General features: G+C 36.8%; 2 protein-coding genes across 5 annotated transcripts in view; both read left to right on the top strand.

Moving 5' to 3' along the window:
• Positions 1 to 3,132, top strand: part of LOC136359341 (baculoviral IAP repeat-containing protein 6) — a 175,252-nt gene extending 172,120 nt beyond the window's left edge. For all 4 annotated transcript variants that reach the window (XM_066315910.1, XM_066315909.1, XM_066315908.1 and 1 more), the window contains exons 73-74: positions 648 to 782; positions 1,753 to 3,132. In XM_066315910.1, the coding sequence (XP_066172007.1) occupies positions 648 to 782; positions 1,753 to 1,932 (315 nt within the window). In that variant the 3' untranslated portion in view covers positions 1,933 to 3,132. The remainder of the gene's footprint in view (positions 1 to 647; positions 783 to 1,752) is intronic.
• Positions 3,133 to 28,760: 25,628 nt separating this feature from the next.
• On the top strand, positions 28,761 to 143,627 carry TTC27 (tetratricopeptide repeat domain 27). The gene is given in 21 exon segments (XM_066315905.1): positions 28,761 to 28,890; positions 28,893 to 29,039; positions 31,791 to 31,968; positions 37,328 to 37,457; positions 44,831 to 44,971; positions 47,656 to 47,758; positions 50,114 to 50,278; positions 54,278 to 54,414; positions 58,476 to 58,588; positions 62,740 to 62,806; positions 88,032 to 88,145; positions 110,072 to 110,167; positions 112,264 to 112,386; positions 118,564 to 118,791; positions 123,433 to 123,531; positions 125,144 to 125,196; positions 129,758 to 129,923; positions 135,969 to 136,166; positions 139,558 to 139,669; positions 140,246 to 140,346; positions 143,379 to 143,627. Coding segments are annotated over 21 exon segments (2,724 nt in total). The 3' UTR covers positions 143,502 to 143,627.
• The last annotated feature ends 552 nt before the right edge of the window (positions 143,628 to 144,179 follow it).

Genomic DNA, 144,179 nt, shown 5'->3' with positions numbered 1-144,179 from the left:
TCTGCAGAAGCGTAATGTTCGTGTGCTCGTACTGCCAGCAGTGTTTCTGCTCATCTGTTTTCTGTTGGAGCAGTCCAGGACAGTGGCAGGGGAGGATGTGGTGCTTTTGCCACCTGTGCTTCTCTAGCAAAACATGGCAGGGAAAGAAACAGTGAAAGCCTCAGCACTGTCTCTGTGTAGCTCTGCTCCTGTGTGAGCTTGGTGCTGGTGTAGTATATCCAGCTTTGAACTGTAAAATGTGTGTGAGCAGCACTCTGCCCTCCCTTCTGCTTTTGCTGGGTGTATTCCTGGCAATGGTTTACCCTGCACCCAGGTAACACAAGTGACTGCTGAAATGGCAGGCTACACGGCTACACACACAGTGGATTCCTATAGACTGGAAGAGATACCCACACCAACAAACTCCCTAAAACAGCATCAGCTGAATTTAGAACAGTTTCCTCAGGGCTTTTTCCAGTTGGATTTTGGAAACCTTTGAGGACAGGAATTCCAATTTCATCTCCAACCTGGTTCAATTCTGAATTACCTTCACACTGATGGTTTTTTTTCCCTTATATTCAGTTAGACCGATAGAGGTGTTGCAAATGTGGTATTGCTAAAGTATATGGTTCTTCTGTCCATGTTACATTGGCAATGTTTTCTTGCAGGTCATCCACAAACACTTCTACTTGAAAAGAGTGGAGATCATGGCTCAGTGTGAGGAGTGGATAGCAGACATACAGCAGTACAGCAGTGACAAACGAGTAGGCAGGACCATGTCCCATCATGCAGCAGCTCTGAAGGTGAGACATTCATAACAAATCCAAGTGTCCCAGTTATCAAGAGATGAAACGTGTGTGCATTCCACTTCCTCAGTGTTTTTACTACAAGTTGGATTTTCCTTTAGCACCTGTCCTGCCTATTTTTCCTATGAATATTTGTACAGGGTACAATGACCCCGAGAGGAGTTCAGTTGGTTGGAGCATGATGATCATAACCCCAGGGTTCTGGGTTTGATCCCATACAGGCCATTCACCTCAAACCCTTGTAACTCAGAACTCTCTCTGATAATAGCTTTTTTTGTTCACTCTGAGGGTGAGTGGAGGTTAATGATAAACTTGTATTACAACCAATTCCTTGCCAGAAAACAAGCTCCTAGAGTAGACAAGTGATTAATAAACTGTCATCTGCTACAATCAGTTTTACCCTGTGTTAACTGTAATCAAGTTCTAACCATTATACATATTTTCTGCCTTCCTAGCCAAGTATTACCATTTCTGTATTTTGTGACCACACAGACAACAGGTCTATATTGTTTTTAATATTTGAGGTTTTATTTCCCCTGAGATGCATACCCCAAATTTTTGAAGGCTTTTTTCTGTTGCCAGACTTCCATTCTTTCAGTGTGACTGGTCTTCAAAATGAAGTTCTTGTGATCAGTATACAAATCTCTACATATCTGTCTCTGTGGCAGGTCTCATCGTGAGTTTTATATAAATTTAGTTTGACTATATGACCTACCAAGTCCAAGACAGTTTCTGCTGTGATCCCCGAACACCACCTTTCCTTTGTCCCTAGCAGCTCTTGCTAATTATTCTGTCACCAAAACAAAAGTACCAGTTCTTAAATACAGGGGAGAAGTTGATCCAGACATGGAAATAATACATTTAAGCCTTTTCTACCTACTCCTCATTTTGTCTTATGGTGTCTAACCTTGTAAAAAGTATTGTTTTAACTGTTGCCTTCCACGCTGATTTGTTCTTGTATATGCAGCGTCACACAGCTCAGCTGCGAGAAGAGCTTCTGAAACTTCCCTGTCCTGAAGGGTTGGATCCAGACACTGATGACTCCCCAGAAAAATGCAGTGCCACAACAAGCTCAGAAGAGACCATGTTGCACGACCAGGTTAAACCCAGCAGCAGTAAAGATGTCCCCACTGATTTCAAGTCATGAGTTGCATTGACATGGACTTTGTAGACACAACGGCTTTGAAGCACAAGCCAAATATGTCAATATTTGTATGTAAGAAGTTAATTATGTAATAGGTAATGAAATTGAAACTATACTATGCCCTTAAGGATATACAGTTTAATTAAAAATGATCTTTTATTTACCTGTACAAGAGTGTAAACTTTTTTGTGCTTTTATTTTTCAATTGTGAGAACCACTGATTGGTATGTTTAAAAAGTTATGTATACAAAAAATGGATAAATCACTGATATATAAGGGAAACTACCTTAGGAAAGAATGTTTACTGAATGTTTATTATTTTTTTTTTTACTTGTAGAGTGAGGGCGGTTGTAACAAAGAATATATATTGGTCATTCTTACAGCTACTATTTAAAGTCAGAAAATTTTCACTGAATTTGATAGATTTTACGTTTGGCCATATATTCATGCTCATATTTGATTCTAAAGAAAACCTCCTGTATACTTCAATAAACGTTAAATGGACATGATCCCTCTTTTATGATTTACTGGTACATTTTTTAAATAAACTGCCATAAAATACATTCTAGCTGAAGACTTGCACTTGTATGACTGACTTCATTACAGTCAACATACTTAATTTTATGCTTACTAAATCTAAAATGCAGGTGAAATAAATGCACATGGTTTTACCTCATGCCAAATTTGGACTTCTGAATTAGTTGGGGTTTTTTTGGCTATTTTATGCAAACTAACAGTACTCTAAATTTCTTAAGGGCTATTCTGGAACAAAGTCTTTACTGTGTTGAAATGTCTGATTTTTACATACTCAGCTGTACTCTTCAGTACTGACACGCCACACAGGACCTTCAGCGTTCTGTAGTTCCTACTGTGTAGACTTATTTCCAGTTTTGTACTTGCAGCCACAGATCCCTAACTAAAAGGGTAAGGAGTTTGCTTGATTTAATAATCAAGTCTCACTTTTAACATAACATGCATTGCTATCGTTGTTATTAATTTTTGAGCAGTCCTTGAAGGACTAAAAAGTTACTACCGGTATTACCTCAGACTAACGATCTGTGTGTATGATCAATACTATAAATCAGGCAAAACCGAAAGATTTTGTTTTCTATTTGTTCTTTGTTTATAAGTATCACGCTGGAATTTTCTCACTTTTTGTTTTACAATGTATTATTTCTAATCATTAAAAACGGCACCAACTGAGGTTGTGTTCTTATGCTGGTGGTTAAACAGTTAGTTCTGATAGTCCTGACTATCAGAACTAGTTTTTGTATTCTCCTGATGCGTTGTGTTAATCCAAGGCCTGTTCTGACTGTACATACCTCTCAAAATACCAGCTTGGCTACATCTGTGGAACTTCAGGGCTCCTTAGTCAAAGAGCAAAACAAGCAACCCTGTGCCAGAAGTGCTGGTAAATACATGATACAAAGAGCTTATGCCACATAGTCCAAGTGTTAGAACTTCATCAGTGTTAAAACAGCCCTGCATTTTTCCAGATGGGTATTTACTTCCCTTCTATTACTGTACGAAATGACTGTGATACTCCTGTAAAGGCTCCAAAAGCAAAATTAGCCACTGACTTCCAATTATATTTGTTAGGAGTTTCCATTAGAGCTCTTCATTTACTGCTTAAACTGCCTGCCTGCAGGAGCACAGTCTTTTTATCAAATCCTGGGACTTGTACCAAAACCAAATGTATTGAACCCGAAGATCCTCTCTAAACGTGAAGACTTTTTCCTTTACCATTAAAAAGCAAGACTGAAATAAGAAGTCCCCATCTTGCATTGATTTGACGTGAGGAAGGTGGTGAACATGATTGTACCTTTATCTCTGGTGTGTATTTATGGTTTCATAGCAATGCTGGTGTGAAGTCACTGCTGCTTAATTAAGCAGGTGTAAACAGCTGCATGGGATATTAAACTCTAATTTACATCTACCTACCAATTATCCTTTTTTTGCTCTAACATGAGCTAGAATGGTATTGTACCAAATTAATGCAGAGATTCGATCCTCAACAACTTGCAACTGTGTTACAGTCTAGTAAGTAAATTGTGAACTTGGCAACAAATACAAAGTACACAGTTTTAGGTTTTAAATACACAAGGTAGCTATGCTACTTGGCTGTACATCACGGTAAGTCCTGTGAGGTAGTAGATTCATCTCTTACCATTTCATCAAAATGAACAGAAGCCTGTACAGATCGATCACAGTTTCTAACCGTCCATTCAGGTCCTGTGTTTTTAACTGTTAAGCTGATTTTGTAGAAAATGTGTTAAAATTCAACAGAAAGTATTTTCAAAAGTGCAAAGGGCAGCAAGCTGCTAGTTAGATCATTATGGAATTTTACTCCATGTTTTTTGGCTATTGACTGTTGACACTCCAGTTCTGCAGTGTAGTGTGGGATGTTACCAGCCATTGGAATTGCTGTAGCCACTCTGCCAGAGGAAGAGTGAGACACCACAGAGTAAGACAGGAGTGTTTCCTGGCGCTTCACAGACAACAAAGCCAAGCTTTTCTGACTGGTGCAACCACAGTGTCTACGGAAGAGGAAACAGTTTGGCAATCCATGAGACCTTGTGCTCCATGAGAGCAAAGCCCTTGTTCCACTGATGGCTGCACATGAACGACTGTTTTGTTCTGCAGCTGTAGCCACAACACTTTCCATACACAGACAGCAGTGATGGTACCTCTGCAGGATTTGATGGTTTCCTCTGGAATTTCCTCCGGGTAAAAGATGTGCATAAATGTATGGATTAATGCTCCTCTTTAATTCTGCTGCTCCTGTACAGGAAAAAACAAATAAGACAATCTAGGAAAAAAAAAAAGAAAATTTGAAACCTAAAAGCTGTAAACAATTTCTAAGTTTCAGTCCAGTAATTACATGTTAAATGTTTAGGTAAAAGCAGAATAAAATATGTGCGATTATAGATTGAGTGCATTTGCAGCGACCTGCGTGGCATTGTTGGCTGGGCTTTGTTACTGTTTTTCTTCTGTAAATCTTTTCCATAAGATAAAAGGTAAATTTCTCAAGGTAAATACTGTGCACCTCTGCCAGCCAGGTGAAGAGACTCTCCTGCAGCCACAGGTAAAGTCCTGCTGACACAGGTAAGGCACTGGGCAGCTGATCATTTCCATGGAGCTTCATTTAGCATGTTCTGTTTAGCAGCAGTGGAGTGTCCATTCTTTGCTTTAAAAAAAAAAAAAAAAAAAAAAAAAAAAAAAAAAAAAGGAGAGAGAGAGCTCCCATACAATACAGGAAATGTACTGTACTGTTTTTGATGGCTCTGTCAACTAGGACATTCAGTTTCTAGCAGGATCACATTGTTAAGAAAACATGACTACAAAACTGTCTTTTTCCAGCTATGTATCCATTACTTTTCTTCCCCAAAATGTTTCTGGTGGCACTTTAAGAAATGTTCTGTTTTACATCCTGAAGAAAACAACTCGATAAGTAAACAGCCATATTATTAATTTGTCTTGTAAACCAAAGTTCCAGAACACAAACCCAGCTGACCTACATTTAAGCCAGGACTATACTATGTTATTCTGATCCCTTTGAAGGAGAATTACTTAGGCTTAGTTGGAGTTTCTCAGGCAGGCCTTCTTCATTTTATAACTCCATGCTGCCTTTGTATTAGTGTGATTTACAGGTGTTTCCTTTTTTATTTCTCTAGAAGCTGGTCACCACCAAGTGAACTCATCTTCTTGGACTGTCAGCTCTCCCTATAGAACACAGAAATTAAAAATATTTTACAGAAGAAGGGAGATAGATTTTCATTCTTCTTGCCATAAGGAACAAGTACAAGGTGTAGAAGTTATTTCAGATCTATTTCTCAGGTTTTTTTACCAACACCTGTACATATCTATCCATGCATAAATGCATCTGCCCTGGCAGTTATTTGTCTTGAAAATGTTTTCTGAGCTGTATTTTTCCTCTCCTTCGTAGCCAGTGACAGCATTATTAGGAACAACTGGGCATTTATATCCCAAAAATGGGCATTCTGAAATACCCTGAGCTGAGGGGGGGTAAAAGTAAGCTCCACAATTACTAAAATGAATCACAGGAAAAATATTTTTGTTCTCCAGAGATTTGGTGCCATTGTTTTATTCTCCTAAACCATGAATGCAGAATATACATTATCTGCCTATTGAATTACAATAGCAGAGCTCCCAAATAATCTCACCACTGCTTCTCTTTAATAAAGGCTCAGAAAACATCCCAAACCACAATTCTCTGTCTTTATTGAGAGAGTTCTGCGTATTGTGACCTGTCATCTCTGCAAACTGCAATCTCTTCTCTGATCTTCTTGCCTCAGAGCCTGAGTTTTGGCTCTCAGAAAAATAACCTGGTCCACTTAGTTCTCCAGGTGTGTTAATGCAACTTACCCTTTGCATTAAGAGTGCAAATGTGGAAAATTAAAACAAACTGAAAATCTCAGTTTACCATCTGTAAAGATTCTGTGTTGTTTCACAGAATTAAGGATTTTCTTATTTAACAGGAGAGCAAGTGGGAAAAGCCAAACTTGAGGGGGGTTCCATCTTTTCTGTTTTCATTAAGATATTTAAACAAGCATGTGATTCAGAAACAATACCAACAGAAAATATCTTGCAATCTAGTCCTAAGCAATCTCTTGGATGTCTCTAGAAGTCCTGCTCTCTCACCTTGAAGTTCTACGTTTTCAGCCACAGAAAACCTTCGCCCATTCCTAAATTAGCAATAAGCACATTAATGCAAACTTCCAGAACTTTGTCAATCAAAATTTCTTCATTCATTCCAGAGTTTTGAATAATAAACTTATTTCTACAAATATTTTAAGCAGGTTGTAAGAAGGTGGCCTTAGCTGGATTCTGGTGCAGCACAATTCTAAGCCTGGTCTACAGCAGCACTGTAGGAGGGGTACTGGTGTGGTTAATTCAGGTTGTGACAAGGCCACCATCATCACATATGTACAACCAACCCAGCCAAGCACCAGCATTGTCACATTAGGGAATCCAGGATGCCAGATCCCTGTGCACAGTGGCTGGGAATGGTCTGCAGGACGTGAGTCCCTGCCTCCATTCTGGCTATAGCTACAATTCAGGCTGTCCTGAAATTGCTGCTTCTTGCTGGCAATGTAGTGGGGCAGTGATTCAAGAGGGAACAGGGGTGACATGGCACATCTAAACCTCACAGCCAGCAGCAGGATTGCAGGAAAGGAAATGCTGTGCTTGCCAACAGGAGCCATCTTCTCAGCTACCAAATAGTCACGCTGCAAATCTCAACTGTATTTTGAGGCAGTTTCAACCAGAGGAACTTGATGTGGTACATAAAATTCACAAGGGGCTGGCCTCCAGCAAAGCAGCAGTCACTAGAGAAATCATGCAACCATCTGGCAGGCTGAATTTTGCCATTGCATGTGGGATTCTGGAAAAGTCCCAGAGCATTATAGAAACCTCAGACTGGGGGAAAAAAAGATTCAATACTACACATCTCCCAGTCACCTCATGGTCACTAAAGGCAAGAGTGTGCAGGCTTGTCACACAGACACCAAAACACTGCTCCAGTACAGGTCCCTGGGAGACTTCAGCATCAGCAACATGAAGAGTCTAATAGACACCGCCTGATCCATCTGACAGAACAGGGAAAACAACCTGGAAATTACATCCAGCTATTTATTGATTTAGCTCCATAGAAATTTCACTCTAGTTAAAGAAACCAAAACAAACAACACTACAAATGTACACTATGTACAGTCAGACTCAAACAATTGCTGTTGATGAGAGCAAATGGTGACTGAAGCAAAGGTAAGCCAAAGAGCAAAATATCCTTTTGTATCTGCACTGTCTACTGATGTGTTGAACTTCCTTTCATTTGTTTCTAGCTCTTCCTCCAAGGAAATCATTCATGTTAGAAAAAACTAGCCAGATGAACAAACACCACACAGCAGGGAACTGAACATCAATAACTTGTATCAGAGGAAAAGCCAAGCCATCTGAACAAAGAATGGGAGAACAACAGTACCATGGCTCTTGATAAACAACTGTGTAAGTCAGGAAAGACAGTTCAGTCTTGAAGAGCTCTCAAGAGCCTGTACTGGTAGCAGAAGTCAGTGAGGGACAGTGCTGAAATTTCTAGATTGCATATGGAGAACTGCAGTAGAATGCTAAATTCAATGCATGCCTAATGGAAGACTTGGATTAATCATCTGAATAAAAATAACACAGTTAAAATGCTTGTTGTGATACTGCTGTCTTCCTGAAAATGTTAGTATGACTTGTGTATTTTTAATCACTACCTTAAATATATTTTTGCGTTACTCGCAAATGCCTTTTCATGCACAGTCTAGCAGCAAGTTATTTTCCATTGCCAAGTGCGCCTTCAAAGACAGTTGTCCCATCAATGTCACTAAGAACAAGCCATAACTGTAAATTCATCCAGTTTTCATTTTCCTCCAATAGTTCATTTTACACATTTCAACACCGTGAAAAACACCAAGGCTCCACTGAGGCAGCAGAACAGTGCTCAGTGCCCAGCATCCCTCACAGCGTGGGATTAAATGTCCAAAAGTGAAGTGTAGTTGGTCTGTCATACAGAAATTCTTCATTCTCAAGTATTACATCTTGTGACTGATACAAAGTCTCCATGCAGATTAAATTGCCAATTCACCTCAACCTTTGCCTTTCTAGCAGAGTGATTTTGTTCTGTAAGACTCTTGGGAAAAAAATGCCACTGTTTACATTTTTCCTGAATTTAAGTTTTTCCATAGTTGAACAGCTTTTGCCTTAATGGCCTTTGGGGTTTAGTTCAGTTAATACATGTACAGAAAATATTTCAGAGTTCTTATTCAGCATCTGCTTCTCGTCTTAGTTTAGGCCTTGGTGTATCACTTGTTATTTATATGATACCTAAGGAAAAAAATACATCTCTGTATGAAGCGAAAGGAAATGTTTCAAGTGTCATTTTAAGACATGTATCAGAAAAGATTATTTGCTCCATGTTTTCCTCTTAAAGTACTATTTCACCATTCATATGACCATCCTGCATTCTAAGTTCTCTGCCCAAAGTCAACTGTGTTACAGAATCAAAGGAATGGTGAGCAGGAGGGGCAGCTGGAGGCAATCATCCTTTAGCTCTTCCCCAAACTAAACATGCCTTCCTTGAGGACTGTGACTCCTCCTGGAATATGGGATCCAAGTCCCTTGCCATCACAATAGTTCAGACTCTGTGCTTCAAGCTGATTTCTTTCTCCCTTTTGTCTCTAGTTCTGTAATGATGTTACCATGGACACCCCAGCATTTAATGCTTACTTCAGTGACAAGACATCATTTCTACATTTTAATTTACTCACATCCAAAACCATTTTACAATAACTGAAGAAAATAAAAAGGAAGAAAATTGAGCATAGGTCATGTTTCACTTTTGAAAGGCTGACCATTTCCAGGTTCTCTCATACTTGCAGTAAAACCATTAATCATCATAAACTCATTTTGTCTAAAAGCAGAGGTAATACATTTTCCCATGTAAATCACTTCACTGCCATGACAGAATGATGTCAGAGAATAAAATAGGTGATACAATAAATTTGCCTTTTGGAACATTGTTTAGCACTAAAGGTTATGAGGGGCAGGGGGAGGGGAGAGAGGGGACATGATTGATGTCAGCTGCTAAAGAGTAAAATTTGGATTTAATTTTCATTAAATAGACTTAAATACTGTATTGACACAGACACACTTTTACAGACTAAGAATATATACACATGGCTTAAAAATGGTACAGTAAGAACCCCAAAGCTTTATAGAATAAAAATCAAGCTCCAACTAAAAGTTTGTAAAATACTATTAAAATAATAATTAACATTGCAGGTTTTAATTTCCCTTTTTTAAGCACCATTTTTGAATTTCAGGGCTCCACATTCACCATTTGTACAGGCATATATAGCTGAACACATATATTCCTTAGACTGAAATTAGCTTAGCATCTAATTTGGCTGTGTGCATAAGAATCCTCAAACAAGAAGCAGTGGTACAGGAGAGAAAGAGAAAATATATTTGTCCCCCTCCAAAAGCTAGCAACCTTGTCTGAATTACAGCCTATACCTTAACCAAAATGCAACTATTTTCTGAATCCTGCAGCAGCCTGGTAGAACAAATGTATATATGTAGTATCATGGAAAATTGAAGGATTGGGACCAAACCTAAAAGTCAAAGCTGTTACTCCCCATTTCCCTGTGTAAGATTTCAAGTCAAGTTTTCGAAGAAATTACTGATTTTGGTTTGACTCCAACCTTTTTTTTTTCTATTTGCCCTTTTTTATTCCTTTGGAGAAAATATGAAAAGCAAATTGCGGAAACAGCTGAAAATCTGTTTCCCACAGCTTTAATCCTTCCCCCTTGCTGCAGCCATGGTATGTCTGACCACAGCCCTGCTGGGCGAGGCAGAGCAGTTCTCTCTCCACACAGCTGATCTAATCCGAGCTGTGCAAGAGCCCAGAGAACAGGGGCAATGAAAAAGCCAGTCCCTTTAAAAACATCCATTTCCTATACAGATAAAATGGAAGGCTGCATAGCCCCTCAGCATTTATCCACCTTTTTAAATGGGTCCCACAGGGCTGAGGCTCTTTTAGCTTCTCAGTCAACAACTTAAAAGCCAGGGTTTTGTACATGAGACTTTTATATCTTTACTTAGAAATTAGACACCCTGAAAAAACAAATGCCATCATGTAGAACACCTATTTCGGGCAAAAGAGAAGTAACACTCAAAAGTACAGATTTGTTTGTTCCTTTTCATGTTCATACATGACTGCAAAGAAAAAGCAATTTTGTTTGGACAGTTTATTTCTGTAAAATGTAACATTTCTGTACAATGTTAAGCACAATGGTCAGTCAACACAAATGTTCTAATTATCCATTTCATCCTGAAGCCCGGCACACAGCCCTGTGACATGGCCTGACTTGACTTAGCAGGTCACTGCTGCATGAATGGGGATGGTCTCCAGCACTCCAGGGCTGAGCTGCCAGCTGAGCTCTGGTGCTCATCCAACACGGCCATCACTGTGACAGGGTCATCCTCAACCTGACAAGAAGCTGCCTGAACAGAGAGGCACCTGTTGGGAACTGCAGCCCCCAAGGAATGCACAGGGCAGTGTGGATGGAAGCAAGGCAGGAGGGCAGGGTGTTGGGACCTCTCATTTTCAGAGGCAGTGACCTGTTTGGCCAGCTCAGCTGCTCATGCAAAACTTACCTCATAACTTCCCTTTTCTTCCTCTGTTAAAAAAAAAAAAAAAAAAAAGGAAAAGAAAAAAATATTAAAAATTATGTATATATTTTAATGGATCCCTAAACTAATGTGATTTATTACAAAAGAACAGTTTATTGGGGAATTCAACCTAATTAGTTTACAGTCATGTTTATTCATTTTTATTCAGCTTGATTAGCTCACTAGTTCCTCTAGATGGGCTCTGAAATACATTTTTGGGGGTAGGGCATATAACTTGCATGACCTTGCACCAGGAAAACCTCAGTACACAGTACAAGGGAGAAAAAACCAAAACTAAAAAAGAAGCCAAGCCAAACTAAACCAGCAACAAAACCCCCAAAAAACAAACAAAAAAACCCCAAACAACAACAACAAAAAAACCAACTGCCGAAAAAAAAAAAAACTAAACAAAACAAAACAAAAAAAACCCACCAAGCCAAACAAATATCACCAGTAAAGCCTCCTGAATGCACCTGAATGCACACAGAAAATGAACAAAAGTCTTTGTTTTTTCATACTTCTGCATAGTGTTCAGGGATCCAACTACCTCCCACATCTCCCATCAAAATAAAAACCAACGACCTCAGGGACAAAAAAATCTTATTTTTCCCTTTTTCTTCTGTTCTTACCCTCATAAAGAGAGGCTGTATTTCCATAGCTGTATTTGCGTGCCAGCCCACTGATCATGCCAGCAAAATCAAATGAAGTAACTCTGCCTTGCTCTGACAGGTATGACACAGTCTCTGTCCTTCTGATGAGCTTCATAATTTCTCAATATTGATAGAGAGGAAATAGGTTAAAGTGCAGTATGAAGGCATTAATCTATAGCTGCACGCTGGTTTCCTGGAAACTTGGAGGATGCCATCTTAAATGAGAACAACCCTTGGCAGCCATCAGTCAGGATCTTGGTGGTATAATCTATACTGCTGACTCTCAAGAGACTCAAAATAGAATCAGATCCAAAAAAATTGACTCAATTATGAATTCCTCTCACTAAAACATTTTAAACTCACGCACTGTATTCTCAAGTGCTGTTTCCCTGGATGACTCCTTTTATCAGCTCACAGATTTTCCCCGTACATTTATCTTTCTCTCACTGCGAAAACTACTATCAACTTTTCCAAAATTTGCATTGTTCTTTATTCTCCCTGCTCATGCAATGCTTGACTTCTGTCTTTCAAAAAATGTTCTGTTCTCGTAATGCGAGGCCCATCACTCCAGGCTATTTAATTAGTATGTAGGACTTAACTTACATTTGGATGCCCATTTCTCTTAACTCATACAGTATTTTCTAGATTAACAGTAAAAGCTTCACCACTTTCTCCTAAAATGGCACCCTATATGTGTTCCATTTTATTTTTTTTCAAGCTCTTCACCTTTCTGTCCCTTTTAAGAAGAAAATACAAAATGCAATTCAGTAACTGAAACGATTCAATTCAGCGATATGTTAATGTCACATTTAAAAGGTAACGACAGCTGTAACATAGAAGAGAAATGCATGCACACACTCTCCATATTGCATTCAGTGCAGGAACAGACTGTAGCTGTCACCTTTGTGTTTACTTCAGAAAGCTGAGTAGTCAAACTTCTGTACTCCTTGATGCTGATAAAGATAGTATGGGCTTTAAAGAAATACTGAGGCCTCTTATCCTCTAAAGCCATGCTAAAAGTTGACAATTAAACCTGCCAGCTATGGATATATTAAATTCCCTCTAATTCTTTCAACCTGCTACATGTAGAAATCAATTCATTTTTTTTTTTTTTAATCCTTGTATATGTGTCTCTTTCTAATAATTTCTGCCAGGTCCACTGCAGTAAGCCAAAGAATAATGTTAAGCAGTTTGCAAAACTGTTCTATGCAGCATTTGCTGAAGGAAAAATTTCTCTTTTCTCTGTTTTTGACATCCCAGTGACTGCACTGCAGAATTGCTCTGACCACTGCACTTACAGGTGACAACATGCTGATATCTTATTTAAATTCTGCAAGGGCACCATCTGCCCTGTTTTTGAGCTATGAGGCTGAAATGCTCTTTATTCCAAGACAAACAGGAGGTGTTTTAGAGAAAAGGATGTAAATTTTGTGGGGGAGGAAGGAATATGGACTAGGTTTCATTTGCTTGAAAAATTCTATTGCACTCCAAAGAAATAAAGCAGACTTCAAAGGAGTTTTGGTCAAGCAATGAACTTCTTGTCCAGACACTTAACCTCTACCAGAAGAGCTGCCACAATTTTCATGGAGGTTCTCCCCAAATGTGACTCTCAGCACAAAATGGTACCTTTAATAACTGTTTTCCTTGTCAGTAACAGTAACATATCAGACCTTTTATATGTCCACTCTCTCCTCTTATTCATCACCACCTGAACAAGGTACTGCAGTTTTTAACACACATGTATGGCAACTGGTACAGCAACGTTCATTTCCATTGCCTGTTTACCCTTTCCTCCACAAACACATTCATCTGTCTTTCACACTGCATTATGGACAAACGAAAACAAAACCCTTCCAGGCTTGTCTGCAATGCCACTTCTCAGCACTCTTCTTTTCATCCTTTTCCAGGATCTACCATGACAGCTCCTGCAATGTCCTGATTGTAAATACATGAAGGGTTTGCAGCAATTTCCGTTATTTCTGTAGCACTCAGATCTTTTCATTAAAAAGATAAAATCTGACAAGATGCAGCTGTTTACACAGCTAACTTATGAAAAGATTGGTTTTTCTGCCTTCTACTACATCAGCTCTCCAAAGCATTTCCAAGTTTATCTTATAACAACTTTTCCCATCGTAAACACTGATATGGTTCTTGTCAGAGCCCCAGGGGCACCCAGAGGCCTTGGCCTTAACAAGCCTGAGCAGCCCCACCTGGGGCTTCCACACACACCTGCTCCTGTGCTCAGGAGCGTTATTGAAACCCAGCCCAGGCTGGTAAATCCAGTGCTAGGCTAGCATTGGATTTTGTCTCTGTGATAGCTGGGGATTTTTGACCTGAACACCTGGGCTGCCTTGACCTTGGACCTGGTGAGTTTTTCTTATGATCTTGACTGGCCTTTGTGTCTGTGGGTCTGCCTTGCTCGTGGGTGGTGGGCCCTGACAGTGGGGGACACTGCCCTGCCCTACCAGCTCTGTCCCCACCACCTCCTCTCCCACCTCACCACCCCTGAGGAGCAGTCAGAGCTTACTGCTGCCTACCAGCCCTGAAGCAAGGACTGCTACCCAAACCTTTTGTTGTGCTCAAGATTTCTGGTCCCTGTTTTAATATGGGCTATTAAACATTACAAAAATATTTTCCAGGCAATGAGTTAGTAAAGCAGCTTGATTGCAGTGCTAAAATCAGGCTTTCCCTGCAACTGACAGGCTTCTTATGCTGTGTTTGTACACTGAGTGGAACAGCAGGATCTAACAGAGGCACAATGCTAATATGAACAGCAACACAGCTGTGAAAATTAAAAAATAAAGCAACAGCAACACAGCTTTAGAAATTAAAAAATAAAGGCCCTCATTCATATGGGCTTAAAAAGTGCTATTGAAATGTCTTCTATTAATATATATATAGGAAAAATTGCAAGTGCTCTGTTATATGAGCACTATGTTGGTAAGCAAATCTCAAGCTGGTGGCACTGAACTGCACTGTCAGCATTAGAGAAAAATCTGTTGCTGTCTTCTTACATGAACTGAGTGCAGACGAGTCACATTTAAGAAAAGTAATTTTTGGTTTTATTTTGTCCTGTGGCTTCATCCAAGCTATTCATAGCTTGAAGATTATCTCCTGTGCTGAATTTGCCAAATTTCTCACATTTGAATCTGCTGGCTGCCAGAATGATATGTAAAACCAGTGTCCTGCACCACAAGGCAATATTTGTCAGAGACATGTCTTTTGCCTTTTAACTAGTCATCTCAATGATAAGGATGAGAGTCATTGGCAAAAACCATAAGAGAATTCAAAGGCAGGTATTCTACCTGAGAAAGCTGTAAAATATTCCAAGACCAGATACATGACAACAACAGCGCTGGAGCATGTGCTGAAAAACCCCCTGCTGACTGCTGCTGAATTAGCTTTAACATTTGCTTTGTTTAAATTTCAATTTTATCTTACTGTCTTCTTGAAAAAGTCACAAACTACAGATGTGAATTCACTCATGCCTAGGGAAACTATGAAGACTGTGCAAGTACTGGGAGGTCATTATTTCCAACAGCTGGTCCTTTCTCTGTGTCTCAGACCATTCTTCTGTCTTGAACTAGATTCCTTGCTCACATGTGCATTTGAATGTGTCTTGCTTTTACTTCTGGTGTATAGATAAATCCATTAGGATGACAAAATGATCAAAAGAGGGATCTGGGTTTGGGGCTTTTTTAAGAAAGGAAAAGCAAGTCACCTAACTCGCATTTCAGTCATATTCTGCAAACACTTTTCTATGAGTCCTCGAGAGATTGGAGTTTTCCACAGCATGACTTTTTCCATGGTTATTTCTGGCCATGTTTGCTGCTTTTTGCTGCAATAAACAAAGGACAAGGCTGGCCTCAAGTTTGTAGTGGGCTCTTTCAGAAGGTCGCAATGCCACCTATAATCATTCTTACCATGAATTCTCCTGGGTTAAAATGTGAACCCAACTACAGACTGATTTTAGGAGCTGTGCAAGTTTTGCAGCTGAAGAGTGGTAACATCTCATGCTTTATAACTTGCTTAGGGGCTTTTTTACAGAAAGGCATCAACACAAAAATATTTTATACTTGATTTATGCTATCACTGTAGCTCTGATGCCTGAGAGAAAGTTTCACAAATAAATGTTTGGAGTAAAATCCTTTAAATATTGTTATTTCGGATTTGTTTTAATCTTCTGCAGTTGCTCCAAAAAGAAAATTCTAACCTCAGTCATGTAAAAAGACTGAAGCCTTGCCCTCTCCATTAGCATTTTAAAAATTGTAACTTGTTATGTAGTGAGAAATGGGACTGCCTTTTTTAAAAAAGATCTGTTCAGGATTTCACAGCTGTTTCTGGGTCCAAAGGAAGCATTAAATGTGAGAGGGAAGCAGCCAGTGCTGCTGCAGCTGGGAGCTGCCATGAAGGTGCCCCTGTGGTAGCATTAAATTTTGATTTCATTGAAATATACAGAATTTAATGGCAACATCCAGCTGTCCTTTGCAAAGGCAGGTCTGGTAAGGGTGTTTTATGGGACTTTTTTTGTTTTTCCTTTTTTTCATTTAAATTATATACAAGCAAGATCACAGATGATGCTACATATCTCACTTATACACCCTTATTAAGTCCTGTTGCTAATCAATGGTATTTCAATAAGAATATTTATTCTATCCCAAATGAAATGAAGAAGATGCCAAAAGAAAATAATTGTCAGCTTTGCAATCCAAGGATTTTGGCAAATCTGACTCAACAGAGAAAATGTCAAGCCTTTCTCTTTCATCTCTCTCTCACATTTGCACTTTAGCTAGTATTGGTTTAGGGTTTCTTTTGCTTTCAGGACTGTGCTAGTAACCTGTAGCAAAGCATTCCCCATGTTAGAAAGTTTGGAGCATATTGATGGCGATTGACACCACAATCACTAGGACAGGAGAACTTTACAAAGAAAATCACTGTACACCAGAATCATCTTCTTCTTCTTCCCCAGCATGAATTCTAGAAACAAATTCTGATTTAGAACTGAAATTTGGAGATTTTTTAAGCTGCACATTTATATTGATGAAAAGGTTTAACCATAAGCTGGTTGTGAAATAAAGTCATACTGCTAACCGAAATACAAGACAAAAGTGAATTATGGCAGTGGCTTGCATTGCCAGCAGAGTTTAACGGAGATGAAACATGGGTTCCATGACACAGGAAAAAGTGATAGGTCTAAGGACAAAAAACTGCTACAGCTATGCAAAGAGAATTTAAGTGACAGAAGAATTTACTGGGAGGAGTAAACAGTTTCCAAATGTGTGTGCTGTAAGCAGTAATGTTAAGGATCGTGGTGCCATAACTAAATCAGGAGTTGTGTACAGAAGGGTTCATGAGTGTGGCCTCCAATTGATTTGTGCCTCAGCTGTTTGCAGGCTACAACAGCAGCTTTTTCTGCTCTCAGGGCCTTTTATGTTCCCTTCTCCCACACTCCTTACCCTCCTAAGGTTGAGTTCTCTCTTACATAATACAAAAGTTCTTATGCAGGATCAAAACTGTGTTATCTCTCTCTTCTCCTTATCTATCCAGCTTAATAGTTTTAGAGACAAGTTATGTCTCTGTCAAGTTTGGCTGAACAATGCCGGTGCCTTCTGAGTGCCTCAACTGAGGGCAGTCACTGAGATCAGACTGCATAGATTGAGTTTCCCTATGAAATAAGGCTAATAAGGACAGTACTAAAGGGGCTGGAGAACTCCTTTTTGCCCCCTTATGTAAAGTGTTCTCTTTATTTTCAGTCACATGTAGGACTAAGATGTTTGCATTATCTCATTATAGGGTTGGTTAATATGTGTCACCATCATCCAATAGAGCCTGAAGGCTACTGCCCATCTATTTAGGCAGTGAGCCTGAACACTCTTAGTCCAAGCTGCTGGCAGGACTTTCTCCTGGAGGCTAAATGGCACCTATCCAAATTGAATGCTGGCAGAGATGCTGGCTGTGCTTAGACCCATGGGTTTTACTTCTTTTTGTATTTCTAAGTCATTAAGCAACAATAAAGTCTTTATGTATTGAATTTTACAACCACTGTTCTAGTAGTATGATAAGATTAGTTTATAATGTCTTTTAAATTTTGCTATCACATGCTGTATTATATTCCAAGTTGTGTGTCAACAACCACTGGGCTTGACAGAGTGACAACAGGTACACTCTACATTCCAGGTGTGGGAACTTCCAACATTAGGACAGGGTAGTCCTTAGTTTGATCCCAGTCACTATTATAAATGCTATCAGACAATAGAGAACTTCCTATAGATTTTTAAGCTTGCTTTAGAAAGGTTGAAACAATGCAGTAATATCTAAGACCAACAAAAATAGCTCTGTACAGGCCAAGGTAAGAAAGTTTTGATTTATAGCACCTTTATATCAAATTCAACAAATAATACTGGGGAACACAGGTGAAAAAGGATTACATTTTCAATTCCAGAGTTCAAAAGTTAGCTACTGAAATAAGCTTCTCATCTTCCTTTCCCCAGTGCCACTTGTGCAAGTCTGAAGCAGTTAAAAGATCCTGCATTTGGAATTTGTCTGAAGTTACTTAATGTTTTAAAAATAACAATTAGAATTAACTATTTTACATATCTAAATTAGATATGTACTACATAATAAACATGAAGGTTCCCTGCACTTAGGCCTATTTTTCAGTGCAGAGACAGAACAAAGCATTTGGAGTCTCTGAACACTCAGCCATTAAAGTAAACAGGGGACACATTCAAAACTCTGTTCATTTGTCAACCTGACAGCAGATGGAAGATTTCTGCATGCAAAATATAGGAGCATCTGGCTATCAAGGATATTTAAGACCTTACCTATTGATCTCTTTCATCTGCTTAAATTAATTCAAGATGTTAAGGTGCCAAAAAAATGTGATTAAAGATCCCATGCGTATAAAGCTCAAATCCCAATAAGCAGTAAGGAGAAGATAACACAAATACTACATAACAAAACCAGCAGCAAAGCTCCCAAATTAGTGATTGTAAACCTGGAAACACCAGAAACTTGATTGCCAGAAATGGAGGACAGTATAGCTTTATTAATAGAGAGAGAGACATACACACAGAAAATGCATTTTGTTACTTTGTCAAGGACTTTAAGGGAAAAAAAATCATTGCAAGGAAAGGTAAGGCACTAGGAGAAGGGGGAAAACATGATTAAACCCAAAAAAGAGACAATATATTACAAATACAGGCTAGGTGTAACTTTTCTAACCAGGACCAATAGGTCTGCACAACTCAGGTTTTGCATACTGAATACCTGAAGCAGACTCCTTTAAGTTCAGAAATTTAGTAATGAAAATTTCTTGTTTAAATTAATTACTTTAAGAACAGATTGGATGGGGCCCTGAGCAACCTGGTCTAGTGGAAGGTGTCTCTGCCTGTGGTCATTGTGTTGGAACTCAATGACCCCCTAAGGTCCCTTCCAACCCGGACCATTCTAAACTAGAACCCTGAGGGCTTCACAATGTAACAAACAGCTATTGCTACACTAACGAGGTGACAGAGATAAAAGCCTTTTCTTACCTTTATTTATTTTTACGAGAGTGGGGGAAAAAAAAAATCAAGTCCCCAGCACTACCTCTATTCTTCCAGAAACAACTTAGCTACAACAAGGGTGCTATCTTTTCTCCTGTGCATTTTTGTCTTTTTGGTACTAGCAGGAATTTTGTGCCTTGAAAATGAGATGTAAATAGAACGAGCTATTATTCTATGTCAGGAGCAGAAAGATGACATTACAGGAGAATCCATCCACACTAGAAGCCAGACTAAATTAAGTCCTGACCTGTAACACACTGTGATGCTATCAGAATCTGGCTCCATACCAGCCAGTCTCAATGTCAACTCCGCAAACTAAATTCAACTACTAAAGAGGACATTTATCTACAGAAAACAAGGAAAGCAACACACAATGGCTACTTACATTGCTAAGTTTATAGAAGAGTAATAAAGCATTATTTCAGTGGCTTAAACCATAACTGTAAAAAGAATACCAAGAAAGAGAGGAAGCCATTTTCAATCAAAGCTATAATTCTGCCTCATCTTTTTAAGGTCATGCAGGTGTCACTCCCACAGTGAGACTTATTACTCATTTTAGGGCTCTGCCTGGGTGCAGAGTGGGGTCTGAGGTAACAAGCTAAAATAGCAGAGGAAGAAGAGGAGGAAAGGTTCATTTATGTTAGGGTTTTTCTGAGAAGCCTTTGACTAAATGTTTCAAATAGTTTTTCTAAAATCATTGTAAAGTGTTATGGTATGATTGAGCAGCACAGCAAAGGGGACACACAGTTTTAAATCTATTTATCAACTCACAACCATCCATGACAAATCTTGTCCCCCTTTTCCTGACTAGAACTTTAACGGAGCAGACCAGGAAAGGTCTGCACTGATGAAAGTTATACCAGCATATTCTATGCAATGTGTATTTCATTTTCATCAAATGTGAATGCAGCTCATACGCGGGGGTTCATGGCTCAGAGAAAAACTTCAGATGAGACAGAATCAACAGGAAAAACCTTCATCCAGAGATCATTTAGGCACAGCTTGCAGCATCAGAAGAGCACAAAAGTCCAAGTGAGTGTTGAACACTGTGTGTCTTTTTTAGAGCAACTTTTACAAATGGGAAAGCTATCATGAATGCCCCTAAATCTTCCCTTTTTTTACTAAATACCATCATAACTTTTTTTACGGGCCAGTTCATAAAGAAAACATCAAAATTTGACAAAGAAAACAGAGAGAACATGATAATTACTGATTAAGAGGAAAGAAATAAACTAAGAAATTTAAAAGAACCTTCTGGTTCCCTAACTCTTTACCCATTGTCAGCAAAACACCAAACCAAAACAAATGGACCTGTTCCTAAGGGTGAAGAAATCCAAATTTGTTTCTGAGTACAGATCCTGTGATGGCACATTAGCTTAAAATTTCCTTAATGAATTTATCTTACTTGAATTCAGCAATTTAAAACATTAATCTTCAAAATGTAGTGCATAAATGAAAAGCACATTTCATCACTTTCCTAAAGCTCTTGCTAGAAGAAAGAATATATAAATAGGTTTTAAAAAGGATTATGTGACAATAAAGGAGAACTTAAACAGTTTTACGAAGTTTATCTGCATTGAAGGTTGAAATGGCATGTGAGCATCCAGCATGGGAATGGTAAACCTATAGCTCAGCCTTAGAATTACTGCCAACTCCAAAGGAAAATTTGAATAAAAACCCCTAAACTTCAATTTCCTGGGTAAGAACAGTCAAGACATGGCTTCATTGAGTTAAAAAAAAAAAAAAAAAGGAGAGGTAGGTCTGGACAAGAAGATCTAAGAGCACTATTGAGACACAGGTAGCAGCAGAGACCCACACTATATTCCTTGGAAGTTCTAAGAAAGGATGTTTTTATTCAGGGGTTGATTATGCCCCTTTGGCCTGATCTCTCCTCAGCTTGTGAGGGCTTATCAATTTTCAGAAGCAAATCCTGTAGGACTTTTGCCAGACATTAAGTCATATGCTCTTAGCCCAAGTGTGCTGACAAGAATTTGGCAGTAATACTATCATTCACCTGAAAAGTCCTTGTGAAAAATGCAATGAGCAACAATTCTGGTGACTTTGTGGAAGGACAGATCACCCACTATGTCACTGAGGTTATAGAGGATGATGAGCATGAGGGGAGGAAGGGGGCGGAAATCATCAAAATTTCTGGGAAAGGAGGTATTGAGTTCCATTCCCCCTGCCCTCAGCATAAATTTGGAGATCTGCCCTGAAAACGCAATGCCTCATCTACATCCAGAGAGATTAGAAGAACACAGGCAGTGAAGGATCTCCTCTGTGTGTAGCACTCGTGGTTCATCTAATCTAGGACTGATGTATGGTGGTAAAACCCACAGAATATGAACTATTTCATTCCAGGCTGGAGAGTTCTGAGCTGAGTGGAACTAAATACAAAGAATTCACAGCACTGGCTGATCATCTTGCTTTAGAAAGGCTTTTCTTTTGGTGGCTGCACACAAGATTGTTTTATAGGGATTAGCATCTTTATTCTAAAGGGTTTAGATGTTACATCTATAAAGAAAAGGCACAAATCAGCATTCTGCTTGTGTTATCCTCATGTGTTGGCATTGGAAGGAATTCAGTAATAGCAAAATCCCTAGAAACAATAGGTAGGATTTTATATTCCTTTTCCATTTGGAGGAGCAAATACTTGCTTCTAGTAGAGCAATAAATTACTAACTGCCCCTGCAAAACAGTGCCTGTCTTCTTGAAGAAGGCAAGCTCCACTGTAGATGTCTGTTAGGACAGAAACTTCATTGGGAGGAGGAAACAAAAATGTGTCAATTGAAATTGCTACAAGGGAGAGACAGCAGCTCTTTCCCAGCAGGGATGTCAGTACGCAGCAAGAATGAGTCACTATGATGCAGTTCTGTGATTCAGACAATTCAAAGCCACTCTGGGATGTCAAACCACCAACATATTTTTTCTGTGTGTGAATCCATACGAAGATAAAAAGTGTTCACCAGCTCTTGATAGACTCCTACATCTCTAACATCTTTCTCATAAGATTTTTAAATTTTCCTTTCTAAATTTGTTACTGCAAATCCAAATTTAGAAAACGCTTGCTCCTTAGTAAAATATCTGTGTTTGTTTCAGGTCATTCTTTATCAGGAAACCTAGAGGTACTATATAGTGAAAAAGAGCCCTAGGCAATTCAGGCAAATATCCTAAAGTTAGGAACAGATAAGGACCAAAACCCAGAACTGTTTCATTGTTAATGATTGTTTTACTCATAAAGCTAAACAAGAACAACTCTCCCTCTGAGATACATTGTAAATCTAAAGGAACTGCTTTTCTTTCAAGTGAACAGGTTGAGAACAGTATGAATGTTTTTCTTGCCCTCCCGTTCAAAGTCTGATCACAATGCCCTGCAGTTTATTTCTTGGCAAAACAAAATTAACCTGTAGACATAGGCTAATCCCTCACTGTTTCCTAATCTATTTTCACTAAAAATTGCCACAGTTAGTCTTTGAACAGAATGGATTTATAAATAGATCAGCAGAGTTCAGGCACACAGTAGGTATAAAAAGTGCTTTCTCATCAGAAGCATTTCTAGTCATAACCCTACCAGAATGTTTCTAAACCTACAGCACCAGAAAGATAAAAGACTTTCCCACAGCCTTACAAAAGTAAGGCATAATTCTGCTGCTGAGAACAGCTGGAAAACCCATAGGAACTTATTTTCGTCCTACTTGCCTCAAGAAACCTGGAAGAGGACTGGAATATGATACCACTCACTGTACCATAGGATCTGAAAGATTGTACAGAAGTTACCAGCGAATGTCAAAGCTTGATTTTATTAATACCTTGCCTGTGGAAAGTAAGAGATTGTGAATGACACAAACAGATTTCCTAATGATTGTGGAGTCTAACGATTAACAACGGCAAGACAAATGAAAAATCACTTGAATGCTGGTTTTTACACAGAAAAATTGTTAGACTTGAAGAATCCTTTGGACACCTTCAAGAACTGTAAAAGAATGGATTGATTTCTTCCAGCTCTCTGGAAGCCTGCTCAGAACACGTCAGAGTTTCTCCTTTGGGCAGTCAGGAGAAGTTAAGAGCTCAGCAGAAGCAGTCATGAAGGACAGGGAAATGAGTCATCCTAATCCACTGTAATGATCTCATCAATTCTTCACCATGTCAAGTTATAAATACATAGTAAATATTGACAAGCGTGTTGAGGCAGGTTTTGAAAGAGAACATTTATCTTGTTGTTGTTCTTGCCAGGACAGATAATCCTCAAAGAAGCTAGTAGTTTCAAGGATTTAGGGAGAAACTCATTACAGGGAATATGAGAAATCATTTCAGCGCAGAGTTTCGGTTGCTGAAGGACATTGAGATCTGTTGGTGTTTTAAGTGTCTCTCCATCTACTTCCCTCCATTATAATCTAGTTCTTTATTTCACTAGAACCTTTTCCTTTGCAATTTCTAACATTTGCAGTCAGTTTTGCCTCAAACCTTGGAGTACCAGTAGCATCCACAGTGATGTCCTGTATTGTCCAAAATAACATTTGAAATTGCCATAAAACATCAGCTTCTCATAAACATTGCACAAGTGATTACCCAGATTAAATTCACTAGAACAACTGGATTTCTGTCTTTTCCAGGCACTTCCAGAATTTGAGGCCTCCTGCCTTAACATTTGGTTCTCCAAAGTTCTATGCTATTATTATAATTCTATCACACTACAAAGCTCTGCTGAATTTTTACTTAAAAAAATTCAAACTGAGACAGCAAAAAGTAATTCTCTGACACACAGGGCACCACACTCCCAATCACTAAATACCTCCTCATCCAAAATACATGTTTCAGAGATGAGAAGAAAATACAGGAAGAAATATTTTTGTGCCTGTGTTTAAAACTAGAGAGAAATGGCACCTAGTTTGCTTAGAAGTCCAAGCTAAGGGACATTTTCCAAAGGGAAAACATCAAACTTGGTATTTGTGCTATTTGGCAAAGTTGTGAACAACGGGAAGTTTCTAGGATAATACTCTTCTCATCAAGCAGAACATTCCTTGTCTTCCTGTCATTACAAATCAACACAGAACATTTAAGCTAATACCACTGTTTAATCCTTCATGTTAATTAGTTAGACGAATTGTACTGGAAGTGTAACAGTTCTGCCTGCTGTATCTTGGCCAAGGTCAGGGTGGAAGACTCTATGGGAAACGTAGAGTCGAGTTCAGTCTTGGTTGTTTATTGTATCTTACCTTTTTACTGTATTTACAGCGTGAGCTCCAACTTGCCAGTTAGAGAAATGAGGTAAAATGGAGAGCTTATAACTTTCACCAAGGCTATTTATGAGATGATTGCCCAATACCAAAGTGACACCTATACTATTTATGTTTTTGACCCAATGGTGACCATTTCAGGTCCCCAGTGCAGACACCTTTCACCCAATTAGAGAAAGCCACCCAGATCTGTGAAGAAGATGAAGAAGAAGGTAAAGAAGAAGTACTCAGACAACACACTGAATCCATCTTGGCCTACACACATCACTATATACCAAAAAGCCCAAACCTAAGTTTTCACCCTGTGAGATCACACACCACCACTCTAATACACACCCACAACCCCTGTGCTATCACAGTCTCAGAAGCCTGTTCCAAGGCCTCAAGTCAAATGTGGTGCCTGCCTGAGGGTCAGCACCCCTCAGCTCAGAAAGCCTGAAATTTTCAAATTGCAGGGTTCCAACATGGAAGGCACATTGTAACATCTAAGCTTGGTGACTATTCTGTAGATCTAAAACAATTCTAGAATCCAATTTGCATCCACATTTGTGTCTGATAATGTAACAATAGAGCTCAGGTTTTTAAGAACCTAAGACAGAAAGATGAAGAGAACTGCCTTGTTATAGTCTTATAAAAATAGTCACAAACCCATATCTGGTATTTTCTGCTGATTCACATGGAATATTCTATATTAACATGTCATGCCATATTTCATCCACAGAACTCACCAAATCTTACATATAAACCAGGAATGACCAATGGTTGTTATTCCCTAAGTCATGCCCTAAATCTTACTAAAGTCCAAAGCCACAGAGATGCCCCAAATTTTGGAGGCCTAACATTAAAAGCATCACTGCAAGTGATTTTCAGGCACAACCGGAGCTGATCACCCAGGAGCTTCACTCTTCCCTGGTGCCAGACAAGATATTAAGAATTCAGCTGGGATCTCCAGATCAGGAACTCCTCACCCCCCATTGTTTGCTGCCTGTCACAGTCCGTGTTTCTGATGAACCTCCACCAGTCCCAGCCAGCACAGCCCCACAGGGACGTCCTGCCAGCAGCACTCTGGTGGCCACCACGACCTGGTCGTGACACAAATGGATCCACAGCTATTCACTCTTTTATTCCATATGACGTCATCTCAAAAACATATTTTGGCTTACAGGTAACCCTACACATTCTGTGTTCAAAAATATAATTGTGTTTGTGGGTGCACTGAAGAGATTAAAACTATCAAGCAGTTTTAATAAAATATTCTATCTGCTTCAGCTAAAATTTCTGAAAGATGTAGTGTGACTGGAACCAATTTTGTTTGGCTTTTTTTCTCCAGACCAACAAAGACAATCCAATCAATGGGGGCCATTTATATTTTTTAAATCTCATTTTAAATTCTTCTCTCCTTTCAAAGCCAGTAAAGAGCGAAAATGTTGCTGTATTAAAAAAATTAGATATCATAAAATAATGCTTCTGTATGAACTCATTTAAGAAGTAATCAAATACTTTGCAAATGTCTACTTGGGCAGATATGAGATGCTTATTTAATGAAAGAGTAATTTCTGAATTCTTTTGTTAAACAGTAAATTGAATCATTTCCACTTAAGTTTTGGGTTCTTCATCTGAAAAAACCCAGATATTACATAGTTGAGGCAGAGCAAATTTCTGCTAACTAACCAGGTAATAATTAGTTTTTAAAATTAGTTTTTCAGATGAGATATGTTCTGATGTGAAAAAAAGGAGAAAAAAAGAAGAAACAGAGCAGCATTTGCAAAATGGCCAGCAAATACTAATTCGTGGGCATCAGGAATGAAAATCGGTTTTCTACTAAATGGCTAAATTTTAGAAAAAGTAACTTTTTACCAGAGGAAAGACTGCACCTCAAATATTACAGGGGTTTTGTTTTGTTTTTTTTACAGAGCATGTATTTACTGGAAGCCTACTTCCTCTTTTGCTACTCATTTACTGCTCCTCGACACCACACAAAAAGAGGTACATCAATATTTATATATAGTATTTTCCAAATGATTAATGAAGATTAATGTCAGCTTCTACAAGAGTCGCCACAACACCACCAGAAAAGAGCTGTCCAGGGTTATTTGGAACCGGCCACAATTTGCAACATTACAATTGAACACTGCAATGTTCTTCATTTTACATTCCCAAAGAGTGGTTTGACTCACTCTTTCTTTTTTTGTGCTGCAGTGGCCTATACTAACTGTTGCTGCTTTATAAAGTTGTGAGGAAGAGAATTCCCTAGCCCTAATTATTTTAGCACATTTGAAATGTAGCTTTTCTACCTCCACTTCACTGACTGCCCAATGATTTTGTTCTTCGGGGTTTGGTGAAGCAAGAGCATAAGTTGGCCAAGTGGTCAGAGAGACTCCAGGGATGCAGAGCTGCTTGGTGAGTGCAGGGAAGCAACCACAATCCATGCCAGGCATCACGTCCGTGCCTGTGCCTGAGATATCCTGCTGGGATTGTGTAACAGCTGTGTAAAAATGCCCATTCTTTGGCCCTTGTCACCTTGAGACTGCAAGCCAAAGTTTATTTTTAAATTGCAGGTGGAACTGGAAAAGCAGGAGATCTGCTGGGAGCCTTCTTGGGGACCCACCCTCCTGACAGTGAGGGCCTGTGCATCAACTCAGATTATAAAAACCCAAAAATGTAGTTTGAACATTTAGCTGATGTCTGCTGGGCCTCCCAAGCTTCCAACAAGCCTGAAGTTTCCTGGACTGTAACTAAGATGATGTAACCTTAAATATGATGAATCACAGAGACCAACTGGTTAGTGGGATGTAACTTGACTGAACTTACAGGGCCAAAGCAAGAAAAACTGATAGAATTCCCTAATTTGAGCCTTGCATCTCCCCTCCTCTCACCAGGTGTATCAAATGTGCTTCTCAAAATTGCAGAAGTTTGGTTGTTAAAAATGTCATAATAATAAAAATCTATGCCAATATTAATTGCTTGAAGCTTTCAAAATCTTTTTTTTTACAGTTAGCAGGGTTTTTTTTTGTAATCCACAAGATCATCTGTTTCAAAAGGCTTTAGCAGAAGAATAATACTGCAGCAGAAGATAAAAACTGCATCAATACAGCAGCACAGGTGTCTTGTAAGGGGATATGAAATGTGCTAGTTCAGACACCACAGTAGCATATTTCATATGGAAAATGTTATTACACTCCCAGAAGAAAGTTAAAGATGAAGGTTATTCTCTAAAAATTCTTGTATCAGAAATTTTGATTATTTACTTTCTGCTTAGAAATAATAAGCACCACTATGCTAAAACCTTGAATCTGCACTACACAGACCTGTAAAGACTTTCTTTCCCTTGAGCCATCTGGCAGAAGCTATCCTTAGATGCAAAGAAAGTGTATTGATTTTTCTTTGAGAAATAAATGTATATTCTTCAAATAGTTTAGGGAAGAAAAATCAAGCAACAGATCTCAGTAAGTCTGTGGCAACTGCAAACATTCCAAACCATCTTTTAAATCAGCAGGAACAATCAGCCCATTGCCAAGGAGCACACGAATTCCTGCCAGGGATACTCCTGCTGCAGCTTCCAGATGCTCCCAGAACCGAACTGTAAGAATGAAACCCCATACATATTATCAACATTGCATTTGGACAGGTGCTGAAATTAACACCAGGGTAGACCAAAGCACGATCCTGACCTGCCTGCCCTGAGTGCTGGGCACCTCAGCCTGCACCTGTCCGAGATCCCAGAGGATTCTCCACAGAGGATGTATAGACATATGAAGGGAGTGTGCCAAGGGGATGGAGCCAGGCTCTGCTCGGTGGTGCTGAGCAATAGGACAGGAGACAACGGGAAGAAACAGATGGACAGGAAGTTCCACCTGAACATGAGGAAGAACTTCTTTTCTCCGTGGGTGACTGAGCACTGGAACAGATTGCCCAGAGAGGCTGTTGAGTCTCCCTCACTGGAGATATCCTAGAACGGTCTGAATGCAGGGAGGTTGGACGATGGAGGCCGGCTGACCCACGGTGTTCCCTTCTAACCTGACCCCTTCGGTAATTCTCCACAGGGAATGGCGCAGGCAGACTCGACACGGATACGTACCCGTGCCTGGGCCTACCCCCGCCCCCTCACACTCTGTTCCCGGTGGCTCAGCCCCGGCCCCAGGCACACGGGCCCTGCCCCGGCCATGGCGGCGCCCGCGCTCCCCTCACGCCGCCGGCGGGGCGGGGCCAGCGCGCTCTCCCGGCGTGCCCCGCGCCGCTGTCATGGCGGCTCCCTGCGGCCGCTGCCCGCACATGGGCTGAGGGCAGCGCGGGGTTCGCGGGCCAGGCGGCGGTGCCGGGGAGCGGGGCGGGCCCGGGCCCGGGCGGCGGGACCATGCTGGCCCTGGAGCGCGCCCTGCTGAGGGGCTTCCTCAGCGCCGCGGAGTCCCTGGAGTGGAAGCAGGGCGAAGTCGCGGCCTCAGGTGAGGGGAGGTCCCGGCCCGGCGCCGGGAAGGTGCCCTCTTGTTGTGCGTGTCCGGAGCCACCGGACCGAGCCGGGGCCGCGGCTGGCGGCTCCCTCTCTCCGCGGGCGTTTTCAGCTCCGGCGCCCTGTCAGATCCTCGCCGAGCTCCCGGGGGCTCCTGCCCGGGCTGTAGGTGGGGGAGGCCGTGGGCTTGTCGGGCTGGAGGAGCGGCAGCGGCACCGCGGCAGGGCTGAGGCGGCAGGAGCGGCCGGGGCTCCGCAGGGTCCCGTGGCCGCTCTCGGTGCGGCAGTGCGGGCATAAGTGCCTCATGGCGGCACTCGGGGGGCTCCTGAGCGCGGGCTCCCTCCGGCTGCTCCCGAGCGAAAGGCTGCCTGCCTGCTGGAACTCGGCAGTGAGGTGCAGCGCGCTCCTGGAGCAAAACCTGGGAAGGAAGAGTCTGGCACGAGCTGTCTGTTCTGTATTCATTAGTTATTCGGTCACAGTTGCTTGAGGGATCGATGGAGAATAGTCTCTTGAGGGGGCTTGGTTATATCCAGCTTTTCTGCAGGGGAACGCTGCAGCTCTTAAAATGTAACCTTGGTCATGTAAAGGTACTTCCCTGTTTCAGGCGGACTGAAATAGAGTTGTGCTCAAGTCGTGCGTGCCGTGTTGTAGCATATTAAAAATCTCATTTATCCTTACCTAAGCACTTACTGATTTTTGGAAAAGAACCGTGCAGAGCTAATCAGCTTCCTTACGTGACGTCTCATTTGATCTAACTCATTGTACTGTCCGGGAATGGCAGCTGATGTGACTGACTCCTATCTCTTCAGCGCGAGTTGTGCATGCTGTTTGTGGTGTGGAGTTTTCTTTTTCTGATTTTTTTTTAGCTTTGGTTTTTCTTGAGGTACTTTAAGTAGCGTGCTGCTATAAGATATGCAGAAAACTTAGAAGAAAGGCATCTTGCAGTGCAGACAGAAAGTGGTGGGGTTTGTGTTGATTCTTAGTCATCATTTACATGGGCCCTTCCTATTGATGATCCTGAAAATAAATTTAAAGGCTGTTCCCTTGATTTTGTATAGCACCTTATAAAAAGCTACACACAGAATCAAAAGCAGATTTTACATGCTTACGATTATGTTACTGGAAAGAGAAGAACCTCAATATCGCTCATTCATCATCATGTGTCCTTGCAGCCCATGGTTATTCTACAAACTACAGCAGTGCCTGTCTGGGCAAGTATAATCCAATCTAAAAAAGTTGTCATTTGATGAGAGGAAGTCCCTCCAAAGCAGAGATTGGAGAAAAGTATTTTGTTATTTCCATTCTTTCCATTCTGAGGGTATGATGTCAGCAGCATTGCAGAACCACTGCTGTTCTTTTGTATATGTCCTTCCAGGTACAGCTTAAAGGTTTTTTAAGTAATCCATGGCACATATCTCATACATTATCTCTTATATCATTCAGTAGATCATTGTGGAGAAGAGAAGTCAACTGTGTGGTGCAGAGACATAAGAATGAATGAGTCTCTGCCACCTGTTCCCACAGAGTCATCCATTGCTGTTATTGAAGGTGGTTTTGCCCTCTGCATTCCTGTATTTCTAAAATTTAAAGTACTTGTTTAGCTGGATGAGCTTGGGGTTGGTATTCAGATCACTTCCTTGCACAGCTGCTGCTTTTGTGTATCCATAGCTGTGGCAGTGTTAAATTGGTTACCTTGGCTGCTGATGTTAGTGCAGCTACAGTGACACTGAGTGCAGGGAGCAGCAATCCCCAGCTGGAATCACAGATTGATTGTAAGGCACTTATCCTATGAAGACCTCTGCATTTCCTCAGCTGAACCATCACCAACACCTGCATCATCTAGTCAGAAACCAGTTAGTGCATCTGCATGAGTTGTAGCCACAGCTGCAGGGTAGGCAGATCATGGCTTTGCTCAAGAATAGCAGGTTTTAACATGGCCAGATTTTAACAAGTGCTGTACTGTAGCATATCTATAGCATATCTGAAGATAGCTTCTGTGAATAAAGTTGTTGCCTGGGTGAAGAACTTGATGGATCTGAAGCTTCTTAGAAATATATAGCATTTTTTGACATCCCTTTGTCTTAAAATCAGGCTTTTAAAACAGCTATGGGCCTAAATCCACCTTAGTAATTACTCCTGAGGATCTGCTCTATATGCAGGCTTTTCACTGAGATAGTATAGCTACCATAGGTAATAATTCTTTTGTAAAGATAAAAATCTCATTGCCCATTGCTTGTGGCTATTCTAAGCATGCAAATGAAGGACTCAGCAATTTCTGCAGTTTTGCATAAGACTTTATTCACTGAACTCTGCAAATATTGAATCATTCTTATTTGTTGCATTTCCCCTAAATAGGTTCTCTAGTCTGTGAAATTATTGTCTCAACTATAGGAGTTTACTGTTCATTTAAAATGTTTTGAAGGAAGAACATCCTGCTGTTGTAATTGAAGTATTTTAAAAGGCCATCCATTTCTTTTTCCTGATATTTCAGTGCAAATTTTTGTTTTGCATTCATCTGGTTATTTGTGTTTCACTGTAACTTCAATAAATTATTTTGAATGAACTGACACCTGCTCTTGAGTTTCAGTGCAGCTGCACTTTTCCTGCAGTGTAAATGAAGATACATTCTTCAGAAGGGGAGTAATAGATACTTTCTTTGGAATAGATGTAATAGGTCTTGAAAGACAAAATTGTTTGAAAGTTGACACTGATTTCTGTGTTGATTTTTTTTTTTTCCCTCTTCCAGAAAGTGGATCATTGTTGCAATTGATGTTTGATGGGAAATACGAGGCAATCTTTTCGAATTCAGCCATTCAGAATGTTTTCAGTGCATCTTCTGTGGCGGAGGAGAACATTGACACTTATTTGGAGAAACAGATTCTTGCATACCTGGATTGTCCTGCAGAGGTGGATAACGTGGAAAGGTGGACATTTTTATTTATTATGTGGAAGTTTAATAGGGGCTATGTTTGATTTTTACAAAAGGCATTTTAAAAACGTATAATTTGTGTAGTGCCTTCAAAATCCTTGTACTGACAGGAAAGCAGAAAACAAATTTCTTGTGTTATTTCCCCTGCTCCTTTGGGCATCTCTTTGTTACTGTCCAGTGAAAGGAACACTAATGTTGTAATATGGGGGTTTGTTGAAAATATTAGCTTTATTTTATTTGAGTGGTTACCTCAGAAGGTTCTGGCATAAAGAAGTCACACATATACATTCATGTTGCCATATATCATCAAACAGTTAACAGTTTTCTCTCTCAAATGTTGTTTCACATTTATATGGCTGCTTGAAATACTTTGTAATGTTACTGTCCAACCAATGCCTGTATTTCTAATGACTTATATTGAGGTTCTGCTCTTCTTAATGTAAGGTGTTACTCATGGATGCTGTTCCTCAATTAATTACTTTCTTCCAAAGACTTTCTCTGACAGAGTCACTCTTAATGGTACTGTATGTGCTAATTGTTGCTGCTAAGGAGTCTGAATTTACTGGTTACAGTTTGCTGTGTAAATGATGAACAGACTGAAATCTGACATGCTAGGGATAGTAGAAGCAGACAACTATATGTGTGATGTATATCTATCTATCTATCTATCTATCTACACACATATTTAAAAGGTAAAAAAGTTTAACCGAAAGAAGAGCAAAAGATAAGAGAAGATGAAGGTTAAAAAAATAAAAGTGAGAGGAGGGTAATTGTTACCAGTTGGAGTTGGCAGAGTCCAAATATGTGTTTTGGTATGGCACACATAAACCTAAGAGTTTTTGCTAAAATATCAGAGAAAAAATATAGTTGGCATGTTTGAAAAACTGAGCTGAGATTTGTTCATCATCATAGTGTGTCAAAAACTCATCTTTTGCTGTGGTGCACAATACAATGCACTCCTGCTTTCTGAGGTAGTTTCCCTGCATGTTTTCTGCTTGTTGTTTCTTCTTTGGTTTTTTTCCCCCTTACTTTATTGTGTTGTTACTGTTAAATATTAGCTGGAGAAATTTTTCAGCATTTCTGCATTCTGTCAGATTGCAGTAGTTTGAATAACGTGACAAGGAAAGAAAAATCAGTCAGGAATAGAAGCAGACTCAGTCCTGATCTTAATTATTGCTTCAAATATGTGTTGCTGCCATTCACCTTCTTGAAGGTAACCATAATCTGTGTCAGTGGAACTTTATATGTTGTAGTGCACTCCTACTGCAGACAGCAAAGGAATTCGTTCCTTGGCTGTTCACACTCCAGCTCTATGGTCTTTGAGGTTTTTCTTGTTTGCTCTGCAGCTCTGGGCTGCGTTAGAAGCCCCCTTGCCAGAAGATATGGAGGCAGATCTGCAATATTTCGTGTTTCAGAAGCAGACAGAGGGTTTTCTGCCGAAAATTATAGCCCGAAGTTAATTCAAAATGAAAGCAAAGAGTCTTCAAAACCTATCAGTGTCTGCCAGAAACAGTTTTGTTTGTAGCATCCAAGTGAATTTTTCAAGCTCCATTAGTAATAATTTAAGAAGTTTTGGAGGCTGAAGGAAGTAGGTTGTGGCTTTCTCTTGTACAAAAACTTCTGCTGAAGTTGTTTGTCTGAAAGACAGATAATTTTCTATTTTAGGTAGGCACTGCACAGCACTTTGACCTGTACTGTCTTGGTCTCCCATGACTTTGTGGGTTAAAATGTGTCATATAGTTATTTTTCCTACCTGCAGACCTTATGCCCTGTGAAGGCCTTATGGAAGGAACCTATGTAACCTTTGTATTGCTTATGATGAAACTTGAGGAGGGAGTAGGGGGGTGGATATGTTTCTAATTTTTTAATGCCTAAAATGTAATTTTCTTTTTCCACTGAGTGATTCAAAGGAAGTGCAGCAAACTTTTAAGTTCTAGCCCAGAAAATTCAGTAAGACACTGGTTTTCCTGTGACTTTTTGTAGATGGGATAAATTAAATTTTTTTCTTGAACTGAAAGTTGTAATTCTGGAAATTTAACAACACAGTAGGAGTTAAACTCAATCAGAAACAGAAAGTTGGATAATGGGATTCTTATTCTTTTTGCACAATATAAACAGTGCAAAGCATGGTTTTGTAATAGTGCTTAAAGAACTCTTAAGGAGTTCTTTTTCTGAAGCTAAAACTGAGCAGCTTGAGGGCAAAACAGCTCAAAATTTGGATCTAGACAGTAATTTTTTTGGACAAGTTCTCTGTAACTTTTCCCATTTCAAATCCATAGTTCTACAAGGACAGTGTTTTAGCAGCATTTTAAAAATTGGTGCAACTTTTCTATCCTTTTAACTGATTGCCTTCTTTTCCCTGCACCACACACATTTTCACTATGGCACTTGAAGCCTTTATGTCCTAAAAATGAAGCATTCCTTATAATAAATGTATTGAATAGGATATTTTTTGTTTTACTTTTTTCCTGCTATTGCTCCTCACTACAATGCTTAAAAGCTCTTTTCTACAGACAATGTAGCTTCATGGCTGTATTTTAATCAGAAAAATTTGGAGGATGAAGCAATAGGATAAGCGTTAACCATGCAGAGGGGAAATACCTTTTTTGGGTTTTTTCTGAGCTCCATAGGAGGGTGGTGCATTCTTTGCCTGAGGTACAGTGTAATTCAAAAGACTGGAAGGAAATAGTCTGCAGGTTCCAAAATCTAAAGGAATAAGAAAATTAACTCTAACACTGTTTTTTGTTGAGCATGTATTTACTACTTCTACCTCATTCAACATATAAATGAATACTAAACTTGGCAAAAGAAATCCATACAATAAAGCTTGTTATGATTTCCCAGACTGAGCACTGTATGGAATTTCTGGTATTTCTCATGGAACATCTGATGCTTGGTTAACTGGTGTGCTGTATGTAATGAAAACTGAAAATGGAGAAATTCTTTCTGTTTCTGCAGCTTGCTTTGATGTTCATGAATTGAAAAAATAGCAAAGTTAGACGCTGAATAGTTTTGGCTACTCTTCTGTAATTTCTGGCATCACTAAAAAGAACAGAAACGTGTAACTTCTTAAGCAGAACCTGGCTATTGAATATTTTTTCCTTTTATTTTGTTTGTAAATTCTAGCATTATATGCACATCCTTTTTTTTAATACAAATGCACTGTTCTTTAATTTTGAGGAACATTTGATTAAGCATGTGATTCTGCATCGTGAAGAACAATTTGACTTGGTGCAAACACTGTTAAAAAAAGGCAGTAAAACCCCCATTCACACAGAGAAAGGAAAAACGAGATCAGTGGTTATCCTTAGACATATATCTAAGGATAAATGCAAACTAAATTATGTAGATCACCATAGCAAGGGGGCTTTTGCAGCAGGCTCTCCATTGCTTTTCAGGCAGCCTTTGGGAGGTGAGCATCTGCAGGTCTGCATTGTAAGTGTGAAGGGCAGGCAGGGAGACAGAATGCATTTTCTTGGGAAAAAAAATAGAGGATAGGCAGAGGAGGTCAGCATTTGCAGGGATTACAAAATTGGTTTGAATTGAAATTGGTTTTCTGATACAAGATGAGTATGATAAGGGGACTGGGAGTTGGTCACAAATCTGAAAATGGGGAAAAGAAAAATAATTTGGTGATGACAAATTAAACAGTGGAAAAACAGTATCCCAGCCAAAGTAAGGGATTTGGTTATCTGTTGTTCTGGAGATGTTCTGCATGGATAAAACTGTGTCTCTTGAAGCAAGTTTGCTTTCCAGATAGGTATCAGTGATGTTAAAATAAATAAGTAAATTGTTACTAGCAGAAACAGTGTAAATTATAAAATAATGAGAATGATCTTCAAAACACTAGAGTATCAAATCAGGGATTGTTGATTGTTCTGTATGTTATCTTTCAGAAGCTTTGAAGCATAATTATCATGGGGGAAAAATTAGGAAATTTATACCGGTGTAGATACTTTGCGTGCAGTGGTAATAATTTAATATACAGTGATTGCTATTGCTTTGTGTTCTTGAGTTATTTGGAAGTTTATGATGGTCTCGGATATGTATTAATATTTCCTAGAAGATAGTTACTGGTTGAATAATGATAGCCAGTAAGTGTTACCTTGTCTTGTTCTACGAGAACTCTTTATGCCAGTCCTTGTTCTCTAACTGCCCTGAAAGATGGTTTTGGTTTTTTGGTGGTTTGTTTTTTGTTTGAGTTTTTTTTTTCCAGTTTCCAATTAAATGTTCCCCACCCCTGCTTTCTTATTGTTCTACATCTTTTGTTGCATTCTTGCCCACCAGCTGCTTGTTGATGTTTGGCTTTTCTATTTTACTTTGGTTTTTAAGGGGTTGTGTAACACTTTATTTTTTTGCTTGGATTGGAGGGCTCTTACATTTCCAAGTTTCTGTTTTTACAAAAAGAACGGACTAGGTTTTTCTGTTTCAATTATGCTCCTTAACACACCAGTGTTTATATCAAACCTGCACAACAAAAATGCTAACTTTTTGTTGTTTAGGAGGCCCATTCTCTGTGTGTTAGGGCCCTTGTTAGTAAGGTTCTACGTCATTAAGGTATCATAAAACAAACCGGAAATTTGTATATAAATCTTTAGAAGTCTACACCTGTTAAATTTGCCATTAAATTCTGAGAGATTGTGCCCTGCCTTCTGCAGACCACATAGATTATTTGTTAAAGAAATTATAGTAATGTAAAATGAGCTTGGTCTTGTAGATAAAGAAAATTTTGCCATACCTAGTTTCAGAAATGAAACAAAGTCTCTTAATTTCATTTTACCATCAATTACCATTATTTAAAATAAAAGCCGTGATGAATTAGATACTATTTACTGCCAAAGTATCTGAACCAACTTGGAGGTAGTATTCTGAATTTTTTTTTTTTTTTTTTTTAAATCACAGGGAGTGAAATTAAACAGTTATGTTGAAACCAAAATAAACTTGCTCTTTTGGAACATATGCTAATGCAGTATTTTTTTCTGTAAAATGTTGAGAGTTAGAAGTGTCATAAGAAACTATAACAACTATGCAATAGGCAAATTTTGGATTATCTGCATCTTTTGCTAATCTTCTGATCTCTGATAGTTATGTACAGCCTTAAATTGTGAAATATATGAACTCAGCCTCCAAAATGCTTGACATTAGTTACAACCTTCATAAACAAACAAGGTTCAAGGACTTACAGTTTCCTATGTGCATTCTTGAATATTCCATTCATTGTACTCTCTTCACAGGAGAGTGATTTTTTTTTTTTTAAGGTGAGGTGTTTGAACTAGCATAAGATTTAATCAGCTCTTGTAGCCTTAAGTGAAAATGTAATATGTTGCTGACTGCTGTTCTCATCTGTTTTGCAGGCAGAGGCTGATGTTTCTGCTTGGTGTGGGGAGTTTGCAGCTCTTTGTTCAAAGCAATTGGACTGGGCCTCCTGTTCAGTTAAAGCTTCAGGATTTTTTGCCACCTGAATTGTTACAGAAATTCAGTGAGGTAGGTTTGGATTTTAATAAGCTGGTCTTTTATTGTCACTGCTTTTCACAAGTAACCATTACACTTAGGAGTGTGAGAGAAGGCACATTTACAAGACAAGGTGCTAGAATGAATTGCTGTAATCAACAAACCTACTGGCTGCTATTGCAGCATCTTCAGTCATATCAGCAGTGTCCTAAAAGTAGTTACTGTTTCACTACTTAAGATATTTCCTGCTGGAATTGTTGGGTTTGGATGGAGAAGATGCCTGTAATATAGCAAGCATTTCCTCAAAGAGCATTTGCAGTCAGTAAACTTTTTATGTGTTTATTTTGGGATACATTCCTAGCTGGATCAAAGAAAGATGTTTATAAATGGCTTAGAAATTTCCCCTGCTTAGGGAAAGGTAGAAGTTGCATATCTTGCAAATAGCAGAGTGTTTGGCAGATGCTGACAGTAGATTTGGATGCTCAGTATCCTGTTAGGCTTCTGAATGCCAAGTGAATTGAGGTAATATTAGTACAAAAATGCTAATTTAAATAGAGCTTTTAGAAGCAGAAGGGAATGTAGGAGATGAAATTGAGAACCATTGGTTTTACTTATTTTGTCATTGTTTTATGTAGATAACTAATCAACACCCTAACTTGTTTTAGTGAGATGTGTGTATTGTTCCTCAGGGCAGTGCCACAGTCCAACTCTCCTCACATGGGGTTCAGCATAGCTTCTTGATTTTTCTTGGGGTTAAAGCTGTGGTAAAACACTGACTACTGCAGTGTGTCAGTGAAGAGTGTATCAGTGGTCTCTGCTAATGGTAAATCTATACGTGAGTTTGAATTTAGGATTTCACTAAGAATAAGGTATGGACCATGAGCAATGTAAGTGCTGGAAACTGTGAAATGAAGGGAAGTTGGAGCATGTATGAAAAGTTTCATATAAAACTGTTGGCTCTGCTGCCTTTTTGTGGCATGTTTTCCATAATTCATAAAATCCTGCCTTAGGCTCATTTGCAAGGTTGTACTTCTAAATAACTAATTCAGATACAGTATTGCTCCTGGTTTTTTGAATAGATGTTGATAAATTTGGGTTATCTTCTAGGCCTGGCACAGTATGTGTAGATAGGCTTATTTTTTGCATCATTTTTGATACTTGAAATTCAGATCTCATCTTCTGATGGTTAAATAAGTAACAGTGGAAACCAAGTGTACTAAGCCTTTTAGGGTGTGAAATGAGTTAGCAGAAATTTTGAAGTGTGCTACCTCTGAAGGGAAAAACAGTTCATTTTGCCTTTATATATAGTAAAAATAATAAAACCTTATTCATTGATTCTCTTTACAATTTGTTTATAATATTTAATATTATAATATTGAAATATTCTTGAAAATTTTGGTTTACTGTTTACTGGAAAACTCTATATTCTATGTTTGTGTGTGTACACAGGTTGCAGTCTGCAGCCCAAGATTATGCTTATAGGATTGCTGCCACTGACAAAGTTCAGAGACCTGGAAAATACAGTGTTCATAATTTCTATTAACCATTTCATAGAATCATAAAATGTTTTGGCTTGGAAAGGACTTTAAAGATCACCCAGTTCCAAGCCCCAGCCATGGGCAGGGACACCTTCCACTAGACCAAGTAGCTCAGAGTTCCATGCAACCTGGCCTTGAGCACTTCCAGGGAAGGGGCATCCACAGCTTCTCTGGGTACCCTGTTCCCAGTGCCTCACCACCCTCACAGCAAAGAATTTCTTCACCTAAACCTACTCCTGTCAGCTTTAAGCCACTCCTCCATGACCTGTCACTACATGTGCCCTTGGAAATAGTCTCACTACCTCTTTCTTGTTGGTCCCCTTCAGGTACCAGAAGGCCACTATTAGGTAACCCCAAATCCTTTTTTCCGGGCAATTTCATTTAGTGTCTGGAAGAATGAGATACTAATTGCCTGTTGAGTAAGGAAATACTTGATCTCCTGTTTATTTTCTGTTATATTTCTTTAGTGGCTGGGAATGTGATGATTTGAAATATGTTTGCTTATGCAGGGGTGGTATTGCAGAAACGAAACTGGCAAGAGATTTTAAATGAAAACAGACTTGAACATACTTTATTTCTAATGAGTGCTCCATAAGACTTCTATATTGCTTCAAGGTTTAGCTGTTTCTATGTTCAGGCAGAAGTTAACCTTTATTTCTATTACTGCTATCTGTATTGTCTTCTGACATGTTAATGTTTTTTTCCAAGAGCGCTACACGCTTATGTGCTAAAATATAATATCCAGTTCTCTTCTTTATTAAAAGTCTTAATTCGAAAGGTTTTGAATTGACTATGTACTTTTCATTCCAAGGATTCTTAGTATATAAACACTCTGTAAAAATGAACATCTCAATAGTGACGTTTCTGTGTTTCCTTTAATCCAGCTTTCCTCTCATACATACACAGATATTCAGAAAACGTGGGTTGAAAATGGAACTCTTAACTTTCTCCATCTGTTGTAACCTTCCATAGTCTGCCGTCAAGACCAATATCATCCCTTTTTAAACAGATCATCCATTTTCCAGGTTTTCAAACTAAAACTATTTTATTATGTATTCATGGTTTTTTTTAGGCCGCCCTAGGTAATGTCACTAAATTTCAGCTTTACAATGGCTCATTTATTTCAGGAATATTTTCCAAACTGTTACTCTTATTTTCAGAACACTTTATTGGGTTAGTCTTTGTTTCTAGGGTGTATTACTGCTGCCATTTTTATCCTTGGAGAATTTCGTCTCTGTATCAGTGATTAGCTTTGTTTCTGCTCTGTTTCTGTGACTTCTTTTCTTATGAGTGTAGTAAGGCTGCATGAGACTGTAATTAATTTTGGTGAAGAATAAATAAACCAGCCTCTTTAAGATGAGTTGCTAGTAGGAGCCTCTTGGATGTCTTCAATGAACAATATTCACAACTATGTGTATATTATTTCCCTTTCTGCAAATTGAGTCTGGTCTTCTCTCTAAAAGATGGTTATATTCATGTACTCTATTAAGTTTTGGTTCTATGTCCTGCAGAACTGACTTGTGATTTTCACACAAAAGTGGCATTTTATTTATTAGATGTATTTCAGTGTTCTAAAATAACTGTGAGACTTTACCACACCAGTTGATAGTCTGACTGATACTATGCTGAATTTTTTAAATAAGTGAATATGGTAAAAGAAGATTAAAAAGTGCTGAATTCTGCTTAAAATGGATTAATGGTTGTGGTTTTGAACTTGATGGAGTTAGACTAAAACATTATTAATGAGCTCAGTGCTTAAAGTAAGTGGCTTATAGTAATGGGCTCCTTGTGTGTTAAAAGAATTGTCTCTGTCTCTGCATGTAAGGGAATAAATGTACAAAGCTGTTGAAGTTGCAGCATATTTATTCTGCCTTCAGAGCTTCTATGTATTACTTCATACAGCTGAGCTCAGTATTTTCAATGGATGAACTAGAAAAGAATGTACAGTAGCACTAATGAAGAACACTGATGATTAAGAATGCTGTGAAGACAGGCAGCTTGATGCTTTATTTGTTGTTTGATTTCATATTCACAAGTAGAATATATCTGGTAACAGTGAGAAGCTCCATCTGGAAGATCTTAATCTGTTAATTGATAATACATGTAAATAATTGGTAGGAGTCCTCCAAATGCATTTATCAACAGTTCCTCTTTTTGTAGCTCTTCTTTTTGTAGCTTCCAGACTGATCCCAAAGAATAAGTTTTGGAATGCATTTGAATAATTTTTTCCTTGTTTTTATTGCTCCTTCTTTTATGCATTATTTGATCCTTTTGCTGGAAGAGACTGAAATATTGCTGCACTTCTGTTGGCATCTATAACCATGTTCATAATTAATATGAAAAACACCAATGTATTATGTAACACTACTGTCTCAAATCCAGTATGATTCCTTGGTCTTGTTAATTCAGTCTGTTGTGAACTCCTTTTTTCAGGCCCAGATGCTTGGCTTCATTAGCATGAACTAGCTGGAAAGAGAAAAGTCTGTGCTTGACCAGCAAAATGTAGGCTTCTAAAATTATGCAGATTTCTCCCTCTTGTGGGGAATGTAAGGATGGATGATAAAGGCTAAATCCAGAGGCAGAGTCTTGTGAGCAAAGTTAGTCTGCTAAAGTGGCCTAACAGTCTTGCCCTGCATTCCTTTGCTATGAATATAGAACGGAAGAGGGAATCCTAGGGCAGTCACTTGAAGAATACCCCCTGTTAGCGGAGCAAAGTCGCCCTCATAGGGTTTATGAATGAGAGCTTTCATAACCAAAGTACTTCTTGGACGTGTAGTGCTCTCAGGCAAGACTTGCTTTTACGAGCTCACCATGATTATCTTCAGTCTGGACCTCAGCTCTCCATAGGTTACCTGTTACTGATTTGGCTTGTAAAACTGCAGCCAGCCTCCTGTGTAATCTTACCTCCTTTGCAGAAAGGTTGAAGAAAAAAGCAGTATTTCCATTGTCTGAAAGTCTAAAGAGTGAATTCTGTTTTCAAGGACCAAATCTTTGGCAGGTAACCTCAGTATATCCTCTGTTAATCTGGAAGGTAAATCACCTTAGCTTTGCTGAATGACAAATTGTTTTGCAGTAGTCTTTGTATTTTTAAAAATATGAGCAAGAAAAAAAACACTAATTCTCTAAACTGAAATTCTCATACACTCTGTTTTTAGAGCTATTGAATAGCTCTAAATAATGAATAGCAGGAGCTTTCTTCTTCTGATTTTTATTATTATTCAGGTGGCATCAGTTGTGCTGGGAAACACTTTTGAAATACTGTGAAAATAGAAATACTCAGGAGTACTGTCCAGCTGGTAGTTGATTTAGGGCTTTAGTAGTAGTAACTTAAGTAGCCATTAAGTTACTGCTTGGAAGTTGAATATAGAAACAGCTGTGCTTCAGAGATTAAAAAATATGGATCTAGAGTGAATTGAGCTTAATTTATATGTGTTTTGTGTGTTAATTTGTGGTGGTCAAAAAGAACCACTTACAGGTCCAGCAGAAGCTGGATAACTACTCCAGCGATTTCTCTGCTTGTGTTCCTGAAATAGTTATCTAGTATATGTTTCTGTGCTTTAAGAACATTACTCCTAAATTATATAAAATAATTATACTTTGTGATGTCAAGTTTGTTGAAGAATAGAAAGACTCAAAAATCTAACCCAGGTTTACTAGGTCAGGATCATTATATTAGGAAGTCTTGGGTTGTGGCTGTTTTGAGATACGTGAAATTTTTGAGCTACAAGATGGGTTCAACACATTATATATTTAGGTGTTTAAACACAAGAACATAAGCTCAACGTTTCTTTTTGCTCTTAGCCAATGTTCTAGAGATTTTGGTGGACTTAGATTCTTAACTTTGTAGTCCTTGAAGCCATAACACCTTAAATGTCTACCTCTAACTTGTAGCTGTTCTCTCACCTTAAAGACTACCTAAGGGCAGTGAATTCTGCATGGACATCGCAGTCTTTGAGTATAGGCTGGAAAAATGAATGTTGGATTAGACTTTTCCAGCTAAATGTAAAGGATGGCTGGTTTTCTGGATGGGATTTGTTTCATGAAAAAGGACATGGATTTGTTAGAATGGAAGATAGCAGTTCTTTGGCTCTGGGACTTCTTGGCTTATTTTCAAGGCTGTAATATGTCACCAACTTTCCCTTCTTCCTCCCTCATTCTTTGTTAATGTTACATTAGCAGGACTTGGTTTTGTGGTGAAAGGACTTGAAATGTGAATTTGAGATTAATTTGTTACTACAGTGCTTAAACAAGTATAGATAATTCAGCATTGCAAGGCTGTTTTTGAAAAAGGTTTTATAACAAATCTCCTTTGCTTTCCTGTTGAGTATTTTGAGTGTGGTCGACTTTGATTATAGAAAGAATCAAAACCATGCAGATAGGAAAAATGTTTACATTAAACTTAAAATTTTATTGAGTGTCCCACTATATGTGTGTGTGTGTGTGTGTGTATTTGAAAAATTCATCTTTAGAAGTACTGATTGATGACTTTCCTCTCTCAAAATTACAGCTGTTGTTAACGTTCTTCCTTTCTGAATGGCCAGAGTTGCAACAGCTCTGGTATATTTCCAGTTGGCAGTTTCTTTCCTTTATTCTCAAGTGGTTTGTCTTGACTGTTATGATCATAATTTTCCACAGTGGAATTGCAGTGACTACAGTGATGTCATACAGGAATTCCCCTTTGTCCCAAATCTTTGTCTACAAAGTAGCAGTGTTTTCAATGCTAGTGCAAACTAAAAATCACCCTGTAATAAATCAGAATAAGCTTAAAGATTACTCTATTATTAAAAAGTGGTGTTGGAGATTCATGAACCTTAAGATTGAATTTTTGTCTTCAATGTGACCTGTTGATACAGGTATTGAAAAGAGTTTCAAATAACTCAGGAATTATGTGATTTGTTTAGTTTAAAAAGCTGAAATATGATTCAAGTAGCTTGTATCTTGGTTGCATAGGCTGATTAAAAGTCTTTCTCAGGCAAGTGACTTCAATGCAATGTTAAAGCTGTCATTTAACCTTCTGTGCTTTTTCTCTTCCAGCCCCTTTTCCTGCCCCTTTTATACCTACTGAAAACTAATACCTTATTTTTTTGTTCATTAAGGAAATCTGTCATATGAGAACCAAGAATAGACTGATAAATGGACATCTCCTTGAACCTCAAGATAGACAGCTCAAATGCTTTCATTGTAGTAAAAGGGAGGGGAGAATAGGTGACTGTCAGATGACAATCTCCACTGAGAGAGTCCCTGGAGAGCTACTTCAAGGCCATTAAGTAAAAGAGTTAACTGTAGAGAATGTCATACAGGAATGCATCCAAAGCAGGGGGAGATTTTTACTTATCAAAGGGAATAATGGCTTTGATATTGCTGCTCTGATGCCACCCCAACAGGAAGCTTCCTCTGGGGAAAGAGAATGATAACACATACTGACAGCAGTGCAGGAATATCTAGTATATTTCAGTGCTGTAGGATTAATTTAATTATAAAATTAAATTTTGTTTCTGTGATTGCAAATTGAATGGCATGGATTTACCAGAAGCTTTTCTCCTTGGATCGTGGGAGTGATTATATTACTGTCATGTGTTTGGGGTTAGTTGACTGGATGACATGTGCATTTCAGGTGGGAGGAAATCAGTCTCCTGCAGATCATGTTGATGTGGACAGCAAGAAACAGTGCAGAGTTTACCGTGATTTGGTAAAAGATTGAGACTCCAAGAAACTGAGTTTTTGGTCTTGTTTTTTGTGGGTTTTTTATGTTTTGAGAAGACTTTTTCCTTAAATACATTAATAGCTGTTTTTTCTATTCTATATTACATTATTTTTTAATAAGCTTGAGTTTCCTGAAACTTGTGGGTTTTCCCCCCTCTTTTTTAGCCGAAGATGCTGCATGCAACTATTCTGAAGATGTTGGTTCTAGATGGTGAATCAGTCTATACCTTGACTTCTCATCCTATTTTGCTGCTTATAGCCAGGACAATCCTTGTGAATTCAAGACACAAACTCTCATCTCTCCAGGTAAGAAGTATGTGACTAATGACTGTGACTACCAGCTACTCCTTAATTGGTTCTCCCATTCTTTTCTTCATACCTCATTGAATCATTCTGACTTCCATTTCTTTTCCTGTAGGTCTGAAGTTCTTCCCTCTAAGAAACAGTTGGGACAAAGTGATTGCAATTAATCACAAGTATCTTTTTAAAGATAAACTATTTACTCACTGTCTTTCCCAAAAGAGAAGAAAGATGTCTTTATTAGCTGGAAAAATTAGAAAATTTAGTACAACCAACTTTATCAAGACACGTAGTTTGTGATGTTATTTGTCAGGGGTTAGCTGGGAATATCCTATAATGCAGCTTACCCTTTTTAACAAGCTTTTGGATGCTGTTAACCATTACTGTATGAATTCTAAGTCTAAATCTGTGTTGTGTATGTGTATTAAAAACAAGCAAACGTGGTGAACCACCTCTTGTAGGGTCTGTACCTCTGTACCTCCCTTGTAGTACAGCAGCAGCCTGGTTGGTGGCAGGGTTCTCTTGAAGTGGGGGACTTTTAACAGCAGCAGCTTCTCTTTATTGAATTCCAGTTGAATAGAATTTGGCTAGAGATCAAAATGCCACATGGCCTCTCTTTATGCTTGGCTGACAACATCCATTCCCAGCTGGGTCTTTGTATGAGTGATGAATTAAACTGTGTGGGAGATGTTGGCTGTGCTGCATTTCTGGAAGCCAAGTTCTTCCATCGTTTTCCCTCTTATTCACAGATGAGTGCTGTTGAATTTCAGCAACTGGGTCACTCAGGGAAACAGAAAATGTACCTGGTATAGAGAATTCCCTTGCAGCCTCCCCTAAGAATGACATAATGGGGGGCTTTGTTCTGCAGGGTTGATATTCAATTATTTGTGTCTACATCAAGTTTGAATAGTAGTTCAAAGGCAACAACTGATAGGAACTGCTTTCATCAACAGGTTGGTGTAGCAATTAAAGCTTGCCATTCTTTTTCCTTTTAGCTTGATTCAAAGGTGGCCTCTTAATACTATTACTGCTTTAATAGTAGTGCACATAAATTTAAAACAAGGTAAAATACTTCAAAATGTATTATCTAAAGCATTAATAAAGCCTTGTATGCTGTTTTACATGTAAGAGTAAATGCTGAAAAATCATCTGCAAATTTTCAACTTGGCTCCCAAAGAACATTGCCGATAAAATATTGCACACAGCTCAGCTGGCTTATCTGAAACTTTAAAAATATATTCTCACTGATTCTAGCATTTCTAAGTGGTAAGCATGAGGCCTCAGGAAATCGTATCATTAAACTGGATACTTGATTATGTGGGAAAATTAACACTTCATTGTATAAAGCCAAATTCAAGTAATTTGACACTTGTTACTTAAATTGCCCTTAGGTTTCTAAATAAATGATGAAATGTTGAGATCTGACCTCTTTCATGAAGCCTGTTTGTGTGCTTTACTCTGTCCAGCTTGATATCAAAAGTCATCTTTCATTGCTCTTGGAAATAGATGCTATTATTCTTTTTGATGGTTCCTTTCTGGGGACATTAGAATCAGCTCCATGTAATTACTTTAGATGTTTGTGCTTGAATACTGCACAGCCCTAAGGTCAGTCTGAAGTATACCTGCATAAAGAGTTGAGAAGATGGGTGCCTCTAAAGCAATCAAACATCTTTAATAGAAAATGATTGGTGTGCTAGCAGCACCAGAATAAATAGCAACCGTTACAGCCTCTGTAGAGGTGTGCTCTGCGTTCACGGTTATAATCTTAAATACAATTTTGAGACTAGAATATTAAAATTAACTTTATCATGCATTTTCTCCTGCAACTAGAGAAGAGGTTAAGAGACTGTGGGGAATTTATTCTTTCTGTACACAGCTTTCTGAAATCAGGTATTTCCTGGGCTGTGGTTCAGCTCTGCCAATGTAGAGTGATTGGTTAGTTCAGTAACATCTTTGCCCTTCTGAAGTTCAACATAGAGACATTAGGACTTTCAGTTGTAATTGTAATGTGTTCTCAAGAGCAATTCTGCTCTTACTCTGCATCTCTCAGGATGCTGCCATCTGAAGAAATAAAAGAGGGTCAAACAGAACAGGAAAAAATGCATAGAAGGATGACAGCGGATTATCATAAATACTGAATGGCTTCCATACAAACATTAACTAAATAGTTTTGAACTCTTCGGGCTGTAAGATTGCTGAAGAACGAGATCATGGCTTTCTGTTAAAATAATCAATGTGACACAAAAGAAGAAAAGTAGGAAACAGCTGGATTTGGGGTTTTGATTTTATTTTGGTCCTTTCTGTTACAAGAGTTAGGAGCTATGAAATCAAAGTAGCAAGTGGCTGCTCCAAAATAAATGCATGCAAGTATTCCTTTTTTCTGCTGTTCACAGTGTTTCTTACCACATGGTGGTACTAAAGATTTGCAGGGTTCAAACAGCAGTTAGAGAAATTAATAGAAGGCAAATCCATCAAGCCTTTGGAGCACTGTAGAGATGCCTGGATAGTTTATCTTTACACTAGGTTATGGTTGTTTTTCTTAATAAAACAGCTATTTTGGACATGTTTGTATTTTCTAGAAACTAGAATTGAATAGACTACAAAATCTGTATTTTCAAACCACTTTTTTGCCTTTATTTTCTTAATGGCCTATACTTGTTATGAACTTGAAATATCCCTATTTTTTTCAGACGTTACCTTGGTGGACTCTAAGATGTGTAAATATTCACCAGCAGTTGTTGGAGGAGAGATCACCTGAGCTATTTGCTCTTGCCCAGACCTGTATAAAACAAGGTATATTTCTAGTTACATGTTTTATTGGCTTGCAGCATCTCTTTTAAGATAGCACAGGGGAGGAGAATTTGTAGTCATAACTTCTAATGCTTATCAAACGCTTACATAACTGCAATCAGTAGAAAGGGAGCAGAATTTCACTGAAGTTGGCATGGACTTGTAAGGCACACGCTATTTTTCAGCCTCTAAGATGAAAATGTGATTGTAGCCAAAGGTTTTTTGACAATGACTTGTTTTGAGACTCTTGGATATGGTTCTCAGAGATAGATGATGTAAAGTACACCTGAATATTTTTAGTGAGTTTCTTTCTGGCATTTTTTGCTGCCTGGTGCCTCTTACCAGTTTGTTTATTTTCTCATTGAAGGCATCTGGTATTTCAAACAAGTTCCAACATTTCATATTCTGTAAAATAAATACTTGAAAACTTTTTCAATTGTCTTTGAGAAGGGTTTGAAAAACCCATTTGCTTGTCTGTATCAAGTTCTCAAGAAAACTTTGTGTTAGTTACTAGAGGAAAAGTCCTTCAAATTTAGGAGAAATTACATTTTTCTCAAATGTTGGGTCAGTGTCATCACCTGAATAGAAGACAGTTGCAAGGATTCTGTGCTGTTCTGAAGCAGCCATTATATAAAACCAGTTGGACTTGGTGCAGTTTCCCATCCCTTTGGCCATGTGCCAATCATGGTATGGGGTGCCAGAAGGAAGTTGTAAGTTTGGGACATCAGTGCTTCTGGGCCACTACATCAGTACTAGTAATGATGTGAAGCTTTCCCCAAAGGTCTTTGAAGTTTTCACAGTGCCTATAATCACAGTGCAAATGGTATTTAGGTTGTGGTGAGGCTGCTTCTTAATATGTCACTTGAGTTCATCATATGGCTTTAGCACAAGTAATCTTGTCTTCAGCTCATTGAAACTTGCTGCCTGCAGAGAATCTAGTTGTAATGCACGATGAAACACCTATTTTTTTCCTTTGAAATTATATTGTGTTACTCAGTTCAAAAGTTGTGTTTTTGTGTGGTTTCCACTGGTACCTGCACATCCAGTACTTTGTGGGCTTAGAGTAGTATTTTTAAATTACTAGTTCGTGGTTCATGTTTTTTTTTAAAAAAATGTTTAAATCTTGTCTTTGAAAAAGTTGTAACTAGGCAGGATTTATATATGTAAATTTTGGTTCAGTGAATTTAAAAAGCTGTGTAAGAACTATATTCAGATTTATCAGCTTTCTATATTAAGTGACAGGTTTTGAGGATTAGCAAGTCCTAGCAACAACAGCAACAACAAAAAGCCTAGGAGGTTTAAACAGCAAAATCTGTGCTAGAGTTGACTGCCAGTCTCTAAATAAAAAAAAAAAATAAAATTCACAGAAAATGTTTTAAAAATCCTTGATAGCAGGTTTGCAGGTTTGGTGGTTTTTTTTTTTTCTTTTTTTTTTTTTTTTTTTTTTTTAATGGTAAGACTTTTTAACACCATTAATGAAGCTTGTTTGAAAAATTAAGCATCCACTAAAAAACACAGCCTGAGTGCTATAACTGGGTAAGCAGTCCTTTTTAAGTACTGTAATGTTGTGAACTTTTTTGGACTTCTTATTATCTAAATATTTTTACAAAATGCAGACATGAAGCATGAAGCAAAAAACCCCACTTCCATTTAAGAATAATTGGCATGAATCATTTTCAACTTAATTGTCTCTATTTGCAGGAATATTCTCTTGTAACTTATTGTACTTTGATAGAACTTAAATATATAAGAAATATAAATGCTTTTATGCTGGATGAAAAAATGTCATCTTCTTTCCTAAAGACTTCAGATCTGTTCGCAAATGTATTTTCTCCAGTTCAGATGGAGAACATTATCTTTATCATTCAGCAAGTCAATAATTATTTAAAAAACAAACCAACAAACAAACAAAAACTCAACACACAAACCAAAAACAACCAAGCAGAAAATGTCTTACGAATCCCAAGCCACCATTCAATACTTGATCTGCTGTCGAAATGTTAATTTGAGGCTTTCTGCTTAAGAGGTGGGTAGTAGATGAATATTTTGTTCTTATGTTCTTTAGAAGGTCCAATACAATTAGAGTTGTTTATTTTCTGCAGAAGTGCTATTTCCCAGTTCAGCTTTGCTGTTAAATATAAGCAAAGATTAATCTTTTCTTCTTTCTGGTAGTAATCCTTAGATATAAAACTTGAAAAATGCTTTAAATCACATATCTTTTATACACTGTCAGTGAATTTTTAAATGTGTGAAGGTGTAAAGACCAACAGGCTTTCCTCTCATGGTATATTAAATGTATTTTTAAAATACCATTCTCCTGAATTGCATTCTCGTGTCTTTTCTTTTTTTAATTTGCAGTGACAGAAGCAGAAGCCTTGTTCACAGATGGTGAAAGCTGGCACTTAGCAGTTCAGTTCCATCTTGAGTCTGCCTATACATTTTTGTTTTACTATGAATATAAAAAAGCTAAACAGTGTTTCAGTATGGCTAAAGACATAACAAAACTGCAAATTAACCTTACAGGTAAGTTTTGCTTGTAAAGTCTGGGAGGATGATTGGTTGGACCAAAGTAACCTATTGCTTATTGGGGTTTTTTGTGACATATCCAAGTAATAAGGAACTGTACTTTGAAAGAGCTGGATGTTTAACAGGTAGGTCTTACTCATCTTCCAAGAATTAGTATTGCTTGGAAGAGAAATACGACATCTAGTTAAAAAAACATTCCTGAATGGTTATTTGAGGAGTTAGGGTGTTTTAATCCTTTCTAGTGTTTCATGCCAAATTCTAGGTCTAGTTGCATCTCCTGGTGTCATGATGAATATTTTTTTCTTTAGTTTGATTTGTTTGGAGACACTTATAAAGGTGTCTGCATGATGATTTGATGCAGTCTTTCACCTTTTCTGCCACTAGCCTAGATCTACTCTGTCTAAATGGCTTTTAGAAGTCACTCCCAGGACTGGTGTCACCACAGGAAATAAGTAGGGAAGTCAAATTTCTGATGAACAGAAATCACAAGGATTCAATCAATCACTGTGGAGACTTTATAATTTTCCTTTCAGAACCTATTCTTTGGCATCAGGAAGATCAGATTGCTGCACTTACAACTTTACATGTATAGATATGGATCTATGGTCTAGCTGGTCCTGCTAGGCAATCAGAATGACATAAAATCACACCTCTTCTGTGTGAGAACTTATGATTGTTCCTGAGTAGAAATACAAAAAATCTTTTATCTAGTTTTTTTCCTGTAGACCTACAAGTAGAAAGCACTAAGGAAGTGGAACTTGCAGCTTCTTTACTTATATCACTGTAAGGATGATACAAGTGATACAGTGTCACAAGGCTTATGCTCCTTCATATATAGGCTGGAGCTGCAGCTAATCCTGTTTATTCCATGAGTCAGTTTAATAATTTAATTTAAAAAACCTCAAGCCATCAGCAGCAAAAAAAAAAAAAAAAAAAGGCACTAAACCACACAAAATACCAAATGAAAACCCAAAGAAACAAACTCGAAGAAATCATGTGGAACTCCATGCTTATTTATTCAAAGGTTTTATAAGCTTTCTTTGAAAGATCTGTAATAGAAATAAAGCAATAGTTTATATCTGAAGGAAATCTATACATTTCAGTTGATCCTACCCTTTTCTTCCCTGTATGCAACAAAATCTCTGTGCGTGGTGTGTTCCAAATGTGGCATTTATTGCCAAGTTGGTATTATAAAGTATTTCTCTTAAAGTTAGTCAAAATTTTTCCCATTCTTTTTTTATTAAAAACATCGGTACCTATGATGGTACTCTAGCTATAAAAATGCTATTAACTGAGAACAAGTGAAATTAAAGTGACAGGTGGTTATTCACTGATAGTCTTCATGTTGGAGTTTTTGTCCTTTAAAGGAGATCATCGGATCTTTGAATAATAATTTTATTAAATCTAATTTATAAAAAAACCTTCTTGTTTGGAGAAGAAAAAAAAAGATAGAATGCAGTGGAATTATCTATATTTTTATTACTTTACGAAGAGGTTATGATAGTCCTAGAGAAAGATTGTGGTGATACAGTATCTTAGAAAAATGTTGTGAAACTCTAAATATTCTGTGGTTTATCTCCATAAATCTATTAACATAGTTATGTCTAACCTGAAGGCAAATGAACTGAACTGAACATGTGGGAATTGCTGGCATTCTAGACAAGTTCATTTGACATGCATGTTTGGGCTAAATGGGAGGAATGTTACATCATCGAAAAAGACTTTGGTTTAATGTAAAAATCCAATCTCTAGCAAAGACATTTTTAAGGCTTTGGGGGAGGAATTTCCTTTTTAGGAAAGGATTTGGAGAGGGATGTATGCATTAATGGTAGTAATCCTTACTAGCTAAGTATTGTATTGCAGCATGGAAAAATATATTGTTCTTAAAACAGAGATTTTAGGACCAATATTTTCCAAAGTTATTTCAGTAGTATGTGAATAAATCATACTTGGTTTGTGTACATTTTTTAAATCCCGTTAATCCAAATATGTATTGTGTTCATTTTTAATTGGAAAGCCTCATTATGCCCCTCAAATGAGTCATAACCATCAATAACTCTACAAAACAATTTCCAGTAAAAGAGAACACCATGATCCTTCTTGCATATAAATTTAGTGAAATGAAGGGTAGTAATCCAAAATAAATTTAGGATCAACAGATCTAGAGGATTAATGAACTCTGAGATCTGTTTTTTCTTTTCATGCCCAGTAATGCATCTCTGGGAACTTTTAATATAAAACAGAAAGTGAAGTTCCTGTGTAGATTCCTTTTACTTTGCGAGGATCTACCATAGAATGTTAATGGCTGACAAGGACCTTAAAGGTCAGCGACAGGGACACTTCCCAGTACAGCAGGTTTCTCAAGACGTTATTTGAACACTGCCGTACATCATGGTATAAACCAACCAAATTGTTTCTCAGCTTTAACACGTGATACGTATTTTTCAAGTAAAAAATAGTGTTTTGTCCTTGTAACAGCAAGGAATTCTTAGGTATAAAAGATGGGGTGGGAGATGGGTGCATATGAGAGCTTAAACAAATCAGTTTCTGAGTTGCAGTAAGCAATTTTATTTGTATCCAGAATAAGTTTCCTCTAGCTGTTTGGGCAGTAAGATGTAACAGGAAGTGAATTACAGAATAGTGATGTCTAAACAATATTAAAACAGAGAATTGAATGCTACTGTGTAAAATTAGTATGAATTATTAGCCAGTATTTCTCTGTGTGTCTCTTCTCTGCAGTGTGCTGTGAGATTTTCCAAGTGATATTTTTAGAACCTGTTTCATTTCTTCATAAACTCTTAATACAGAGTTCTTCCACTAAAATGGGTAGTTGGCAGAAAAGAAGAAATCAGTTTAATTTCTGGCTTCCTCACTCATCTCTTTCTACTTTGAGGAAGAAAAGCGTGTGATTGCTATTTCAGTGGCTCTGCTGGATGATTCTTATGGACAGTGGTCTCATCTTCAGGCCTTTGTCACATGAGCAGTCTCTGTGTACCTCTAAGATTTCATATACTGAAAAAATTTCAAAATTATCACAAAATTAAGAACTTTATTTGATCTTAATTGGTTCTGCAAAAGCAGCAGTGGATTAGCTCTCATTCTAACATTTCACACTGTCTGAGCATTATATCACAGTAATAATGACCAAGCATACCTCCAGACTTTATTGAGTAATTTTTAGCTCTATTTTGGCTCTGGTTAGGAGCTAAAATTCTGTTATTTTAAGTTACTGTCCTGAAATTACTCTTTTATTTCTCTGCATTTTGCAAGCAAGTTGCTAACAAAAGAGAAGCAGATGTGTTTTTCCTTACAATTTGGTATAAATGTTAATTACCCCTTTAAAAACTAATAAAAATTGTCAGTGGGTCCAATAAGGGACTGAAGAAACAACACTGAGAGGAATTTCACCTTGTGCATTCTGAATATTGGTTAATTCATTATACAGCCTTCTTTGGTTTGCTGTTTCACTCAGTCTCAGTATTACTTTTACAGTGTCTTACATGCCATATTCTGGTAGCATCATGTCTGCAATCCTTCTTCAAAGACCTAACTCTTCAAATGAAGATTTGAAATATTTAAAACGATGGCCTGTAAGAAATCATGGGATTTTCATTTGCATAAATGTCTCCATCTTCTAGCAAGCGAATTGAACAATTGTTTCTGGTTTATTGCTTGCAAAAACAGAGGGAAGTGATGAAACTTGATGACTATGAGTTTTCAAAATGCTGGGTTATAGGGAATTTAATGAAAAGCAGCTTTGCAAGACCTATATAGCATTGTTTGTGTGTTTGTAATGTGTATTACTTTGTATGTTTGCAGTCAGTGAGAACACTGCAAAGAGATTAAGCAGAGTTAATTAAATTGCTGCTAAATTTCATAGGTTAATTCTCAGTGTATTTCTCTGTTCTGTTTGGGGGCTTTTTTTGTGGCAACTCTCTAGTATATGATTAAATAACTGGTTCTTAGTGTTCATTAATCTAAACGTATTTTCTGTAGGTGCTTTGGGGAAGAGAACACGATTCCAGGAAAAATACGTTGCACAGCTTATTTTGGATGTCCAAAGAACAGATGGATTCCTCCTTCCTCACAGTGAACTAAGTCCAGCTCCAACACCTCTAGAAAGCTTAACAATAGTATGTATCTGAGAAGATCTGTTTTAATTTCTTAAAATGAAAATGTTCTGAGGCTTTTGTTGGGTGTCTGCTAGGGAAAAGTGTTTTGTGTCCAGAGAAACTTAGCTGGGGTTTTTGAAAGTTTGCGGAAAGTACTGCGGAAGGCAGTAATTTGCCTGATATTAAAGGACATGGGGTAAAAGAACATATGAATGTCTGCAAGACAGATGTGTCTGCTCAACTAAGAGCGTGTTTTCAAGTATGATCTTCTGCACTTTGTGCATTAATTTTTAGTGACTAAGAATGATGGAGCTAGGAAAACAGGTGAGAGGCAGATTTTCAAAATAGCCTGCAAGGCATCACAGTATTTCACAGATTCCTACGGATTGACAGACGTATTCAGTTACAGTGCAAAGATAGGAAATTGCTCTACTTGTTCCTGTGGCATGAATTATGTGAGTTGGTTCTACTGATCTTAAGGGTGTGCATGATGACTTCAGTTATGAATTGCTTGAGAACCATGGTATTGATTTGGGACGGCATTTTTTCCTCATAAGGAGATTTAAAGTTATTTGAACTTGCTAAAGAAGCCAGAGATGAATTGAGCCATTATGGTCCTAAGTTTATATACTTCAAGTAGGAAAGCCTTTATTAAAAAATGTTGTGCCTTGATAGACTTCCAGGTCAAGCAGGGATTTTATGCAAAAAAATTTTCAATACTTGTCTATTTCTTAATTGAATGCATAAGTATCTTAGGAGACTAATCTAGATTTTTCTTGTGTGCCCATTAGCTTATCCCTGGTGTTGCATTTGATTTGATGCAAAAAGGTTGACTACATGTGTCACAGCTTAGGTTTATGGTAGAACTACATATGGCAGCCCCTTATAGGATATTGAGAACTCAGGGAAGGCTGCCTGGTGAATGTCACACTTAGTTACAGACCTCAGTTACAATTTACCTAGAACTAAATGATAAGGATGCATTGTTCTCAGACTTCTTAACTGGGATATTGTATGAGTGTTTTTTTACAGTTATACACAACTTTCTGAAGCATTTGCCTTTGTCGTTTATTTCTGAGAAAGCCTGTAGTTTGTAGTCTAAAAATAAGGCAGTTATCCTGATGGGATCCATACTTTCCTACTAAAATTTTACTGAGTATAGTTTCAAAATAATGCTAGAGAAAGTAAACATATCTATGCTTTTGAAAAAGTGGAAATGAGATGCTAAAAACAAGAGGTTCTGACTGCAAGGAGGGAGTTGAGTTTGTGCAAATCTGAGTGACTGTGTCATATAATTCTGTCATAAGTTACTCAGGCTCCTCTTTAGAGAAAGTGAGGTTTTCTGTTCCCGCAGTCTACTTCTCAAAAAAAATTGAAGAATTAAAAAACCAAGACTTTTTATTTCTGCATCTTGCGTGTGTCAAATTCTAGAAAAACTTGTAGTAAAGCCATGTGCTGCTTTGAGGAAAACCTGAGGTGTTTCAAGTTCAGACATTATATTAACTTGTGTGAGTGTTCTGCCACAGGTATTACACCAGGTTTGACTAAGTAGATTCTTCAATTCATGTGTGTATTGAATTGCCAACTAAAGGTTTCATTCTGTTCCCCTTTTCCAAAAACGTTTTTATTGATAATGCAGTATTAAAATGTAACTTATTAATGTAGTTTATTAGTACAATGTCATTAACTTTAACAGTGAATCGTAGTGATTCTTTTGCCAGGTCTGATTTCAAATTTGTTTACCTTGAGTGTATCTTGAAGGTATTTTAGCTAAAATTGGAGTTAATTCTATTTCCTTATGCCAAAAACTACCAACAACATCATTGCATCCCTGTCTAGGTTTAAAGAGGATCCTTTTTGTGACTTGTATACTTCTAAAAGACTGTTTATGGCAAATACATAGAAATTAAGTCTTGAGAGGTGCTGAGAATCTCCACAGCATTAAAATATGTGTATGAAAAGTGAAATTATAATAGGTGAATTTTCTTCCAATTCTCTCCAGAGTTTTTATTTTACATCTGCCATTTGCAGATAAAGTGCTCTATTTGTCTCAAGATAGGATTTATCTTGGATGGTGGAAAATTTCCTAAGTAAATTATATATTCTGACGGTTTGGATAAGTTGAGGCTGGTCCCACCTAATTTTCATCTCCTATTTTGGAGTGCTTACCTCCATAGTATTAAAGTTCTCCTTAGTCTTGTGCAGTAGGTAGACTGAAGAAGTTATTTTGCAGTTAAGCAGTGAGTAATTTAATTCCGTTAAAATACAATCAAAGTAACAGGTCCAATGTTTGGATTGGTACCTATGCTGATTTCTAGTCAAGGGCTTTGTCCTTCTCTCTGGTGCTGAGCAATTATGTTATCTCAGGTGGCACCAGACCAAAACTATTTGCATTTGCAAAATAAATACTTAAGATTGTAAATTCAAGTCTTTTCTCCCAGGTCAATTTCTGTGAAAGGAAAGCCTCAGGCTTGAGGTGATGTATAAGGACTCTTAATATGAAGTGGTATGCTAAAATAGCTAAAATATCAGGTTTAAACAATTAAAAGCTCTTTTTATGTTTTGGGGGAATGAGAAAGTTCTTTTTTATATCTAGGAATGGAAGTCACGCTTTAAAGCTCTGGCATTCTGTTGCAGTTGAGTTCAGTTGTTCAATATTCATAGTGAAGCTAAAGTAATTAGTACTATTTATACAAGTTGGATTTTAAAAATTATGTGGATCTGAAGGGGAAAATTTTTAGCTAATTGCCATGTAAGTTAAATTGTAATTTATGTTGCACCCGATGAAGTATCATTATGCTAGTTCTAAAATAATTTTCCACTGGAAGTGGTAGATAATCCTTATATAGTCTAATATAATAAAAGAAGAAAATGATGGCAATGAGTTTGACTTTAAAAATGTGTATATCTTCCCTATCCACTTAAAATAGAAAAAGCTTATTTTCTTCACATTCTCTGTCAAATCACAGTTTCCTTTCATTTATATAGTGATAAAATACTGGTGATGAATGCAGATAACCCACTTCAAAGCATTCCTGTTTGCTCTTTGTTCTTCTGCGGACTTTCATTTTGACCTTGCCAACGGAAGATATGGATGAGAAATAGCTACTACTGGGAGACTGAAGGGAAATTAATGGGAAATTTGAAAAACTGTTAGTTTAAATGCATTATCTGTCTTTAATAGTTTTTAAAAACTACTACTTCTAAGTAAAAACCAGTAGTATAATAATTGGTTTCAGGACCGATTGTTTTGGTTTGGGTTTGTTTTTCAAGAGAAGAAGGAAGAATTAGTATTACAGCTACTTCTTCGTTCCTTGCAGCCAAGGAAATCTTTTGTTTTCAAACAAACACAAATTCTATGAACGTGGTAATTTACACTTTTTAGACATAGATTATATTATTTTCAAGTTAAATGATAGACAGTGAACTACAGGTAGCATGCTTTTCTGTAAAACTTTAAATAAAGACTGTTTCAATAAAAAGTGTGTTCCAGAGGAAATTTTATGGAAAATCATAGGTAGTTGTCCGGGAACAAATGTTTTCAAAATGTGCTGGTTCAGTGAGGTCTTTTCAGTCTGTGTTTTTTTAAATTTACCTTTACTGCCACAAGTCATAGTTTATGTAGTTGGGTTTTCCTGATACTTTAAACAGAAATCCTTATATTCCCAGAGGTCTAAGGTGGCTAGCCTGAAAACCTGCATTAATGACCATACCATCAATCTGTTTTAGTTGTCTGTAGGTATATAATAGAGGATGAAATTGTTGATAATTCTATGAGCAACAGTTTAAAAATGGAAGCTGCCTTCAGGCTTATTTAAATAGAAAATTGATGTTAGCTAACCGTAGAGTTGCTCTGAATGCTGTTCCTCATGCATAAGAAACAGCATATTTTTAGCAAAAATGTTTTGGATGATAACTCCTTGTACGGGCTTCATTAGTTAGTTATTTATCATAATGGTAAATTACTTTCCATTGTGTTGTTCTTTAATGGTAATATTATCCTTTTTCAAACAAGTCTATTTTTTCATATTTTGAAGGCATAATTCTGTCTATTTAAAAATATTCTTTTTCTCTTCCAACAGAATTATGATTTAAATGATGACACAGTGCTTAATGAGATAAAATTAGCAGATGCTGATCAGTACCAGGTACCTGATTTGTGTGCAGAGGAGCTTGCTGTAATCCTTGGAATATGGTAAGTTAGTTTCTGGTTACTTTAAAAAAAACCCCAAACAAACAAGTGCATGAATCATTGTGACAATGAAATAATGAAATGGCAAGTTGATGGGACCTTTTTCCTTCCTTTTATAGTCTGGCTAAAAGGCTAAAAGATTTGCATTATAGATGGATAGCATTTTCAGTTATCTCAGAATAAGCATTAGTTTCCAGCTCAGAATTTCAGCAATATTTCATGAATAGCTTTATTGTGGTTTTATCTTTAAAAACCTTTATATTCTTTATGCTTCATGTTAATTACATTTCAAATATCAGCTGGCATTAGCTACCATACAGTGATAGCACTTTGGTAAATTATGAAATCATATTCCAGATTCTGCAATTGCAAACTTCCTCTGAGGCTCAACCATCAAGCAAAACACTGCCCTGTTATTCACTGAAATGGAAATACTTGTATAAATTCAGTGTCCACTGCTAGTTAAAGCCATAGTATAAAATCCTTGTGATTTTGCACCTTGGGTTTTTTTTCCCTTAACTTTTAGAAATTATATGCCACATGGGTTTTGTAAATAGGGTAGGAAAACAAAAGGCAGGCTTAAGATCTGAGGATCGGAAGTTATGGCATTAGGAATATAATATAGTCAGTCAGTGATGTTCACTGATGGTGCAGTGTTCACCATCACTGACTCTCAAAGTGCTTTTCCAGTCTGTGAGTTGCAAAAGGATGAAATCTGTTTGATCCAGTTTGAGGACGATGTAGTGAACAGTGGGTTGACATAAATTCTTAGCCCGGTCACTTTTAGTCTTCCACACTCTGACTCAAATCAAGGCAAAATGTTTCCCTTATCATTTTCATGAGGACTTCATCTTTAACACAGTATTATCTTATGTTCAGAATATATAATCCTTCCTGTTCCCTCCCTTCTGAAGGAAATTTTAATTTGCTTACTGCTATTTTTCTTTTCTTTTCTTTTTTAAGGGTACAATTTGAGTTTTATGTTAGCTGGCTGCACAGTAGGTTTTTGATCAGTGTTTGGCTTTGACACCACTGTCATGTTCTGAGCAGTGGCTGGGAACCACTGACTGCCAGTTGTGTGCATATACGAGTTTGGCAAGACTCAAGGCAAGACAAAACGAAGACAACCAACCAAACCAAATTCTGTCTTGCTTCCCTGTGGGAATGGTAAATGCTGTTCAGTGGGTGGGATAACACAAAGCGACTGAAGCTGTCTCAGTCAGAGATGGAGACAAAATTTGAGATCCAGCCATGTTGCAGGAAGGGTGTTGTGGTAGGATGACAGCTTTGGGAATTGTTCTTGTAACAGAGTAGAGTTTAGGCTTGGATTGCTGGCTGTACCCTTGGTGTCCATACCATTATGTCAGTTTGTGAGAAAGCATAGACATGTTAGAGCATGTAGCATTGGCTTTTAAGCAAAATATTCTTTTCAAGCATTTTTCTATAGCAGGTTCTGTGCTTTTCTTTCATGCATGAGTACTGCAGTCCTGGAGGGTTAATGCTTCATTTCATAATTAATAAGTTAGCTTTACAATTCCTGTAAGCTGTTTTATTTTTAATGGCTTTAGCAATGTTCTTCAATATTTTTCGTATTTCAAAATCAGTTTTTAAAACAAGTATATAGTCATAATCCAAAAAGCAATACTTTGCTGCTAATTCTATTGTTTCAAATGTGGCCCATTAAGTCCCAAAGTTTGTAACTTATTAGTTAAGCTGGATTCTTTATCTGTTAGGCTGTCAAGGTAGACCTGATTAATCAAATTTAAGAATTGGTTGTAAGCTGTTGAGAATTAGATTTTGCTGTTTTGCTGGAAAGTACTTTTTTTTTGTTGCAAAGGACATCTTACTCCAAGGTTCTATCTGTCTAAAGAATGACTGTTTCTCATTGTTTTCTTTCTCTCTATTATTTCAATAAACTCCTTAAGACAAGACTCAAGAGTGGAGAGAAAATGCCTTACGAAACTGAATGATGTGATGATTAGTGACTCCTCTTCATATTGTTATAAAAAGATCCCTCATCGTAGATCTTACACAGTAGATCCTAAGTTCCACTCAGATTTCAGCTCCTGAAATTCTCTGGGATGAACTGGTTTATCTGTCCTTGAAACCAGAACAAGTACAGGTCATAGAAATTCAATTTTCATAATGTAGTCTGACAAGAACAAACACAGTCATTAGAAATGCTTAAAACTAAGATGCAGTTCTATTCTAGATTCAGATTCAAATTATAGCTTCAAATTTGATTCAGTATGGAAAATAATTAAAACAACTTAGTTGTTCTCCTATCTTTCAAGACTTATATCTCTGTACTTACTTGTCTTAAAGCTTTGTAAATGGATGTGGCAGAAATGAAATTCAGAGATCTGTTTTAGCACTGCTTCAACCTGAAGATCTGCATCTATGAGCTTCAAAAAGCTGTGACAAGAAAAGCTTTTTTGCTTCAATCAATATATTTTTAGGATGAAGAAAAATAAGCTCCACTTTTGTCAAAATTTAACTGACCCTTGGTTTCCCTGTGCCTTTCAAAAGCTATGGTCATGTCATTTAACATTCCGATTGCCTAACTGCTGTTGAGTTGATATAATGCTTCAACTTTTTGTGCCTTTTTTTTCTCTTTTTCTTGGTGGTCTCCCTCCTCCATGTATGGAGAAACTTGCTGTTGTTTACCTGAAGTCAGTTGATTTGCGTTGACTACATCCAGCCAACAAGAAGTCTGTCTGCTAGCAGCTGACATTAGATATGGAAAAAATGCTTAACTGAAGCAGTGAAATTGTCTGTCACTTCCCCTATTTGCATGAAAATTTTCACAAGGAAGGGAAAAAACAGTGAGATAGATATCTATAGATAGATAAATATCCAGAATTTCTTTCCTAGCAATGCTATCTAAAACTTTCAAAACAGTGTACCAGCAGCATAGGCTGGGTAGTTTTTTCACGTGGGAACATCAGGGAAAATGTATTGAAGCAGTAGTTAAAAAACTTTCCTTCATGTCCTTCAAATAGCTTGCTGAAGCTGGTGGTGTTACGAAACATCCGCATAAATAGTATGAAGTGTGTGCAGAACCTGCATCATGGGAGGTCAGTAGGAGAAGACTAGATAACAATTTGTCTAAAGTGAGAGGTTTGTGGTGCAGGAAGAAGAGCTGGAAGAGCTTACGAGCCTTCTAGAAATTGTTGTGAGTAGTCTGTGTGCATTTAAGTATAGGTAATCACGCCTGAATAACCAGGCAAAGCAATCTCCAAAGTAAATTACATAATGTAGAGAATGTAATTTCAGTCTCTAACCTATTATCACAGTAAGTATCTTTCCAATTTTAGCCTAGAATATGAAGCCTGCTGCAGAATTTAGTGTGATGAATTTGGGCTTTTGTATATAGCCATTATAAGGGTTTGGTGATGATTCATCATCTGTGGTGCAGTTTAGGATATGTTTTCACTTGGTGTCTTCAGTTTTAACAAGGAGCTTCAATTAGAGCTTTTGTTGTCTTTTTGTGCAGTTTGGTAATATCTCTTAAGTATGTTTGTAAATGTTGGGGAGTTGTTGTCTAAGGAAAACATTCACCCACACAGAGTTGTAAGCCACATTTCTTTATCATCTCTGTAACTCTGAATAAAATAATTTTAATTCTCACCTCTGTGTTTTCTTCTGATTTTCCCCCTGCGAATACTTCAAGGTAGTGGTAACACTGGTTAGTGAGAGATGGACTCACGTGGTCATGTTTTCAGAATGACTAGAAGGAGATTTGTCTGAGATTCCCCTTCAGAATTTCTTGAGCATTAATAGTTTTTTGCCTTGCAGAATCTGCATTCAATTAGTTACAGGATTTTAACTCAAAACAGATCTCTGTAAAAACAAGCAATAGATTTTAAAATTTTTAGGATTTGTGAAATTGTTATTCCCATAAGCTTAAACCGAGTAAGACATTTCACTTGAGGGTGGTGTTGGAAAGGTATTTATAAAATATCTTGGTCCCCTAAGATGGTTCTTTATTTCTGTGACTGTTTTCTAGGTCTAGGTAATTTTCTGCACATATCATACTCCCATTTGTCATTTCCAGAATGTCCTTTAGATTTCTGCAAGTTTGAAAAATGTGTTCTGAATAATATTATTCTGAAGGTGAATCAACATTGGTTTATTTTTTTTTCTCTTTACAGTATAGACTTCCAAAAGAATAATCCAATACACAAATTAACTGAAGAGGAACTTCTGGCCTTCACTTCAGTAAGTAACTTATCTGGCACTTAATAAACATGTTTTTACTTCATATCTAAGTACTAAGCAATAATCTTTCAGTCACACTAATCAGGAAACTGTCTGTAAACCAGATTTTTATTAGTAGTCAGATGTTTCATTAATTTTTTCTTACTTCAAGAAATTTAAATATGCTGAAGTTTAACCTTATTTTCAGCCATCATCATGCAGGAAAAACTTGACATCTAAAAATTTAATTTCATCTCAAAACACAAACAAGACGTTTTTATGCATTTAAGTTTTATTCACTGTATGAATTATAACGTGACATACAATTACATAATTTTACAGCAAACTCTTCTTGTGACACTACTGGTGAAGGAGCTTTTCTTTAAACAATGTTCCAGAAGAGTGCTAAAGAAATTTCAGCTTTATTCTATCAGATTTATTCAGTCTATATCAGATGTTCTGCTTAGACATGTTTCTTCCCAGTTCAGTGGCTGATTGCTGCAGAGCAAATCCGTAACTTCCAATGAAGCTTCGAAAATTCTCAGTATTTTTTATCTAATTTTTTACAATTTTTTTTACTTAAAACACAATTTCCTTCTTCCCTGACCTTTTCTGCTTTTGTGGGGTTTTCAACATTAGTTTAGATGGGAGGAAGTAGGAGGAACGGCTTGACATTGTGTTGCCTTTCTTGCTTACTTTCCACAATGTTAGACTTAAGTTTGAGTGCAGAAAAGAGGACTTGCTCTATTACCCAAGCCTTGTAGTAAGAGACTGTATTGCTGTAGTAGTGCCATCTGAAAAAATAAATTATTGAGACTCAGCAAAATAGCCTTGGGTTTCACTTGAGCTAGAATCTTACTACTGACGGTTGTAGTTAAGTGAAAGGACCAAGGACAGTAATCTAAGGGTAACTATGGTAATGTATGGCTGAGGGGTTTTTTGTGAAATTGTTATTCACAATTTTTTTTTTTTTTATGTAAAAGGAGGTTCTATCTGTAAAAAAGATCATCCTAATCCTACTTCATAAATGTAAATTAGATTGCTTTGAAAGTGCTGTTTGTTTAGGTCCCTTGGTTATACAGTATATGTAAGAGGGGATGCATGAGGGAACTGAGTGAATTGCTGTTAAAGAGTTTGGGATTTGTCGGTTTTCTCTTTGTTGCTACAGTGATTGTAGTGATATAATTCCTCATTATATAATTTCTGAAGTATTTTGTTTTGAACTGATTTTGTTTTGGGTTTGGTGTTTTGGGTTTTTTTTTTCCCCAGAAGTTAGAAATAGAGAGATGGAAAAGGTTGAATGTAGAAAAAAAAAAGGAGACTGTCTACTCTCCTGTTGTAGTAATTGAAGTATCCAATAAGAATATTGAAGAATGATGACCATTAAAGGGGAATAAAAGATTACAGAAGTAATAAACACATATAAAGGAAGGAAATGTACACATAGAAGAAGTCTGTAGGAGTGACAACAAAATTGGTGAATGACAACTGTAAGCTTTTTTCAAAAATGATGAAACCATTGCAATACAATTTTTCCCCCAAAAGTGATGTTAATACAAATGTATGAGGTTTGAAGACATGCGTATAATTTCATTAAGACAGACCCTGCCATTTTTGTTGTTAAAATAATGTTAGAACAGTATATTAAACTATAGAAATAGGGGTTTCTATGAAAACTCGTAATATTGCTTCTCGTATTTTATTTCCAAACTCTGTGGATTATTTTTGTGTACCCCTTGCTTCAGTCTCCTCACTACCACTATTGGTTGCATCATTATTGGGTGGAAAAGCAGCCAGTATATACCCGAATCTTGAGATAATATAAAAATGACAGAATAAATGGGGAAGTTAAGTGGAGTGATATTGTGATAATAGAATGTCTTTAACAAAATTTACCCTACTCCTGTAGTGGTCTACTTTCAGAATAATGAAAGTAGGTATGGAGTTTAACTGTTTTAACACTCGAGTTTTCCAACATTTAAATATTTTTAAAGTTTTACAGCAGAGTAGAAAAAGTCAAGTAGGTTGTGCACTAAAGGAAGAAAGATAGTCTGCCTTCCTGTCATCCTTTATCTAACATTGCTTGACAGGTGACCTGTCAGCTCAGATGTAAGGGATCTGTTGGGTGAATTCTTCATCATGATGCGAAAATCAAACTGCATTTTTCTGCCATCTAGTGGCTGATCCCTCAAAAACCACAGGACAGCTGATTAACTTACTCTTTAATTATTTTATTGCAGTGACTATGGAGAGCTTAATGTTTTCCTTTATTTACTTATTTATATTTTCATGGAGCTGCTAAGTCAGCTATGGCTTGCTTCACGTTTGTAAGATCAGCAGGCACTATCAGGTTAGATCTCCAGAGAAACTGCTGAGAGATCTGTGTAAAATCTTCCCTATCACTTTGTGCTCAGAGTAGCAATAAAGAAGGATCTCTGGCAGTAGATGAATAGGAATGTAGATCTCACTAGTAATGCAAAATTCAGTGGACATAAAAATTCAGGATTGACATAAAAGAAGTAGCTGGTAGTCTAAATATTAGAGTAACTAATAATTTACCAAAGAGTAATAATTCTTGATATCAGAATAGTGTTCTTTTAAACTTTTGATTTATGTTTCCATTAATTGGATGTAGGGACACAATTGAGTCATAGAATTAAAATTATTTTCTTTTGATCTTGATCTGTGGTCCCAAGACACAAAGAAGAACAAGTATGAATTGCTGTAACACTGTCCCAGATCTTTCCTGGAAGCCAAAAGCAGGAATCAGATATTAGCTTATATGAGTTCTTTTCAATAAATGTATCTTTTGGGGCACTTGCAGCTGAGTCTAAAATTGTGAATAGTCACTGCAGAATTTCATGGTGAAATCTCTGAGCCCTTCTGTGTCTCAGATCTGAGCCACTGAGTCAAATCCATCACTGTGTTCCCTGGCAGTAGGGGTGTTCTGTGTCCATGTCAACACAGCCTTGGTGTGAGTGTTAACACAGCCTTGATTCCTACAGTGTCTGCTAGCTGAATAAATTAAATAGCACCATAGCTGTTATCACTTGTATTTAAGGTATTTACTAAGCTTTGGTACTGCCAAAACAGGCAAATGAGCACTTTATCCATGCTGCTCTAGTGATTTCTTTAGCATCAAACTGCTCTCTGTGTGTGTGTGTGAGCAGGCATCTTCTCAGCCTACATGTGGATTCCTAAATCTGCAGGCTGGTTAGATGGTTGTCATGCATTCATCTGATGTCTACTGAAATTCATGTTTCCTCAAAAAAGCAAGGCATTTCAAGTTATCTTAGGAAACTTGAAAAATTACAAGGCATTTTTAATTGATCAGTGTATTGATCAGAGATCCTCTTGCTTTGGACACTGCAGAATAAGTGCATGTGACATCCAACCTCTCTCAAGCAGAGAGAATTAAGATCTAGGTAGTGCGAGAGGGAAAGGATGATCAAATGGATCTCAAGTAGATTATGTTATTCTGCCTTGTACTAGGTGCAGTTTGGAAAACTGACATTCTAAACTCCCTTTTATATCTGTAAAAGTTGAAAATTACTGGATCTGTAAGAGATATTTATATAACAATATCTATATCTGTATCTATATCTATTAAACCATGTAACTTATAGTGCTAAAAATAACATTATTCACTGCTTGGCAGCTGCAGTCCACTACAAAGGGATTGCTGCTTTTCATTTACTGGAGTCACTTGGAAATAGTTCTAATTGTCCTAAAAGCATTAGTTTCCATTGTCCTGAAAGCACTAGTTGCTATTGTCCTAGAAGCACTATGTTTTGTAACTAAGAATTGCTTTCAGTGTTGCTCATTTTTGAAGCAACTTGTGAGGGTGTATGTAGCCTCATTGATTGGGATAGCAGCTCTTTTAACAAGAATTTGGACTTAAATTTTGAGATGTTCTAGTCAAATCTCTTAACCCATCAGTATAATATTTCAACTTTTAAGATGTTAATCCAGAAGTGAAATTAGATGCACTAGATATTTTTTTTCTTTATAGTTCAGTTGTTGATACAGTATCTTTACATGAGAAGTAATGCAGCTTGCATTCTACATTTTAGCGTAAGTCTAAACACAAAATAAAGCATTTATTTTTGAGGGGAATTAAATATTTTTTTTTCACACTTAATAGTTTAGGGAAACAATTATATATTTTTAATTAATACTATTATGGTAAGCACTTGGTCTTCTAAGAAAGCTAAGATGGTTTTTAGAAATCAAACGTCACACAAGCCGCTTTGGAGATACAGTTAAGCAGCTGGTATTTGGTGAACTTTCTGATTACCTAACTCGATATTGCATTCCAAAGCCATTTTTGGAGTGGGATGGTGGGACAGTAAAGCATTAGTGAGACTCAGAAGTGAGTTGCTTCTGTGGTAGAATTACTGGTTTCTTCCTTTTAATAAATTTTTTTGCCAGAGCTGTCTGTGTAAGGTGTAGGAAGTACACGATGCAAGAAACCAAAGAAGTAAATCAGTGCTGCTTTTACATTGAGATTTTGTATCTTAGTTTACTCTCAGGTCCCCAAATTAGTTTTCCAATGCCTAAATGCGCTTCTTTACCTTATTTAATTTCAGTGGATTATTTTTAATGTAAAAAATAACATTAATTTTAATGTAAAAAAAAAACAGCTGTGAAGTTCTGCTGCATTTTATATTGGCCAGCAGTTTTCCCCTAGAATTACACAAGTACATCACTGAGCTATAAATCAGTGGCCAAAATACATTTTTTAGAAAAAAAATCCTTTTAGGAAATGAGCAAAAGTAATCCTTCAAATAATTTCCATTAAACATTTTCTGTTTGCAGTATTTCAAATAGGTCAGACAGTATGCCAGAGAGGAGATGAAATTAACCACAGTGCTATGTTAGTGTACATGATATTTAAAAATTCAAAATTACATTTAAAGCTTTATAAAGATGTTTGTGATGTGAACATAAATTTTAGAACAGGAGACTGCAAACTATGTTATAAAGTTCCAGGAACACATGAGAGCTGATAAATGTTCCTTCATTATAATTTTAATATTATGCAGTTCTTGCAGAGAAATAGGGAAAATATTAAATGCTGGATGGTGTTGCATTTTTCTCTGGCAAAAGAGAAAATTTTTTCTTTTAAAAAAAATGGCTAATAAGATTAAACTCTGCAATACAAGTTCCTGGAACTTCATAGAAGGCTTATACTATAGCTTATGGTTTACATTCTGGGGAAACAATTCCATGTTTCATAGTCTAATACAACACTGCAACAAATATCCAAGATTAAGGAGCTGCAGCTGGTCCTTACAATGACCCATTCCATCTGTTGAAGCACTTGAATAGTCCAGGAGAAATGGTTTTTTGTGGTAAATGTGATGAGCACTTAGCCCACTGTGGGAGAATATTACTTTTTTTTTCATAACACTTTTTTTCATAACCCTTTATTAGTGTGTTATGATCAAAGAACATTGAGTGGCAGCAACAGTATTAACCTGTAGGGGACTGAGAAGAGAAAGTGACCAGAAACTGAAGGAGAAGCCTTGCTTTGTGCATTGCACATCTTAGCCCCTTGTGTCCTTTGGAATCCATGGAAGATGAGAAGGAAAAGAAAAGAGACCAGGAAAAGTTAGTTGCTTTAAATTCTTAAAATTCTGAGACTGCTCAGAATTTATGGAGAGTTGAACAGTCGGATTTTTTTATTAAGTGGTGAAAGAGGGAAAAGGAAGCTCTGGCAATTCTTCTCTCTGGACATTTTGAACAGGTGAGGATATCTTTCTAAAGAGGGAAAAAAAACAGGGTAATAACTTGTATTTTTCTCGGACTACAAAACTGAAGTTATTTACCACCTTCTAATAAAAACAGTGTATCATGCTGAAATTGTTCCAGTAGTGCTGAGAGGGATACCAAGATGTGATGGAGGAATTGGAGAACGTGGAAGGAGTCTGCAAAATGCAAGGAATACTGTATATTCCAAAGATAGACCAGATGGGAATGTTTTTCCCCCGTGTTAAGCTACTGATTCTGTAAGACACTGTTTTTACTAAGGAATTGTAGAATGGTTGGATATTTTTTTTTCCATAGGTGGGCATTTATTGAGTGTAATAGAAACTAATGTTGTATGGTACCTTTGAAAATCACAGTGAAGAATTACAGTGCACATTTTATTGAGTGTGTGTGTATGAATATGCATATATGAATACTTTTTCTGCTTTTCGCTGTAGAAGGGGGCTTTGAGAGGAGGGAGTGGAAGGTGGAAATGGAAATGCTTTGTTTTTCTCATCTTTTCTATGGCATTTGCGATATTAATGTGGAACTCGGGAGCAATCAAATCACGGCATACGATATTTTTAATGTTAAGCCTTCCTATCAAAACTCTATAAAACTAACATGCCAATTTGGTTTCTAAAGAAAAGTTGTTTATATAGCTTAAATAAAAGCAGTGCATTTTTCTCTGCTGAGAAAATGGCTGCAGTTTTTTATGTTTTATAAGCAACAAGAGTATTGAAAAGCTCATTAGGAGTGCCATGTGTCTCTACTGCTGTAACTTTTGTGGCTTTATAAAAAGTTTCTTTCACTTCTTTGCTAAGCTGTGTTGCCCATTTTGAATAGCCTCTGTTGGTTACAAGATTATAACACTGCAGAGGCTTTTTCTCAGCAAAGCCCTGCTAGTTACTAGTGAGACTTTTTTTAAGCAAATTAATTCAAAGGTAGTCTATTCTTTTTCTTTTCTTTCTTTTTTTTTTTTTTCTTCTAAAGATTTTATTCAAAAGTCTGAATCATTTTGCAGGAATGTCAGGATCTAAACACTTGCTAATTTAGTGCATGTATGCCCTCTGGCCCATCACACAGTACTGAGAAATCGGATTGAATGCAGCAAAAGAGACGCTGCCTCTTTCTGCTGCATGTGCAAAGACTCGACTGCATGACTTGGAGGCTTATTCACAATGAGTCTGGTACTTGGGTTTGCAGTGTTTTGTGGGTAGCAGACTGGCCTGCTGTTGTCTGTTATGTTGGCTGCATTTAGATGTTTTAGGGTAAAGTAGCTGGGTGCTGTAGTACATGTGTTGCAGGGCAGGGGTGAAGCTTGCATACCATTCCAAAACTAGGATTAAGTAACAGTCTGTCTGAAGTTGGTTTATTTTACAAAGTATCAGATTTCAGCATAATTGACACTTTTATCCCTTTCAACTTTGTTCTCCTCTGTGGTCTGCATTCTTCCCTCAGTCCATGGGATCCACAGCTCTGCTTGAATTGTATCTTGCAAGAGATGATTCCTGATTTATTGCGTGCCTTTCTGAGCAAGAAATTTGGGATAGCCTTTCCTTTCTAGCATGGTGTGCTCTTTTGTATAATCTGTACAGAATTACACAAGAAATAGATTTTAGTGGCCTCACTGAAACTGCACTGGCAAAAGAACATGAAAATCATGTTTAAATATTAATAGATTTCTTGTCTGTCTAAGGGTTTGAGAAGTTAAGCAGGCAAATTTGATGACAATTAATGACATTTTTTCCCACAGCGGCCTTTCTTCTCCCCCTCCTCCTTTATCTATCAGCAGCTCACTTATTTTTTCTAGCAGCCTCTCTGACAGCCAGTTGACATGTCCCAGGCTTCCCTTCCCCCTCTCATGTCCTTCACCATTTATAAGTATTATAATTTACTTCAGCAAGAAGTATTTCATTGCAACAAGAAGGTGAAATTAAACCCCCTATTCAACAAAATGCCGTCTGAGGTATCATCTGAAGGAAATAAGACATTCTCACTACTCTGTCTGATGCTTAGTTTTGATGCTGTTAGGATGATCAGTTCACATGTTATCAGTACTAGCAGTCACTTCCTTTAGTGACTTATATTCTGTGTATAATTCATTGAATTTACTCACTGTTTGGCTGGAGAGGGTGCAGATGAACTAAAAAAAAGGTGTAAATCCAATCCTCCCTTTTTTCAAAGTAAATTTTTTGTTGGTTTACTATATATGAGGAAGAATTATTCTTAAATCTATATAGTTGTCATAATGTCTTGCCCTCATCTTCTCTAACTACCTAAATATCATCCCTTCATTTGTTTTTCTTATTAACCCAATGCTTCAAATATTACTCTGATGTTGCTTGTTACATAGCATGTGAAAAAATAAAGGTGGTTGAATTCTTCTTTGCTAGTGTCTAAGCAACTTGAGTTGAATTTTCTCTGGTGATATAATGTCTGTATTTCAACTGTAAGTAGAACAGTTTTCATATCATTTGACCAAACAGTCTTTATGGTCTATGTTAAAGGTGAAATATAGAACAAGTAACAGAGTTTTTGTGACTTAGTACACTTTAAGATAGGTTTGATTACAATGTCATAGTCTTTGACTGCAGTCATGAAATGTGTTTTTTCTTCTTCCCCAAGGTGTCTGAAATGTGTGAATCTGATACTCATTGATTGATTTATCATCAGTAAAATGTCACTGTCCTGATGTTCTTGGTTCTTTTGGATGCAGTCAGTTACAGCTATTCTATTCTAGCTGCTTTGGGAAAATATAATATGAATTTGGTAAGCAGTAGATCTTGCCCCATTTCTGCGTGACGGTTTTTTTTCTATTCCCCCAAAATTAGGGATGAAAACCGGAAATGGCTCCAATGATTCTTCCTTTCTTAATTTTTTTTTCCTTTGGTCTTTTTATCCTTTTGAATTTTTGGGTAGCCAAGGTACTGGAAAAGATTTCCAATTGGTATTTTCTTTTGTACATTTATTGACAGACAGTTCAAGATTTTTGAGGAAAAAAATTAATCAAGTTCAAAGTCTATAAATGGTGACCTTTTGAAATGAGATGTAGTGGAGAAAGATCTGGAGTAATTATTTTTGGAAAACTTTCCAAAGCAACACTTATAGCTTAGATTCATGGAAATACTCATTTACTTGCTTAGCTGTCCTTGTTTGAGTAAACTCTGTTCTGTTCAGAAGTGATCGTGGTTATAGTTTTGTGCATTGTCCTGTCTTGTATGAGGACTTTGTTGGTTTTGGTATGTTCTAGAAAAACACGGTGCCCTGTAGGTTATGGGAGGACAAAGATTAAGCAGATCTGATTTTGGTATTCCAACAATATTTCTTTTCCTTTCTTGTATCAGAAGCAGCACGTTTAAATAGAAAAATGGAATTTTAAAATGCTGTTGGCCAGAAAGTAAGATGTTAAGATTAAATTAATTTGTGAAACATTTAAATACACCTGTATGCAGGTCTATGCACATTTACTTTACTTTACTTACGTGTTTATAGAATGCTTGAATTCAAGTACTGATCGCATATTATATGACTGAAGTGGGGGGAAGCTTTTATTCTTGCTAGCAGGACCCCATTGCTCAGCTAGGTTGTTTTTTCTTTCAGAAATAGATTTTTACTGGTATAATTTACAGAGTAATAAAGCAAAGTATTAATTTTAGTACTTATTGATGACATCAAAAATGCAGGAAAACTTCATAAGGTAATTCACATGAAGTGTTTGTGACCCTTATGAAGTAATTTCCAGTTGTGCAAATACATGAATAAGAAAGGCTCATTTTCTGTTGATGAAGGTTAGCCCATTGCATCAGGAAACAAAACCAATGCCAGCTCATTTCGTGGACTGCTCAAGCAATGTGTGTCATAAATGAGTCTCATGATTACTGTGAGAAATTTCAGACTTTTTTCTGGTATAATTTATATGCCTAGAATATAGTGTATATGATAATACGGTATAACATAAATACTTTTGACATGTTTAGATTGGCTGCATTAATCAGAGCAAGGAGAGTTGTTAGTTATGAAGACTATTCAAATAAAGGCCAAGAAAATGTTTAAAAGCATCAAGTTCTGCATGTTTCAATTTGCAAAAATGTTTTAAAATATTTACACTATTTAATGTTTTCTATATGAGAAGCTGAGATTTGGGGCCTTTTCTGAACCGAAATAAAAATCATGACATTAGGTATTAGTTGATATATTTTGACATATTTGAGATTTTACTGTCTTGTCTATATTATCCTTAAGCATGTCTTGCATTAATTAAATTGGAGCTTGGGCTTTTCTTCTCTTAAGATTTCATGTCTTGTGTCAGCTAGATTTTTCTTAAGTACGTTTGTCAGAATACATTGGCCAACACATTCTCCAGTGAATTCTGTCTAGTCTAGACAAAAGATGAGAGAGAAAATATTTTTTACAGATTTCTATAAATAGACTGTGAAAGATTTTTCTGTGCTGCAAGATTAGATCTTTGATTTCATATTTGCAGCACCAGGGGAGAGAAAGCATATGCCTTGGGTATTGTACCTAATTTGTTTTTTTATTGTTTGCTAGAAATTATGTTTTCTTTGCTTTTTAGTTTAATGCATATCTGTCAAAGCCTTACAGTATTGGAATAAAGGAATGAAATATATTTAGAAATATGTTTTTATTTGGAAGAGCTTGATTGGTCTGAAGCTCTTAGTAGCTTAGTAGTAAGAGTCAAAAAGCAAATTTTGCGGTCAGGGTAAGGACACAGTTCTCATCTTAGAGCTTGTTGTGCAGTGTTTGTCTTTGTGTCTGTATATTGTGTGTCTTTTCCTTATAATAGGCAAATGTTTATTTCTGTGTGTTGTAGCTGTAATAAAGCTGCAAAGTTGCAAACCACAGGTGTACATGACTAAAAAGATGGCTTCTTTCTTTTGTCAAAGTAAAATCTGTCGAAGTCTTTGTAACTTCTTCAAACTAGACAGATATAAGGTGGAATTTTTTTATGAAGCTGGTGTTGAAGCACTGGAACAAGTTGCCCGGAGATGTGGTAGATACCATCCCTGGAACCATTCAAGGTCAAATTGCATGAGTCTCTTCCCACACTGTTCTTGTTGAAGATGACCCTGATCATTGCAGGGAGATTGGAGTAGATGGCCTTTAAGGGTCACTGCCAACTCAAACCATTCTATAATTCTTCACTCAATTTTCATACTGATTTTAATAACTGGTGTGATTTCTGTGCGTAATACAGTTTATCGGACACTAGACTGTTATGTTTGAATCTTAATCTATTACAGCTCCTGCCTGTAGCTTCTTTCAAGTCAAAGCACATCCCAGACACTGCCATTTGTCTCTAATAAATATATTCAGATTATAGCTTCTCTCTACACAACTCTGTCAGATTTAGGAATGTTACTCACTTTTGCCCACCAGCTGAGGATTTTCTTTTGTGCTCTCCAGCAGTCTCTCACTCTTCCTGCCACTAGTATTACTCACTTGTGCTTGTGTCAGCTTCCGTTTTTGTTTACTCATCCATGCCATATTCCTCTCAGCCCTTCTTTGTCAGCGCTTGCCTGTAGTTTAATTTTCACTCTTGCTCTCATCTTCCCTAATTCCTTTCCTGCTAATGTATTGCTGACTATTTTTACTCCATTCCTTCCTCACTTTTGGTTGCTTCCTAAGGAGTTAGTCTTCCTCCAGGATTGTTGTGTCTTCTGGCACTGAGAGGAAAGTGGCGGTTTTGGTTTGCTCCTGGGAACTAAACTTCTGCACATAAGGTTAAAAGCCAGGGTGCCAGTGGCCTCCAGCAGCTTGATTCTCTTGCATGTGAGACCAGTATGTCTTTAAAGAGACAAAATATTTCTGCTGGTGAAGTCAGGAAGGAACTGAATGAAATCAGAAATCAAGTCTCTTTTAATGGACATTGAGACTTGCTGATATTATCTTTCTGGGGAAACTGTGGAGGCCATCCTAGAAGTCTCACTGAAATTGTCATCTCCAGCCATCTCCTAGCCCCTTAGCCCACCAAGCCATGTAAGTGAGGCATGCCTCTTGCATTAACACGTCACATTACTTGTGAGCATCAAGTATTGCAGTATGTAGACTGCTGAACCATAGAGACCATTGTGGGCAGAATTCCTGTGGTGGATGCTGGCATTCAAAATGGGGAAAAACCAGGTACACACACTCCCTGTAGAACCCTGTCTGGCACTGTGTGGTTTTTCTTTTGCTGTGTCTCACTGTTCTACAGACAGCTGTTCTTACAGACTGAAGGTTGGAAAGGTGTTTTGTAGAACTTCTGTCATTAGTTCTGACATAGATGAATAATAAAGTCAGTGGCAGCCTTACTGTAAATCACTGGTCTAGGCATGTAATTATTCCTGATTTTTTTTTTTTTTTTTTGACTGTGCCTGTTACAGAAAAAAATGTGGTAGGTGATTTTTACTGCTTAACGTCATTATAGGATGAGTTCACAAATGGACGTGCATTTTACAGTGTAAAAGCTGTATGCAACTGGTATTCTTTTTGTGCCATTGATTAATATTAAACTTACAAAATTAGAAAAACATTTAAATTAGTTCTTTTCAAGAAGATAATGCTTTCTAGTGACGCTGTGAAGGGAACTTCTAATGTTTCATTGCTTTATGTGGTTTTTATGGTTGTGCTCCAAATCTGTCTGAGAACAAGTATTTTTCCTACTCTATATTCTCTTCCTGCAAACGATTCTCAGTTTAGGCATTTGAAGGATAATTATTGTAAATGGATATTTGTACTGAAGTTATCATTGAAGAGTTAAAGATGAAAGTTGCTGTTAAGCGTACAAATCTATGCATCATCAGATAACAACAGTATATAAAGCAGCATTCTTCCAGAGGCTGTTGATAGACCAAATAAACAGGAAGTATCACTGGCAGTCTATGGAAAAAAACATAGTGGTGAGCTTATAAATGTGAGTAGGCAGGCAGAACAGACTAATCCCACCACCCTGCGTCAGTTGCATAAGGATGCAGGATCTGTCAGGCCTAAAGAATTTTTCCAGGGATCTGGACTTTTGAAAGCAGTGAGTTTGCCCTGAAAACAAGTAGAAAAACAAGTAGCAGAAAAAAGGGAATGGGAACCTTAATGCGTAGTTTTGCCTGGATTTTGCTGAGTAAGAAGTGTTACTTAAAAATATATAAATAAAAAATTGACCAACCCAAAGAAAGTATTGAAAGATCTTGGGTTTTGTCTGTAGCCACAGGCAGCAATAACAAATGGAAAGATTAAAAATCATAACTGTCTCCCTGAAGAATAAGTTTCTATCAGCAGAAGACGAGTTAACCTGCAGCACTGTCTGTTCCGAAAACGTTCTTTGTCAGAGGAGAGGCGAAGCTGGAGGGGGGGAATGGAGCATGAAGGGCAGAAGATTTAGGAGCCTATTGTGGTAGTTCGCAAGGGGAGTAGGAAGTATTTCTTCTCCCACATGGCCAATTCTAACAAGTTAGAAAATACTTTCCATTGACACAGGTTTTTTAAATTTCAGCCTTTTTTTCCTGTCATTTGCTTTGTTTGTCTTGAGACTAAATAGACTGCAAGTCTGCAGATGGTGTGTACCATTGCATACAGTCCTGAAATTATCTATTTTTAAAATATGGTATCTAGCCATTGTCAAACCAGATTCACTATTTTACTACCTGTGCAGAGAAAAAAAAAAAAAAAAGTCCTGTTATGGTTTTCAGGATATAACCTCAAGATCACATGATATGTTGAGAATCTTGGCATAGATAGTGAAATTCCAGAGGGTGAGCAGTTAAAATGAGAAATCTGCTGTTGTTTAATAACTAGGGAAATCCTTATCATTGGTACCAAAGAGTTAAAGTATAGTCTTTTGTATCCAAAATAGTGATTTATTACTGTTGAGCTTGGGCTTTAGAAAATAAGTGCAGTACTGTGATGTGGTGTGGAAGTCTGTACTTATGCTGTTTCAGGAGTAAGTCCAAACCACAGACCTGAAAAAAACAATGCTACTACAGTCGAATCTGGCTGAAGTTGTTTGCAGCATAACACAGAATAAGTGATGTGTTTGGCACAACAGAACAAGTGTCAGTCATATGGCTGGACTCCATTCTAAGTGAAAATAGGAGCCGTATCTTATGTGGTTTACCCTTCACTAGTCATTGAAAGCTGATTCCTTTAAATAAAACAGTATCTTATTTTTTTAATGACATTTCCTTTTCTTCTCTAGTTTCTTTCTTCTCCTAAAAAAATTTGAGAACCTCCAAGGAAGGCTTACTTCTGAACTTAAATAGTCTCTTAAAATGAAAAGAAAAAAGCAAACCAAAATACAACACAAAAAACAGTTTAGGCAACAGCATAAAAATATTCTTCTTTTTTGTCTTACATGAGGACACAATATGTATACTACTTAGTATCATAAGAGAGTGTCAAGCTCTTAAAAACCTGCTAAATATCAGCCCACCAATGCCTGTTAATGTGAAAGAAAACATATATAATTCTGGACATCCAGGATACATCTGCAGTTTGGTTGTATAAGTAGAACTGAACAATTAATTTGATTGATAATATCTTTGTACTGTTACTAGACAGTAGAAAAGTCTTAAAGCGGGGAAAAGCATTGAAAAATCTTCGAATTTCAAAAGCATTTTCCTAGCCAAACCTGATCTGAGTAGATTATTTCATTGTGTCTGAAATTACTTTGAGTTGTGGTATTTGTTTCTTCCATAGCTTTCTCTGCAAGTTATGTACCTGCATGCATGCAAGTTAACTCACAGACTGCATTATACATAAGCAAAGAAACATGTTTATTACTATAAGTCTCCATACTTTTTATTATATTTTTATTCCATGCAGGCTAATATGAGCTTGTTATTTTCTGTTTCTGTTACATTTGAATCCCTACAAAGCTTTCTTTGAGTCTTTTGTTTCCACTGAAAATCCTCCAGTTAGTATAGATCTTTGTACTCCTTTCACACAGCTCTTTTTGTGGAACATATGAGACTTCCTCTGAAAGGGAAGATTTCTCTAGTGCTCATTTTCTCTGACCTTTTTCCCTGTGAATTGTATCATGAAATGACACAGGGCTGTCATTTCAGTTTTGTCTGCAGAGCTACAATCAGAGCTAACTGGAAGGACAATTATCGTGTATTTGTGTTTCTTCTGTTTCTGGCTAGAGATCTGTTTCCAGTACTCCCATGTTCACATCAAAGGACCCACTTTTATTTAATTTTTTTAATACACACAATATTTAGCTATGTCTGAGTTGCAGGGTTATGGTGTGAGACATTTTCTGAGAGAACATAGGAACATCCAACTTAAAAGCTGAGGAAATTCAGAAGATATAAAGACTTAACAGGAGGAAGAGGCAGCTATGGCATTTCATATTTGTTTGGTTACGAACCTTGTTTTAGCAGTGCTTAACCATTTCGCTTTACACTTTTGAGAAGTGTGGTTGGGGAGAAGGAGAGTGAGTTGTTTTGGCTGGTATTCTGCATGTGAGGAAGTGTGCATGGAAGCAGAAGGAGGGAAAAATAATGGAACAACATATTTAGATTTGTTAGTAAAGCAGCAGATCTAGACCTTTTGTATGATTCTTTTTGCTCCGTGTTCTTAAAAAATAAAATTCACTGAAGAGGCAAAATTGACTCAAGATTATTCAGGTTTCAAATGAGATGGTGATGGAGAATGGACAGAGAAATTGGATGTTCTCCTGAGTAATGTTATTTAGAAGAACCAAGACCAGGGGTAAGGCAGTCTCATTTTACCTGAATATCGCTCATGATTCCTTTGCAGAAGAAAACAAATGGAACAAATCGAGCTGTAAAGTCTGAGGATATGTTTTTCTGGGAAGTCATCCTTTTTCCCACTCCCTTCCTACATCTTTTCAGCTGTATTGTCAGCTGACTATGCGAAGTCTGATTGTTGATTAACAAGGGAAAAGGTTGCTGGTAAATTTGAAGTAATACTGATCTGTTGCTGAGAAGAGGCTGTATTGGGTTTTTCCCACCACAATTGCTTTGAGGGGAAGTAGAAGAGATGGCTGAAGAAAGATAATTAAGTGTCTTGCTTCTAATAAGGATAGTAACAATTATCTTTGAGGAGATAATAGAACTAACTTCCAAGATATCCTGCCTGATTTTTTTTTTTTTTTTTTTTTATTCCTTGCAATTCTAGGTACTACAGAAGTGGTAGACAAGCCAGCACAGTTTCCAAGCTGATCTAGCATACATAATTGCCTAGAAGCAAGAATTGTGCCTTTGCAAGGTAGATATCAAAAAGAGTAAGAGCTAGTCCTTAAAACAAGCGCCATAGAGGTGAAATTATTTAGAATGATAAGCAGGACAGAATATGGGGACATCGGTGGGTGGATGTTACCAAGACCCACACATTTGCTACAAAACACTATTGGGTGGGGTAAAAAAGCTGTGGAAAATACAGCTGAAGTGAAATTATGTTAGCCTTCACGTATTGGGATAGTTTTAAGTCTTCTGAGAAGAAAATTTATTCCAGTCTTGTCTTCTAACTTTTGAATTGATTGAGCGAGCTACGAAATAACTCTTATATTGTATTTAATGTACGTTCAGATGTGATAAATTCCAGAGCTGATAAATTTCAGAGAAAGCCAATCACTTCCAGACTAATATTAAATGAGGCACTTGAGAACATTAAATTGCCTTTAGGTAAGTGCAGTATAATTGCTGCTCTACTGAGTCTAGCGTTCATTTCTAGATCAGTGTACAGTGTAAATAAGTAACTGTTTACCTAAGAGGTTTTTAACATTTTGCCTTATAAAGTGCGTGTGGACAAAAAGAAAACTGAAAAAAGTAACCAGTGTGTGTGTGTACACATGTTTCATTTTAAAGCAGTTATAATTAATACTTTACTTCAAATCGATTAAATTATTGAAGCATCTGAAATTATGTATATGAAAAATCTCATTCAAACACATTGAAGTATATAGCAATGCAAAACCAAAAATCAGCTAGTGTCTTCTTGTTTCAGTAGTCAAAGTCAACAGAAGGTGCTCTGTATTTACAATGATGTAATGTTATAATTTAAGCACTGGGACTACCAGACAAGACTAGACAAAGTGAATTTTAAAAATGCCATTCTAATTAAACTAGTCCCTTGATGCAGATCACTGATGGTGTTTTGGCCTTGCTCTTGACTTTTTAACACCAAGAGGTATTTCTAATGGCTGTGGTTAAGAGCTTTAAGCCCAGCCCTGCTAATGATCAGCTAACACTAACACCTGTTGTGGTGAAAAGCTATTTTGGTTCAACAGTTCCAGGATTAGTTTTATAGAGCAAAATAAACCCTTGTCATACAGTTGAGTGAATGGCTTTAGATTTTGGGAAAAAATATTCTGAATGTGAGGTCTAAACTTACTGAAATATATGGAATATTATAGCAGTACTGGAGAATGGCACTGTGCAAATGCTGATCTCTCAGCCAGTGCAGGAAAGTAAATCTTCTTCTCTGTCCTCCTCTTCAATACTTTCAGGATTTCTGCCTATCTCTCTCATTTACCTTACTGACAGTCAGACAATTTTTTAAATCATGGTAATTTCAAGAGGCCTTAAAAACCCACATTATTGACTCTGTAGCAGGCTGTCATGATGTAACAAGTCACTGAAACACCAAAACCTAATAAACAAAAATACAGAACTTCTGCTAATGCACTTCATACAGGCTCAAACATTGCTTTATTTTTTGTTTTGTTATTACAGTGCAAAGGTCTTGGCATAATACTCTAAAGGTGCCGTGTAGAATTTATATTAGATGCTGTTAGGCAAGAAAGTATTTAAGACCTAACCAAGTAATAACACATTTTCCTCATGCAACACTGAAAAAGAAACACTAACATAGGACTTGGAATTATGCCTGAAATATAATTAATTAGAAGTGTATAATGCAAATTGTCATGTTTGTGAAGCAAAAAAATGTAAATTATTCTTGTCTTGCTAGCTTTTTCCCTAAGACTGTTAAATAAGTTAAAAATCTGTAACTCCAAAGACTTTGCATGTTGTTGTTTTTTAAGTTCTAATTGTCAATATGGAAAAAGATGCTTTTGGTTGCTACCTAAAATTGCAATCCATTTTACAGAAAGAGACAGAAATTTTAAAGACAGTTGCTTATGTCTTGATATATACACACTTCTAATTTGTAGGATTAGTTGATAATATTTTGGGTTTTTTTCTGGTCCAGAACTCTGTTAGAATGACTGTAGGTGTAGGACAGATTCCCGTGTTTAGTGCAAGTGTGAAATTAAAGAGATGTGTAAAGGCGCATACTGCACAGGTTTTGATATTTGCTGAACATACCAACAGGGCCTTTGATGTTTCTTTGATACCTGAGCAGTTCTTTGTATCTTGAGGAGGAAAGATGTAGTAGACTACAATGCACACTGGTGCAAGTATTCCTTCTGTTTAGATTTCTTTTTAATAGAAAAAAAAAAAACCAAACAAAACAACCAAAAACCAATCTGCAAAGTCTGTTGGCTGCTCCGTACCAGGAATTATTTTCTGCATAAATTGGAATATCTTTTCTTCTCTTTCTTCCCACTAGCCACTAAACATATCCACTGTCATAGTGTTTATGGAAGCTTTGCATTCTCAAGGTGTAGAATTATTGTTGCCCTTGTTTGTGTGCTGCATCTTGTTTGTGTTGCTCTCCAAGGACATAATTATGCCAAATAGGGTTAGAATTTGTCAATTTGAAACATGATTCATCTGGAGTGAAATTCTAATGTATTTTTTTTTCTTGTTGGGCCTTAGGAAATATGAAGGTGTTCATAGCTAATAAAATGTGACTGGAGAATATACAGCCTGATTGCTCGTGCCTAAAGCAATCCTAATGTTTCTAGAAAATATTTATCTGAAGGTTTGCTGTCAAACAAATTAACAGATGCCCCAAATTTAGGTGTTTTTTTTCACATTAGTATGTCATATCTAAATACTGACACGTGCAATCAAGTATTTCTTGTCAAAATACTTAGAAAAGTGAGGAATTTATAGGTGCTCAAATTACCATCCTGTATAGTGGTGCGGATTCCAAAAAATATTATTTGGGAATGTTGTCTGCAGTGCCAATGATTGTGGATGACAGAAGCTGAAAAGAGAGGATGGTGTGAAATCGTTTACCTCATCATCCTATTTGTTCCCAAGTTAACCACTGTTGTTTGTTTAGAACTGTCACGTACTCATGATGTTTTATATAAATTGGGGATTGTACTGTGGATTCTGTGAGTAAAAGTTCTCCTGTGGAAACAGTAAAGTCAATAGGCTTGAATTTGATGTTGTTGTGTTTTGTTGCTACCTCTTCCAATTTACTGTCCAAGAGGAAATCTTTATTGGCTGTCAGGTTTTGTTTGAATTTTGAACCTATAGTGAAGTTGTCATGTGTTAATGTGATGCCCTCAGAGAAATGAAAAGAATTTCATATATATTTAAGTACAGAAGAATGGAGTTGTTTCTGTCTGAACTTCAGATTACTCAATTTCAATAAAATGATGATTTATGAAGACACTGGAGGAGATTCCCTGTTAGTATTAAAAAAAACCCCAAACCTCTCTGAAATGATAGCTTTAAGTCTTTGGGATGAATCAGATGGGTGCTTACAGATACACATTTCAGTTTAAGGGTTCTATTTCAATGCAGTTACGTAAAAATACATGTAGGGATTTACATATAGTAATTGTGTATCATTACACATCGTGTATAATAACAACGGAAAATAAAAAGAGGAAAAGTCTTGGGGGTAGCATTAAACAAAGGATAATGATGTATCAAAGACAAAATCTTTATTGTAACTGTTACTCAATGTTCTGCAATTCTGAATGCATTTTTAGATTTATTGTAAATTTAATTTTGACATATGAAGAGCATATATAATGTGATATTACAAAATAAAACTTAATTTAAATATAGATACAAGGAGATAAAATAATTGCCATATAATCAAATCTTCTTTTGGTCCTGTTTATTTTAAAGTATTTGGGATGGGCGTGTACAGCGGAATAGGTATGTATACTTGATTTGAACAGACTCGATCTGTTAGAGCCAACAAGAAATTTTTACATGTTCCTACACTAAGCAGAAAATCTAAAAGTGGTCATACTGACTGGCTTGTTCTGTTGCCAAGCCATGGTTCTGCTGCATAATTGTAAGTAGAAATTTAGTATTTTTCTTGCCCTCTTGATATTTGTGCTTTTCACTAAAACATAAAAAGTGCACTGGTATTGGAAACCACTTAGTCACAAATGTACTTTATTTTAACTTATAGGGTTCTAACAGAATTATTGTTTAAAGTTTCAAATCCCATTTCAACCAGATGCTGCCAGTACTACTGCAGATCATCTGTGTTTGAGCTTGGTTAGTGAAGGAGTTAATATTTTAAGGACTTTTCTCAAAACTTCTATTCTTTTTGCATCCCTCTGGACCTTGGATTGCCTTAATCTTTCTTAGGCAATTAAAAATAGTTTCATGAAGTTAATTTAGCTACTTTCCAGGGTAGAGTTTTCTGTACATACTTTTTTCCAGAAATGCAAGGAGTATCTTTTATGAAATAGTATTCTGTTGAAAAAACATAGATGTATGGCATAATGTAAGGAAGTTTTTCCACAACAATGTGGCAACTTTCAGGTTTTTTTCTAAATTGATTATTTTAAATTTTATTTCATTTTGCTTTTTGGTCACCAGTTTAGTGCTAGGAGAAATTTCTAAAGAAAATTCAAATTATATAAATGTCATTTTAACATGACTTTTTAGAAGAAAAACTTGCATTAGTAATACAGAAACTTATGTGTCAGATTATTTGGATGAAAATAACATGTGGAAGGCGAATCATATTCTTGCTAATATCATAGTGTTTTTTTTTCCTCTTATTCTTAGGCATTAATTCCATAGAAGATTTTGCCAGTTCTTTGCTGTCTACATAAAAATAAACACTATTAAGTTGGCTTTCAGTAATAAAGTCATTCACCAGAGATTAAAAGATGTGTATCCAAGGCCAGTGCACATTTTCCTTGTTCATGCCTCAGTCATACTAGTGGGTTTTTTAATGTAATCACCTGACTATTGTGCAGGATATAGAATGTGGAAAAGAAGCCATGGTAGTGCCTCATTTTACAGAAAAGCACAGAACGAGTCAAAAGGTTCCCATTTTGCCTTGGGAAGTGTTTAAAGGTTTCATGTTAATTATCTGAATGAATTACAGAAAATCATCAAGTAAAGATATATGTGGTTATATGAAACCAGACTATTGATAATTAGACATGAAGTAATCTGAAATGAGTAATTTGAAAATCTTAATGTGTGGGTTTTGGAAAAGTAAGCAATAAAGCTCCTGAAGTATATTAACTGAAAAGGGTAATGTAAGGGAACTAAAAAGGAATATTTTTCATTTTTTTCTCTAAATCCTCCCCAGTGTTTTTGTGCTTGTTTGTTTGTAACTTAAAATATGTTAGCAAATAACCTGAGCTGAATCTGAGCTAAGGGTCGTGTCTTTGGTGGCATGACAGAGGAGCAGAGCACTCCTCAGGGTGCCTCATGCCTGTGACTTCTGTTAAAGAATTTTGTCACATCCTGGCAATTTGGCCAATAAACAGAATGGTTTTGATTCTCTGATGGACTGATGTGCAAATTCTTAGGGAATTCCACAACTGTTTGCAATTAAAATTGCTCAGTTTTCAGGTCCATTTTCAGATGGTAGCTCCTCCATCACAGCAATCACAGCACTTTGCTAGGCTGCAGATAGTTCATCAGTAAGCAAGCTCAGGAGTGAAAGAATAGCTGTACTGCATAGATTTATCATAAGGAAAAATTAGAAAACATTTAAATTAATTAGAGCTGCAGTAATAAGAATCACCTTTACCTGTACCAGGTTTTCTAGCATGTCTTCTATGCCCAAGTAAGATCTTCCTGACTTTGATGTCAGGAGGAATTCCTACAGGAACTTCAGCTTTTTTAAATAGTAAACGGAGGAAGGCAGAAGAGTTGCTTTGACCAGTCTTTGCCTTCTGTAATTCATAATCGACTGATGCTGTTCTTTATCTGTTTCTGTGAAAGAAAGTTATAAAAGTGATCAGGGAGTGCTTCACACCTCAGTTAAATTCTGAATACTGAGGCTGAACTGTTCGTTAATGGTACATGATTTGTGTGTTTGTGGCTGGGTTTGATCTCAGTTTCATCACTAATATAATCTATGTATCTCACAATTCAGGCATTACTTGGAATTATAGCATGGTTTGGGTTCATAAGGACCTTAAAGGCCATCCTATTCCAACTCCCCTGCTGTGGGCAGGGACACCTTCCACTAGACCAGGTTGCTTAGAGCCCCATCCAGCCTGGCCCTGATCACTTCCAGGGATAAGGCACCCATAACTTCCTTGAGCAATCTAGAACAGGTTGCCTTTTGTTCTTACTTAGTTCTGGGGATATGATACGTGTTGTACAATAATGGACTGTTTTGTTATTAAGACTTGCAATGTCATCTTATTTCATTTGAATGTCATATAAGGAAGATACATTGAATTAAATACTCTGGTTTGTGTAATCCTTTGGTCATCTCCTTTTTTTTTGCATTCTGATATGATGGGAGAGGATATTGTTTGTAGGAAAAAATATGTGGAAGAATTTGAGAAATGAGTTTTCCCATGTGAAAATACCCTATTCTTTGCAGAAAATGTTGCATAACTTTATTTCCTTTCATTTCTTCTCACCCTGTCTAATGTTCCTGTGTTTCTCTTTCTTTATTTTATTGTTCTTTCCCTAAAATAAGAACAAAGATGACTTGTGAAGATTCTCAATAGTGGTTTTGCTTCAGAATGATTTTGTTAATTTTCCTAGCAGCCCTTGGTGCAATATAATGAACTTTCAAGTATGACAAAACTTGCATGATCTTGATTAAGGTTTTTTCCCCCCCCCCCCCCAGATGTTTTATTTTAACCTGTAGTCCTGTTAACAGAGTCTACATTTAGCTTCAGGTGAAAATATAAAGCTTTGAATCTTATGAGAAAGATCTTCTTATCTGGAATGTTTGGACATTTTGGGTGTAAGATTAAAGCTTGCTTAGTAGTTATGGTTAGATCTTCTGAAACTATTCTTTAGAGCTTTCAAGTATAAATATTTGTGCTCTTTATGCGTTATTATTTTGGGGTTTTGTGGTGCTTTAAACATTATAATTAGGCAATGAAAAGGTGAGCATTTGAATTCTGGCACAGGACTGTGAGCTCTGTACAAGTATAAAATTACAAGTGCTTCTTAAATGAAAACTAGGTCTGCTTCTCATTGTCTTGTTCAGTTGCAAATTTTTTTGTATCAATAAAACTCTTGGAAGATTTAAATTTTTCTTCTGTAATTTTACAGCAGGTATACCTTTCATTTTATTTCATGAATAGCTTAAAAAGAAGGATTGTTATTCAAAAAACAACTTGTCATTGATCCTGCAGAGGAGTGAAACATAATTACCTCTGCTTGTCTTCCACCCTGTTTCTCTTCAGATTTTCTCCCTCTCTATTTGACTTTATACACAGCTCATGCAGCATGCTTGCTTAAATCACTGCTTGGGTGGTGATGTGGGAGGTGCACACAGAGGCAGAGGAGAGGCTTTCCTGGGCTGCTGGTTCTCCTGCAGAGCCAGATGCTGTGGACACTGAAGCTTCATGCTCTGCCCTCCATGGGCCACTTGCTAAGGTGAACCAGTGAGAGAACAAGGACTCTACTGCTGGACAAGGGCAGTAATCAGACATGAAAATACCTTTAGGAGCATTATTAGCCAAGGCTTTCAATTGTCATTGTTCTTTTGCAAAATTAATACCAGTATCAACCACCAGGTAGCACAGAAAAAAATCCCTTGAAGTAAAAAAATTAAATCATATGACAGAATACTGATGGTGGGAAAAAAATGGGGAAAAGGGTGACCTTTCCCACAAAATAAGCTTCTAAGGTAAAGGAAATATTGCTTGAGTGTTTGCCCTAGCAATTCCTTAAGGTGTTTGATTTAGCAGCTACCTGGTAGGGCTGCTTAAAACTAAACTCAGACACCAATGTCTTATACTAGAAATGCCTTGCTTGTGTTTGCCTTAAGACTAAACTAAAATGGGTATTTGGCTGAAGTTTGATGAAACAGGAGAGATGAGCTCTCAGAACTAGGCCATACATCAGTTAACAGATTTAATGATCATAGCTTTTAAAAGGGCACTTGAAAGTCTATAGAATAGAGAATGATTGTGTTTCCTTAATTAATTCCAGTTTCTCAGAACACAGAGGACAGTATAGAAGCCTTTGGGTGTCTCTTAATCTAATACTGAGTAGAAGTCATCAAAGAGTCGGTGCAGAGATTCTTGGGCACAAAGGGTAGGATTAGTTGAAGTGTTTGCCTTCGCACTGCATTCTTTTATGTTTTCATTTGCTGTTGCCTCTCTTCCTATTGTAGTCTTGTTTAGAGGACTTTTTTTTAGGTTGTTTCTGCTTCCTTTCCTTTGAAATCACTAGGGAAAACAAAACCAGATTACAACATGACAGAAATTTGTCAGGCATTAAACACAAACCATGAGCAAATTATGCTTTTGAATGCTTTGGGAGATCTTTGAGAGGAAAGAATAAAACCCCTGGGGCATTTTCTCCAGTCTACAAATATCTATAGACAAATATATTTTCTCAGAGAAGATGAAATTGTATGTGCAGTGTCAGTAAAATTAGCAAGGAAGTTTTCCTGCTGTCTCACTTTTCAGAAATGGTATATTCTGTTTAAAACCATACTGGAAGGAATCCAGGCAGTCTGTAAATTATTAGGAGACACCAAAATTGTATTGGCTGTGTGTCTTCTATTGGACTTTCCTGAAAACTAGTGGTTGGACACTGGCACTAAGTTCCTGGCATGACTGCAGCATGTTCCAAATGATAACTTAAAATTATTTTAGTAGAGCTGCTTGCATAGATTATTCTATATTCCATGTACATCTACTGAAGTAAAAAATCCTTCCTGTTATTCTCAAATCATGGCAAGTTTCTAGATTAGTTAATATTCTTCAGATTCTTAGCAAATTCAACATTTTCATGTGGAAGGGCTGCTAACATGGCCATGAGGGCACCTTGCATATGAGAAGAGGCCAAGAGAGAGCTGGATTTATTCAGCCTTGTGAGGTAGGATCCCTGCAGCTGTGTACAGCTACCCACTATGCAGGTGTGGAGAAGGCTGACCCAGTCAGCCCAGGATCAAATTCTTTGTTTTCCTTTGATTCTGAGTAGCTATTTTCATTTGTGCAGTTTGCTCTGTGCACTATATCTGTACATGTAAACATAGCACTGCATAGCTGAGAAGGAGAGAGTTGTTTTGAAGGCCACTTTTTATGTTGAAAATAGATTAAGGTAATTTGTACAGCCCTCAGTTCATCAAATAAGTCCTCCAACCACATATTTGACTTTCAGAATTGGAAAAAGCATTCATGTTTGAGACCACTGTTAGAAACTTTACTGTTTTCAATGTCTTTAAAAGTGAAGTAATTGCAAAATGTTCTTCTTCTCTGCAGTGCCTGCTCTCCCAGCCAAAGTTCTGGGCCCTTCAGACATCAGCCTTACTCATTCGGACCAAACTGGAGAAAGGAAGCACTCGCAGAATGGAACGGGCAATGAAACAGACTCAGGTAAGATTTCTGAGCTGCCTTATTATATATGTGTGTGTGTATAAATTTTATATATATATATTTAAAAAAAATCAAATACAAACAGGCAGAAATTAGGAGGTTCTGCAGTTCCTCCCTGCAAACTGTACAAGAAAATCTTCTAATTATGTCTCTAAATTAGGTGCATAAACCACAAATCCTTCTGTGTCTGCTAGTCCTGAGATAAGCTTATGCGTACAAGTAATGAGTCATCAGTCTCAAAAACATGGCAGGTTTCGGAAGATTTAAATTAACATCTGTTTTTGTGCCTGTAGTTTCTGGCTTAAGATCTGAGTATATGTAGGTGTTCTTGAACATCAAGCTGCTTCTGCTATCAAATTTTTCATTTTTTTTTTCTCAAGTAAATAATCTCTGTAAAACACTGGAATTTGTAAACAGTCATTGGTGTTCTGAGAACAAGAAAACACATTTGTGAATAAAGCAGCAATTTCAATTTACCAATTTTGATGTGATAGCTGACAATTAGTATTTTTATTGCAAGTTTGAAGCAGTGATTATTTAAACAAAGAGAAGATTGTTTTTTCAAATACAAAAAAGAAATGTTAAAATACTGAAATGTGTCATCTGGTAGGATTTCTTTTAAAAATAAATTTTTTGAAAGAAAGGTCTATAGGCCATATCAAGATCTTTTAGATTCTTTTTTACCTTCATATTACAGTTGTGTTAGCCCTTTGTCATCTTTGTGCAGATAAGTCTTGTTGTCACACATGAACCGCAGTCATTTGTGTATGTCCATCAGGCAACTCTCCTGCTGGCTAGAGCAGTCAGGAATGTAAAAAATTATCATTATAGTGCTACGTATTTAAATCCTAAAAAGCTGATGTTTCATTTAAAATCATTATGATGCATGAGTCTTTGAAGGAGGGCATTTTGGATGTGCTGCTGCATTTTTCTTTTGCTGATGAAGACATGAAGTTGCTGTAGTGGAATTTCCTGTGGTCATTAGGAAACTGTCAGGGAAGCTAGGATTCCAAATCTGGGAGATGTAGAATTTGACAGCACTTGGGAAGTGATCTCAGAATCCTTGATGCCCTAAGCCATAAAACAGTTGGAGTGCCTCCAACATTTTTTGTCTAGCTTGATTAAACCTGAGTACTGGAAATTGTTATATTAGACAGTTTGACAGTCTCAGACAGAAGTCTTCATGAAGGGGCTCTCTTAGCAAGTCCATTTATCTGACTTCTTGTGCTGCAACTGCAGTAATGCAAAGGATTTGATTAGAATGGGCTGTGACATTTTAGGAGATGACCCCACAGTAGACACAGAATCTGTGGTTTTAAATATGCTCTTTAATCTTCACAAGTTTATGTTTTCTTTCATTAAGCTGTCTAGTCATTTGGATATAATTGTGTATTTGTGTTGATCTGATGGTAACAAGCTCAGTTTCTAAAAATGGTTAAAAGTTGTTTAATGATTTGTATGTGCTAAATTAATCTAATAGCTTGAATAACTTTCCATTTAAGGTTTTCATTGCTGAGTTCCATCAGATCTGAATTTTTTTAATATCAGTGTTTCTAACAGCGCTAAGAAGGAATCAGAAAAGATACCATGAATGATGTTATTTTCATACATAGTGGAAGTAATGTTTGATATATCATCTTCATGAAGATGCTGATATATAATTTTATTTAAGATGCCAAAGAACGAGTGAATTCTGCAGCTATTTATCAGTAGAAAATGGATCTCAAATCCACAGAATTTTCTTAAAAATGGATTCAATGCATTTTTGTTTTACCATTTCATTATTTACTAGTCCAGAGTGCTGTAGAAAGATTAGTTATGGTAGATTAAGGGAGGAGGGGTAAATGTGATTGTTTGCAATATCAGTCTTTTAAAGGAATTATGAAAATTGCAAAACAGCTTGAATAAGACATGGTAAGCTAAATCTGCATTCCTTTAGTGTTGTCTGAAAAGTGCATGAGCCATTATAGGCTCTAGCTTAGGGATGCTGGGCCTCTCCTGTCTCATTCTACTCTAATTTTTCTTCCTTTCCCCATTTTCACCCTCACCTGTTCCTGTGTTGTGTCTGCAGCTGATAAACATATTTTTAAATGAATATTGCTGAGTAGGCATATGCTGCTTTTCAGCACTGAAGCAAACCTAGCTACATTGTTTGTTTGTCAACCACCTTTTTTTGTAGGACTGGCTATGTCTGGTTACATTATTTTAATTACTTGAAAATTATTGGTTAAAATTAACTGCCAGACTCCAAATATTAAATATATCCCTACTTTATGTCAAACAGTTTTCATAAATTTTTTAAGTTGTTGTGGTGTTTTTGGTTTTTTGGTGGGGTTTTTTTGGTGGGGTTTTTTGTTTTGGTGTTTTGTTTTTGTTTTTTATTTTATTTTATTGGAGAACTTCAAGAGGAATTGAAGTGATCATTTTTAAAACCTTTTTCTGAGTATTTTTAAAATCTGAACTCCGGGTAATGCAGTCTTTGGACCAGTTTTTAGAATTATCATTCTGGGTACTCTGAGATGTACTTTAGCTAGAAGCTAACTGCAAGTGAGGAAGAGAGACTTCTTTCCTTAACTTTTTCTGAATGCAGTGGGTTGTCTCCAGTTTTTGCTTAAATGGGGTTTGGATCTGCAAAACTAAGGTTAAAGATTTTTGAAGCTAGTACTTTTTTCAACCATTTTTCTAAGAAAAGGAAACAGCATTTGTAAGCTAAACCAGTTATTTTGCATTCCACTAGAATATTTAGTTATGACCAGTGTAACATACCGAGAAATGTGGATCGAGGTACTGCCAACTAAAATGTGTGTCTGGATGCACTATGATTTTTTTAGGGTTGTGTGATTGGTTTTCCTCCATTTGGGTGAAGATCCAGCGAGTGAGAAGTACTAATGTGGAAAGAAAAGTGGGAGGGAGGAAACAGGAGCAAATGGGGGTAGGTTTTTGATAAAACCAGAAACCTGCTATTGATGTGTCAGTTCAGAGATCTTCACCTACCTTTTATTGTAAGAAAGTAATTCAGAAACTATTAATAGTGGAAGATGGGTTGGACTTAGCTTAAGCCACAGATTACTGCTGAAAGTGCAGAAAGAGTTCAAGTAACAGGATGGGAGGGAGAAACAAAAGGAAATTTGAGTGGTCTAGAAGCTATGGAAAAATGAGAAAAGTGAGGGATGATCTGAAAAAGAACCACCCACTATCAAATCAGTTGAAAACACGTAGAGTCTCATCCCACTGTAGTTTCTTGATACATGAAATAAGTTTACCATTCCATTTCAGTGGATTTGAAAGTATTTTTAAGAATGTAGCAAAATGAATTAAAATGCATCTTTTGTACAAAGGATGGTGGAGTAGAAACAGGACCATAGTTTACTGCTGTATTATGCCAGCAGTGAGTGAGGTGCTGCCACGTGCCTGATACTGCAGCAGCCTGCTCAGGTTTAATCCTACCTGGGATATCCCAGGTGTATCCTACTCTAACCTGGGTGGCTACACTGGCTACCTCTCCGTTTGCAGCTTTTAGCAGCTTGTTATGGGCCCCTTTTCTGACTGTGTTTTCTGCTGCTCATTACACCTGGTGACAGCATGCCTGCAAGCTGATGGCTTGGCTTTCCTAGCACGTCGTACAACATACGCAGTATTTCAGATGGTTCCCTCCTGCTTGCTTTTCTTGGCAGTGAAGGAATTTGCCTGTTGGGGCAGAGAAATGTGTCTTGAAAAGGGTGTTTTAATAAGACTTCAGGAGAGCTGGGAGCAGACTAGCAATATTATAGGCTAATCATTATGCCTAAGATTGAAAGGTCACATGAGATCTTGTTTTATATCCTTAGTCATACACACAGATGTATGTGGTTGGGAATTCTGTCAACTGCCCTTTAATTTGCACTTAAATAATACTTCAGAGTGTCATTTTCTCCAGCCACTAATGTTTTTCTGTGTATATAAAAGAGGGATTTTTTGTTGTTGTTGTTTAAATTGTTCTTACTAAAGAAACATGCTAGTTAGTGTTCAGTTCTTTCAAATCTGAAAAAACAAAATTATGTGCATCGGTAAAAAGGAAAGGCTAATAGAGGTCTAACAGAACCGGCCGGTGTCTTGAGCTTTATGAGCTTGAACACAACTTTGCTGTTTTTGTTAATTTCACATTGATGGGCTTTAAATTATTATGCAAGAAAATTATGTCATTTATCATAGAAATATATCCCTTTTATTTTCAGAACTGAACAGTTCTGAAAATAAACTTCCTTGCCAAATTGCTTGCTCTGCTTTTCTTTATTTGATGGTTGTTCTACATTGGACAAATTCATCATTAAAGGAAGAGTTCAAAAAGGAGAAGGGAGCAGTATTCCTCCCAAAAGGCTCATCTAGGGAGGTTTGAGGCAAACAGATTTTTCCCTGTTCTTTTGCTTCTCAAGTCATATATCTTTCTGATCAGGCCTTTCAAACCACAGTTGGAGTAATAGAGAGAGACATGTAGCATAACCAAGGGAATGACAGCACCTGTCTGTTCAGCAAAGCTCTGAGATCCCTGTACTAGGAGTTCCTGTTTATGTTCTTTAACCTCCTCTTGAACTCTAGGGGTACATTAAATAAGATTCTAGTATTTGTTTTTTAGTGTGGGTGGAATGGGGGAAGGGAGGAGAGAGGAGAAAAATTAATTTTAATAGATCTGTTTCACATAAAGTTGAAAGTTGTAGTGGAAAGTTACTGGGATCTGAGATTTCTCCCTCAGTCTGAGGACTGAGGGAGAAATAAATCACTTCCTTCAGGAGGGTAATAAGTGGATGACAGCCCTCTTCTCTGCTGTGGAGATCCTGCACTGATATCCCAGTAGTTCTTAATTATTATGAATTGTATTTATTATTAGAACACATGTTCTAAAAAGTATTCAGAAGATGAGAAAAGCCAGGTGTCTTATAAAACCATTCCCTACTGAATTCTATACAAGATCACAAGGTCTCCAGAACACTAGAAATAAACCTTATTACCTCAGAAAGCAATCTCAAAAGAGAGTGACCTCCTGGTGATAGTTATGATTTCAGTCTCAAGGCACACATTTCCAGAACATATTTCATTTTGCTTAAGCAGATGACATATTTGACAGAAGATGTTACATGACACAGCTGAGTCTGGGGATACACCAAACTCATTAACACACTTCAAAATAATTAATGTGGTGGTTCTTGACTCCTTCTGGGTTTTTTTCTGCTGTGTGATTGTGGAAGGGACAGTAAGAAGGGTGAATCAGAGATCCAGTCTGCCAAGAGTTATTCAGGAAATACTGAAGTGGTTTTGTACCACTAGCAAAAAAAGAGAATGTTGAGTAGTTTAACTTTCCAGGTTATGATTTCTGCCTAGAAGCTTTCTAGGGCACTCTTTGTTTTGTCAGTTTGGATCAGTGCTATTAGCTGGTATGGGGGAAAGAATGAAACCATTCTTTCTGGGCAGAAGTTTCTTAATATTTTCTCAACTGTTCTTGACAATTATGTTCAACACCTGAGCTGTTCCACTTCCAGTGTCAATACACTTTCTAAATGACGCCAAAAATATGAAGCCTCCATTTTTTTCCAAATGTTTCCCATTGAGCCATAGATCTGAAGACATTGCTCCCTTTAGACTCTCTTCACTCAGCATTGTGACATTTTGAAAGGTGATGATAGGAGAATCCTTAAGCCAAATTGGGCAGTAATACTACATTTCTTTTATAGATGAGGTGATGACAGGAAGTTGCAAAGAAAAATACAAGTACTAGGACACAACATTCTCATCGTTCTGCCTCAGCTTTGCTCTAGAAGGCATAAATATTATAAGCTCCACTTCAACAAACTAAACAATTAAAATAATTAGTTCCACAGACCAGATGGTGTGGAGAAGACACTATTCCTGTCTATTGCTAAATTGAATAGATGAAGACATACAGCTGTATGTCTTCTGAAGACATTTAGCTGTTGCTAAATTTGAGTAGATGAATCCTTACAGTTTTATGCCGTAAGTATGGTTACAGGTCTGGAGATAGGTATCTCCGGGTGAACTAAAAAATCCTATTTTGAAGTAGCCCCGTGCTGGTAGACAGTCACACTGTCTAGCACATATGCCAGGTACTACAAACCAGACTCTGCCTTATTTCAAGGCAGTTGTCTGCTTCTCCTATATTGTAATTCAACTTGAATTTAGCTGTTTGGTGATAGTTGTTCTTTTCTTTCTCTGTTCTTGTCCTTACTTCCCCCTTTTATGAAAAACAGAAAGCAGAGCTGATGCATGAGATCTTTGGATCTATTTTTCAGCATTGACTGCTGTTGTGTCTTCCCCCAGATCAAACTGACTTGGGAACTCTAAAAGCAGTGTAACCACAACAGCTTGGAACTTACCGTGGGCATACTATTTTGAATAATATGCAATTCCTCTGTGGGTTTTGCTCCCTGTGCAAAGTGTTTTATACCTGCTGTTCACCAGTGGCAGTACAAAAAGTGGTCTGGTTTTAAATCCACCCTTTATCAAGTAAACTTGTAAATCTAGCTTCGTCTATAGACTTTGGAGGAAATTCTGCATACATCTTTTGATAAATCATACAAGTAACATAGCTGACAGGTGGAACAGCTTTTTCTTTGAAAACAAAAACATTCAAGAAGGTACACGTGCTTGATAAAGATAATGCAGTAACTATAAAATTATATTTCATGTAAGTATAATATGTAAAAAGTAAGTGTAAATGGCAAAAAGAAGATAAAATACATCCAGTACTTTCCTGAAGATTTTGTACTGGAAGTGGAGGCTTAAGTCATTAACAGATTTTAACATTGAAACCCATATCCAGGCACTGGCATTCAGTAACTTCGGGTTCAATATTTGTCCAGAAATAACAGTAAGCTCATCATTTCGAAGGTCAGTAATGCTGCTGTACTGTTGGAGACATCATGTGTTTTGCCATGCTTCTTTAGGTGGTAGTGTTTGACTACAGCAAAACATTCCAAGGGGCAGTTGCATCAGGATGCTCTAAATTGCCTGGTACACTGCTTGGCTCTGTGTTTGAAACAAAAAGGAAATCTTACGTCAGATGGTCATAAATCCAGTTATCTTCTACTTGTGACCTTGGCCTCTTTTGTGCTAAATTTGATATCAAAATGCTTTGTATTTCATTTGGGATTGTTCGACTCATTTCCTCTTATGTGCTTTTCTTCCCCACCCACTGCAAGAGCCCTATTATAAAGAAATGGAAGCTTTTTTTAGAAAAATGTCTGTGAACAACCCAAGTGAATTTTGTTTTTTAGTTGGCTAGTGTTGTTTTCAAAGTGAAATGCGCATTGGCAGGACCTGATATGATGAACCAAAACATGCACATTAAGAATCTGCTATATGACTTGCTTTAGAAAAAATACCAACATGCACAGTTCCAGCACGCTAATCAACTCCTGCCCTAGCATACTTCCCTAAAACTATCACCATCATCTTACATCTTAGAAGTTCACCTTGAGTTAGGCAAAAACTAAGTACTATTGGTTGTCCAGTGCCTGAAGTTCTTCTGTGTAGATGCTTTACTAATTTTTGGCCTTCTCTCTTTCCTGCCGTTAAAGTGATTGTATAGGGGAAATGGGGACGTTATTTTCAAGAGATAGTCCTTCCTTAATAATTTTTAAATTCAGAGTAATTGTGATATGAATAACTTTGGATGTTGAGATTGCTTAAACATGTAGGGGATACTTAAAGAGCGAGTTAAAGTGAAGAATGAATTTCTTTGCCTGAAGACAAGGTTGTAGTGGGTGGGAAAGGATGAATTACCAGAATATCATAAAGAAAAATGATTGGGAAATTTTATATAGGCAGTAGCTTTCCAGCCTTCCACTATGTAGAATAGAAAAATTTAACACCTTTAACTAGTATACCAAAAATTTAGACTGAAAATTCTCTTAGATAAAAGGTCTACTAGTGATAGACAGTTGAACAAGTGTAATGTTTCTAAATGCTCACTTTTGGAAAGATTAGCAAGAAGTGATAAACGATTCTTTTTTTTTTTCTTAGAGACTTAGAAGTGTAGAATACTTGTTTAAAACTGGTAATGTAGCTGAATTGTTAAATGTTGAATGCTTAAAAATGTTAATATCTTTATACATTCAATATCTCTATTGATGAGACAGGCACTGCCTGTAGAGCAACAAAGTTTAGAGTCCAAATGATTACATGGTTACAACTAGGGTAAGAAAAACGGATCTTTCAAATGATGTTTATGTATTTCATTACTAAATGTTTTAAATTACTCTTGTAGTTAGTAATCTCAACAAATATACCAGCAGGATATGTTTTGATGCTGAGGTTAAAGGGCAATAGTATGTATGATCTAGTAAAAATCACCAACAAAGTATCTGGAATTGAGAGTGTGTTGAAAGGGCAAACCAGCCTTCAGTAGCTGCCAGGCAGGTGCGAAGGTGTGTTTTCTTTTATAGCTTAAGACCTGATTTACTCAGAATTGAGAAACATCTTGGGAACTGGTAGGACAAAGAGGCGTAGTTTTTGTGTTTGCCCTGGAAAATTAGGACTAAAACCCTAATATATATTGCTTTTAATGTGTAAACAGAACCTGTGCACTTCTAAGATACCTGTAAGAAAGAAAATTGTAAATACAAAACTCATTTTAATAGTTGTCTTTTCATTATAAGGCCTGTAATTTTGTTTAATTTGGATCATAATGTACATTTGCTTTGTTTGCTAATCACACTTCCATTTCCATCTAAAAAAGTCCTAAAATAGGGGCAAGGTGACTTCCTATTTTAGGACATGAGAAATTAAATTTTAAAAAACCCAAACAGGAATTCTGTGCAAAGAGAGAGTTGTCTTAAATATGTTTACATTGAATCTTTCTGGATTAAAATAATATATATATAGAAATAAAGTTATGTATCATTGAAGGACAGTTTGATTCTCATTGCTGATGAAAATTCATCTTGTAAAGGAAGAGAAGATGCAAATTAAAACAAACAAACCAACAAACCCCAGATAAATGTAACAAACAAAACCCCAGCAAAATTATTTGCTGACTAAAATAGTATTGAAGTTTATTAATTCAAAATGCATAAATTTGTAATAGTTCTCTCTGGCTTATTTGTTCTTCACCTTCAGTGACACAAATCTGTGTGATTGTTTTGTTTGATTAGGGTAATAGTCTATTGAAAATATGGAAGCTATTGCATCAAATGGCTTTTTAAAACCAAATTAAGACAGTGAATTTTGCATTCTTTTCAGTTTTTGATAATTTTCCAAAACAACAAAAATATATGCAGCGAAGGTATAAAATGCCCTCATTATGATAATTTTGCAGTTACAATTCAGTAATGGCAATCAGCTTATTACAGGGAAGAAGTTAAATCAGTTCAATAAATTAAAGAAGTTCTCTTGGTCCTCTCTGTTTTCACTGCAGAATCTTGCTGTGCAAAGCCTTCCAAATGCCTGAGTTTTTCAATACAATGAAAAGGCACTAAGTGCATTGATTATTATGGTTCCAGGAGTTCCAGGACCATGGTGAACTGTACTGAAAAACAGATTGAATCTAGTCTTTAATTCAGAGTCATGCATGTAGTAGATAGTGCCGCCTTCTTTACTGAAACGAAATTAAGATGTACAGAAACAATTGCTGGGAAATAACACAATAACAGTGAGACAAATGTTATTGATAGAAGTGCTTGTGTCTGTGTCTTTTAATATTTTGAAAGTGATCCGGCATTGTTCTGAAAAATTCTTTCATTAGAAGGTATTTTAGGACTGCTTTATCCATTGCAGGAAATGAGACTGAAGACTGCTTTTAGTTTTAAAAGTTTTAAAATTGAATGAATATGGAAACACTGGTTCTCTAGTATTTGCAGAAGTTGGAATAGGTAATAAAAGCCAGCTTAGTAAGTCCCAGTAACTACTGGTCCTTGGTCTTGCCCATATATATTCATTTGGTGAAGAAAGACTGAATGGTCTGTCAGTACGGCTCTTCTTTTCTCCTGATACAAAAAAAATATTTTACTTCCTCAGGTCAGCATACAAGCTGTGACTTTAAGAGAAGCCAATGCATTTATTGCCAAAGGAGATTTTCAGTGGGAAATCAGATAAAAAACTGAAAAGAATTACTCTGAAGTGTTTAGGAGCAAGAAAGTATTTGTAGAGCCAAATAGGCTTAGAGTTGCAATACAGTACATTGGAAATAGTTTACTTTTCTTATGCAGGTCACCACCAAGGATAATCAAGAAGAATTCTTTGGAAAATTTGTTTCTTTTACACTGTTAAGAGTAACATTCCAGCAGATCAGTTTTCTGCAGCAAAAGTTTGAAGTGTAAACTGTAGAGATTTGTGATCTTTCACCTAGAGATTATGAATTCACAGAAAGTGGGATGAAGGGATTTGTAAAAAAGGGCCATTAAACTGGTGACAAATCCCTGTGAGGTAAGTACAGAAATGGGGATGGAAAATAATGCATGAGGAAAAGATAAATAGAAGAGAATGGACTATTGTGTATTTAACAAGGGGAAATGTTATTTTTCTGGTTTTAGATTAAATTATTGTAGCATTTACAAAAATAAGAACTAGTTTTATGTGAAATTAAAATGTTGATGCATTTAAATTAGTTTGTAACTGTGATGAAGTAGTGGAGAGTAAAACTGCTTTATCTGAGAGATGTTTCTACTGAAAGAATTTCCATCATGCCGAGGGCTTCACTTTCCAGTAGGTTACAAGGAGGGTTGGGTTGCTAAAAACTCCTATTTAATGTGGTGACTGTTGTGGTTCCTAAGTGGTTAGAGACAGAAAATTTGGAGTATGTAGTATGTAAGGAATCAATTAATTTAAAACTACTATACTGGAGAAAAACTTTGCAATCGTTTGTGCTAGATGTGGCTTCTAACCAAAGAACTAATTTTTTTGGCCTATGTCATCTCATGTAGTTCCTCATACAGTTTTAGTTACAAATTGAATAATATATTTTGAAGAATTATATTGGGAACTTTCCAAACTGATTTAAGGACCATTGATTCACATAATCACTGGGATTGGTGTATGGAGAGTTTTATAATCACAGAATCACGAAATAGGCTGAGTTGGAAGAGACCCACAAGGATCATCAAGTCCCACTCCTGGCCCTGCACAGCACCATCCTCAAGAGTTGCACTGTGTACCTGAGAGGATTGTCCAAATGCTTCTTGAACTCTTGGTGCTGAGACCACTTCTCTGGGGAGCCCAGTCTGGTATCCAGCCTCCCTCTGAGTATGATATGATAATGATTCTTTTCAATATTTCCGTTTACTTTTGCAGTTACCCAGTTTTTTCACAGTATTGCTTCCTTACTGAATATTGTAAATGATAGCACTGTGGTTTTGTGATAAGTCTTAGGCATTTTGACAAATGTGGAGGTGGTTTTGTAAGCAATATGACCTTCCATGCCAGGACTAGATTTTTAAATGGCATAAATATTATTGTTTGTAGCTGTTATGCACATTGCCGTGCTATACCTGCCCATTTTTCCAGATATAAATCTGTGAAAACATTGAAGTTGCCTAGAAATAGAAACATGTAGTAAATGATTCTACCACAGAACACTTCTGCTTTCTTTCTGTTTTCCCCTGTGTGAAATGCACGCAAGCCGAGGTCATTAATAATGTTGCAGGTTCAGACACAAGGTCAAAAATGCCAAATTATAGTGCAGTCTTTAACTATTTCAGGAGCTCCCAAGCTCCACCTTGCCCTTTTCTCTGGTCTGAAATCTGCCTTCTTCCCTCTGGCTCTCCATTAAGGGTGCAGGCTGAGGGTTGAATGAATGGCCAGAAGCCCAGCAGACTCCTGGGCTCATGTTCTTCTCTTCCCTGGAAAAAAATGGTAGCAGGAAGTAGATGGTGGCAGCTGCTGGTGGAAGAATTAATTTATCAATCAGTACTCTCCTTCTGGCTCAGGTTAGAGTATCTCAAGTAAAACAGGGTTAGCTGAAAGCAAAGTGCACCTGTTCCTTTGGCAGCAGTGTGCTACCCCTTCCTGCAGATCTGCAAGAAAATTGCCTCCTGTGCAAGAATTGTACCATTACAACTTGCAGCTGATGGTCCTCAGTTAAGCAGTTGAAGACTGTTAACAGAGTAAAAGATGTTCATGTTATCCTGGCTGTCCGTTTGTTTTTGTAGACCATGGCTTTGTTGGGCAAGGCTTTTAGTATGGCAAGTGCAGTTGCTCTTCTGTGAAGTAGGAGAAGATTCTCTGTTGTCTTGTCTCTGTCCATCAACCAGTTTGGTGTGTGTCACCAACACAGGCCATAAAACTTTGTCCAGCTGACTGAAAGTTTTTTCTTTGGTCTGGTTTTTTTGGTTGGTTGTGTGCCGAACAGACTATATAGTTGTGGAAAAAGCTGTGGTTTTGTGGATTCCTCCCTCTTTAATAAAGGACTGAGTCTTCAGAGGAGCTTGATACACTTCTATTTGAGTATGTCATGCAGTCAGGCATGGAACATTTAATGCATTTAGAGTGTTTTCAATTTTCACTAGAAATTGAACTGATTTCAAACCAGTTGTTACTGAAGATGTTTATTTTTCCTCTTTGGTGAGTAGATCAATCACTAACAGAGAATGATAGGGGGTTTGTTTGTTTTTCCCTCATGTATAGAGAGCTTTCCAGGAACATGTGAAGAACTGAATTGGATGTCTTTCAAGAAAATACATATATTGAAAACAGATTTCTTTACATGTGACTACTTTCTTTTGGGATAGCTAAAGTTTAAATGTTTTGCCCATGTGTCATATTTCTAATGTACTTACCATCATACACTGTATGGTTGCTGGGTCAGGCTCAGCTACTGGAAGAATGTTTATTTCTTGCCAAGTAATTTTTCAACAGAAACTACTGGGTATCAGTCAAGGTTTCATTGTATAGGACAGCTATTCCTACAAAAAACTTCTTTTTTTCCTTGTAAGAAGGGAAAACAATGGGTGTCCCTAGATGTTTTCTGAGCCATTCTGGCGGGATTCAGGACAAAAGAGGCTGAATTTCTCTGTCTTTTCCCTTTATACTCCTGTACCCTTCACCAGATAGGTGAAGATGTTCTTGAAGTTTTCAAATGAATGAAAACAGTTGAAAAACAGATAACAACAAAAAGAGCACCTTGTGGGCAAAAAAAAACCCATGGTAAATCAGCTATTTCTATTACTCAAAAAAAAACTTCTGGCAATTAAAACAGCAGAATTTCTATGATTTCAGGTTGTGGCTATCTAGATAAGACTAGACATAATTTTCTTTCCTTTTTCCAGGTATCTTAGTAACGCGAGAGAATTGCAGTTTGTACGACTGCTCCAAAACCAAATGTGCTTCACTAAAACAGTTACATGAATACTCGACATTTTGTTTTGTGCTGGTTTTTTGTGTTTTTTTTTTTTTTTTCTTTGATATTTCTGTTTGTGTAACAGAATACCATCCAGTTTCTGCCCTAGGTAGGAAGCTGTAAATGTTTGCACGCTTGCAATTAGTGACAAGGTCTTCAAAACTTTTCCTCTGAAATTCTCTTTTTTATTTAAAGTATTTATTGTTTCAGAAATGACCATCTAATTCCTAAGTTCTATATTATTTTTGCCAAATATAGATGTTTGTTTTGAATATTTCTGGTATGCTTACTTATGCTTTATATTACAGCTTGAGTGAGGCATTTTTTTCTGCTATTTACAGATACTTTAACCTTTTTTTTTTAATTGCTTTTGCATATATACATTATTGCACAATTTACTATCAGCAAAATGCAAATATCTGCTATATGGTAGGTAAACTCAAGTCTACCAGCAATAGAAAAGTACAGGATATTTCTGATAGATTATTCTTCGTGAGCAGGGTATTCTAGTTGGAATACAGGATCGATCAAATGGCTGATAGTTAGGAAAGTTTGTGACTATATGCAAACTAACAATTATATACTGCATAGAAAAATTACTAATTTAAAGTGTTTAGCTTGACTATCCCCTTCCTTTCTAGGCTTTTCTGAGGAAGAACTGCATCTCTCAAAGAATATATCTGTTATATATTACAAAACACAAGTGTTTGATGTATTTACTCTCTATAACAATTTATTGTAATGCCTGATGGGGCTAGGGAGGAAAGAGTGCACCAAAACAGGTTTCTGGTGCAAGAACAGTCAGATCTCTATTAAAGGCTACTAGCAAGTTCCTCCTTTGCTGCTAAGTTGACACAACCTTTGTTTAAAAAAAATAAAAATTGCTTATGCTTTTAAAGGGAATAAAAACTTTAATAGACCTAAACTTTCCAAACTTGTTAGGAAATTCTCTAGTTGTGATCTGTCTTGGAGAAAATAATACATTATTCTCGGATTCAAGTCAAGTGCTGACAGTGAAATCAGCCATGTGTGAGACGCCACAGAGAAAGCCATCCTCTACTAGCAGTCCTCTCGGCCTAGAAACTTTAAGCTTTTAAGTATTTGGTGAGGAATTGTTGATGCCAAGCAGTTTCTTTAGCTGTTCAGAGGGAAGAAGGAAAAAGGAGATGGCAGAGGAGAATCCTTGTTCCTTATGCATACTCAGTACTATTGAGAGCTGGAGCATATTAACTGAAGAATCCATCAAAATGCTAGAACATTGCTGTAGGGTGAATAGTGCTGAATCCAGTATCAGAAGACGTCCTGTTTTTACAGATCACAGAGATTTCTCCACTGAGTCTATGCTGGGAGGGAAAAATAAGCAAAGTATTAGTTTGGATTAGTCTGCTGTTTAACAAGAGATTACTCTAATTTGAGAGAATATGCATAGAAAATTTCTGTTTTCATTTCAGTTAAAGGAAATCAGTGTTTTTCCTTCTGTGTAAAGCTGCTAGAAACTGGGACCATTTTCCTTTTGTGGATTCAGGAATAACCTGGGTCACTGAACAATGGGTTTTCTATCAGTGTAGTTACTGCATAATATCAAGAAGTTTCTACTAAAGCATTGAGCAAAGTAGGTAAAACACTGATTTCAATGCAAACAGATTTGGAATCTTGCATCCTGAAGTCTTCTACTTGAATGTTTCAGTTAATTTTGTTTAAAGTTGCGTTACCTTGTTAGTAGTTTTTCTCTGTGAAGCATCCTCAAATCTTTGCAGTTCCTGTGTTCCAGACACCCTGTAGCCTTTCATTTGTAATACGAAGTAGGTAGTCAGTGCTATACAACATGGCAAAGTTAGTTTTCTTAAATTTTAAACCAGTTGTTAGTTCCTAGGGAGCAGTGTGATACACATTCATCTAGTTGGTTTAAATAAACACACCAATTGAGGTCAATCCTAAGAAGCAATCATTTGTTTGGAAAAATGACTGAAGAGGGTGAATTTGCCAAATGAGCAAAAACACAAGTCTTCAAGGCTATGAGATTTTAATGAAACTAAAACTTGTATTTTAATGAGGTGTAAAAAAGAGGCAATATTCTTGTGCTTTTAAGCATTTAACTTCTGCAGAGTTGTCACAGAACATTTTTATCCTCCTGAGAATATGAATAATGTAACATCTCCAGTAAGTAGTAGTCTTCAGTTTGGTGTCCTTGCGCAGTGTAAGAAATGGTCTGTTTAAGCTTCCAGGAATTACAAATAACAATTTATAATCGTGATCACTGCAATAAATTTTCCTCAAATATTTAATGTCATAATCCCACTTTGAAAATTTGATAAATGAGTAGGAGGTTTCTTCTTGATGTTGAAATGCATCCTTGCTTAATGGCTTTTGCTGTGTATTTTGAGGCCTTAGTTCTTAACTGTTCAGAGATTAATTCATTGTTTAACAGAAATGTCCAATCTGTGACCTTTTAAAAGGATAGCTTGTTATTTCCTTTTAGTCATTTTAGTTTCCAAGCAGTGAAGTTCTGTCTGAACTGTCAGTATGCTGTTTTGAATAATGATTGAATGTAATATGACCCAATGACCTGGTTTTGTATCTATTTTTCTAGTGATAAAATTGGCAATCAATAAAGTAATCCCTATTTCATCATAATCTCTGTCATGAAATTTTGACTAGACCAGAAATAACTTTCTCCCATTAAGCAAAACTTTACAGCATTGTTACATGAAAACTTTTAATAGTTTTATCATTTCTGGCATTGCTTCACTGGTAGGTTAAGTTTGTGTGTTGGATTTTGGAAGTCTTCATATGTCTCATTTTGTCCTGGTGGTCTTGGTTACAGGAGTTCTTGGGTTGACAAAGAGCTGTGAAGTAAGTGTGTAGTTAGAAATCTAAATATGAGGTTTAATGCTTTTTTGAAGCAAGATTATCAAAGAAGTATAACTCAAGATCCAATTACATATCCACAAGGTATAAAATAGTTATTGTACTAGAAAAGCTTGAAATACCTAATACCAAATGCAGAGGAAAAAAAAATTGAATTATTGTCCATATTTAATTATCTGTCACCTGTTATCTCGTATGTATACAGTTTCTGAATTTTATATATATATATATATATCTGTGTATTCTGATTGTATATGTGTTCTTCAGGGAGAATAGTGGTTTTGTTAGTAATTTTCTGTGTTTAATATTATTGTGTACACTATTGTGGAACAAGTAACTGTTGTAATACACTCCAAATTAACTTATATTTTAGTTCTTTCTTCTTCTTGCAGCATTTTTCAGACTTTATTGTTAGAAAATGTAACTTGGCAGAAGGCAACATGAAAAATAATAAAGCAAATTTATGCTTTGAAACGTCAAGAATTTAGTAGGTTTTCTGTTAAACAAGTATCTTGATATCACTTTAAAGCATTTAGAATTAATTGTCTTTAATTTAGTCTTAAATTGTGTGAAAGTTTGAATTAATTTATCAGAATCTCTGAAAGTTTTACAAAAGTCTGTACCTATTACAAGGTCCACAAGAACTAAATGTTCCATAAGCTTAAAAAAATGCTCACCTTTTGTTTTATGAATACAGTGGAAGCTGTCTGTGAGACCAGCTTCTGTGGTAGGAATTAAAAGGAGCTTTTTGATGATAAATTTTCCTATTCATTCATAATTTTTGAAGTAAGCTTATGAGCAAAATAAGAACTATGTAATTCCACAACCAGAATTATACACATCGTTGCTGTTATTTTTACGAAGCTTTCCTCTACTTCATTTTTGTGTAAATAACATAGGGATGCTCAGTTCAGTTTGAGCTGTACACCTGCTAAGTTCTTAGAAACCGTAGTACAGATGAGATAGCATCTCTTATCCCAACAGATGTATTTTAACCTCTTGTCCCTTTTGTCTCCGGACACCTTTTTTCCAAGCAGCTGAACAATTACAACTGTGTCATGGTGCCATGACCCACCAGGCAGTCCCACAGCTGGTGTCCATACTTTGGTACTTTAACAGGTATATAGCTTGTGTCAGTAGATAAGGGAACAACTAGAATACAAGAGCAGCAGAGTGGTGACACCAACTTGCTGCTTATAAGTCATCCAGAGGTAATGTACAGAAATGGAAGAAGTGCAAGAAAAATGGAAGTGGTTGTCTAGGCAGAGCATGGAGAGGTCAGGGTGATTAGTGGGATTTTCAGAAGAAGTCTTCAGGCTTGGGAGAAATTGAAGAAAAGGAACCCTAGAATTACAAGAATTTCATGGAAATTTCATGTCTGGTGTTTCTGTGTTGGACTGAAAGGCACTTTACCATTCATCCAATTAGGCTAAATCTATATCAAATATGGTAAAAACAGCTTAGAGGTGCTAGAGAAGGGCAGAAGCAGGACAAGATAATGCCACAGTCACCATGTCAGCTGGGATTAGGTGATGGATAAACATAGTGGTTTATGGCTGGTGTGAGCATTCATGTAGAGGGGACTTCATGGGTGGACCATCACCACTGGAGTCCCAGAGATATTAACTGGAATTGGTTCTGGCAGCCTGACAGGATTTCTAGACTGAGCAGCAGAAGTCTAGAAAAAACTTAGCTAATCTTCCTGTCTATAAAATCATTCGTAAAGAGGAATATCAAGGGTACCAGTATAAATCAAAGGGTATGAGGAAATAAAAGAAGGGTGGAAATAGCAGTAGTGGTAAATACATAGCAAATGGTCAGGTACTAACATAGTAAGTATTAGCATTTTTAGATAGGGTGTGGTTGGTGGAAAACAGCTGGATGCCTGGTTAGCAGTAGGACAAGACAGGAAAATAAAATAAACAAGCTATGCTGATTAACACTGTCTGTGAAGCAAGCTGTTGCACAGATGAAGGAAATCTAGTGGAACAATTGTGACTGGAATGCTGAAACTGGTAAATGCTCTTGCTGGAAAAGATAGGTAAAGGAAAAATGGTGTAGTCACACTGTGTGTTACCAATATGAAAACTTGGGAAGAAGTGAGATGAAATTGCATGGATAAAATGGAGATGTTTTATTTGGGCAAGTAATGTTAAATTTGGAGTAGTTGTATCTTCGGTGTTTCTGAGGTGGGAGATCCAGATTGAGTTAAGTAGTTGCTGCACAAGCAAGGTGTTAGGCTGTTTCCAATACGTTTTTGACAAGTATTAAATGCCCTGCTCTTTTCAAAGGATAGGAATTTGGGGCTTTTTGTTTGTTTGTGGGGAGATTTTTCCCTAAATAAGCTTGGATCAAGACATCCAGGTGACATGGATGGAAAAAAATGTTTGCATATAGTTAGTATTATATAGTAAGAAGCATTTTTTAAAGCAAGTAAACTATTTCATCTAGAATAAAGAGGTTTAGAAAGAAGCATGTGAAGGTTTGCCATTTATTTACCTTAGATGCAAAAACTTATGTGAAGATTATACTTAAACAAAAGGAACAAATTTTTGGAGGAGGGATTTCAGACCAGTTGGATGAATGACAAATTTAAAAACTGTACTGTAAGTAGGTTGAGAAATCAAGCAGCATAATGTTGTGGAAAAATGACAACTCAGAAACCATAAGGGTGTAATAGTATTTCCAGAGATTAAGCACAGAGATATGGTCTGGCTAAAAAGAAAAGAAATTCTATTTCAGCCAGCAGTTGAAGATAAGGATGGCAAAGCATATGGAGTGTGTGAAGAGACTGAAATTTGGTCAGGCTCAAAGATCAAAGCTGATATTTTATTATTACGACCTTAGTGATGTTACACATATGTCAAACATGGAAGCAAAGCAAGAATATACAGTGGGAATGAACATAGGAAAATGATGTCCAAGGTGGGAAAAGTACATTAAAAGCTTCATATACTCAAGTCGTGGATAACTACCAGCTGAGAGTGATTGGAAAAGTGATTAGACTGATGCTGATAAGTAAAGTAGTTAAAGCTCTACTGTGATCATTTCAAATTAGCATGATGTGCTTATCCCAGACAGGCTGCGTATTGTACTACTGCTTAATCTTAGAGCAGAGATTGGAGTGTGAGGTGGGAAGAATGCATTGTGGTTTCTAAGGCTGTCTTTTCTTGCATTCATGTGGCAATAGCATAGCCTTTGCTCATGACATAAAATTCCATCAAAGCTATCTGGTTTTGTTTTTTCAGACTGGATTAATGTGTCTCTGTATTGTGTTTTTGGACTTCTGTGACAGTTTAAGCCTTGGGAAAAGGGTGTGTTATGTGGTGGGAGAGTAGCCTGTTAATGTTTTTAAATGTTGCCTGTGGAAGCACTCATATCATTTAGAATTGTGAATTTTTATTAGTGTCTGCTCTAATTCTACTTAACAACTTGCAAGGCAGAAATCTGAGTCTCAGGTTAGACTAAGTCACAATATCTTCCATATGACTGTGTTGCAAGTATTCTGTATTTACATACTTTTTATTATGGCGTATTAATGTTGAGGGTTATTAATGAAAAAGACTGCTCACTTGATAGTGCTCACTTGTTGAATTTACTGATTTATTGTTATGTGATCTAATATCTGTTAGATATTAGCTGTGCAGTAATGTTAGGATTCTTATTTTCTTGCCGTTATACAACCCGAATTTTATTTTTTCAAGCATTATTCAGAAACACAGAATTCAAAGTTCGAGTAACTTATTTTCTGTACTTCAAAAGTTGGCAGAACTGTCAGAGCTTATTTTTTCAATATATTAAAGAGTGCATTAACCACAGATTTTTAGGACTTCTGAATTCATTGCCATTTACTCTTCTTAAGGAATGTGTAGTATTTTTAAGTTTTACCTACATTTTCAGTTTTTGTTAGAACTCTGAACAGAGAACAGTGTTGGTTTGGGGGGAGAATTCTACTTGTTAAGAATCATATTCTACTCTAATGTATCACTTACATTAGGCTTTTCTCTTGTGAAGTGTAGAAAAGATATGACCACTTTTTAAAATAAAATACATTCTTCTGAAAAAAATGTTTTTCTTTGTATTTCAGTTTTTCTCTTGGAACAATAGAAATTTTAAAAGGTGGAGGAAAAAAGTTTAAAAAAGAAAAGAAAACTATTTTGATTAACTAAAACATTTCTTGCCTTCCATTTCCTGTTCTCAAAAAATTATTTTGCAAGGCATGTTTAGGTCTTTCCTGCTTTTCTGAGGCTTAGAGCAATTATTGTTTTTAAATTTTTCAACTGTATTTTACTGAATTGTCTCATAAAATGAGTACTCAAGGAATTGGAAAATTTTTTGGTTTAATTTTTGTTACAACAGAGTATAGAATAATGTGCTTCTGCATTGCATTAGAACATTTCAGCAGAACTAAAATAGAGAAATATAATGTGTTATATAGTTTGTATTCACATAACTTCTAAAATTAAATAATATTACTTAAAAGTTTTATTTTAATTGGACTCTTTTGGATTGCCTGAAACAATGTAAAGGGATGCAATTTTATTAGTGTGTTGTTTTCCTTACTACAAATATATCTCAGCCATTTGCTTGGCATAGGTTTCTGGATAATGGGTAGGAACAGGCCTCTGGACATAATTCTATGAAAAAGAATAAGATGAAATATGTGAAATATTAGTATTTGAAGTTAGGAGGTTAAGCATCAATTCAGAGCCTAAATTATTGCTGCATGTTGTGATTTCTTTTCTTATTAAAAGAATGAAGGCACTCTAGTAAATCCCATTAACATCAGTAGCAGTTACAAATACTTAGCAGTTTGAATTACAGAATTGATTTTATGCCGCTGTCAGTTGCATTATTGATATCAAGTTGGGGGTAGAAAGAGAAAGAAGCGATCCTATCAATTTTTTCCTTTTGCTTGGGAATCTGCATTCATTTTCGGAAAGCTGAGAAAATTTTGACTTCTGTAGCACTGTGTGTAAATCTTTGAGTTATTAATGAGACTTTGAAAGGTTAATCATGTGAACACAAGTAATTTAATATTCCCTTATTTACACACTGGCCTTCAATTTGCCACTTAATGGTGACTGGCATTTGAAGAGAGCGTCTCCCCTGTCTTAAAATTTCTAAACACTTTCCTGGCTGCAGCCTACTTTAGTATTGGGGGTTTGGGTTGTTGTTTTTTTTTTTTTTTTTTTTTTTTGCTGTTGAATTTTGATTTAAATAACTTTGTAATGGATTTTCAGACAAAAAATTAGTGGTACAGTTTTTCTCTGTGGAAGTTACCATTCTCTTTCAAAGGGCTTCAGAAGAAAATATTTCAACAATCCAAAGCTCCACCAAAAGAAAAAATTAGCCTGAATTGAATTGTATGCCAAGTCAATAATTTATTCTGTATTAGAACTGTTTCCAAAACCATGGTCCACTATAATATATTTGTCTTTCTCTTTTTAATAAGAAATGTCATGCCTAAAACACATCAATTCTGTTTTAGAGGGAAACTAGCTTAAAGACTGAAATGGATTAGGCAGAGGCACTTCAATAGTTGATGCAGTTTGACTCTGCAAGTGTTTGCTTGGGATTGTAAATTTGGTTCTTATTGCTGCTATTGATTGTAGTTGATTGTAATTTCTCCATTATGTCAAAAATGCCTAAAATTCTTAATGCTTTGAATTTATGGGGGGTTTAGGTTGATTAAGTCTAAGTAAATACTAAATCAGGCTATACTTTGTATTTACAGGCACTTGCAGACCAGTTTGAAAATACAAATGCATCAGTATCTGAACGCATGAAGATTTTCTATTGTTGTCAGGTGCCTCCACATTGGGCCATACAGGTATGAAACAATCCCATTCCAATCTTTACTTAAAAGTCTGTGGTGGTTATTTTTGATGCTGCATCACTCCAAAGTGAAGTGAGTGTGATGCAACTTCGAGTTGAAACACTGTAGGAATAAAGACGTAAGCTAACATATACCAGGTGTTTCTGGAGAGAAGTCAAGTTCTACAGGGCGTTGCTTTCAGATGTCTTGTTCTGACATGCACAGGAGTAATTGCTTGTTAGTGCAATTCTTCTTTGCTTAACTTTTTCCTCCAGTATAAAGTAGCTTAAAACTTGCAACTTTAAGCATATCTCCTAGTAAATAAACTTGCCACTGTCTTTTAATACCTTTTATTACTGGTTTACTTGTGCTACTGTTACTTGAATCTTTCTTGTCTTTTAAAGTTCACTTTGGGAAGTTGATCATGGTGAAATCAGCCAGTTTGGGAGTCAGTAGTACACTGAGGAACTTGAGCTGAGAAAGTTTTTCTTTTGAGATAGTCCCTTCTTTTACTAGTACTGACTGGATTTTTTTACGCCCATAACTACACAGTTCATCTTGATTTTCTAGAACAGAAATCTACACTCTAAAGTCTTATCTGATGATGCTGTATTTAGCAAACTCAAGAAAATTGTTAACATTGCATACCTCCAAAGGTATTCATGTTGGTTTACTTTTAATGGTGTTTTATTCCTTTTTGATTTCTAATCTCAATGCATGTTGTTTTAACCAATCATGTCTTCTCCGAGCATTCTCACATTTTTCTACATAACTTTTCAACAGGCACTTGCAATATAACCATCAAATATGGTTTTCATTTCCAGTTGTCAGTGGCATTTTCAATCCAAGCCAGTTTTCTAAGCCAAAGATAGAAATGCTAAAATAGAGGTTTATAATGAAAGATGACTCAGTCTTCTAGTCATAGTGATGAAGACACATGGCATATATAAATTTTACCAAATATAACTGAGCAAATTTAATTAAACGTTAATGAGATTTAGTTGTAGACAGTGGCAAATGCTTTTTTCCTAAGTGATTCATATCAAGCTAACAAAGAGGTTTTCAGAGTTTGTTATACCTTTATATCAAAGACTTGTAGCCAGATGTTAATTTTTTTTTTACTACTAGTCTGGTCCTTTCTAGTAACTCCTTGGATTTGCAACAGATACTGAACCCAAACCAATAAAGACAGGTTCATGACATATGTGGAGAATTTCAGGGAGTCCATTCAGGATCACAAAATCCACTGCAGAGGTTAACCATGTGGTATCACAGCATAAGTAGCTGTCCATACACAGATTGCTCCCCTTTATTTTTGCAAACCTGTTTGTCTGTCTGTCACACATAGTATATAAGTTACCCCTTTTTTAAAGGTTGAAACCTATTTGCCATTTTAATTTTCTCTTAAGAAATACAGAACAAAGATGACTTTTCAAAGTCATGAAAACATGCCATGTTTGTTTTTGAATTGAAGACATGACTCATTTATTTTCATTAGTACACTGAAATAATAGCTGAATTTGAAGTAACAAAGAGGTTGACTGAGCTGTGAGGGAACCTCAACAAGGGAGTTGAACCTAAACTCAAATCCAATACTGATTTGGATAAAAACCAGCACCCTTTGGCAGTGGCTGTTTAGGACAGTGATTTCTCACAGCTACTGAACAGAATTGTATCAGAGCCTTTCTCTCCATCCTTGTTTCTCCACAGGTGCAGATTACTGTTACAGAGCATTACTAAAACAAGCTTTAATTCCCTTTTTTGAGCTGTGTTTCCCACTCAACATTCCCAACATCCTGCTGCAGCTGTTCTCCAGCCACATGGGCCTCATTTAAGGGCTGGAAGTTCATCTTTGTCAATTCATTCTTGCCATGTCCATTTCTATTTTTGGATTATATTGTTCAATTGTTCAAAGCACAACAATTTTTATTCAGTTGGGGGGGGGGGTGTTGAGGTATATACACTGTATGAGGTTCCATCCTGAAGTTTCAGGAGAATCATTCTGTATTATCTGCCTGCATCTTGTTGATGTCAGAAATGCCTCTAACGTCTTTTAAAATTATAGACATTATTTGCTACTTTCAGTTACCTGGAATTTCTTACCCTTCCAGCGCCAGCTTGCAAACTTACTCTTTGAGCTGGGATGCACCAGCTCTGCCTTACAAATATTTGAGGAGCTGGAAATGTGGGAAGATGCAGTAATCTGCTATGAAAGAGCAGGACAACATGGAAAGGTAAGAAAAATATTTCATATAGCTGAGATCCCATCTTGAAATAGCATCTGGATGGGGAAGGACTGTCTTGCTTAAGCTGGCAGATCTCTAATGACACTCACTTCTACAGAGTTGTCATCACAGGAAAATCTGCTTAGAAAAAATGGACACATGGCATAAGAGCCTGTCATAACCTGTGAATGCTAAAATAATTGACTTGGAGTAATAGCCACATGAAACAGAAGCTGGTAAATAGGAAGCAACTTGAGATGCAAGAAGATTGTGGTAGTAATCCTTGAAAATATTCAAGGATAATTAAATTAACTACTATGGATAGACAGCCATGTGGACATTTCAAGAAAACTGTACTAGTCTATTCATGATGGTCTTGAAACTTTGGAGGGGATACTAATTTTCTTACCCACTTGATTTCAAACTATTAGCTGTAGTTTTAGAAAACACTTTAAATAGAGTAACATCAGTGTTTGATGTATATAATTACTTGATGCTAACATATTCAAATTACAGAATCAAACACTTGCGACAAGAACTGGTGTAAGATTAAAAGGCTTTACTTGTTAAGTCTGTGTTGATGTTTTCCTGAACTAATCCATCATTTCTTTAGCACTGCTACCACTGTGTGTGATCAGCTCCAAAGGCAGTTAAAAGCCAGCACCTAACTGCGTATCAGTGACATAACTGTTTGAAATTGCTGGTAACAGGCTATATTAGCCTTCCTGTTGTTGATTATTTTGCTTTTACTATTAGAGCACTGAGAGGAAGATTTTAGAAACTTGTACTTGGGAGCAATGCCTGCTTGTATGTGACTTCAGCTGTGTTCTCTTTCTGGTGTTAACTCACACAGGCTGTAGCAGGAACTTATGCTATTAAGTAGTGCTTTCAAAATTTGTATAGATACTCAGAAATATTGAATTTCAGACAAAAATAGGGGGTGTTCTTTTCTTCCCTTTCTTTCCCTCTGTTTGGTATGTGGTAGCATTAAATATGTGAATGTACATGGGCCTTTACGACACCACAAGCGCAAAGACTATACTCTGATGTAATTTAAGCTAAATGAATAGAGATATATAATTTCGATTGATAGAGAAAAAGCAGAATCCCTTATACTTACAGACTTTTTCCTAATTGTCATGCACCAAAGTCTAGATTTTGTTCATTATAAACTGACAGCTATGTCTTGCTGGCAAATTCTGTGCCACATTATGCATGCCTTCGGGATAGCATGCTAGTATCACAATCTTCTCAGCACAGTGGAGAAATAGAGGTCAGTATTTTCCATTTCCTGGAAATGCATTCTGTCCTAGTTACATTCACAAACTGCCCTTAGGGAGTTATGAAAATGGCTCTCGGAGAATAGGACAGGATATCTGACACAGGAAACTGCTTAGAAATGCTTTCAGAATGAGGGATTGTGCTGTGCTTTGAAAAATAGAAAATGCTGTGTAAGTATGAAATAACAGTATTAGAAAAAGTCTAGCTTTAGACCAAAAAAAAAAAAAGGAGAAAATTAGAAACATGTAGCTGTGCACCAAAGGGAATGAATGTCTATGCTCTTATGACATAAGACAGAGTGTGAACTGCTTATATTTACTGAAAGTATTTTTATATTTTTAAACCTGGTAGTTATTTTTGTAGAAATGCACAGCAATCCACTGGAGTAGTATGTTGGCCACTAGATGTTCAAGTCATTAATGAGCTTAACATATATCTGTGCTAATGAACAAACTCTATTTATTAAACTTCTGTATGTTTTTCATACAGAAAATATCAATTCAGAATGCTTTTATATAGAAAACTGAATTTAAATCCTGAAAACTGAATTTAAATCCTGAAAAAACTAATAAATCTGCTAAATGTCAGCAATACCAATGTGATGAGTACTTACACATCGAAGTAATACCTTCTTTCCTCCTATTTTAGAATTGTCTGCTGATAACGAAACAGAGCATGCAGATAAGGCCATGTGAAGCTCCACATTGTGCTGTCAGAAAACACATAATTCATTTGATTATAACAGGGCCATGTAGCAGTACAAATTTTGCAGAGTAAGATGTCACTAACATTTCGCAAACTGTTTTGAGGATTTGTTACTGTTACTAGATATGGCTCTATATTCATTTGTTTTACAACCTGAACAAAAATAGTAGGAACTAATATTATAACATGAGTCAACAGAAGAGTAATAGAGTGCCAAGCAGTGAGCAAAATGGCACAGAACAAGGTTATAAAACCTGAATGCACAGTATATTGACAGTTGCTGTGGTTTTCTCACTGAAGTGTTTTACTCCTTGTATTCCTTTAACAGACTTGTTGCAAAAGAAGATATCTCCATGTGTGTACTGAGAACTGGTGTTGAAAATTGCCCCTCTCACTTCTTTTAACTGTGAGAGGGACCCAGACATCTCGAGAGTATTATTAACATTGGACAGCTCTGTCTGTTTAAGGTGTAAGAGGTCTCTTCAACCTAAAAATGGTTCTATTTCCCTGCTAAAAGAGAAAGGGTGAACCAGAGACGGGACTTCTCAGTTCTTCCACTTGAAGTGAGGCCTTTCTCCCTTGCAAGAACTCTGTAACATGACCTTTGATAGATTAGTGATATCTGCCATTTGGCATCAGATAGATATCCCATGTTACAGCAGTCTGCTTTCAGCCCTATCTGCATTCCGTCATGTCATGAGAGTATACAGCATGATACAGAGTCTGGTTTTAGACCAGCAAACCCAATTTTGTAGGGTTATTTTTCTTGTCTTGCATGACACAGATACCTCAAAACATTTGAGTGAGGAAGCACAATTATTGCAAGATCTTAAGAGCCCACCTTTAAAGTCAGGTGTAGCTTCCCAGATGTGAAGCAGTACTACACTGCTTAGTGCATGAGCTCATTTGAGAACTTGATTAATTTCCACTTTATATAGTAACAGCTGTAGAAAGCAGATAAGTACTCCTATATGTGGTTACAAAGCTAAGAAAGAGGAGTATATGTCTTGCCCAAGGTCTTGCATGAAATTATAGGGAAGAGGAAATGAAAAACAAAGAGCTTTCCTTTTCTCTCACTGCCTTTTTCCATGCTCCTCTGTTGTGCTTCTTCATGCTGTTTCTCTGTTAGCCAAGCAAATTATATGCAAGCAGAAAAATGAAGACTTCTTAGGAAATACTTAGAATTAGTAAAGCAATTAATCGTAAAACAATAGAACTAGTAGATCAATGAAAATTAAGGCTAGTAAGGTCTTTTAGGAGAGATATAAAATAAAAACATGGGAATGTGGATGGGATTGCAAGTAGAAGTTCAGGGTTGGGAAGCCAAATGCAGGATGAATCTTGAAGTTGGTATCCAGGAGTCTGTATAGTGAGTAATGAAAAAGGCACCTTCTGTTTAAACTAGACTCCTCTTTACTAATTAGAAATTTTTGTGAAGTGTTGCCTGTTTAATTCCCATACCACTCATAGTAGCTCAGAAGGCAGGATAAGAGCCTTAACCTTTTTGATGTTTAAATCAGCTGACTTTTGAGGTGAGTATTGAATTCCATCCACTCTGGTGCAGACTGTGCTGTGAAAAAGCAATGTTATAAATGCACCTGATTCAGTCAGTGAGGGTTATACAGCTTTTTTGTTGTTGTTGTTATATTTTAATTGATAATTTTCATATCTTAGTAAATTTAGTTATAACTTTTAGTTATAAATATGGTTATTAATAATTAGTATTCATTTAATGAGTAAGACTAAATGTCTAGTGGCTGTGTTTCTTTTACATATATTATGTGCACTGTGTGAAAAACGTTAATTGATAATATTTGTTGTTAAGGAAAGATTTGTTTTTGCAGGGTTCTTAAGGAAAGATTAAATGTGATTTTTTTAAAACCTTTTACTGCAAAGGGTTTTTTTTTAAACCTTTTACTTTCTTTTTTCCCTCCCACAAAATTCTAGGCAAAATGAGAAATTCATTTTTAGAGTATTATCTGGTTTTGTAGAAGGCAAATATTTTGACAACATGGTTTTTTTTTTTAGTTTGATCTTTGTACTAGTCTTTTAAGATTTTAGTAATAAAAACATTTGCAACATGCCAGAGAGGTGATCAGATAGTTAATCAGATGAAGAAAAAGTCAGACTTCTGCTTATTTAATTCTCTGTTTTATCTGTGTGCTGAAGTATTTATGTTGGCAATAAATTCTTGTAAGCTTAGACTAGAACATGATGTTTTAATGCTCTTAAATGTGAAATACCATTAGTGAATGGTTGTCTCTTTGGTCTAAGCATTGCCACAGGATAGCACTCTGAGCTTGGGAGAGCCCTGCAGAGGAAGTGGTGAAGAAGCAGTTTGCAATGCACTTTTCACCTCCTGTCTCCTTATACAGCAACATTTAGTCTTGTTTCTTCATATGAACAGGAAAAAACCCACCTTATCTTTTGGTGTTTAGTGTGGTTACTGCAAAAAATGATGCCCTCAGCTCTCTCTGCTGTAGAAGAGAAAAATCTTTTTTAGTGTCTGTTATTAATATGTTATAGCAACTAATGGAGGCGGTTAAGAGGAAGTAAACTGCACTTTAACCAAATCCCTGGAAGCCAGGCTGAATGGGGCTTTGATTAACCTGGTCTCATGGAAAGTGTCCCTGCTCATGGCAATGGGGCTGGAACTAGACGATACTCAAATTCATTTCCAAACTAAACTGTTCCATGGTTCTGTAAGTACACTCTCCTAGTTAGGCAAGATTTTTCTAGTGCTTTGGCTGGACTAATTCTAGATGTTAAATAATAGTTTCTTTTGCCTTTTTTAGAGAACTGTTCCATTGGGTCTCAAAAACCCTTGTAATCAAGTTTTTTTCTTAATATTAAGCCACCAGTTTTCTTCTTAATGGGATCCAATTTTTGCTAATTTTAGGATTCTTTTAGAAATTAAACCCTTCTTCACACTTGTGCATTTCAGATATTTGTAGACTGTACTGTTACTTTTCGAAAATAGTAGTAAGAATGAGATGCTAAAATTGCTGTGCATTAAGTATTTCAAAACAATAGGTAAAGCAACCATTTTCTAAATTTTTTTTGAGATAGGTTTAATGAACTTTACTGATTGGAATAGAAGACTTTGCTTCTCTAAAGATCATCTAAGGGTTGAAGAAAGCAATTCTTACACAAGAAAAGCTGTAATAATTTAGATGCAGTGGTTGTGTCAGGTTTCCTTTTAGGTAAATGAGCTATGATAGAAGAATGACTGGAATTACAGTATCGAACCTTAATTCAGGCTGTGTTGGATCTTTCTTGATTTAGATGGTTCAAGTAGATCTTTCCTAAAAGAAAAATTACACTGATCTGAATTGTCTATGTTACATTTTTGCAGTAGGGGATTGAGGTAACAGTTCAATCTGAACAGCAGATTATCTGTCCCAGTCTATTTATCTTTTAAAAAATCCACAGAAAGCAGACTATCGCTTGTTTAAAAGAGAAACAATAATTTTATTGTTAGAGCAAAGATAATGGCCCAAAGAAAAATAGATTTTGAAAGTCAGTTACAGCCCATAATAGATGTCTGGGAGACACAGCTTGTGTCTTCTTTTTTCATAAAGCTGTATATATTTTGAATATATTTTATTTTAAACATTTAGATAAATTTTTAATTTTCATGTCTTCTGTAAAAGCATAGCATTTCCACAGCCAGCAGTATGAAAGTCAATTTGTCTTTAGACACAGTAGAAGGGAAATCCTGTTTTCAGAGAAGAGCAATTAGAGAAAAGGGAATGAAAGTTATTACAAGTGTACTTACTAGGGTACATAAAAATTAATCCACTCCTAGCATTGCAAATATCTTAATGGTGCTGATACTCCATTGCTGTGAATTAGGTGTAAGTTTGATGTCCAGGACTGATATTTGTTTGTGGGACAGAATACATACCTAAAGAAAGGGGTAAGCTGCTTCTTGTTTTTATGGTTAAATTTTCCTTAAAATGTTAAACCAAAAACCACCATATTATGTTGAAGCATGTTTTAAACATCAGTTTGGAACCAGATTGTTTCTGGACTTGATCTTTGTTACTGTGTTGGATGAAGATACCATTTCCTGACTAGCCCTACTTCGTAATCTTCAGCTGATGAATGTAAGGTGCTAAAGCAGTATTTGTTCAGGTAGATAATTAACTGAAAATTAATAGTCTCATTATGTGTTGATTTCTCTTTGCTCTTTAACAGGCAGAAGAAATACTCAGGCGGGAGTTGGAGAAGAAGGAAACACCAGGATTGTACTGTTTGCTTGGTGATGTTCTTAAAGACCACCACTATTACGACAAGGCCTGGGAGCTTTCCAGGCACCGCAGCGCCCGCGCCCAGCGCTCCAAAGGCCTCCTCCATCTCCGCAACCGGGAATTCAGGGAATGTGTGGAGTGCTTTGAGCGTTCAGTGCAGATCAACCCCATGCAGGTTGGGAAATGATACGCATACGGCTTTGGTTTTAATTCATGTGTTCAGTTTTGAATGATGACATTTTTTAAAAGACTGTTCTGGGCACAGTTGTCAAAATAACCATTTGTTGCTGTCCTTAGGAAATTTTCCCCATGTATTTGGAAGACTGGCTAAAAATGGTAATATGAAATGAAGACATCCTTTTGCATCTTTGCATACAGTTAAATCTTGGCCTGTAGAGCTCTTTCAAGGAAATTTCAAAGAGATGACGCCACTGCAAATTAATAATTACCACCAAATAAATGATGAACAAGGCATAAAGCAAAACAGTCACAAGAAGAATGCAGATTTTAATGAAAGTATCTCTTTGCCCTGTCTGAGTTTGCCCTGGCTTTGTGTTACAAACTCTGATGTCTGTATTTCACAGAAATGTTTTTCAAGTGTTCTGGTCTGTCCTATTCTGTAGTCACTGAGAAGCACTGTGTTACACTTGTGGTGACAGTAGCTTCTATTACAACAATGCATGAAAACTGAAACCACAGTGAAAAGAGTTCGCTTGATGAGGCTGGTTTCTCTTGCTGATCTTTGCAATCTATTCTGCAGACAACTTTTGAAATCTTGTTTCAGTTTCTCAGCCAGTAGATCCCATGCCAATAAGGCTCCTCCTGTGGAAGGTCTTGAAAAGTTAAAAAAGCTTCATGGTTGTTTAGGTATATAAGTTGTGCTCCTCATAGCCATTTCTAGGTCCTTGCCAAAGCAGGGTCTTCCTTCTTCCTGCCCAACTGCTGAAGCTGCTGTTTAAAGTACCATGTAACTAACTGGACTTTTGCTTTAGAAAAATTTTAAAGGCCTCCAGCCTTTCAAGTCATTTTCGTGAAGCTTTTTTCTATTTCGCTGACGTAATTTATTCCAATGAATCAGAGTCCTATTTTTATTCAAATGAACTCCAGACAACTTATAAACATCTTTAGAATGGGAAAAAACCGACCAAAAATGCCAGCATAATATATATTACTCAGATAAGAATTTTATTTAAATTGAGAGGACTTCCAGATAGTAAAGGGCTTCAGAAGATTGCCTACAGGGCTCAAAACTGAGAAATATTATGCTGAAATGCTTTTTTATTTTGTATCCTATCCAAAGGAAGTTTAGAATGAAAGGAAATCCAAGAAAAATAGTCCAGTCCATATAGGAAAGTGAACATTTCCTCCTCTTGTTGCTTAGGAAGCTCTTTTTAAGATTCAGTTGAATTGTTTCAAACAAACAGATTGAGCAGCTAGATAGTGCAGATTGACATAACTGTCTTCTAAATTCTGTCTGTATTCTGTGGCTACAGAAATTAATAATTTCCTATTCCAGGGTGTCTTGTGGGTGAAAAGCAGAGTGGAAATTGATTCTAAATGCAAGGATGCAAGGACTTTAACACAAGGAAAATATTTAATTAATTGATTGATCAACTTGTTTCCAGAATTGTGAATAATTTATCAGGTAAACAAAGGCTCCCTGTTACAAAGAAATTTTTTTTTTTTTTTTAATTTTTTTTATTTTTTTTATTAGAAACCTTTCTGAAGGAAGAGATTTTTAGGCTGCATCAAAATATGCAGATTGCCCAAAATATGCAATGGATAAAATCATTCTCTTTCAACCCTCCTTTAATCTTGTGTACTTTTTAGCCAGCCTGTCAAGTGTGGTTGAGGTCTTTGAGGCAGGTGTTTGCTGTATGAGCCAATCACTCTATCAGTGTTTGGGGAATCCACAAAGAAAGGAAAGGCTTTCAGTACAAATATACCCGAAACTCATGTTCATCGGCACTGCTGCTAAGAATTACTTGTACGACTGGATGACAGATGCCCTTCTCTTGTACTTCCACTTTGAGCATCTTGCAAGGCTTGACAGACAATTCCAGATGTCAGAGCTCACACAGTCAGTTCTCCAGTGATGAAAGTCTGCACAAGTTCAGAAGTGAGACTGTGCTGCTCTTACTCATTAGATTTGTAAGACATGCAGTGACTGTTTTTCTTCTCACCCTTTACAGAAGCACTGTTTAACTTGTATCCTGAGCTAGAAAGTTGGAACTAACCTTCAGTTTCATACTTGATTGCTCCTGTCTCTCTGCCCCTGCTTTTCCTGTTCAGAAAGGTACTGACCTAAAAAGACAATAAAGGGGAGTTAATGAGATAGCAGCCATGTGGGAGTGCTGGACTTTTGGAAACTTGATGGACAAAAGAGCCTCAAAAAATTCGATTGACTAAATGTTTATTTACTATTAATATTGCCATCTGCAATTTGAGAAACATAGTTTTCTCTTCATGTGTAGCTTCTTCCTTGATTGATGAGTTTATGAATCATGAAATTGACAAGTTGACTGTAGAGAGAAGTAGGTTTTCGTGTTTACCCATGCCAGATGTGGTTGCCAATTCTGTCTTCACCTATTTATCCACTTGCTCCAGGGATAGGCCATCCACTTACACCCTCATAAGCAAAAGGATATCTTTATGGTCAAGTTTGTTCTGTTCATTTCTCAGTATCATGAAGATTGCTCACCAGGCTGCCAGGTTTGACAAAGATCAGTGTCTTGTGTTTGTATTCTGGGATCTAAGCTTTGAAGCAGATTAACTATAAATTTTATAGCAATTAAGTCAGGAGCAGATATAATTTGGTATCAGAGGCAAAAAAATGAGTTTGAAGTGGAGAGAACTGTAAAAATGTTTGCTAAGTTTGCAATTAGTCTGTAAGGGTAAAAGCTCCTTGTGTATGAACCAATAGATTTTTACAGTGTTATCCTCAACCCTGTAAAAATCCCTGATTTGAAAAAAAAATTAAATTAATGTTTTTGTGTTTAAATATTTGTTGATTTCCTAAGGAGAACCCGAGTTATCAGACTTAGTTGCTTCAGAACTAGTACCCAAAACACAAGAGAATATAAACATTAAACAGACACCTCAAGAAGTAATACGTTGTTACTTCTTGAATACGAAGCAATACAGAGTTCATGTGACCTGTTTTTCCATCTTCCTCTTCTGCACCTCTTTCCCTCTCAAAAAAACTTCCCAAGAAAATCTTTTTTTTACACCTAGGCAGATAGAATGGAGAAATGGCTGAATTTATTGCAGTAGGGTAGCAATACCTGGAATGATTTTGCAGCACCTTATAAAACTTCCTATTTTGTTTTGACAGCATGCATTTAAAGAGCATAATGCTGTCAGAAAATGTTCTGTTAGTGTACTTAGGGTTTAATAATTTTCTCAATTACAGAACTTTTATAAAAAGTAATACTGGTAAACTTGCAGTTCTTTGAGAATTAACCATGTGGCAAATCAGGAACTTGCTGTTGAAGAGCTGTGAAAATCTATTTTGCTGTAATTTATGCTGTTTTCTGATACTGTTTAAAGTAGAACAGACTATTTCAGTTGGAAGGGACTTGAAATGATCACCTGGTCCAACTGTCTGATTAATTTAGGGCTGACTAAGTTAAAGCACATTTTTGAGGGCATTGTCCACATGCCTATTAAACACTTGACAGCCTTGGGGCATCAACCACCTCTAGGAAAATTTGTTCCAGTTTCTGACCACCCTCGAGGTAAAGAATTGCTTCCTAATGTCCAGTCTAAACCTCCCCTGGTGCAGCTTTGTACCATTCCCAAACATTCCTTTGTACCATTGGGCAGCAGTTCGCTGTGAGTCAGCAGTGACTGGAATCTAATCCTAGGATGGGCAGCAAATCCTGGGATGTATCAAACATTGTACAACCTGCAGGTCCAAAGAGGTCATTAACCTGCTGTCTACAGTTCTCACCTTGAGCACTGTATGCAGTTCTGGGCCCCATAATATAAAAAGGTTTAAGGAGGACGTGAAGTTTAAGAAGGACATGAAGGTCCTTGAAAATGTCCAGAGGAGGTCTCCAAAGCTGGAAAAAGGGCTGACTGGAAGGAACATCCTGAGAGGAGCAGGCTTGTCTAGTTTGGAGAAAAAGAAGTCAAGACATGACCTCATTGCTCTCTACAGCTCCCTGAGAAGGGGGTATGGAAGATAGGAGGTGCTGAGCTCTCCTCCCTGATTGAATCTTTATTGATAAGTGGTATTTGGTTGTAACAGCTAAAGACTTTAAATGCAAAGTTACTGAACTGGTAAAGTTCCATTCTCTGTGCAAGGCATTATTTAAGTACATTTCTAACTCTAAACATTGCAATAGAAACTTGAGAAGATCCATGTTCTGACTAGTTGAAAGAACTGTGATTTTGAACTGTTCCTGTTTGGTCATTTGAGATATTTTTGTAAAATGTGATTACCTCGAAAAACATTTCCTAGTGTTTTTCATTTGACCTAATTGTAATAGTATGAAGTGAATGTGGATTTTTCACAAATGAAGGCAAAATATGCAAGCCTCTAATGAAGATGCACTGTTAAAGAGTACTTCACAAATAGTTATGTGGTCTTCATGCAGTCAACACCTTTGTTTATCCATATTTATTAAAACTTTGAACCTAAAGTTTTTCTCTAATCAGCATACAGGATATTATTTTTTCCAGTACAATACTGTTATAGCTGAAGATGGGTAAAAATCAGCAAGAGTTGTGTTTGTGTTCACCCAGGCCAAATTATTTCTTTTGTGCTGAAATATCCATGTGTGTAGGTAACCAATAATTTTTTTCTCTCCAGCTAGGTGTATGGTTTTCCTTGGGCTGTGCATACATTGCTTTAGAAGGCTACGAAGGTGCTGCCAAAGCATTTCAGCGCTGTGTGACATTGGAACCAGATGTATGTACTTTTGAACAAATGATTCAGATGGCTTATCTAAAAGCAGCAAGGATGTTTTCATTATAAACAAACAAAGCAATAATGAAAAACTTGTTTAAACCTTAGCCCTTTGAATAAATTAAACTTGTTCTTGGAGGATATATTTTTGTCATAAGGCATCATACAAATACTTGCCCAGTACTTAACTTTGTCCAAGTATGAGTGTGTGAGTGTTAAAATATACTTGAAAAATTCCTTTATATTTGGCACATATTACTAAAACAGACAAAAGGGAATGACTAAATTTTGAGAGCTAAAAAGAGATAAAACAAAAATTATATTAAAATATTTAGTCCTCTAAGTAATCAAATTCTCCTGGGGGAAAAAAAAAAAAAGCCAAATTCATGTATGACAAGTAAATTTGTAACTGTGTATTTCAAGAGCACAGGGAGAACGGAGCATAGATTCAAGATGCAGGCCGTGCATGTGTACAATACTGTTGTTTGAACGTGCATTGAGACAGTGAAGGTGCCAGCTGGATTACCTGAGGAATACACTGACAGTACTTTTTTCAGAAGGCCTGGCTTCAGCTTGTTGCTTGCTTAGAGTTAATGCCATCTACTCAATAGAAACTGTTGTTATTCATTCTTTTCTCCAAGAGAAATGAGAAGTGGCAGAGTATACTTTATTATAAAATGCAATAACTTCCTTAGGGGAAAAAATGCACATACAGACAGAAATGGAATTCTTACTTTAAATATTGTTTTTTTGTTGTTGTTCAATGCAGTAAATTTTCTTCCAAGTAGATACTAAAACTGGGTTCACTTATCTCTCTAGGGCCTAAATTTAATTGTATTCATATGACCAAGCCATCTGACTTCTCAATGGGCTAAGTGGTGGAGGTTTTATGAGTGCTCTCAGTTGGAGGCAAAACCTGTCTTTATAGATCTGCAGCTGTAGCAATGTAGTGACCATTTTCATGAATTAAGTCTCAGAAAGGTTTCCCAGCATGAGATAAATGCCCCTTAAGCCTCAAGGATGGCCTTCAGTGGCAGAGTACATTTCATTGCAGTGCTCAGACTCTATTCTTCAAATTGTTTCCAGTTGTCACGTTGCTGATTTCAGTGATGCGGCTTCACATTTACAGCAGTGTCAGGCGAAGGGCGGGAATCATCTCCACACGTCTCTGCTGGTTTTACCTGACGTGCGTTAGGAAGCATTTTTGTCCAGTGAACAGAGAGTGGTGCAGGTTAAGTAGCTTCCAGCTAGTGAGAAGTGATGAGCTGCTGGGTGCAGTGACCTTTCCAGCAATCCCAGCTAGATCCTACAGGAGGGTGCCTGTTTACAGCTCAGACTGAAGGCGAAAGCTGACTTGGTGTATTGCAGCCACAAAACAGTTAATTAATATTTATATACCTGATGGCTGATATAGTCAAATATTTATACATTTCAGTTTTAATACAATAAATTATATTTTAATGTAATGTTTTAACTGCCATGTAGAAGGTATGTGTCAATATGTGTGATTAGCAAAATCAGTGATATTTGGCAGTAGTTTCACTTGTGTATTTTTCTCAAGTAGGCACAACGTAAGTGAATAAATTTTTTTTTACTTCTCCTTTTATCATTCCAGAATGCTGAGGCCTGGAACAATTTATCAACTGCTTATATCAGATTAAAACAGAAGTAAGTACTTCAAAAGTATTTGAAGTTATTGCTTCCAAAACAAATAACTGTGGTTTCCTGTTTTTTGACACTGAGTTTTTTATTATTGTAAGGTGCTTAACTCATATTTTGTAATTCTTAGCCCTTCAGTTCCTCTCCCAGGTTGAATCACTGGTGATTTTTATTTTAGAGGAAATAATTTTATAACCTTTATATAAGTAGCAGCCTCTCTCTACACTTTCTTCTTGTTAGAAGTGTTTGTGATGTAGTAAGTACAACCAGTGTAAAATATTCATAATAAAGATGAATAATAAAAACTACTTGGACTGTGAAGTTAAGAAGAGAGGTCCATTTCAAGCAAATGATGTATTCAGAACTATGTAATTTCATAGGATATTATGCTCTGTATATTTAAGGGAAAACTAGACAGTTTGGTTTTTATATACAAAAGCAAATGGAAATCTGCACATATGCCGGCTGGATTATTCTTTTCCTTCAAAACTAATGATTCATACAAGAGGCTTTGACTTGAGTGGACTGCCACTCTTGTTTTGTATTTTGTGTTTCAATGCAATGTAATAAAAGTTTACCTGGGATAATTTAATATTTAAGAATTCCCACATTATAACTTGTCACCAAAGAATGAAACAAAAGAGTAAGATAAATTATTTTTAAAAACCTTGCCTGAAATCTGACATCAGTTTATATGGTTATGTACTCAGAAGGCAAAGTAAAAAAATAGAGAAAGAATGGTAAGTTTGCATAAAAGTGTAAATGTATGAACATACATAGGAAAAGTGAGAAGCAATATGGACTTAAGAGATATGTCAATGGGAGCAGGAGGAAAGAGAAAATGAGGTGTTAGAATAACTACACAAGATAGCAACGCCTTGTTTTAACTTTTCAGTAGTTCTTTCCGTCTTCAACAGTGCCTTGAGAATGTGCAATTCTTGAGAATGTGTTTCTTACTCCTTTTCCATACAATTCAAAATGTCAGATGCTCAGTGTACTGGCTTCTGCTTGTTCCATAAAAGTATTTTTAATCAAAATAATTTTCTGTCTGTTAATCTGTTAAAAGACTGAGAAACTACTGAGTAATTTGTTTCAGTTTATTGGTTGAATTTTGCTATTTCTTAATCTACTCTTGTGAGCTAATATGCTAAGTACATGCAAAATTTGAAATCTATCTGATCTGATAGCAAAAGCAATAAATGGGGACATGTTACTGAGCTTTTGTTCCACAGGAAACATGTGAGATAGGACTCAATGTACAGTAAATTTAAAGTGAGTATTACATGCTCATAGCCGAGTGTGGCCTGGACTTGCTGTGGAATAGCAATTTCTTTGATGATTTGTGTAGTCACTTAGAGGTCAAGACCGTGCATGAGCTAGTTTAACTCTGTCTCAAAATGGAATATCTACAGTACTACACTTGAATAGTTTGTGTGGGGATACATAAATTCTTATTTTTCAAGCCTGCCAGAAGGAAAAAAAAATATAATTGGAGTGATGATTTTAAAAAAAGAAAAACAAAAGTAAGGTAATTAAGAGTTTTCTTTCACTCTCTAAAAAAAAAAAAAAATCCAGCTTTACTCCAACCAGGCTTTTAATTCAGGCCCACTCATAGATTGTGCACTTGGCCAAGGCTTAGCAGAGTCTCACAAAACAGACAAATATAACCTAAGTATTTCTTGAAAAGTATATGCAAGCAGCTTGCTAACACCCAAAGGACAGGGGTTTTGTTGATTTTCGGGGTCGTTTGCTTTTTATGACTCCACAAGTTTTGTGTATTCTGAATTTCCTCCAGAAAAATTAATTGTGATGAAAACAAACTCCTTGTTTTGGCTTACCAGAAAAACCACTCTGTGTGCCAGGAGGTCTTTGAAATATAGGTCTCAGATTTCTCAGAACAAACTGGGACTGGCCCTCTGTCCTTCGTATAAAAGATTCCTGGTTTCCAAGACCAGATAATGCATTTGTACTGCCTACTGTTTCCTGTCTGGGTATGAATTTACTTAACTGGTTAAGGATACTCCATCATTACATGGTTGGTTAAATACACATGGGATTTGTTTTGAGAATCTGGAGGATTTTATTACATAGCAAGAATGATGATTTGTGAAATACTATTTCTGTCCCACCGCATTGGTATCTTGACTACATTTCATATTTCCATCTTACTGGCATCTACCCTCCTGATAGCTTACTAATTTTCAGGAAGGTAGGGAGGACGATACAGACTAACCTTGCAGATAGTGAAGAGCAGTTGCAGAAATAATGCGAGTCAGGCAGAGCACCTTCCGGCCTGCCAGAGAGCTGTGGCAGATCCCAGCTTCCACTGTAGCAAAATCCACAGAAGGAACAGGACTTTGTTCTTTTCTAATCTAATCTGGTAAAATCAGGGTCTGAAATCCCTTGGTGAGATTGTTAACAGTGGAGAAAACTCAACTGTTAGATGCGATGCTGATGAACAAATGTACTATCAATATATGAGGAGTGAGAAAAAAGGTGATTGAACATGGGAAGATCCTGCATAAGGACTGTTCTTATCCCAGCTGGTAGATGGGGTCCGCCGCTTGGGACCCAGAGAGCCACAGCCACCCCAAAGGATGTCTCGCTAGAAGCAGCTCCTTGGGGGGTCAGGGCGCTCCTCAGCTGGGTAGAGGGGCTTCTCAGCATCGGGCAGAGCAGTGATTTTTCAGCTCAGTGATTTCAGCTTTCAGTGATTTCAGCTCAGTGCTCTCAGCTCATGCCCTTGTGAGTTAGCCCCTCTTTTAGCTGGCCGTGGTGAGAGAGAGAGAGGTCTCGTATGGAATTTCCGCAGGTGGAACTTTATTGAGAGGGTACCAGTGAAAGGGATCCAGGGACGAGGAACCTCTGCTGACCAGAGGAAACCCAGGGGTTTTTATGGGACACCAGGGTGGGAGGAAAAGGGTACAGAACCAATCAATTGTAACAGATCTACATAAAATCCCGAGGGGGCTTGTGGGTCTCCAGCCAGGTCGCCGTGGCTAGAAGGTCTTTTGTCTTAAGGGCTCTGGGTGAAGTTGTGAAATTCTTCCTTAACTCCTCAGCTTGGCTCCCTCCAGGGCAGAGCAGCCGGGGCTCCGCCCACTCCCACGTTCTGCTCTAGCTATGACAAATGACCTGTTCTCCTTCAATAATTTTGCTCTGTCAGTGTATTTGCTCTCCTTAAATAATTTAGGTCTTTGTGTGTATTTGATAACTCTTAATATCATGGCCCTAGATTGGCAGTTATTTATGTTTTGTCCTGACCAAACTTCTAATGGCCCTGATCAACTACTTAGATATTACATTGTCTTGGCTGGGATGTTTACACTCTCTTGGACCTTCTTTTTGAAACTCAGCCAACGATTTCTTTGTGCTGTCTTTCTTTAGATGAAGCATTTTTAATAACTTACTCAAGCAATATAGAGCAAGTAAGCTGCAAATTTTGATAACATGCCATCTTTATATGATATTTATTAAGAAGAGATGTATTGTTATGCCTTGCCAAAGATTTTTTTTACCAGCCTAGGAAAGCTCTGATTCAAATCATAATTTAAAGGAATCTGTTCCTTTGTGGTTTTTTACATGTGGTGACTGTCCAAGTGAGACTTCAGTCTCTTAGAAAGAACTGTATCATTTGAATTCTTAGCAGAGCTATTTTAAAGTTTCAAATTTATTGCCACTTTTGGTAGTATGTTTAAGACTTTAAACAGTAAGCTCACAAACCTTACCAACATATACTTCAATGGCATTTTCTTATCAGAGGATGCCATTACTGCTCTCCTTTGGTAAGGAAATGGTCAAGAGTTGCCTGCAGTGAATGCATATGAAAAACTAAAGATGCTTTGTAACTTGATGACGATTTTACAGGAATTGTGCTGTCCACTTTTATTCAATAACACTTTCTTCTATCAGTATGAGATGAATCAGATTGGAGAAGGACCCTAGTAGTGGTTGGGGCCATTCTGACACATTTGTAGTATGACATATGCTGTAGCACAGCATCAGGGAGCAGAGGGTGTAGGTAAACCTTCCAGCTGACCTAAGGAAAAGAATGGTTGAAAATGATGTGCAGTGGATATGCATGTTTGCCATGTGTAAATGTTTAAAATAAATCACAAAATGCTGTCAAGTAGCCTTCCTCTGTGTGATTAAGTAAGTCAATACCATTCTGAATCTGTCAGAAACTCACTGATTTTTCATACTTTAATGTGTGTTACAACTGCAGCTTGAGTAAGATTGTTTTCTTATGGTTCCAGTTAAAAATTTGGAAAGGAAAACATTGACATAGATGGCAAAATTTTGATAAATTTTTGAAAAACAAATTACAAGAGCTAAAAGAAGTTGCCTAGTTCAAACTACAGAGTGTCCTGTTGTGTATGAACTAATACAGTTTGCAAGAGAGATTAAGGAATTACCAGTGTTGTAAATTGCAAGCAATAGTTTTTGCATTGCGCTGTGTTCTAAATGTGATTTTTTTAAATAAGCAGGTGTTTAGCTGATGCTATGCCAACTGATTTTAGTGTAGAAATCTTCTGTAATTAATTTCTATTATTCTTTTATTATTGATTAGGATTAAAGCATTTCGAACCCTCCAGGAAGCTCTCAAGTGCAACTATGAGCACTGGCAAATATGGGAGAACTATCTTCTCACCAGTACAGATGTTGGAGAGTTTTCAGAAGCAATTAAAGCTTATCACCGGCTCATGGACTTAAGAGAAAAGTACAAGGATACACAGGTAGGGAAGTTTTCATATTTAGTCATCCTAGTATGTTCACCATTTTTTGTTCTGAGACAGGGAGATTGCTGATAGCTGCTGATAGTGGTAACAGTAATGACAGTGCATGTGCCAATGAAGTTGTGTAGGCAAGCGATTTAAGTTTTGGAGATTTGGACTCTAGGAATAAATATTCAAAATGAAACTGGACAAAACTGAAAACCTTTGCATCCAGATTGCAACAGACTTTGTGAAAGAACAAGCATGAGCCTTGCAGTTTTAAGGCCTATTTTTATATAAGATTCAGTGCATAATCCCATCTTTTCATATTGTTCCTGCATATATCTGTATCAGAATTAACAGAAATTACTTAAAGAAAGAGAAGCTTTTCCCATGTGTTGGAAAATTCCACAAATGAGCCTTTGAAAGTAAATTGAATGCATTACAGTTATAATATTGATTCTTAATAACCTGAACAAAGAAAAATAAAAGAGGTATTTTGCTCATCTTTCACTGTAGTTCAGTTAAGTTCTGTTAAATGTTGTGTTTGTAAATGTATACTCTGGACAAAATCCAGAGAACCTGCTGGGATGTTTCCTTGTCTGAAACCAGTTCCTGATCCAAGCAGGGTTCTGTATGCTCAGTGAAAGTAGTGAGACGAATCTGCAAGGCAAGCCAGAGAATCTCTCAAGGAGAATAATAAAACACCTCCAAGAGCCTTTGCAAAATTAGCAGATCTGGTTGAAGAGCATATGAGCTCTTAGGGAGATTGTGTAGTAGAAGGGTAAGAGGAACCAGCTGCTGCTGCTCCTGGATCCCAGGAGTATGTTTTGTTTCTTGTCCCATAAAAAGAGAAAAAGTAGCTTTCTTGAATCTTGGGAATTTGAGTCCAGTGATGAGGAGAGAGAGCAGATAGAATTAGTTACGATTGTGGAAACTCTCATATGGTCATGGGGGGAAGGAATGTTAAATACTTTTTTTCACATTTTAATAACAAATTGTACATTAGTACAATACTTATTACTAGTAAAGCCAGTCATGCACAGGATAACCTTCTGTGTTAATAAAATCTTTTAGGTTTGATATAGCTAAACATTAAACATTAGCACTAAAGAGTGTCAATGGAAAACTGTGTTATATGTGGTAAAGATAAGTGTGTTTGGCAGCTAGAGTACTGTAATACTGGTGGAGCCTGTCATGGAGCATCTTGTACATACTTGGCTTTTTTCAATGAATTTTCTTTTCAATTGCTACTTAAAATAGCATTTTTAGGGGTGGTTTACTGTATTATTTTAAACAGTCTGACAGCTGATGAGGAATAGAGGTTTCTACATATAGTTGCCTGTTTAAGATATTTTGAGATGATACAGATGCCTATTACTGTTATATGTCAAATTTTATGTAATACATTTTATTAAAGGTTTTGATGATATTGCTTGTATTAAATTTCTATTTTCATTGCATAACTTTTTTCATCTTGTTCTCATACAACTTTTATAACTTTTACAGAAATATATATGCTATCTTTCCTAAATTCTTTTTGGATCTTAATTTTAACTTTGGCTTCTGATATGTGAAGTGTTTTACGGGTTTCGTTGTAACCTCTAATACAGTTGCATCAGTTAGGAGGATTTTACTAGTTGCCAAGAAAAACCTCAGAGCCTGATTAGAGAATTTCAGGCTTGAAACCATTATCTTACAAGGAAAAGAAGAGTATTTCTGTAGCAAAACAAAAAAGCAGATAAAAGCTTCTGCTGAAATTGTTTACAAAGTTCACCATTAATTGGTGAGCCTCTCCTTTTTTCCAGCAGGACTGTTGCAAATAGGGATGATCTGTAACCATCTTGTGCAATTGTATTTTGACAGTGTGAAATCATGAACATGAGTAAATGAAAACATACACTATTGTTTCCATTCAACATAGTATCATCTTCTCTCAGGTTATTTTTAGTATTTCTAGTCATCATAGATTTTAATTGATAGACTTTAAAGCTACATGACATAGTGGCAAGAAACAAGGTAGGAATTTGAAAAAATAATAAATATGCACAGGACTGGAAGAAACAAGTTGAGTCATTGATTCCAGTTCTTTGTGAAAACCAACTGCCTGTAGCATAATCATTGTTGCAGAATACCCGTTGTGAGGCTGAATGTATCAATTGCAAGTGTGCAGTTTAATGTACAATTTGAAACGCCCTTGATTTCTGTAGTTACATCAGACTTTTTTTATTTTATTTCAGAGTAGCATGAAGTCATATTTTTAAATCACTGATTTCTTCTAATAATAGTAAAGCATTCAGATTCGTATTGGTGATTTCTGTTAGGCCTTTGTGCCCAACAGGATTATTAGGATCGGATTGTTGTCCTTTGTGCCAGTCTTCTGAGTACAGCACACAGATTTGGGAAATTTTGCTTCTGTGCTGTTCTAGTTATTTAACAAGGCCATCCCTGTGGCAAAGGTTCTGAGATCATGATATCGTGAACCTTGAAGATACGTATGCACAGATTCTGCAGATATAATTGAACAAGGAAGAGCTAAAAGGCTCTTTAAAAATGAGCAACAGTGCAGTAAAAGTTTACATCAGAGGACAGTTTCAAAAGTATCAGTTTACTAGCATTGTGTGTAAATGTTAAAAGCACACTTTCTTACCCTCCCTCCTTACTGGTTCTTAAAATTCTTCACATTTCCATATATCTTTTAATGTTCACAAAGCTGAGAAATACACCTGGAAAATCTTTGATATATGTGTTACGTAATAAAATATAGAAGTTAACTGAATTATCTGTTATTTCCACTAGTAAATCAGTCACTAAAAAGTACCCGAGGAGAAAGCCTTATCTATTATAATCATCAAATTGGTCTCTGAATTATTGGTATGAGCTAGTAAATGTACCTGGAACGTTTCTGCAACTCCTGATTGTACTACTTTGTCACGTGTGCTTGTGGAGGCAATCAGCCTTTTTTACTTGGAATGTTGCAGCCTTGTAAATAAGCAAGTTATTTTGTGGTTGGAAAAACTGTTTAGATATACTGTTGCAGAAACCATATCTTTGTTTTGTGCTGTCAAAGATTATGAATACAGAAATATGGACAAAGGGTTCCACTTTGCAATTCTGTGCTATTTTGATTCTAGCAAAGTTTTTCTGGTACCCTTTCCATCAAGTAACATCATAATTTCAGCAGTTCGTGTTGCCAAACGATTTCTAACAAAAGGCCATAAGGGCACGTTCCAAGGGGATTTTGAAACATGAGGGTAGGAATTAATAATTTCTGGAGCTCTACTTCATTTAAGTAGCTCACTAATGACAGTTGTCTTTATTATAAAATCCTTAATTTGGAAGGGGAATAGGGAGAGCTCACGGACTGCAGATTTGTCATTTTGGATCTGTTATCTGAGGATTCTCATCTTTCTTGGGCCACTGTCAAGTTTGATTAGTATTAATGAAGCATCTGAAAATGGTTGACTAAGAGAATTTTTATATGGAAGGGGTTGTTTGGAGAACAATTGTGAAATGAGAGTAACTGATGAAAATCGTAGCATTTACAAATTACTTGGTTTATTTCTAAGGTTTTGTCTCAAGTGTCTTTTGTTCAGTTTGTACTAAACACATTCTTCACAAAAACAAAGAAGGAGTAATGCAGATGGTATGATGTCATACTGAACATGAACTCTGTGATCATATGGAGCCCAGTTCTTTAGAAGAGAAAGGAAAAAAACCAACCAACCAAAAAAAATCTTCTACTGCTTGTTTGGGATCTTGGGTCAACAGAGCATTGCTCTAGTAGTTTAGTATGTATGGCAGTTTAAAAATCTCTCAAAGATACAAATTTTAACATTTATGGCAACCTAAATGCACAGCTCTATTACACTGTAACACTTTTGTATGATTAGTACAATTCACTTGCAGTTTAAATAACTTTATTTAACAAGTGTTCACAACCAAGTAGCATTAATGATCCATTACAATTTAATGGACCCTTTAATCTGGGTCCTGACACTAGTTTCATTTTAACTGCTTGTAGTTCCAAAGCTTACATGATGGATTACAAAGAAAGGAGATTTATTATTATGATAGAAGTGTAAGCAAAACCAGGACTCTATGGGAATAAGGGTAATTTTACAGTTGCTGCATCCTATTAAGGAAACTCTTTTCTTTCATGTACAAACAAAATATCATTGGCTTTTAAACATTTGATGATTATATCTGATATTCACATGAACTAACATTTTGGAATTTGATTAACAGTTTTGTAGAACTGAGAAATCGATTGAGAAGTCATACATCTATGTATGAATCCTCAGGACAGTTCTAGTACTTTGTCAAAAGAGAACATAGTTTAGCGGTTTTTCTTGCTCCTCATGTTTTTTTATTACAGTGCTGTAGTAATGGAAATATCAGCACTTGCTGGTGTTTTTCTAGCAACTCATTATAGAGGACCTGGTAAATGATGGGTCTTGGTGCATTGTATTCCAAATCATGAATATAAATGAATTTCAGAACTTTTGGACTATTAATAGTTGATCATATTTTATGTTCTCTTATGCGACTCTTACGTGATCTTGAAGGAACTGCCAGTTTGTCATATCATTTTATAAGGAATATGAGCGACTTCTGTGATTTTGGGGAGACAGGAGGGGAGCTGTTTAACTCATGTTCAAATGTTACTGTGATACCATTAGTTCTGAAAAGGTAGATGTGTATTTGTTTTCATTTCTTGTATTACTTAGATTTATTTAATGAAATTATCAGCCATTTTGATTGATTTTGGTTGCACTGCCAAGGATTTTCTGTGTCTGATAAAACTCATTATTTTTGGGATGCATTTTAATTGAGTCATTCTATAGAAGAAAAGTTATTTTAGCAAAGTGACATATCACAAATGCTAAATTGAGCGTGTTTTTATTCTAATGTAATATACTTTCATACTGTCATAGTTTTTGCATTACTTTCTGCCAATGAACTGCATCTTGGTTTGTGAGGATGCATCCCATTCTTTTAGTAGAGCAGTGGTGTATTTGTAGGCCTTGGAGCTATTCACAAGTCATCTTTGAAGTTAGTTTTATTACTGTCTTGATATTAATATTGTTATGAGTGTGATTTCATTATGTTAGTGTCATGTAGATAAAAATGTTGACACATTAAAGTTGCCAAATGACAGGCTCACAACTTAGGAAGTACCAGCATGAAGGTATATGTGCAACTCTTACTGGCCTTTCTTGAATGCAAGCCTGATGGAACTTCCATTTTGTTTTCATCCTTATTTCTTCCCACAGGACAGGTATTACTTGATAAGCCACAGCTTTTCTGGGGTTTATTTTCTTCTAATTCATCATATGATCTACTGCCTTCATTTACATTTGCTGTTTCTTACTTTGCTGAGGAGAAACTGGGGAAAAGTGACACTGTTTCCTAGTTTTCAGTGTCCAGTTTGGGACAAAAAGACTGGTATGATGTCTCTGTTTTTTACATGCAAAACCAAGCTCCCACCAGCAGCTGCATGTGCTCAGCATTTCTGCAGGTCAGATCCCACATTCTTAAGCCAGTGATTCAAAAAGTATGGCCACTAATGAGTACTTGTAGAAGAATTTGATGGAACTGATTTGACTAGTAATTCACCAGGAGTGCATTAAAAACAGAGATTCCCAAGGTGGTATTCCATTGCCTTCCAGTTTCCATCTTAACCACTGTACATCTTTTACTTTCTGCAGGTTGTTAAATAGAGGGGTAAAAGAAGGATGTCTTCCATTACCTGAGTTAATTTGGCTCAACCTGTTCACTGGTCTTTTTATAACTGTATTAGAAGGTGAAAATAACTATAAGATATTTTCTACTACAATTTGCTTTACCCAAATTTCTGTCTTACATTTTTGGCTTCTTCACCTTCACCAACATAGAATCTTATAGATGAGGTTTAAATCAGTACAATAATTCCATGTATTTCTTAGTAAATTCTCTACTTGTCATATGGCACAATCATTAATAGAGACCAAATATTACAGAAAACTATATATGCTGATGTTGATTTGAGTTTAAGTAATAACTCTCTCCTGCTGCTGGTTGAAGGTGCTGGCTATTCTGGTCAGAGCGGTAGTGGATGGTCTGGCAGACCGTGCTGGAGAGGTATCAAGTGGATTGAAGGGGAAACTGCAAGAGCTCTTGGGTAGAGTCACTTCACGAGTGACAAATGACGGGGCAATCTGGAGACTTTATGCCCAACTTTATGGAAATGGAGAGAATGATAGTGGTGAAGATATTGAGAAGGTAAGAGCTATAGTGCTGTGGTATAACATGCTCTTGTTCCAGACCTGTTTTGCTTTAGTGTTTTTATAAGCTCATTGTCTTTTTTTTGTGTTCCCAAAGCGCACATTTTTGTTACATACAAGAGGAGCAAAATGTTTTCCATCAGTTTTCTTGGACTTGAAAAAAATATCTTTTTTTTTACCAGTGTTTCATTTCAAAACATCATATCACAGCATATGTGTATTGTCCTGAATTTGTGTTCTCAAACTTTTCTTGGTAACAGTCTAACATCTATAATGAAATGGTGGTGTGGGTTTTGGCTTTTTTGAATTGAAATCTTTGATTCTGAAGATAGGATATTGCAGCTTCTGGAAAAACATGGATCTTAAAGGCATGATCCAGTAGCAGCATAAGCCATCCATGTTCTTTGCAATCACTAAGAGAAAATGCACTTAAAATAATCTACACTGCAGTTAGAGGACCCAGAGTAGAATTTTTTTTCGTTAATTATCTTAAAATGGAATTAAATATTACTATTTAATTCTTAGTCTGTTGAACCATTGTTTTCTCTTTACTCATCACTAGGTATTGCTATGTTAACTTCCATTTCTTGTCCTTATCACTTCCTAAGGAATTAAGTTGATTGCATTTCCAGAATAAACACTCTGTACTGCTAGAAGTGCTTACTTTGTTGTATGCAGGAGTGTGTTTTGCATTTGATATTAAATCTCAAAAAGTTCAAATAGCCTTGCACAGTTCAAAAATAATTAGGGTTATCAGATCTTCACTGAAGTTGAAAATACAAAAGGTCAGCATTCAGTATGTGTTTGCTAATGGGGGTAAGCCCATTAGCAATAATGGGGGTAAGCCTGGGCAAAAAATGCCTCTCTGGAAGATTGCTTGATCTCAAGCAAGGAAGATGGTTAGGCCTACAAAGTGTGTTCCTGTGGGCTTAAATTTATAATCATTTGTGCCTTGCTCATTGTCTGTTTGTCTTCTGCCCTGTGAAGAGCCTTGTTTAGTCATTGCTGGTGTCTATTATACCTCCAGTTCCACCTTTTGGTCTTCCCTATTTTTCTTTACAGCCGAACAGTAAAAGGGATTTGGCCTATTTAGAATGCAGAAATACAGACACTGCAATATCCTGTAATATATCCTCAAATTCTTACTCAGACATGCAAAGCAGCAGAGGCCCTGTCTATACTATGAATGTAATCATTTCAGAATCTGGTTACATCACGGTATTTTTAACTAACCCAGTTAAAAACATGGTTTCAATTTGTAGAATAGACAGTAATTTAACTGTATTTTCTAATCAGACTGGTTGTGGAACACAGAGTCTAGCTTGCCTGTGAGATGGAATGACATTTATAAATGCTTAAGGTATGCTTACATGTGTATCCAAATATCCTAGTATGACAGTACCATAGATCCAGATTATAAAAGAGCAAAGCTGCCTACAGCTACAGCATATAATAATTTGCTGTGTAAAAAATTATTTGCAATACACCAAATAATCACTGATTTCTGATATTATATTATGAAGTAAAAATGATATAACCAGTATTTATTTGCTTTACTGCCACAAGCACCATCATGGGTCAGTCAGATATTCAGGGAATATAACCATATCTGTAGAAAAGTTCTAGATGTATAGTCAATTTTCCACCCATTTTTATTAGGTAAAAAGGTCAGTGAATTCTAAAAGAGCATTATTTACTATACTGTGGCAGTAAAGAACAAAGAGATGGGAACAAACCTTTGTAAGTGTCATGCACCTCCTTACAAATGTAGGATTTGACCTTTCCTCCATATCTTTCCATTCTGCACCTTATTTAGTGCAGGTTTAATTATATTTAACCAATTTTGTTCCTAACGTGGAATTTGAAAGAACAATCTCACATGTCTGGCTATTGTAAAAGAGTGTCTTGGTTGCTGGTTTTTTTTTACTTTTCTGTTGTGCTGATATATCTGATGCCACATGAATCACTAGGGTCTACAGTTATAATTCACAACAGTGCTTTGTAAATTGAATCACAGACAAGGTTTGCCAGTTAGGAGTGTAAAGCTACTGAAGTGTTGGGTTTGTGGTTCTGTTTTGGAGCTTTTTTCTTTAGCTTAGCATGTATTTACTCTCACACTTCAGTGTATCTGAACTGCCACCTCATTCAGTGCTTCTTTCTTCCCTACACTGAACGCAGTCCAGTCCACACCTTTCCCACAGAGGAATCTTTCCAGCCTTCAAGTTTCCTGCTGATCCATCCCAGGCTGTGAATCCCTTCTGTTCCTTGAACTTTCCCCACCTCATAACTGTTTCCTTTCAGGATAAATCCAGGTTCCAGAAGTGCAAACAAAAAGCCCACAAGACTTCGAATTCTTTCCCCTCCTCAACATCTGTCAGCAAAACCCCCCCTAATTTGCTGCTCTGACTCAGACACATGCAGACTGAAATCAGACTGCTGTAAAAACTGTTTTTTCCTTCTATTGGAAATTCTTGCCTCTGCTTGCCGGAACTACTACCAGTTATAACCTAGCCTATTATGAAAAAAAATAATTTGCTCTGGTTTGACTTAATATCCCTTTATTGCCATTTACAGCAGCATGAGCAGCTCAGTCACCTGTGCCATAGTGATTGGAACTCTGGTGGGAGAGAGAAAGTGGAAGTCTCTGGGGGGACAACCCTCAAATTCAGAAGACTTTACTGTGCTCGTGTATATGTACCACACCAATTTTTTAAAATTCTTTTATATTATACTTAAACTCTTTAGCAAGATAACTGGAGAGTTGTCATTGAATTAAGCTGTGTAACTTCTGGCATGTATTTGTTTCATGTTTTTGATGCTGTGGAAAGAAAACAAAATTCAAAAGCAAAAATTAATTTTTTCTGTAATTTTTTTTCCCCCTTTTATGGGACCCTCCTTCCATGTTGTTTACATTTTTTTCCTGTTAACACTGAGAACCAGAGCAGTATGGCAACTAATAATCTGTGAAATGCATATTTCCCAGGATTACATATACAGGAAGAAAGCTTTGATGTGTTCAGTTACAATTATTTTAGATATGAATTGGCTGTTTGAAGTGTGAATGCAAGTATTTTTCTGTTTTTCATTATGATGACTTGGCAAACATGGGTCACATCCATCAGTCTAGACAGATTTTTAAAAGATAAAAATTAGACACGTGTTACTTTATATGCCTCTCATACTTGAGCTGCAGTATTGGTGAAGAACATCTGTGTTACAGCTGGTGCTTACTGCTGCAGAGGAGAACACTACGCCAACTCCCAAGAAATCAAATATTGTAAAGATAGATTCATTTTCTGGATTCACTACTAATTTTGTAGATACTTAAAAGTAATTTAGTCTCCTAGTTGATTTTCTGACCTACTAATACTTTTTTTCCCTCCTTGCAGTCACTGCAGTATCTCACTAAGGCACATAAATGTGAAATTCAATCAAGTGATTGGGAGAAAGATGTTTCTTCTTTTAAGGAAGTGGTGAAAGGAGCCATAGAGATTGCACATGGTATGTTCTGCCTGAAAAGGACTTTATTTTTCATGAAGAGTGTCACAAACATTTATTAAGCTTAGTGGCAAAATAATACTCTACCTATTGTATTTATTTCTACTACTTGGAGTCCTGTAACAGAAAGTATCATCCTGATGCTGCATACAAAAATATACTTGGAATGAGGCAGAACTTATGTAGGGTGAGTCAGTAAACATATGACTGGTGAACATGGAATCAATTAATTTCATGATCTAGCAACTTCATAATGCAAGTGAAAATGTGTCTGCAGTTCATCTCGGTCCTCAGATCATCACATAAATTATTTGATTGAGTGTGCCAGTCAGGAAATGAATGAAACTTAGTAAGATTATTCCCTGTTCTGTGATGCTTGTGTTTAAGAAGGATACAGATACCTGTTGTGTTTAGAGTTACTTGGCTTTTTTTAAATTTTGTGGGTTTTTTGTGGGGATATTACATTTAAAATTGTCTGTGGAGGGTGTTAAGATCTTTAATTAAATCTTTTTGTTCAAAGATTATTGCAGTAGTGGTAATGCTTTTTTGTTTTGGGATCCTTCTGTGTTTGGATTCTAGTGGCTATAAAATGCAGCAAGAACAAGTCTAATCGTCAGGAAGCTTTGCAGATACTTTCTTCAGCTCGGCTCAACTTGCGTGGCTTGTCATCCAAGGCAAAGGTAGGAATGTTTGAAAAGTAGGAATCCTTGTTCTGTTGCCAGAATTTCTCTGCTTTGAATCAATTATGGATCAAATAATACCTGCCTGTCTCAGTGCCTTATCAGGTGGATGTTCATCTCAATGCTGTTAAGGATTCCAATTTTAAGTAAACTTATTTCTCTTCTTCCTGCTAGGCTTTGATTGCAATACCAGTCTAAGAGGCAGCATTGACATTTTACAGTAAAGTAGAATTTTACTTAAAATGTTGGGCAAAGATATTTCAGTGTTTGAAAGGAAGCAGTCATTTCAAAGACCTGTTTTTAATGTGAGCAGTCATGGGATAAACTGGGCACTGTCCAAAAAAATGGATCTAAACCTGCAGAAAAGACCCAAAGAAAAGATGTGTCAAGATTACTTTGCATCACTTGGTGTGTTTTAAAAAGAGTTACTTATTAAAAGACGGAACTAATTTTTGATCTTTTTTTTATGGATACCCTACCAATTCTGATATCAATCACCTGAAAAGTCATCATATTTGAATCATACTTCTGTTAAAATACACATCTTATCTTAAAAAGGAATTCTTCCTGCCCATGAAGAGGAGTTAGCAATTGTGAATCACAGAGCTGAAGTTTTATAATATGTACTTGTGTTACAAAGTATTGGTTCATCATCAGTGGGGTAAACTTGGCTCATTTTCTCTTAAGTCCTTTAATTTTAAGGGTAAAAGCCTAGGAAAGTTGCAGTAGCAAAGACAAGCTGGATCTGTTTTCTAAAAAATGAGTTTTTAGATACAGGCATAGGTAAGACTTTTAAAATATGTTGAAAAAAGAGAACATATGTTTTGCTGTTACTCACAAAATACGATTGTTTTCTCTTTAAAAATGGTGCGTAGACTGAGGATTACTGTAGAGAAAGCACTAAAAGACATATATGAATATGAGTGCAGGTAGTTTATATTATGAAAGATCATGTAATATCTGAAAGGTTAAGAATGTACGAGTCTAATAAATTCTAAGTTCGAAAGGCGCTAATTAAATGAACATCTCTATTGTTGACAGCTAATGGTTTTATGGTACTTCTGAGAAAATGGTCATATTAGAAATTAAGGATTTTATATGAACTTGCTGGTTTTGTATCCTTTCCAAGATGCCATCTTACTTTTAATTTGAAGTCATATTGAATTTTCAAAGTGTGTTGAAAAGTTTAAAAACTCAGTCATTTTCTGTCAGATTCTATGCACAAATAGTGTACCAGTGTTTATGGCTGTCCAAGCTTGACTGCAAGCTTGACTCATTTTGCTGCTCTGTGAGTCAATATTAGTGTGAGGTTTTTTTTTTTTTAATTTTTAATTTCAGCTGAAGAAAGCATTTTAAAAATGGGCTAAGAGCCGACTTACTAGTTAAGATCTCAGAAGGAATAAGACAACAGTGAAAAAAATAACTGATAAAATGAAATTCCAAAATTTTGTAGTCAGGACCATGTAATTGGAACAAATCATTAGAACAGGTGAGACAATGTCGCTGCTTCTGGGATCTCTGTTGCTTGATGTTTGAGCTCCTGTGTTGTGCCAGACTCATGAAGCACCCACAATCTGCCAAAGGCTGCAGATCAGAAATGTGCTGCTGCAGGGCTCTTTTCTGTACAGGGCCTGCTGGGCAGTCACATGCTGTGGCAAATAGCACAGTGGGCACTCTTCTGGTCCCTGTCCCGATACATCATTTGGATCTGACAGGCGGGGTCAGAAAAAAGATGAAGATTATGGAGATGCATTGTAAATGCATGAAATGTGGGCACTGTTTTGGGGAAGCATAGGGCACAAAGCCCAAAGAACGATGGAGCTTGAAACTCCCCCAGGCTGTCTCTAGCTGAATAGCTTTCTCTAACTAACTGTGTGTAAAGAAAAAAAAAATTATTATGTCATCCTGATTTATTTAGCTGTCTTACCAAAAAGAACCAAACTGTTCTGTCACACTCCCAGTGTGAGGTTTTTGGGCTGAAAGTCAAAGAAGTTTCTGTACTTGTAGGATGAACATGTTCTTATTTTTGTGTAAGATGTTCCTTTTTACAGTGACAGTATTGTTTTGATGCACAGTGAATACCTTGGTTCAAGCCTTTTGAGTACATTTTTGTTTATATACATATCTGTATTATCCCATTATGTTTCGATGATATAATGATGTACAGATGTACTCCAGAGCAACTTTTGCTTTCTCGGTTTGTTTTTCTCTCTAAATGTAGTCTTTGTGTTTGTGTCAAATGAAGCGTGAATCACTCTCCCTTTACATAATGAAGGGAAAACATGTTTGGGTGTCCCCCCTTCCCCATATTTTTGTAGTGCTACCTCACACAGCCTCAATGTTAAAGAGATGAAGATTGTGATTGCTCAGAGGTTAGCTGCTTTTTTCTTTTGTTTCTGTTAATGTCTTAAGGTCTTTAAGAACAATCTATTTTTATTACTCTGTAGCATTTTGTTTTCTCTGGTATAATTTAGTTACACACAAGTGAATGCCTCCACCCATGCATGTCTTGACATCAGATGTGGAAAAAAAAAATTATTTGAGGTTTTTGAGAAAATGAAACTGCAGAATATGATACTGGGGAAAATGGTCATTAAAGTTCACAAGTAATTTATCAGCAGGTGGGCTTATAAACTGCAATAACAGAAAGTGAGATGCTCTTCTAATTTGAATTTCATGAAAAAGTCCTTTAATTTCAGTGGAATCAGGGGTCAGTGTAGGCAGTCAGGTCAGAGGGGAAACATCCACATCCACAGGAGGATTTGACCCTTCTGGCACAACATCGGGTGTGTGGCACAGATTTCAGGTCTATATGCAGGATATGTGTCTGTGTATGTGCATAACTTCTGTTTATTAGCCACAAAATGGCCTTTTCTTAAGAGTTTACATCATAGTTTACAAAATTATGAAAAGCAGTATAGAGATGATGAGCTCCCTGTATTTGGTCTCTCCCCTGAAACAGAGAAACTGTATGTATCTTTTAAAGATATTTATTTATAAAGTACTTACAAGTATTTCTTTTTGTTGTGCAGCAACTTTTCATAGATGTAACAAGTAATGAAGTTCACAGTGAGATAGCTGATGAGGTGACTGCTATGGACAACATGATTGCTGAACTTCAGGAGCTGAGCAATCAACTGAGAGACCAGTGCTGACATACGGACCAAATTTCGGGACAGGATGACAAGAGTGACATGTTTCCTTTGCCACTGCTTTTGCTGATAAAATGGTAACAATTCTCAGGCAACAACACTCTCAATAAACTCTTTTCTGTACAGTGATGTTCTTGTCATCAGCTTTTTTCATGGTTCTAGCTGCCTTTTGAGATTCGTTCTTACCTGGCCCCACTGTCTTACAAAGTTGCATGTTTTGATTCTTCAGCCCCAGATTTCCTGGCAGAGAACTACTGATGTTTGTAAGATGATTATGGAGGATTAGTTCTGCCTGCTTCATCCACCTTGGTGCTGGGATGCTGGAGGATGCCCCACCCAGGTGGGGGAGCAGGGGAGGTGCTGGTCTGGAGGAGGTGAAGAAGCAAGCAGCAGAGGTGGGAGCTGAGCCTAGCCTATTTCTCATTTTAATTCAGCATTAATTGATTACAGGGTGGGAGTGGAGTCCTGAGAGCAAGAATTCAGTCATTTTTGTTCTTCAGGTAATACAGTTAAGGTAGAAGGCTGTTGCATTAGGATTTGCAAACAGTTATTACTTAAAGCAGTATTGGTTTATTCAGTATACATAACTTGTGTCCCATGGGCAATAGACTGGTACTTCATTTGAGCTTTTTACAGGCAGGGAAATTTCCCCATTTAAGGCAGCAATAAAACTGCAGCCTG

This window comes from Sylvia atricapilla, chromosome 3, assembly GCF_009819655.1.
Source record: "Sylvia atricapilla isolate bSylAtr1 chromosome 3, bSylAtr1.pri, whole genome shotgun sequence".
Classification (NCBI taxonomy): Eukaryota; Metazoa; Chordata; class Aves; order Passeriformes; family Sylviidae; genus Sylvia; species Sylvia atricapilla.
This window is presented reverse-complemented; position numbering and strand designations above follow the sequence as displayed.